Below are 106,607 nucleotides of genomic sequence, written 5' to 3'. Positions count from 1 at the left end.
GGTGAGGCGCGTTCTCATAGGAAACTGTGCTCCCCTCGCCCTCCCTACTGTGATCACATGACCTCGTCTCTCCCACTGGGCCATAGCTGGGGGAGAACGGGGGCCACGGCTCCCGCATTCCTCAGTATCCTTAACACTTAGCCAGGTGGACCACCGAAGCACTGGTAAGTATTATGTCCACCGTGCACAGGGTTCAGAAAACCCCGACAGTTTCCGCTCTCCGCGCTCAGTCGTGTTTGCAGTATCATACATGATCATCAAACTGCTGCTAGAATGTTCACACCTGTTACTGCAAATTCAAAGCCCAGGCCGGGCATTTACTCTGGGTCAGGGTAGGGCTGCCTGGTACGCACCGCACCCGCCGCTGGGCAGGTTCAGCAACACAGGAGCCTTTAGCCAGACCGTGTGCCTTAGACCCTTAGCTTCCAAGCTAACGTACCTGGATTCCCCCAAATCGAGGTCACTCGAATATCATCGAGGAGGAGCAGGCGGCAATAACCCTGTGTGCCCTCCCTGCCCGAACGCTGGGGGCCGGCGACTTCTCATTTTCCGAGAACACCCTGGAGAAAGAGAGTAAGGAGGGGGACAAGTCTCATTCGGTGTTTCCATACTCCCAGGGACGGCACTGGCTACCGGCCGGGCTCCCCGAGGCTTCTCTCTCGGCTGCGGCGCCTCTTACAACCGCTCATCTCACCTTGGGAGTCCGCGTGGGGCCAAGTTCCCTCGGCCTCCAGGGTGCAAGCCATCCCTGAGGTCCCCGGCCCCGCGGAGGCGTTCCCGCCTCGGCGGAGTTTCGTTAACCCCCGGGGCGGGGACCGAGGCCACAGGCTGGCGCCCGTGGCAGTGGAAAGCACGCGTCACCCCCGCGGGCCTGGACCGCCACTAGCCAGAGCCGACCGGATGGCCCCCGAGGCTCCCAGAAAGGACGCGTCGCCACATAACGCCCACACTCGCGCAAGAGCGGAACGCCCGCACTCCAGACCGGAAGTGACGGTTACCATCGAGGTGGCATCTAGAGAGTCGCCCTCGCTTTGAAACTAGGTCCTCCAAGGCGGACTTAAAGGGGCCGCAGTCGGCAAGATGTTGATTAGTGGGATGAGTGCCTAGGCCAGAGCGTAGAGCACCAGACTCTAAGACCTAGAGCACGAGAAGCTGGGCGCACGGAGCTGAGCACGCATTGACCCTTTGATCCTCACGCAGCCCTGTAAAGGGAATGGGTACACTGATCACTCCCGTTGTCCAGGTGGGAGCATCGGGGCTCCCGCGCCAGGTTCAAACCCAGCGCTCTTTTACCGCCCAGGTGGCGGGAAGGAGAAAGCTCAGAACAGGGGTTATATGAAGGTGCAGGCTAACTTTGCCTGTTGGGACATCTGCTGGAAATCTTCTTCTCCCAGAAGTTGAGCACGTGATAAATTCCCTGCAGTTCAGTGGTTCAGTGGGCAGAGGAAGCCACCAGAAGCGTTGCTACTTTGGGTCCAATGGCGCACGGGAGGAAGAATTTGCTGGAGCTGAGGAAATGTCAGAATCTTAGAAGTTTTCTGATGGCCACCCTCTGTGGCTTAAACACTCTCACCTGTGGAAAGCCCTCTACTTTCCACAGTGGCAGCCACAGACTGGCAGGCTCGCATTCTGCCTTCAGGCAGGGCCCGCACTCTTCCGTTGGCCGCAGGCCCCCCCCACTCCCTATGACACACCCCCGGTTCCCAAGTCAAGGGGACTCAGAGTGCCCAACCCTGCCCCTCACGCTATTCATCACGTCGTGCCAGAACCTTCCTTGACCCCCAGCCACTTCTTCATGCAGAGGGGCTTGGCTGGTGTGCTGTGGGGTTGAGAACATCCACTCCGGGTCTGATTCTGCCTCTGCGGCCTGGCAACTCGGCACTCCCCTTCTCTGGCCCTCAGATATCCCATCTGCAAGACAGCAGGGGCAGTCACCATCCCAGCTTTATCCAAATGTTGAAGGGCTGAAGCCAGAACCCTCTGCCGCCCATAAAATGTTTCACCTGGGGGCTGAATCAGGCTCCTTCCCGTGGACCCAGGTCTCAGGATGTGCCCAGGTGTGTGGTTGCTCACCTGCCCCAGGTTTGTTTACATTCTCCCTCTGGGGTGAGAATTAGGTGAGGATGAGTGTGCACAGCACATGAAGCCACACCAGAAGTGCCGCCTCTCAGGGAGGTGGCTTGGTAAGCTAGTTACTGCTTTATCCAGCAGAGACAAGTCAACGGTGGGCTCCCACGACCCCACCAGCTCTGCCTTGGCCCTGTGGCTTCCGGCTGGACTGGCTCTGATCCTATTCAGAGCAGCCCTGTCCGGTGGAGAGGCAACTCGAGCCACGTATGTGCTTTTAGGTTTTCTAGTAGCCCCACTAGAAGCAGAAAGAAGAAACGAACAGGACGTGAATTTTAATAACATATGTTATTTAACCCAATGTATCAAAAATACCATCGTTTCAATATGTAATCGTATAAAATCACTAGTGAGTGATTTTAATTATTTTTTTACCGAGTCTTTGAAATCCTGTGTGTATTTTACATTTAGGGTCGTCCCAGTTTGCACCAGCCCCACTCCAGTGCCCAGCGGCCACCTGGGGCTGGGGCTGCTGCCGTGGAAAGTGCATCTGGGACCTGGGGGCTAGCCAAGCCCAGCACCCTGATTCTTGGGGAGAGAGATTCCCTTTGCCACCTGGCTGGCCAGGTGTCGGGCTCTGTGCTCGGCTGGAGGGGAGAACCCTAGAGGCCGAGAAACGAGGGGCACGGAGCTGAGCACATGTCACCCCTTTGCTCCTCTAGCTAATGGCAGCCACACTGAGTTGTTTAGGTGAAGTGCACCAACAACAGCGATGTACTCAGAAATGCATCAAAAATAGGAAGCGTGGGTGGAGGGAGGGAGGCAGGTGGGCAGATGGACAGATGAAGCAAGAGGAGGAATTGTTAACGGTAGAATCTACGAGGTAGAGATATGAGCATTCACTATGCAATTTTCTCAACTTCGCTGTATATCTGAGAATGGTCATAATAAACTGTGGCGGGGACACAGTGGGAGGACCGGTGGCTTTGGGCCCCGAAGGCTGGGTCTCGCCCCGTGAGCCTCATCACAGAAATGGAGAAAGCAGGATGCATCGGGCTGGTTTGGGCTGGCTCTGATGTCCTCAAGGGTTTGGTATTTGGGGGCAGTCAGGGCTGAAGGGGGCTCCTAGTTGGGAGGACGACATTTTAATCTCGCACAAATATTTTGCAGCGACGTGAACCGCCTGTATTACGTCCACTCGGAGGAAAGACAAATGAGGGACAGGCACTGGTCTGCACTTGCACACATCCAAGTTCGGCCTCGGCTCTGGGACTTGGGAGCTGGGCTGCCGGGCAGGCACGGAACCTTCCCGTCTTGGTCTTCACTTCCTCGCGTGGGCACAGGCACGCCCACGTCCCAAGCAGGATTACCTGGGATTCTGCCGGTAGAACATTCTGTGCCCAATGCAAGCGAGCTCTCAATGAATGGTGGTTTTATTCCTCCACAGGGTGAGTACAGACACCTGCCTAGATGCATGTGCCTTTGGAACACCACTCCGAAGGACAGTAATCATCACAGGGGTTGAACCAGAAGACAACTCATCAAAACCAATGTTGCCTACGTGTGGTTATTCAAAGGCCCCCTGCACTCCCTGTTTTGTAGCTTCTTTGATTTTCAGTGGAGCTTGAAAAGGAAATGTACCCCATGTCACCACGTTCTACAACACGTCAGAGTCGCTGTATTATTCGCTACATTTCTTCTCGAGTCTTCCTTTCAAAACAGCGGTGACCGAATGAATAGCTTGCGTGTGTTTTATAAATTCTTTCTCCCTCCCGTGGATCTCTTGGCGAGCGTCCAACTCCATCACGACACACAGACTCGGTCTGGGGTGGCAGGAGGTGTGGGGAGCCGCAGAGACTCCTGGGCACTTATTCATCATCCTGTCCCACGCTGCTCCCGCCTGTCACTAAGCACAGTAGACACCCCTGGGCACCACGGTTCACCGCCCCTGGACTGCGCAGGGGGTCCATGCCACCCCGAGTTCCTGAAAGAGTGGCAGAGGGGTAGTCATGAGGCCTTCTGCTCCCACCTCCCCCTTCTCATTGGCGAGGGCTTGCATGACTGATTTATATTCTGCGTCGGAACGACGCCTGCTGCAAGAACGCCCGCTGGGCAATAGAAATGACGGTCTCCGGAAAGTCTCAGCGTCTAGTCGGTGTGCATTCCGTCATGGACGAGCGCGTTCCTGGGGCACGTCACTCTCCTGAGCACCTGCTGACGCTGGCCAGGGTCGTCAGGAGCTGTCCTGCCACTGTGTGCAGGTCTCTGGTGATTTTGGTTCCCAGAGATGCTGAGCTGCTGGGCGGTGCCCAGGGCTCAGCAGCAGCCCTTGCAGGTAGAGGATGATGGGAAAATCGTTCTTTGTTTTTTCCCCGTGGTTTTCCCATTATTTTTTCCTTTATTGCACCCAGAACAGCTTGCCCAGGACAGGAGCCAGTGCAGAAGAGGGACAGGCATGTAGACGGCCCTGACTGCGAACCCTGGGTGCCCCACCGTGCTCCATGGGACCGCTGCCGCCAGTCCTGTGCTCATTCCTCGTGTCGGAACCAGAAGTGGTTGCCCCCGAGGGTGTGATGTTGCAGCCCCCCCTGCGTGAAGGGGCGGAGCACGTGGGGTGTGAACGTGGCCGTGGGCCTGGCCTTCAGAGTGGCCATCTCTGCCTGCTTGCTCGTCGTCGGCCATGAGAAGAACATGTCCATGGTGGCAGCTGCTGGTCCCAGAGCTGTGCAGGCGGAGCCCAACTGACCCCGAAGGTCACCCAAGCTGCCCCGCAGAGCTGGGAGTGAGGATAAGAAACACTGGCGGGGCCTGGCGGGTTTCTTCTTTAACGCGCCAGATGGTGACTATTTTAGGCTTTGCAGGCGGACCTTGTGTTGCAACCCTCATCTCCGCCTTCGCCCTGCCCAGCCCGTTCATTTATGTGTTGCCTGTGGCTCCTTTGGCCCAGGTGCCCAGGGCAGACAGAGCCGGATGAGGTCAGAGGGCGGTGGGCGGCGAGCCCTCCCCACCGTGTCGGAGCCACAGCCGGGCTGGAGTGGGAGCGCCGAGGACCCGTGAACTTTGAATGGAGCGCGAGGCAGAGGTTTAAAATGATCAGGAGTTCTGACCTGGCTGGTGTGGCTCAGTGGATTGAGGGCCGGCCTGTGAACCAAAGGATCGCAGGTTCGATTCCCAGTCAGGGCACGTGCCTGGGTTGTGGGCCAGGTCCCCAGTGGGGGACGTGGGAGAGGCAACCACACATTGATATTTCTCTCTCCCTCCCTCCCTCCCTTCCCCTCTCTAAAAATAAATCTGTTTTGAAACAACTACGAGGAGTTCTAACAACTAGAAGGGAGCAGACCACGGCGGGGTCTGCCTGAGACGTCAGTAGGGGCCAGAGCGCGGATTTTGACAGAGCGTAGCGGTGAGGGGAGGAAGTACGGACCCGCTCTGCCCGAGTCTCCACCCGGGGCTGAGCCTGCTCAATCAGCCAGCGTGCGATCCAGCCCCCTGCGTCCCCTCCGCCCCTCCTGCCTTGTGCGTAGCCCCCCTGCCAGTGGGGATGAGTCACAGGCCCGCTGCCTCTTGTCCTGGCTGGGCAGTTCAGTTGGTTGAAGAGTCCTCCCAATACGCGGAGATTGTGGGTTCGATTCCCAGTTGGTCAGGGGCACACAGGAAGCAGCCAACGAGCGCATCCATAAATGGAACAGCGGGTTGATGTTTCTCTCCTTTCCTCCCTCTCTCTAAAATCAATCAATAAAGTGTTTTTTTTAAAGGTAGTTGTCCCTTTCTGCTGAAGGAAAAGGAGAGAGAGAGAAGGAAGGGACAGGACAGCACAGGGGAACGGCGTCCACAAGAACACGTCCGGGTGAGCCCACCCCGGCCCTCCCCCACTCGTCCCCAGAACTGCCCTCGCGTGGGGCCACCTTCCCACGATCCAGGGGCGGCTGTGAGAAGGCGGACCCACGGCTGCAGACACAGTTCACCCTCTGAGCTCCCATGGACCGGTCCTTGCTTCCTTCCTGTCCCTCCTTTCACCTTAAAAAGCCCCGCGCCTCCCAGAGGCCCAGCTTGAGCCTGGTCCCTCCCCCAGAACGACTTTAACTAAGGAGGGACACCCCTGCCCGCTGGGCCTGGGCCCCTGGCCTGCCCGAAACTCCACAGAAACGAAGCCGTGGTCTCCTGTCCTGCGCTTGCTGACTCGGCTTTCTGCCCAGCACGCCCAGAAAGCTTCGTCGACGGACAGTGCCCACCCGGGTGTTCTCCCAGGACTCTGATGGTGTACATCCGTCTCTGCCACGATCAGCTGGAACTAATCTGGGTGTGAGGAGGGAGCTGGGGGGCACGACTTTGAGACCAACCTGTTCCCTGACCCGTGTAACAGTATATCCGTTCTCAGCTTGCCCCACGCCCCCACTCCGTGCCCGTGTGGCAGGATGCTGACGTGGGTGATCAGCCCTGTGCCAGGCTGAGGGCAGGATGGAGATGAGGTTGGAGCAGGCAAGAGAAGAGCAGGCGTTAAGGGCTGAACTCGGGGCACAGCCTAGGCTGGAGGGTGGAGGCAGGGAGGGGAGCCCTGGAGGGACCAGGCTGGTGCCAGCGCAGGTGAGTGCGGCAGGCAGCCGGGCAGCTGGCCCGGTTCCTCTGCACCGGGATGCCACCTGCCCGTGGCGGCAGCTCACTGCCGAAGCAGGAGCCTGGACTTTGGGGTCCTGCTGTGCGTCCGGCCCAGCTGAGGGACCTCAACCAGGTTACTCCCCTCCCTCAAAGCCTCCATTTCTTCCGCCACCATCTAGGAACAATTCCTGTCTCCTGGGTTGTTGAGGGTCAGGAGCACGCGTTCAGGGCGTGCCCAGCACAGCGCTGGTACCGAGAGAGTCTGATGTGTCCCCCTTCTCCCCAGTGACTCCACAAGAGGAAGCCGTGGTGGAGCACACAAGGAGACACACCTTTCTTCCGGAGAGAGGTTAACGGGCATTCTGGGTGGGCGGATTGGGCGCTGGAGATCGCCTGGTGAGATTGGTGGGCGTGGGTGCTTCCGTGCCCACCCCGGAGGGCCCCGGGGCCCCAGCGGCGCCCCCGCACCTCCTCCCCGGAGCAGGGCTGGAAGGCATCCATCTGCTGGCGTCCAGGTGGCCTGTGCTGGGAGCAAAGACCGATGGGAGCCCGAAACCCTCCCTCCGGGCCCTGGGGGTGCCGCTGGGACCAGCTCGGCACCAGCTGGTTGGAGCGGCCTGATTCGCAGGTGGGCCCATCACCCGACTGTAAAATATAGAAACACACCTGCAAGGCCGACTTGTGAGGGTTGGGAGCCAGCGGGGTGCGGGGAGCACCCTCAAGCCCCGGAGCGCCCCTCAGCAAGAGCTCGTCCGAACCACCAGCAACAGACCCCAGTGACCCCGAGGGCCCGGGAGCAGGGCCTGCAGTCACCCTGGTACAAGGACATTAGTTCTGTCTTCTTCCATGTTATTATGACGTTAATGCGAGAGAGACAAAGAGAGGGCACACCAGGGAAGGACACTCAAGATAATAATTTAAAGTCCAATTTTCATCTTCCTGGAGGGTCTCATTTTTCAAGCTGCCACAGGGATGTCGGCGCCCGTGCCGGGTGACAGCTGAGCATGGTGACGTGTCACCCACCCGTTCGTCTGGCCAGGCCCCTGCCACACATCCTCCATCGGTCACGGTGGGAGGAGGCCGGATGTTCAACCCGCACGGTGCCTCGCCTGGGCCTCTGTCCACCCCGGGAGGTGCCTCTGCCTACAGGGCAGCGGGGATTCGGGGGAGCAAAGCAGCCAACACAGACACCTGTCCAGTGGCCAACATTGCCCCCCCCCACAGCGCTCCCCCACACAAGCACCCCGCTGTGGCAGGGGCTCCAAGCAAGTGATTAGGGGTCCCCTTCAACTCGGGCTATCTCGAGCCCCCGGGAGACCGTCACGCGGTTACGCTGGCTGTCACCATTTCCAGAGTGAGGATGCGGGTTACCCTGAGGCAGGGGGTGGAGCCAGGACAGCCTGCGGCGCCGTGGGGGGGGGGGGCTGGAGGGGGCGGCAGGTTGGCTTGGTGTGGCGGCGCCCTGTGGTGGCAGCCCCGGAGAGGCGGTGGCAGCGGTGGGCAGGGTGCATTTCTTGTCTGTGGGCCACACCTGGCTGATGACCAGTCTGTGCTCAGTGTAAGTTTGGGGTCCGTGAGGGTAGGGAAGATGATTTTTTAAATCATTACATCCTCAGAAGTTAGAGCAGGGCCCGGCACAGAGGGGACCCGAAGGCATTTCTTGAATGATCGAAGGAAGGAAGGTGGAAGGTGGGCAGGGAAGCCCGGAAAGGCACCACGGCCCGGCTCCATTACCCCTTCATGTTTCCCCCGGGACTACGCAGAGGCCAGAGCTTGCCAGCCCCTTCTCCACAGGCCGAGGCCCCTCCCGGGCCCCTTTCCAGCATCTGCTCACTAGCGTGGGTGGTCTCTGAGGCCCAGAGTGCAGACCCTCTTGGGACAGCCTCCCACCCCGCCCGCCAAGGTGAACCGGACACCCCCTTCGCTCCAGCAGGAGGGCAGGGGTGGAAAGGGCAGGACGGCCTCGCCTTCAGACCCTCCCGTTCCGCGCTGAGAGGGTGGGAAGGACAAGGAACTTCCCTCGTGGAGCGGAAGGCTGGCTCTGCGCCCAAGTGGGTCATGGGCAAAGGGTGACCCAAACGCAGCCCTTGACATTGAGAAAGCCAGCGGTGTCTGAGGAGGAACAGGGCACACATGGGGTGCTCCTAGGTGAGTGCCCCAGGGACCCTCAGCTACATCCTCTCCCTTGTGACACCTCGGCTTCCCCAGCTGGGAGACGTGGGGACCGAGAGTGACATTCAGGCCCTTCGCCACAGGGCTCCGCACCTGCCTCCCACTGGCTTTCCCGCCAGACCGCCACAGTTCCCCTGCACCAGGTCTCCCTAAGGGCCACGACCCTTGGCAGTGAAGCCCCCTGGGGGTTGGCAGGGGTTCCAGCCTCCAAGGCTCGGCCCTTGCCCTGGTTTATGGAATTCCAAAACCATGGCGATCGGCAGCCGTCCCTCCCCCAAACCTCCCTCCGGAGATTAAGATAGAGAGAGAAAAAAAAATGAAGAATAGAAGAGATGAAAAGGCTTTTATTTTCTTCCAAAAATTGGAACCACACTTCAAATGAGAATAATGTGCTCTGACGGCTGTGAAAAGATAGAAAATTGCTCTAAGCGTTTAAAACAGCCTCTCCCGCCTGGGTGGTCACGGGAGACTGTTTGCTGTTGACTGAGAAAACCCAGATCACTGAGCAACAGCTGTCCCCCAGAGACGGCCTCTGAGGACATCAGGGCATTTTTCTCAAGTGTTTCAGTTCACGGCTCATCACGTTTGTCTGTCTGTCTATGATTCCACAGGATGGCTGTGGGGAGCAACAAGCCGTGCCCCCCACGGGCATTTATCCCCCGCTTGTCCGGCGGCTCCGGCTCGTCCTGGGCCACACACGCACGGTGCCAGGACACTCGGCCCAGGGACGCCATGTCTCCTTCGTCTGGAGCGAGCTACTGGTCGGGCCCTGTGGAACCCATGCTGTCTTGGAGCCTCGAGAGGCGCGGGGGGGGGGGGGGGGGGCAGGCCCATCCACCCCCCAATTCATCACCTGTTGAAGACCTAACTCCCACTGCCTCAGAAATGGGAGCTTTTTGGCAGCAGCATCTTTGCAGACGTAATCAGAGAAGACGGCGTTATCAGGGTGGACCCTGATCCTGGGTGCCTGGAGCCCTCATAAAAAGAGAAAGTTTGGGCGCAATGACAGACTCGGAGGGGAGACGACAGGAAGACCCAGGGAGAAGACCGCCGTCCGCAGACCAAGGAGAGAGGCCTTGGAGCCGATCCCCCTCGCAGCCTCGGAAGAAACCAGCCCCCCACACACACACCCGGATCTCCGACTTCCAGCCTCCAGAGCCACAGGGGGAGGGCACTTCTGTTGTTTAAGTCACCCGTTCGCAGTACTTTGTTACGGTGGCCACGGGAAACTCATATGTTGTTGGAAACCACCCCCCACGGTGTAGTGTGGACAGGAGGCTGCCTCAGTTTCCCCGGTGTGGCTGAGCACAGACTGGGTGGAGGAGCCCCGGTGAGCGGGACAGACTCGGCCTTTGTTCTCATGCCCCCACCCGCTCGCCACCCCCCTGACCCACGCCTGACTCCTCGGCCAGAGCCCGAGGCAGACACCCACGTACCTCTCCCTCCCTGCCAGGCTGCAGACCGGCTCGGACAACCCCGCCACTGTCACGCCGCCCTCCCCCTCCTGCGTGCCTCTCTCTGCGCAGACACACGCCGGAGGGCAGAGAGGAGCTGGGTGCCACAGGGAGGGCCATCTTCTTCCACTCACAGGACAGCAAGTGCCCAAGAGCCCAGGTCCTCAGCATGGTGTCCAGCCACTGCCACTGGCCCCACTTCAGGTCACCCCAGGGTCACACCAAGTCTGTTGCTCACCCCTGAGTTTGCCCAGGGAGAGCCTGAGGCCGGGCCAACTTGAACTCTACACCATCATCTTAAAGGCGGGTGGGTTTCTGCTCCTCCCTGCAGTGAGCCTGGAGGCCACTAGATGGCAGTAAAGACTGATCCTGGACTAGGTCTAACCGCCAGGGGCTGGAAGGAGGACGGGGGACCCGTGGCAGGAGGTGGGAGGGCACCGGAGCCACCTGTCTCCCATGAGAGACCCAGGAAGGGGGGCCAAAGGGTCAACACGTGGTGAAAAGGGGCCAGGAGCCCGATATTTGGATGCACAGGAGCCTCCCGTAAGAGGGTCCCTTGGGGAGCCAGCTTGGCCCTCCATGGCGCACCCGGCAGTTTTCTGGCACCTCAGGAGGTTCTCGTGGGTGTTACAGGGACCAAAGCTGCTTGGCCAGGAGGTGCCCACCCCAGAGACCTCGGAGATAGGGGGTGGACACAGCACAGGGCTGAGCACAGACCACCAGAGGCCCCTGAGCCTGGGGAGAAGTGAGACCATGAACCAGATACTTAGCCCTCCTGGCCTGTGCACTGTGGGTGATGGCAGCATTGGCCAGGCAGGGTCATGTGGGGCATATACAAGGGAGGGACGCCCGGCGCCCGGCACCCAACTAGCCCGGAGCGCACAGACAGCCCGGGTGCCAGGCGTCCAGTCGCAGAGTAGTCAGCCCAGCCTCTCCTTCAACACTTTCCCGGGATGGCCCCTGCCCAGGGGTGTTGGATGTACCCAAGCTCCCTCCCTGACATCATGGGGCGCCCGACGTGGGGGGGCCCCAGTCAAGGAGGGGTCTCTGCCTGCCTTCACCTGTGACAATTGAAGGCAATGCTGAAGTTGGATTCCGGAGAGCCCCCAAGGTCAAGGCCAAGAGAACTAGCCCCAAAGCAGACATCAGTTGAAGGGCCAGGCTGAGAGTGGGAGCCCTGGTGTGGAGCTAAATGGAAAGGTTGGGGGAGGGCAGGAGGTCGGGAGGCCCTGTGGCACAGAGGCTCAGGGGGAGGCTGGCAGAGAAAGACACTGGGGAGAAGCCCTGGGGCGCATGGCCGTCTCTTGGTCACTCTGCAGCCTGTCGGGTGGCTGGTGAATTCGGCTGTGCAGAGCAAGCAGGGGGGGGCAGCAGGTGCACCCTTGCCAGGCTCATAGGGGGCACCATTCGGGTCTCTGGAGGGTTAGGGGTGCTCAGGGCTAAGCCAGGAGCCCTGCTGTGCCCAGTGTGTGCTCAGTGAGTGCTGGGAGCTGGAGCTGCGGCCTCCTGGTCCCCGGGGGCGGCGGGTCCTTTATTCACTCCTCGAACATCAGACAGGATCCTCCCGGATTAGCCAGTCCGTCCAGATCTTTGGGGACCTTAGGAGAGGCAGCCATTACTGTTCTCCAGCAGGCCTGGCCGTGTTGGGTGTCCCCGAGCCGAAACAGCCACCGTTCTATAAGGCAACTCATGGGCTCCTGGGACCTTGCTGTTGACAGTGATGAATAGGCGACCAGGAAGGTTAGTGAAGACGTTTCAGTTCTAAAAGGGTAAACACTGACATGACAGCTCACACCCACCGAGCGTCGCCGCCTGGTGAATGAGGGCCACCCCCGAGACAGGAAACAAAACGGCGCCTCCCAGGTTGCAGATGAAGAGACTGAGGTTCAGAGAGGCTCAGGGGCCCAGGCAGTGTCGCAGTCGGAAAGTGGCAGAGCCCGGCTCAGAGCAGGCCCTGGCTGCAGAGCCCACGCCTGGGGAGAGGGACGTCACACCCGGCGTGCAAGGGCTCCACATCCGGACTAGACAGGAGGGGAGAAACTGTCACGAGGACGGGGCTCGGAGAAAGGCTTTGGGGTGCAAAGATTGCAGGGGGTCCCACGGAAAGAGGGCCCCACGGAAAAGACAGTTCGGGCAGTGCCGGGTTGAGGCAGGTGGGAAGGGGTCCTCTGTGACAGGTCCCATCGTGCATCTGATGAGACTCGGGTTCCAAGGACACACTTTGGGAAATGCTGCCACACTGGGACCTGGAGACTAAGCTCACTGGGGTTGGCAGAATGACAGCCCCCAAGGGCGTCCACTCCCTACCCCAGACCCCATGAAGATGCCCGTTACAAGGAGTGCAGGGATTAACCTTGGCCCGTGCAAGACATGACCCTGGCCCTCAGCTCCTGGGAGTCACCGCTGAGCCTTCGGAAAGGCCTGCCTGGTAAGAGAGCCTCCGTTCACCTGGGGGTCTTGGACCACCCAGACGGACCACGCCAACAGTGTGGTGTGGGGTCGGGTGGGGGGCCATCGAGCCACACGTGGCAGCTTGACCTCTGGAGGGGCCACAGGTGAAGGTCAGCCGCGTGGGTGGTCGGTAACATGTCCGTGACAGAGACCCAGTAAAGACCCTGGCTGCCAGGGCTCAGTGGGCACCTGGGGCTGGCGGTGCTCTGTGCTGTGCTGGTCTCAGTGGCCGGGAGGACTGAGCACTGTCCACATGACCAGTGGGGTGAACACCTGGGAGTGCGTGGCCGATCTCTCCTGGATCAGGCCCTGGCACCCCTTCCCTTGGCTGATTGAATCTGTGTCTTTTCACTGTAACAAATCCTAACTGTGAGTACGGCAGATTTTCCCCCCGAGTTCTGTGCAGATTGCTAGTGAATTAGCAAACCTGAAGATGGCCTTGGGGACTTCCAAACTCAGCACATGGCAAAAGGGACTTTGCAGATGTAATTAAAGTTAGAAATCTTAACAGAAGGAGATTATTTTGGATTATTGGTGGGGGGTGAGGGATCTAATCAGATGCATTCTTCTTACAAGTGGAGAACGTTCTCCACCCTGGAGAGAGAAGAGAAAGCAGAGAACTCTGAAGTGCGACCAGGATTCCCCTGCCATTGCTGGAGGGGGCACATGGGAAGCAGGACGAGGACAGTCGGCGTTCCTGGATGGCCTGGAGTCCTCCCGGAACTTCCCGGGCAGAGCCCCGCCTGGCTGACACCTTGACTTTGCCCTTGTGGAAACTGGAGCAGAGAAACCAGCAGCGCACCCCTACACTTCTGACCTGTGAGCTAATCCATTTCCGCTGTGTTAAGCTGCTAAATTTGCGGCAATTTGTTACACCAGCCACAGGAAAAGAATATGCTCGCCCATCGTGGGTCTTCCCACTCCTGTTTTGGAGACCACGCCCGGCGACAGCAGGCCCCACGCTGGGTGGCTGCCCCAGCTCCAAGGTCGAGGCCCCCCTGGCCCTTCAAAGTCTTCTGAAGCCTTTGAAGCCTGGAGGAAGAGGCAGGGAGGCAGGGGAGGTGCGCTCGGCCCAACGAAAGCTGTTTTAAATCCCTACACAGAGATGCTGCACCTGGAAGCCTTCTCCCGCACACGGCCTGCGTGGCAAATGAAAATTGCTTAAACATAATTACCTGGCTTTATGCTGAGTTAAAGAAGCCAGACACAAAGGAGTGTCTCCTGTGTGATTCCATTTCTGTGAAGTTCCAGAACAGACAGAACTAATCTGTGGTGACAGGGATGAGCCTGGTGGCTGTCTCTGGGGCCGGGGCGGCGGGAGGAGGGGGTGGGGAGGGGCTGAGAAAGGGCGTGAGGAACTCGCTGCAGTGAGAGAACTGTGCTATATTTTGCTAAGCGTGTGGGCTATGCTGGGGTGTGGATTTGTCAAGACAGCTACATTTCAGTGTGTGCGAATTATACCTCAATTAGAAATTAGAAAAATAATTGCTTAAGAAATAACAGAATTGCAAACAAGCCTTTGTCCTTTGGCGGAAACGTGCTGTAGCTTTACCCACAAAGAAGACACGTGTCTCCCAGCCCCCAGACGCCAGGCTCCAAGGAGCAGGGCTGGCTTCGGGGACCACTGCTGATGGACGGACGTGGGTCTGGTTCTGCACACCAGTCCCGGGGGTCCTGGTTGGACAGGGATGTTCATCTATGCCTCTCACGGACCGACGAGGATGGGAAACTCTGGTATTTGGTTTCGGTCTGCCCAGAACAGGGGCTGGGGCTTGAGACCTTCCGAGGAGGCCATCGGATGGGCCTGGGCAGCCCCGTGTGTGTGCCCAGACGTTCTGAGGGCTGTACGTGCCGGAGGGGTGACCGAGTGTGTAGAAAACACTTCCTCAGGCACTGAGAGCCTTGGAGGTCCCTGAAGATGAAAAACCGGGTGCACGATGACTGTGCGGGGTTTGCCCGGGAGGGAGGGGTGAGCAGAGAGCTCTAGGGGCCCTGCCCGCAGGTCCTGTGGGCACTGGTCCCCGCTGTATACAGGGGTTGATTTGGCTGGTCTCATCTGCCAGGCAGACAGGGACCTGCAGGGGAAACCCAGGCCCCGGGGCAGACCCAGGGGACAGAGCAGGGGGGATAGGACAGTTCCTGTCACCAGTCCCGAGGGACGGACGGAAAGAACTTGGGATGGAGATTTGAAGCGGAGGGATGTGAGGGGCACAAGTCAGATGGAGGTGAGAGATTGGGAGGCCGAGTCTGGACGGGTCCTGAGTGCCGGGTGCTCTTTAGGCACCAAAAGTTCTCTGCCTGGTGGTGTGCTTCTTCCACCGGACCGTCACTGTGTAAGCTTCTCCAGGGCTGGGACAGTGGCTTTAGCACCGGTTTCCCCAGGGCCTGGGGCATAGCAGGGACTGGCACGGAGGAGGAGGCCAGTGTTTGATGAGTGAATGTTTGAATGACTTAACTAACATGAGTCGCGTCTCGTGTGAGGCTGCACAGTTGGACGCCCTGGGAGTTTTTAAACTGTCTGTACCACCTGGGGAGCCCGTTAACGTAGTATTCCCTGGGGGGAATACTAATAGCATTTCAGACTTCACTTAGATAAAATGTTTTTTGTATAAATCACATGCTTTTCATTTTGTAAAATAGTAGGAATTTTTGTTTCGGAAATCTTGATTTCCTTAGGAAATCACATCGGGTATTGTCAAGTTCATTGTCCGTTGAACAGTGGTTAAATCGTGGTCGTCGCGCTACGTAACAAAAAATACCATTCCAGTAGAGCCTCAGACCAGGTCTGACCTCCAAAATACGTAAAGAACTCACAGGACTCCACGCTGGGAAGACAAATAACCCAATTAAAAAGCGGGTAAAGGACCTGAACAGACACTTCTCCAAGGAGGACATACAAAGGGCCCAGAGACACATGGAAAGATGCTCAGCATCACTAGCCATCAGAGAGATGCAAATTAAAACCACAGTGAGACACCACTTCACCCCAGTGAGAATGGCCAATATAAACAAATCAACAAACAACAAGTGTTGGAGAGGTTGTGGATGAAAGGGAACCCTAGTGCACTGTTGGTGGGAATGCAGACTGGAGCAGCCACTGTGGAGAACAGTGTGGAATTTCCTCAGAAAACTAGAAATGGAACAGCCTTTTGACCCAGAAATTCCACTGCTGGGATTATACCCTAAGAATCCTGAAAAGAACCTATGCACCTCAAGCAGCACAATTCATAGCAGCACAATTTACAACAGCCAAGTGCTGGAATCAGCTTAAGTGCCCACCAGTAAATGAGTGAACCCCAAAATGGGTACATTTACATAGTGGAATACTACGCAGCAGAAAGAAAGAAGGAGCTCCTACCCTTCAAGACAGCATGCATGGAACTGGAGAGCATTATACTAAGTGAAATAAGCCAGGCGGTGAAAGACAAATACCAGATGATCTCACCTGTAAGTGAAACCTAATCAACAAAACAAACAAGCAAGCAAAATATAGCCAGGAACACTGAAATAAAGAGCAAACTGACAGTGACCAGTGGGGATAATGGGGCGGGGACAGGGGAAATCTTGTCAAGGAACATGTATAAAGGACCCACGGATCAAGCCAGAGTTGGGGAGGATGGAGGGTGGGAGGTGGGGGTGGGTGGGGCTGGGGAAAGCGGTGGGGGGAATGGAGACCACTGAATCCGAGCAACAATAAAAAAAAAAAATGCCGTTAGCTGAGACTCACCCCGAGTTCCTGACTCAGTGGCTCTGGGGCAGGCCCGAGAGTCTGCACTGCCAACCAGCTCTCCTGCGACACTGCTGGCCTGGGGACCACACTGTGAGAACCGCTGTCATTCCGATCCATGGAATCCTATCTGCAGGGCCAGCAATTGGTTCAGAAATGAGCACATGACTCCATCCTGACCAATGAGAGCTGACAGGAAGTCTGGGGCGGAGCTAGGACAGGTTTTCCAGACCCGCTTCCTTTGGGTGCTGTGCCCTGGATGGGACGCCTGGAGCTGCCTCAGACGTCCAACAGCCTCGAGGGGAGCCCGCCTGAGGCTACAGCAAGCACCCTGGGGAGGACAGGGTCTCGGGGGTTAGAAGCTGGGTCCTCGTGACATTGCCGGTCAGCTGACACCAGACTTCCCACCCCCCGACACCTGCTCCCCAGATAGCAAAACCCCTATTATGAAGTCAATTCAGTGTCTCTGTCGCTGCAGCTAAAAGCACCCAAGCCGTTCAACCCAAGCAGTTGCCCAAACCGTGTGACAGACGCGAGCACGGAGCTACACGCATGCCCAGCACCCAGCGCCGCTCAATTAGGTGCTTCATGAAGCTTTTTGTGGTCCGAGCTGGCAAGGGTGTCAGGATGCGGACCCTGGCGTGTGAGGCGGGAGAGAAGGCTGACCTTTGTCCTGGTGCCCCAGTTCAAGGTCAGAATGCAGGACACAGGGACCATGGGACAGGCCATATGGGGAGTGTTGTGTGCACCTGCAATGACCAGCAATGGGACCAACCAGAGTTCTAGGTGTTCCCAGTAACAAATGCCCCTGAGTTATCAAGAGATTTGAGGGGCAGGGGCTAGTGAGAGGGACTCCCCAAGCTCTTTTAAGCGCCTGGGGGGTGGGCCGGAGGAAGTGGGGTGCTTCCAAAGTGATGTTGCCCAGGGGGAATTCAGTCTCCAAGGAGAACTGAAGGGGGTTCACCATTCTGGGTTGGCCTGAGGAGACAGACTCCGGTTATTGGAAGACTCACCCATGTGCTCTGTGACAGAGGATCTCAGAAGCCCTTGGCCACTGTCCAAAACCTTGTCTCGGGGCTGCTGGGCCTTTGTTTCTTTTGGACTAGGTCTAAAAATAGAAAAATAAGGTTCAAGGTCCTCAGCACAAGTCACTCAGACCCCACATTATGACTGAAGTCTTTTCTCTGACAAATAGAAGTCCCAGAACAGAGTGGGTGGAGGAGAGAACAGGAAGATGCAGCTGGCGCCTGTGTGCATGGTCTTCAGGTGCACAAGGTCAGGGCCTCAGCTGCACAATGTCAGAACCTCAGCTGCACAGGGTCAGAGGCTCAGCTGCGGACCTCTGGGAAGTGGGCAGCAAAACAGGAAGGGGCATTTGGCCACAATGGGGTGATTTGTGTGAGTCAGACTTGAAAGGGCCGCTAGTGTGACTTCTTCAAAAAAAACAAAAAACCCGAGGTGACATTTGCGTAACATAAAATAACTATTTTTAAGTAAACATTCCTGTGGCATTTTGTACATTCATGTTTTACAGCTACCACCTCTATCTAGTTCCAAAATTTTCCATCTGTCTACAAACAAACACGTCCCCATTAAGCAGTCTGCTCTCTCCGTGGACTTACTCTGGACATGTCATATAAGTGGGATCATGCGAGGCGTGGCCTTTTGTGTCTGGCCTCATGCATTCACAGTGACGCTTTCAAGACTCACTCACATGCTAGCATGTCTCTGTACTTGACCCCTGTTTATGGCCGCATACCCTTCCGCTGTTGCTGTCTCCATCCATCGGCTGTCCCCACCTCCTGGCTGCAGCGAAAGTGCTGATTGAACTTCACATACCTGTATTTATTTGAATACATGGTTTTTTCTGAATGCCCGTTTTTAATCCTTTTCAACACATTCCTAGGAAGTATAACTTCTTCTAGGGTAACCCTAGGCATGTGGGCGCACACATGTTCACACAAAGTGCCTGCACACTCGCATAGACACTCATGTCTGAGATACCCACGGATGGGCACAGGTCACTGCTCTTACACCCCAAGTCCATGTACGAACAGCTGAAGGGCTGGAGTAAATGAACCTCATGACTTGGCATCGCACAGGCTCCCACTCTTGGTAAAAACAGCACGTTCCCCCTTGAGAACAGCCGAATAAGTGACGGAACATCCCAGGAGATGGAAGGCAATGCAGCCATCAACTCTATTTCCCATGAGTGCGGAGCTTGGCTCAAAAGCTGACGTTCACTAGGACACTGGTCGCTGTTTGGTCAGGAGCCCCTGTGCCCAGGTAGACAACTGGAGAGGATGCGTGTGGGACACGAGCTTTATTTTCCTTCCTTGTGATTTTGCATTTTCCATATTTTCCATATTGGAAATGTTGGGAGGGTGAAGTGAGTTCAGATATCTAAAGACTTAGAGCAGGAATTGTATTTATAGATGTTGGCTCTCATTCCAACGATTTCGGCAATGATCAGGCAATGTTTAAAGAAGAAAACACGTCCTTTTTCCTGTTCTTCCTCAGGTGTATGTGCCAGCCAGTGGGCGCGGGTGTCAGGAGGCAGCCCTGGGAGGGCAGAGGCTGGCCCCTGGGGTGTGGTGGGAAAGGCAGCACTTCCTGTACCAGCAACTGGACCAGGATGGGGTGAGAAGTCCCCACCCCCACCCCTAGGTCCCCTTCGCCTCTAGAAATTCTGCAAAGACAAATTCGAAGTGCTCTCAGCAGATTGTTGCTAAGAAGCGTATAAGATAGCATCTGGCTGGGGGCCAAGGTGACACTTGAGGATGGCTTGTGTCCCCAGGGGAGGTATTGTTTCCAGGTATCTAAGGGCTCCGGTCAGTGAAAAGCACCTGGACGCCAGGTGTGCAGATGTTGCGCCTGCATGGCTTTGCCACAAGGGGGAGCTCTGGGCACCTCTAGGAAGTGGGTTGCAGCTTGTGAAAGAAAAAAAAAATCATTTTCTCCTAACGGGGAGGGGCGGTGTGTCAGACACAGCGGAACATCCCTGCCCTGGGTGGGGCAACGGGGCTGTGGAGGGGCTGAGGCGCAGGTTTGGAGCCCTTCCTCTGCCTTGTTCTGGACAGGGCCTGAAGGCAGAAGAAGGCCGGCTCGCTGCAGAGGCGGTTGGCTCTTCCTGAGACAGCAGCTGGCTGGTGCCAGTGGGAGGCAGGAGTCAGAGTCTTCAGGCGCCCAGAGGGGCCGCAGTGAGCCCAGAGACTCGGAGCTGGCCAGCCACTGCCAGGAGGCTCCCTGAGGCCAGCAGCTCTAGGGGCTTGGGCCCGAATAGCTGCTCAGAGTGGGGACCCAGAGCCCCCCCCCCCACAGCACCAAACATCAGTGCGCGTGTAAGTGTGTGCAGCCCTGACTGCCCTGGGCTTTCTGAGATGAGACTTGACCTCATCCCTGCTGTTTTAGACACCCAGGCCTGCAGCCCAGAGTGTGTGATCACACACATGCACACAGATATGTGTACGCATGCATACACACGCACACACACACCAATACACAGACACGCACACACTCCTATCAGTGTAGGGAGATCATGTGACAAGACACTCCAGACTGACAAAAACATGTCCGAGGCAGGTGCAGCCAAACCTCCAGGCTCATGGTTACCTGTAATCGGCTCCATGGGGCCGTGACGAAGGCAGGGACCAGTGATTTGCCTGCTGACACTGTGGAAGTGGCTCTCAGGTCCATTGCTCCTGAGTTCACCTGGCTCTGCTTTTCTGGCAACCGAGCAAATGTGGCGGTGGTGGGTGGTCCCTGGGAGGAAAGGATGAGGGGCGGGGTCCTGGGCGTGGCCAGGCTGCAGGTGCTGGAGGTTCTGGCTGCAATCCAGGCACCGCCCAGGGAGGTGACAGAGAGGCAGTTACCCTCCCGCTGGCCTGTGGAGTCTCGACCTCTGCCTGGTTCTGCATCATGACCTTTTGACCTTGAAAACCAAGGTGACAGTTTTGCTTTGCCCTGGATGCTGCAGGCCGCCACCACCTGAGGGGCTGCTGTGCTCCCCAGCTTCTTGGCGGTGGGTTTCGGAGGAAAGCCTCCTCTGGCTTCAGCTGAAGCGCTTCCCGTCCCGGGTCCTGCATTGTTGTCCCCCCACCACCCCACCGCCAGTTCTGCTCACTGCCCCTGTCAGCCTTCCCTGTCCCCCATCCCAAAGTCCTTCCCTGTCCCCTCTGATCCTTCAGAGTCCTTCCCTCCACCTCATGCATTTTTAAAGGAGACTTTTAAAAAATATATATCTTTGCTCTGTGGATTGAGTGCCAGCCTATGAATCAAAGGGTCACAGGTTCGATTTCCAGTCTGGGCACATGCCTGGGTTGTGGGCCAGGTCCCCAGAAGGGGGCACCGAGAGGCAACCACACATCGATGTTTCTCCCTCTCTTCCCCTCTCTAAGAATAAATAAAATATTTAAAAATATATATATATTTCGGGGGACCTCTTTTTGCTTGGGGCTGGAGCCACTCTTTCTGTTATGCTTCCCCTTTCTGTCACCTCTGGGGCCTCCTTGCACCCTTTCCCTGTGGCTGGAGCCCCTGGTATTTGGACGCTACATTTTGTCTAACCAGGTTTCCACCCTCACTTTGCTGGAGCGCATCCTCCAGCAGCTTCTGTGCAAGGGGTGAGTGGGCGGTGAGGTCCTGGTAACTCTGAAATCCTTCTGCAGAAAGGGTCTTATTCTGTTCAGTCCTGATATTGGCTCCATCCGAGATCCAAAGAGACAAAGCCATCCAGAGCCAAGGTGCATCCAGGCGTCACAAGAGGAGGACAAGCAGCCGGTCATTAGCCCCCAGCAGAGCCGTCCTCCCAACCCTGCCCGGTGTCCACCCAGCTGCGCCGGCCTTGCAGGTGCGGCCTGCCCTCCCGACCAGCCCACTCAAATGCGAAAGCTTCCCCTCACGGTTGGTGACCTCCGTGGGCCCATCTGAAAGGGTCCCCGGCCTCGGGTGAGCCTTACACACTCAGTGGCCACAGGTTTTCCCCAAACCCCGATGCTCTTTTTCTGCAGAAGAGACACTAGCTCCTGCCCCTGCAGCCCCTTCCCTCCCCAGACCACCCCCTGCGCGTCCTAAGGCCGTCCAGGGGAGAAGGCCCACAGCTCACAGTCAGAACCTTGAACCCCAAACCCAGCAACCAGGAGCGAGTCACACGGCCCCACTTGCCGAGCGAGGACATAAAAATTCAGAGACCTGCAAACATGTCCCCACGGTCATGTTCAAATGAGAACAGCTACGAAAAGAGTTTACATGGGGTTTAAATACACTACCGAGTTCGGGGTTGTTGTTACTCTAGAAGAAAATGAAGTCATTCCTCAGGGTCCAGTCTGCCGGTTAATTTGCCAGGTTCCTGCAGTTTTCAGCGTTAGTTTTGCCTGTGTGCCGACGTTATGCCGAATTGAGGGACTTTCTCAAGGCCAGGGGGACCCAGAGTTTCCGGGGGCCCCTCATCTGAAAGCAAAGGATAGAAGCATGCAGAGCAACGACCCCACCTGGGCTGAACATCAGACTCACTGGGCAGCTACGGAAGCTCCTGCCGCCCAGGCCACTACTGGGCAGGCGCAGTGACCCGGGACCTCCCCTGGAGCAGGGTCCTGGGGTCAGAACTATTTACAGCACCTGGAGAATTCCCACTGTGCCCGGAGTTGAGTAACTCCTGCATCAAAGGCCCCCCCAAAGAGGGTGATTCTCAACCCTGGCTGGGCATTCAAATCCCCCTCGTGGGGTTACAAACACTGAGGCTAGAGCCTTGCCCCAGAGTCCCCCTTGACTCAACCTGCTTTGGGGCAAAAGCAGCCCAGGTGGTTCAGAGGGATGAGTGGGCTGGCGGAGGAAACAGCTCTGAGGCCAGCTGTTCCCCTCTCCGGCTGGGGGAGTGGGAGGGCAGAGGCAGAGCGCTTGTGATCTCGGGGCGTCAGGACGTAAAACAAGCTCTGCCTGGAGGAGCCGAGGGGAGCTGGGGTTGCCTCTCGGCTGCTGGTTCTGCCTCCACAGCAGCTGCCAGTGTCTCTCCCCAAACCATTCTCGTTGTCTCTGCCCTTGCACCCGGAGGGGTGGGGTCCGGGTGGGGGTGCAGCGTACATCCTTCCAGCTGGCTGAGCAACTCTCCATGGGCAGAGAGGGGCGGGGCCTGCACAGGAAGCCTGGGGGGTCCTTTAGCCCACTGCTGTCAAGAGGCCAGCCTGCCATTGGGGTCACTGAGTGGTCTCACACAGGGCACCTCACCCTGTGAATATACCGTGATGGGGACCGTGGTGGCTGAGAGTGGAAGGCCCCTTTGTCCCCGGAGAGACACTAAGGAATCGGCTTTGTCCTCATTGTGTGAGCTGTGACTTGCCCACTGCTTCCAGGTGTACAGAGCGCCCTCATGAAGTGTCGGTGACTTAAGTCATCTCCTGGGCCACAGAGGACCGAGGCTTGCCACAAGCCAGCAGGATTTTGGCTTTCCTTCCTGGTCATCAAGACGACCCTGTACTGGGCTTGTCCGCCTCGTGAACCGTTGGGTTTGCTCTCCCTGTATCAGCGATGGAAATGCTGGGCCCTGCTGAGCTCGAAGATCCCGCCTTCAGGACCCCTTAACACCCCCACCGTGCCCTGCCGGCTGGAGCCAGGACCAGGCCCAGCATGCAGCAGGCGGATTTTGTGCTGGTGTCTTCCCTCGCTGTCTGTCAACCTCAGGCTTCAGGTGGTGCTTTCCTCACCTGTCAGATGGGTTGGGTGCTGTTTCAGCAGGATTTTTCAAGGCCCAAACGTGATAATGTGAGTGACTTGGCTTTGAACAGCATTCGCAAGGCACTCAAACGCCAGGGTGGAGAGGGCAGGCCGCCCGTGGCCCGATGGTGCCGAGTGGTGCCAGAAGCTGTGTGCATGGCCCACAGCCCCCCGGGGAACTGGGGCCTGTGGAGTTCTCGGCCCTGGAGGCTCACTCCGCTTCTCAGTGAGGAGGAGTGAGGGCCTGGCCCGTCCTTTTATGGCAGCCTGGGAACTGGAAACATGCAAACCCACCCTTCTCGAGAAGCTCTTTATTGTCCTCAGAACCTTATTCAGACCCACACAGCACAGGCACGCGGGCAGCTGCTGCTTGTTCAATAGGGGGCTAAGGCGGGGCCTCGGGAAACGCTCTGATGCTCGCTGCCGGCTGCTGGGGCTGGAGTGAGGTCCCGAGGTGCCAGGTGGGCGCCCTGCGTGAAAGCCCCCGCCCCTCCGCCCCGTGGGGGTGAGCTCGGGCCCTGGGAGCCCAGAACCAGGGAGTCTCTACCAGAAGACAGATTCGATCCTTAACTGATTTCCATTAAAGGACACACGCTGTGGGGATTATGACAAAATTACTCCAGTTAATTGAGAAAGAGAAACGCTTTGCAGTAATTGACTGGTGTTGATGCCTTTTGGTCCCAGGGTGCTCCCTGCGACTCCGCAAGGCCCCGGGACCACCCCTCCCGCGGCCTGTATCCCGAGACACCCGTTATCGGCTCTGATCTTCTTTGTCATCGCATGAGCCCCTCAGCCACTCGAGAATCTCCAGGAGTCAGGCTTGGGAAACTGTGGACTGGTTTCCCCATGGCAGCCCCTCCCCCCTGCAAACACGTGACACACACATTCATGTCCGCGGTTGAAGGGAGGGGACGACTGGTCATTCTGCCCTCCCTGAAGCGGTCGACGTCCCTTCAGCTCATTGTTTTTCATGTTCAGATTATTTTCTGGGAGGAAGGAGTCAGAAAGCTTTTATTCAGAAACAGTGGGTGTCACCCTAGTGGGGGGGCCTACCTTTTCCTTCCTAATTCTAAGGGCTCTTGATGTAGTCCAGACATGACTCCCTTGTCACATGTGTGTACCGTACACATCTCCTTCCGCGCCGTGCGTTGCCGGTCCCTAATAAGCCATCAGCAGCTGCCAACCCTGGGAGACAGAGAGAGGCGGGGGGCCAGGCGTCACCGATGACAGCTGAGCACTTCTTAGAAAGCAGTCTCACCAACACTCAACCCTGACCCTGGCCCCGCTGTGACACCTAACCACTAATCAACCGGAAGTACAGGGGGCGGAGGGGCGTGGCCAACGGCGCCGCCCACATGGGGCTCAGCGCAGGGGAACCTGCACAGGACGGCTGACCTCCTTTCAGCAGGGAAAGCTGGCAGGTTAAAAGAAAGCGAAGAACCGCCACAGCCGATGACCACATTTGAAACGTATTTGGATCCTGGCGAAACCGTACAGCCGTGAAAACACTGAGGCATTTGGAGACAGACACACTGGCTATTTGGCGTTTTGAAGGCGTGAAGGTTAATTTCTCTGAGGTGTGGTGGTGGCGTGGTGTTTTTGTTTTTGCTGGTTAAGAGCCCTTCCCTTGAAACGACTGTGCGTGACATCCAGGGTTTGCCTAAACATGACCTGATGGCCGGGGTGGGGCAGCAGGTGGGTTAGCGTAGAAGCTCAGCGCTGGGCACATAGATATTCATGAGAGTAGCTCTCCGTGTAAACATCTGAAACGTTCCACAATGAAAAGGACTTTTAAGCGAGTGGTTTGCTTGAAGCCAGGGTGTCAGACGAAACAGCCCTGAAGTCTCGGAAGCAGCGAGGCCCTCTCCACCCTGCGGCCCGAGTCCCCGGTCTCCCACAGGCTGCCGGTGCTGAAGAACGGGCCCCTCGGGGCTGCCCCCCTTCACAGCTCCCTCCAGTGCAAAAGGACGGTGTGAAGGCTTCCAGTTGCCTAGCAATGTCTGGCAGCAAATCGATCCCGTGCTCTGTTGCCCATAGTCGAAAATTGATTATCTGGGTGATCTGGAGGTCTGTCACTGGATGAACAGTCCCCCCTTCCCCGTTAATGGATTGGGGCTATGACAGGGGACAGCAGGAGACACTTCAGGGAAGCGCTGGGCTGGGCAATGACGCCCAGAGGCTGAAAGACCGCGGTCGGGGCAGGGGGCACGAGCCGCGGAGCAGGAACCAGTGAGCTCTGTTGTCCAAGGCCTTCCAGCAGGGCCTGTGCTTGGTTCAGCACCTCCCCGGCTGGACAGCGCCCCGGGACTAGTGTTCCCTGAGCGGGCTGGGCAGGTGCCTGTCCCGGGCGGCTTAGCTCCAGCCTGCAGCCTGGCGCTGACCCGCTGAGCAGCTGAGCTAGCTCTGCCCTACTTGTTACCATCTTGCTAAGTAACAGGGGGAGGGGCCTGTGGCCGTGTGCTGGGGAGCCTGGCCAAGACGGTGGGTCTGCCCTGTGGAGCAAGACCTTTGCCTCTGGCAAATCTACTCCAAGTTCATGCTCTTCTTTGGGGAATGATCCTCGATACCAATTTTATATTCCAAAGAACAGCTAGGCAGAATGTGGGAAGGAAAGGAAGCCTGCTCCCTTGAATTAGCCGAATGTTCTTGCTTAACAGACAATGGCAGAACTGAATGGCATATGACAATAGGCACTGTCCCCGCTCCTTTGTCAGCCAGGGGACTTGGCGGGGGACTTATTTCCGTCTGGCTAAAACCGGCTCCAGACCTGCTCCATGTGCCGGCGTCCTCGCCAGGCCTGGGGCAGTTCCCGGCACATTCCAGCCACAGGGAAGGCAGGTGGGCAATGGGGCAAGCCAACCACACAGGTGACCTTCAGCCCACTGCTCTATCATGTCTGCCAACACTGCGTCGTTGGTCAAAACAAGTCCCAAGGTCAAGCTCAGTACCAGTGGGGCACAGAAGTGTTCTGTGGCCACAGTGCACAGGGAGAGTATTTGCTGAGCAGTCATTTACCAGGCCCCCACACCTGAACTCGGTCTGCGTTCTAATGCGAACGTCCCGGGAGAGACGGCCGTGGAGGGGAGCGCACACCACAGCCAGTGACCGCATGGGTGGGGTCCAGCTCTGCCCCCCCCCACAGGTCCTCACAGGTCCACCCAGAAGATGGGTGACAGATACAGGGACCCAGAAGCTGCTGGCTGCTGTCGTGGGGAGCCAAGGAACCCTGGAGGCTGGGAAGGCGTCTGCAGCTTTGCTGAGCTGAACAGTTTTGCAGCATTTAAAGTTCTCTGTGTGTACATCTCTCTCTCTCTATTTATAGACTCCCTGGGGGGCAGGGCTAAGGGAGCCCCCCCCTCACCACCAGGCAAACGACGCAGAGGGATTGTCGAGCCTGCCAAAGACGTAGCAAAGCTGTGGCCGGGTTTGCGCAGAAATCTCTGGCGCACAATAAAGGCTGGGAACAGCAAAGAGACCGAAATTAAAACACGGGCCCGCTAGTCACTAAATACAAGGTTTTCTGGGAGGCGTTAGCAGCTGCTGAAGTTCTGGAGCCTGAGCGGCATGTGGTTCTGTTCCACATACGTGACAACCACACGGGGCTCTGGAAACGGACACAGACCGACCGGGGAGGCAAACACCGTGGCATCTCACGGATTCTGCAGTCAGTGCACAGGACAAGGGGGCCCCCCGGAGAGCCCCAAGAGGGCACCAGAGCCTGACCCTCAGGGAGAGGCAGGTATTCTCCTTCCTCCTTCGCAGGAGAGAGCAAGGAGAGAACAAGAGTGAGGAGGGCAGATTGAGTGGTGTGCACAGCCAGGCAGACCCGCCGGGTTTCCAGCTCGGGGTGTGTGGGCACCGAGCACCTCCCAAGACCTCAGGAGGAGGGGCTGATTGGAGGAGAGGGGCAACTAAAATGGTCATTTCAGTGTGAAGGTGCCCAAGTGTCACAGGAGTCCCTGCAGGGAGCCGAACATCTGCCAGAGGAGCTTGGGGGCAGGGGGCAGGGGGCAGGGCCCTCTCTGGTTTGCCCCCTGACTGGCTCTCAGGACCACACACTGCACCTGGGACCCCACGCATGCTCAGGAAGTGAACGGTGGGTGGAGACCTGCCATTTAAATGCTCTTCAGCTGGGGGCTCTAACTTGCTTTCCGAGGCTCCTTTGTCTGTGCCAAGGCTGAGTTTGGGGTTCTGTACAAATATCCATAGACCGTTGTGAGTCTCTGCAAAGATTTTCCTCTGGAATCGATACCCCAAGGCCATTTAAATACTGTCTGAAACCGAGGCAGTCCCCGGCTCATCTCCATGCTCAGCTCCAAATGATGTTTAATTTGTCTATAAATTAACTTGCACAGTGTCACACCACATTAATGCACCTTGGAACCTTTCTATTCCGATCTGCGCGCAGCTGACATGCCAAGCGATGCCACCGCGACGCTCTCCGGGGACGCTTCCCGTCATGTGGCTGATTAAAATACAGCTGACTGCAGGAGCAGCGGCGCTGCAGCCGGCCGCCGGCGAGCAGGCGAAGCCCCGAGATAATGAATAACGGTGTGTGGCAAAACTGATAATGCGCCCACTATTATATTGACTGGGGCTGAGGCTTCAGTTAATTGTGCTTAAATCGCTGTGCCGGAGCTGGGTCCCAAGGGGGGCCTGGCTGCTGCGTCCCTCTTCTGAAAACTGTCCACTCCTCTGGAGTGGGGTCCCAATTCTTCCTCCTGGAGCCCCATTCCAATGAGACGGCTATTTTCGCCCTTGGCCTCGCACCCCTGGGAGTGTGAGTCCGGAAGGCATCAGAGCTGGGGGCTCCCTCTGTTGGTGGGGGTGCGTCCCCCCCCATTGGAGTGCACACCATGCCACTGGGTGCCCGGCACAACAGGGAGCTCGTGCCCCCGCAAAAGGTTGTCAGCCCAGGCAGGAGACAGACACCCCACCCACGGTTTGGGTGCTGCCTGTTCAGGGCTATGCGTTTGGCTCCAGAGTCCGTCCAGGAGTCATTCGAATCCAGGCTCCTCCATTTTCCAGCCATGAGACTGTGACCCTCAGCCCCTGGTCTACAAAGTGGTGATACTCCAGCACCCACTCCCACGGGTCCTGGCATTAAATGGGCTGAAATAGTCTACGTAAGCGAACTGTTTGGTGCTGCGCTTGGTACAACAGTAGCTCCTGCTAAATGGGCCTTGTTGTGGTAACAGTGGCCACAGGGCCCAGAGGAAAGAATGACGGTGACCTGGAAGGATGGGGAGTCCCACAGAGGAGCTGGGTGGGGGTTCAGTTTTGTAGGGAAGGGTAGGCACGGGGCCAGCCCTCGCCCGCTGCCTGGAGCAACCCTGACCAGTCTCCTCCATCAGCACACGCTCAGAGCAGCCCCGAAGACAGCCCTCCAGCCCTGGGCTGACGTCGCAGCCCCCTGCCCATTTGTGGGTGGGCCTGGGGCAAGGTCCACGTGGCTCCCAGAGCCCTTCCTCTCCCGCGGACTTCCAACCAGGCCCCCAACACATCCTTCTCGGGCTGTTGTTTACTCCTGCTTCCTGGGGTCGCCCCCAAATAAACTGCCCACACCCACGTCCTGTCCTTAGGTCCTGCTTTGGGAGAACCCGACCGAGAGTGAGGTATGCACCCCTCACCATCCTACCGGCCCTGAACCCCCTTGACATGCAGAAACATAGCACAAGGCCCAGTCCGTGACGCTCACGGTGGGCGGCCAGGTGCGAGGGTCACAGAAGGGTGCCCACCCTTCCTCTCCCACCCCAGAGAGAAACCCGGCTGAGGGCTCAGAGGTGCCAGAGGCGTAGCGGGGGTCCCTGCCCGACAGCTCTGATGCGCCCTCTGTCTCAGCCCCAGGCACAGCGAGCGGCTGCCGGTGACCCAGAGTGCCAGGGCCCCCAGAAAGCGCCCCTCGTGCCAGAGCAGCCCACACAGAGTCACCCGATTCACACTCTGGTTCAAATCCAAGTGTATCAGTTATCTATTACCATAGTAACGCCCCCGAACAACGAACAACGCAGCAGCATTGCACAAAGAACAGTTACTTCGGCTCACGGGGTCAGCAGAGGGGCAGGGAGGCTCTGCCGCTGCTCTGGGCGGGGCCTGGCAAACCTGGGCTGGGCAGACAGACTGGCTGGGGGCTGGCGGGGGGCTGGCCATCCCCATCTCGGCTCCCCACCCCCAGGTGAGGTGGGGGAGGGGCGGGCCCACAGCAGATGTGTTTGAAGGTGGAGTGACGGCATTTCCTTCAGATTGGAGGAGGTAGGGAGCCAGGAGGTACCTGGGACAGGAATGAGGAGACCTGTGCAGGAGGCCTCAGGACAGGAGGGCGCGGTGACCGCAGCCTGGGTTCCAGTCTCACCTCCACTGCTCACCAGCTGTGTGTCCTCAGTGGAGACGCTGCCTTCTCTGTGCCTCTTTGTAAAAGGAGGGACCCGCCGTGGCATCTTCCTCATGGGGAGCCATCAGGACCACAGAGGCTGATGTCCCAAGTGCCACGGATGGGCCCAGGCACCTGGTAAACTTTCAAGACGTGATCTGGAAATCAGGACCAAGGGGGCGCTCTCACCTCTGGCACTGAAGACCCCAGTGGAGTGCGGCCGGGCGCCCGCGGGCCTTGTGGCCCCACCTCTGCTGGCCCGGGAAGCGGAGCCCAGCACCACAAAGGGGACGCTCCTTGGCACTCTGGGTTGGCTCCCCATCCGTCTTCACCCAGACCTGCCTCGGGGTGACAGCTTGGAGTGAAGGAACAGCTGCTAAGCTGTGATTTCCCCCGAGTCCTTGGCGATTATTTATCACCTTCCCAGCCTGGAGTGATTGATTCTTCACAGCCAGCTCCCTGCTTCGCACATGCAGTCCTGAACTTCCTGACCCTGGGGGGCTGAGGGGGTGCCTGGTGGGAGCTGGTACCCCAGAACTGCCCCTCTAGGACCCCCCACTCTCTTCCTGGGCCTCCCTCCTGAATCCCCGCCAGGGAGTGGCTCCCAGTGGTCCAGGCTCAATCCTGCTGGGAAAGGTGATTCATCAGGCAGACAATCGAACGTGAATCAGCGTGCACACTTTCGGAAAGGCTTTTTGTGTACGTAAATGGCCAAGTCAGGAAACACCACTGGGCAGACCATCCATCTCAGTTTGAGTTTTGAAAAATAGAGTCTGTGTCAGACTCTAAAAACAAAAACGCAGGCAGGCCAGAGACCATCACTCAGGCTCTGAAAGGGGATTGTCAGCCTCAGTTTTGTGGATTACTGAGGACCTGCCACCCAGGCCGGGGGAGGGGCCTGCTGGCGGGAGGGGGCGGGGTCTGGGAGCAGCCACGCCCCTGCCTCTGGGGCCTCGCTGTATGGTATACGCACGCCGTTTAATCGCTGCTCTGCCACGTTTATATTTTCCACGTCCCCGTGGCTCCCGCTGTGGCCGGACAGGGCTGGCCTTTGGGGCATGTGATGGGCTGCAGCGAAGCCGTCCTCAGGGGCCCCTAACTCCCCCATCAGCCTGGCCCTGGTGACCTGGACATCGGACTCAGTTGCCAGGCAGCCTCCGGAGAACGTGGAGACGGGTTGGCCCGGGAAGCCCCTGGGGGCCCAGCAGCAATGGGGTCAGTGATGGGTGGACAAGGACAGTCCCAAGTCAGAGAGACCAGAGCAGGACAAGACGTCCCTCGGTGGGCACGCTGCTGCGGTGGGGACTCAAGGACGGAGCTTGTGCTGCTCCCAACACTCTCATTATTCCCTCATTTCTAGGACCTTTTCCTTTTGCTGATTACATTGTCCACTCAGGAGAGCAGGAAGCACTCCTGGCTCTGCCCTCGCAGGGAATTCGGGGCAGGGAGTTTCGGGGATGCAGCCAGCCATGCACACCCCACAGTGTGGTGTGGCACAGGGATGGGACACGTCACCACAGAGGGAACTAGCCAGCACCAGGCACCTCTGCCTGGGAATGTCTGTCTTGTCCTGGCTTCACTGTAGCTCTTGTTCTGCTTATGCATGTGGAGAGTGGTGGGGGCCCGTCATGAGAGGGAGCCCAGGGCCCACAGCGGGGCCACGGCCCGCAGCAGGGCCAGACCTGCGGCCGTGGGGGTCCCACTCTTGAACCTGACCTTGCTCTGTTTCTTTTCAACTTGAGCAAAGCCTGCTGCAGCCAGTCCTGCGTGAGTGGCGTCTTTCTTGGTCACTCCAACAGACAGAGGCCTGTAAACCCTGCAGGAGGTGACTTCCCAGGAATGCTGCTCCCAGTGGCGGATCCTCCAGCCTCAGGCCCCTCCCCTGGGGGTGGGGCCAAGTGTCCGCTGCTTGAGAATTATGGCTGTGCGCATGGTGGGAGAGTTGGGAACGCTAAGGGGGCACTGAGGTGACTGGGGGACGCTTGCGAGTTTGCTTGGCAGGCGTTTGTGTGCAGGAGCAATAAGCGAGGTCAGGAGACGCACGAGCCTGGCCGGTGGATAAAAGCAGAGTGATGGTGATTTCATTCAAAAGCTTCTGTGTGCGCGCGCACGACCTGCGTGGCTCGGGGGGTTAATTTTGGAGGAATATGCACGACGGGACACACCGCCCCCGGCACAGCCAGGCTGGGGACTGTGCCAGTCAGTTAGGGACCAGAAGGAGCTTCCCGAGATGAACTCAAACCAGACTTCGGACGCACGTCAGCTCCGTGGGGCGGTGCTCTGAGCTAACCGGCGCACGCTGTCCACAGTCCTTGCTGCGCAGGCTGGCGTTTCCCTCTGTTCTGCCCAGCCCACCCCAGACCGCCACCTGCATGGGATGGTGGTGGGCAGGCATCGGTTAACAAGGGACCGAGAGGGTGGCCTGGGGCCTCCGGGATCAGAGCACCAGAGGGTCCCCTTCCCCATCCAAAGGGAAAGCCCAGTGGCCAGAGTGGGGACAGAACCCGCTAAAGCATGTAACCACCGGTGGGGTAGGCAAGGGGGTCCCAATTCGGGGCCTGGAGGGAACGATGTGAAGGTCAGAAAAGGTCTTCCGGGCGTCTCTGTGCCACTTGAAACCCAGCTTCTGGTGAATCAGATGACACCTTGGTGTGAACATCCATGGAGACCAGGGTCGCTCTGAATGTCCCTCCTTCTGCCAGCGATCTCCCAGCACCAAGGGCTCAGCCACCCTGTGGTCAGCTCAGCCCCGGCCCAGCCGGCTAACTGAGCCCAACCCGGAGCCTCTTCCAGGCCCGCTTCCTGGAGGGCCTTGCGTGCTTTACGGCTCTTCTGCAGCCGATTTGAAACCCTGAAAAATGTTGAGCAAGGGGCCCTGCATCCACATTCGGCACCAGGGCTGCAAATCAAGTGGTTGGTCCCGCCCCTTCCACATCAGCATTTTCTGTTTTCCTGTCCGACTCTCCTTCCGAACTACAGACACAGAACCCTGAGTCTGCTTCACTTCCACCTGGGTTTCCAGGACGCACTGATACCGGGTGCAGCCAAGAGGGGGGCCCCAAGTAGGGATTTGGAACGGGTTCCAGAACGCACGGTGTCCAGGAAATATTAGAAAGATATATAGGACGGCCTCCCCCCTTGCCCACACATGGAGCAGGAACATGCAGGGCTGCTTTGTACAGCAGCAGCTTTGCAGCTAATCCGTGGCATGGTCATTTAACATATCTGTAGCCTTTCACCGGTTGCATAGATGTGTTAAATAGCTGTGGCCATGCTTTGAGCCAGGGTGAAGGGAGTGAATTCCACCCAAAATGTAACTGGGGGGCAGCTCCCCCAGGTGACAGCGCCTGCCTGAGAAAAACATCTGGAGAAGATTGGCTCCATGACTTGGGGGCCACACCTGCCCAGACTCAGGCTGGCAGCCCAGTAAACTTGGGATAATACAGGAATGCTGGCAGGTGTAACTGATTGTGGGAGGAGTCAGAAATGGGGGTACAGAGGAAGAATGGTGCAGGGATTTCAACCCAGACTCAGCAGCCACTGGGGCGAGAGCTATGTGCTTCTGGCTGAGTGGGGACCCCTGCAGCTCTGGTAGAAGAGACCCACGTGGCTCCGGGGTGCTCCCTTTGCCCACGTGGCCTGGGAAGCAGGAGAGACTCTGCCTGGAAAATGGGTACAGAGAACTCTTGCCAGTGGATCATGAGAAGGTGCCACATGGCTTTGGAGCAATTAGAGGTCCTGCCTGGACAGTGACACTGCTGACCGTGTCAGGACCCCAAATCAGGACGTGTGCCTCTTTTTCTGAGTTACATTACCCCGAATTAGGGCAGGGGGAAGGAAGCACTGTGGGCGTCTGTGGGTATCCAAAAGGACTTTGATATTTTAATGGGGACATTAGGTCACTACTTTAAGCCTGTATAGCATTATATAAACATTTCCTTGCCTTTTCACAAATCTCTGGCTTTGAGAGAAGTCTTTCCTATGGCGAAGGGCAGTGGAACCTAGTGGGGGTCCTTTCAGGACCCCTTTGGCCCTGTGTGTGTGGGTGTGTTCTGTAACAATACCTGCTCTGTCACAGAGACCTGTAAGGGTGGCCGGACGGACAAGGTTTCCAAGCAGCGGGGAGTGACCAGCAAAGACAGGTCAGGTGTGTTCTGAGGCGGCCTTCTCTCTGGCTCCAGGTCAGTGCCTCTGCCTGGAGGTGGGTCGAGGGAGGCCAGAGCAAGCGGCTCTGAACTCTGCTCCTGGGGGAGAGCTTAACAACAGGGTTGGTATTTAAATACCCTGACATTGCTGCCACCATGAGATTAGTCATGCAAACCAGTGGTCCTTTGCTTGTGCAGAGTGCGGCAGAAAAACATTTGGGGGACAAACTGAGTGGTGTGTGTGGGAAGCGGGGACAAGAGCAGATCCAAACAGGCGCCTGTCCGTCAGACAAAGCAGGTGAAGGCGCTGAGCCAGAGCCCTGACCTGCCCCCGCCAGGCCTTGCCTGCCGGGCGAGTGAGGATGAATTCTCGGTGTGGGCAGTGTAATCCCGCCCCTCTCTCCTGAAGCTGCAGACCGGGCAGCTGTTGAGTGGGAAAGGAAACTCAGAGCAGCAGGGTAATACAAAAGTCCAGGGGGCAGGAGTGGTCACCGGCGTGCACCTGGATGGGCCGCGTCTCTGGTTTCTGTGAACTCGACTGATTTAAAATCTGCCCCACACGGCTTCGTCTGGACAAGCCACCGCCGCCGGAGTCACCCCGCCTCAGGCCCCTGCTCCTGCTTCAGTTCGCACCCCAGGCTCTCCTTCCTCACCCCGCCTCGGAGGGGGTTCTCCTCCCAGAGGCCCGCTTTTCAAATATAAGCCAGCCAATTCAGAGCCCACTCCCCGATCACGGCCTATCCAGGCTCTCACACTCTGGGCCACTGCGTCACTCACGTTAACCACCATCGTCCCGGGGGCTAGGGACTGGGGACTGGGGACTGGGGAGGCCCATGCCCCAGAGCCCACTGTGGTCACTAAGAGCGGCCAGCGCAAACCTGCTTGCCCCCGCCTGCTCATCCCTCTTCTAAAACCGCAGTAAGGGCGCCTGGCCACAGCTCTCTCCTCTCCCTGACTCCTGACTCCCCCCATCCCCCTTCCCCACGTGCCACCCTGGCACGGTGGGTGCTCCCGGTCTGGGGAGCTGCGAGTAACCATCTTCTCGAAGGCAGCCACCCCCCCTGGTCCGCTGTCCTGACCACGCCTCAGATGTTCTATTACGACACTCCATTTTAAAGCAGTAACAAACAGCAGTCTTTCCCCTCACTGCCTGGGCAGGCAGGAGACTTAAACAGACGCAAGACTCACCTGCTCACCCCTCCCTCCCTCCCTCCCTCCAATACCTATTGCACAATGTGGTGATTGCAGAACGTCCTCCGGAGCCAGGCTCGTCTTTCTACTCAGTGACAGTCCGGAGCTTCGCCTTTTACTGGAGTCAAACATCCTGACTCTGCACAATTTGTGCTTTGGGGAATCTTAAGAAGTCCTTTTCTATCTTAACATCCTCAAAGTCTTTGTCTATCTGGCCTGCATTTCCTTCTAAAAGAGAGTCTCCCTGTTTAGACCTTGAATCCATCTGGAGCTTATTGTCACATATCACACCTAGGTGAGCGCTGACTTTGTTTTCCTGTGTGGATAACCAGGTACGCCGATTGCACGGCTCAGCCTCCTGTCTGCCCCGCTGGTCTGCACCGATGCCTCGGTCACTTGCCCGGTTTGCCCAGACTGGTCGCCTGCCCCCGGGCTCCCCAATTCCAGCGGCCGCCTGTGCGTCTTGGGTGCACACCACACACTTGATTACTGCACAGCCCCCTGCTGCCAGTGTTGACACCTGGGGCGGCCTGCCTCTCTCCCGTCTTCTTCAAAACTGTCCTGGCGATTCTTACACTCATATTCGGATGTGGCGGTGGGCACGGGGGCCACAGGAGGAGGGCAGCACACCACGGGCGGGCACACCACAGGGCAGATGGCTGCCGGAGCCCTGGGCAGGGGCGTGCACACAGGTGTGAGCCGCGGACCCCGGCAGGCACGTGGGGAAGGAAGGAACGCTCTCTGTGTGGAAGTCACTGTCAGTTTGCATAGATACCGACTAAGGGCGGCCAAGTGCTTACCCTAAGGAACATTATTCCTTCCTCATTATGTTAGCAGGAGATCCTGTTAAAATGTTGAATCGACGTGATACAGCAGGCACCCTTATTTTCTGGGCTTTGTGGAAAATAATGGCGATGTTTTCACCGTTCGGTACAACACTTTTGGGGCAGGTGTTTCCTGTCGGTGGGAGAGAATTCCCATCTACCCTCGGCTGAGGATTCTCTGTGAGAAGTCGGGAGTGGATGTTACATTTCGCTGAACGCCTTCCCTACATCTAATGAGGTGATCCCATATGGGGACTCTCTCCTTTAACTTTTTAACGTGGTGAATTGCTTTAGCAAGCGCGTTCCTGTCCAGGTGCCTTCTCGTCCCCGAGGTGGAGACTCTGTGCTCGGGATGAAGTGTTTATATAAGGCGCTGAATTTGGTTTGCTAATTATGGTGCAGGATTTGTGTGTCTGTGTTTGTCTTCTTGTAGGTGCTCTTCTTGCCTGCGTTTGGCATCGGAGTCGCCGTCCTCGTGAAAGGGGGGGGCCCCTCCTCCTGCTGCCACCCCAGGACGTCCCCGTGGAACGGCCTGCATCTGCTGCTTGCAGGTCTGGGGGGCACTTTTTAAATTTAATTTTATTTATTTATCTTTTTAGAAGGGAAGGAAAGGAGAGAAAGAGAGAAATATCAATGTATGGTTGCTTTTGGTGCATCCCCCTGCTGGGAACTGGCCCCTGCTGGGAACTGGCCTGCAACCCAGGCATGTACCCTGACGGGGAATCGAACCGCAAGCTTTTGTTTCGCAGGCCCGCGCTCAATCCACTGAGCTACACCAGCCAGGGCTGGGGGGCGTTTTTTTTTGCAGGTGGATTTGGGGTTTAACATCCTTAACACTCACCGGTTTTCTATTCCTTTTTGAGCCAGTTTGATCATTTCTGCTTTTTCCTATGCACGGTCTCTACCCAAAACACTTGGACACAAGTCGTTCCTGCCGCTGTCTTTATTGCTCTGAGGGGCTCTGTGCGTGTGTGCCCCCCCCCCGGCACTCTCTGCTTCTCCAGAGTGTCAGTGGGCAGCCCCGGAAGATGCAAGGCTTTCAGCTGAGGTCCTATTCCAGCTACATCACCTCGGCGAGCTCCAGAAGTCACCTGCTGTTCCCAGGGTAGAGCCTCAGCCCCCAGCCCCAGACCTGGGGGGCGTCAGGGTCAATCTCCTCCTTCCTGCCCGGCCTTGAGCTACCAACTTCCCAGTGGGGGGGTCTCCCCCCTCTCCCCTGAGCGTGACCGCTTGCCTGAGCAGCGGTGGTCTGCATTCTCTTCTGCGTCTCCGCGGGCCTTCGCTCGGTCCGCCCTCCCTGGGTTCTAACGCAGACACGGACATGTTTCAAAAGTCCTTCCAACAGAGGAGGTGGGGGGAGGGGTGGATAATGACGGAGGGACGCCTGGCCAGGGTGACTGCGGGGCAGTCTCCACAGGGATGGACTTGGAGAGACCGGGTTGGGACTCACAGAAGGGCCCTCTTAAACACGCAACTCAGGAGGGATCACGTGTCCTGCGTGTGGCTCTGTCGCCTCTTTTCACCAGCAGAGTGACTCGAGAGGGTCAGCACTGTGGCGGCTGTAGGTCAGTGCCATGGTCCGGTTGGGTGAGCCAGCTCGCTCTGGCAGAGGTCCAGGCTGCGGGCCATCCCAGCCCCCCAGGGGGACCACACTGAGACCCGCAGCTCTGGAATGCGAGACAGGAAGAGGATACCGGAGGGACAGCCAAGAAAGCATCCGTCTCTCATAGAATGGGAGCCTGCCCTTCCCAGTCTCCAGTCACACAGAGGAGACAGAGGGGGCGCTGCCACCAGCCTGCAGGTGCTCTGAATCCCTGCTGCGTGGCTGCCCGGCCAGCAGGGTTGGGGCTTCTCCATGCAGAACTCCCAGGGAGAGAGAGATCAGCCCTCACTGGGAGGGAGAACTCAGATTGCTCAGTGAGGCAGCTCAGTGAGGTCATCCAGCCACGGGGGATGGTTGTTTGGCTATCTGATGGCAGTTAGGAGAGGGGCTGGGGGCGGGAGGACAACCCACAGACCCAGGTTTATTGGTCCAAGCAAGGAGGTGGGAGGGATCCTGTGGACCAAAGAGAGAACCGGAAGGAACCTCCAGGGACCTGTTTGATAGGAGTAGGTGGCAGTGCCCATCAGGATGTGGAGAAGCTCCTGATGGAGGTCCAGCCTGAGGGAGGTGTCCCATGAGACCACTTGGAACTTGAGGAGCACCCCAGGGGTCACAGGAACCCCAGAGTTGGGTAGGGAACCTTCAAGGAACCCACGGAAGCCAGGAGAGGTGGCCATCCAGGTGAATGGGACCCAGCCTACTGGTACCTGCCTCCCTCCGCCCGTTCCTTACTGCAGGCCTCTGCACTGGAGCAGGCTGTACTTGGGCTGGGGGGCAGAAGAGTCAGCCCCAAGTCCGTCTGGGGGCATGAGCAATACCAGGGGCCCAGTGTTCTGCGGACTGAAGACGGTGTTGGCGACCAGAAGGGACCGAGGAGCCCTTACCTAAGAGAAGTTGCTGGGAAGCATGAGATGCTCCCTCCGCACAGCAGATGAGGGGTGAGCGGGACCAAGATAAGCCTCCTTTACCACCACCGCCAAGGGGCGCTCAGCCGGGCTGCGGGTGCCCACTCCACCACCAATGGTGATTACTCGGGTCGGGGTGGGGGTTACAATTGGCCTTGCTTTCTCACTTGTGTTTTTCTCTCTTTTCCTAATTTTTCTACTGGGGATCTGAATTACTTCTGTAATTGGAAAACTGCGTTTTTTATGTTATAGAAAGGGAGGCAACCATGTGGAATGGGGAGGGTTTCTCTGCAGCCAGTCTGGTGCGTTGCTATGACCCGGGGAAGCCTGTCGCCTGGCCTGCCCGCCTGACCCCCGAAATTCTGGGGGACCAGCGATTCACAGCCCCTGGACTCTCTGCTTTCGAGCTGTGTTCATTCTCCTGCGTGTGGCGTCAGCTGGAAAGCAAAACTGACCACCCCAACAGGTGTCTCTCTGGCATGAAGATTATTTTACTTTTAAAAAACAAGAGACTCAGGAATAATCTTGACCTCCCCCCAAACTTTGGAAAAGAATGGAAGCTAGAGGGCCTGTTAGAACTGTCACCACGGTGCAGGTGACTCTAGTGTCACCTGGATTGGCTGAGGCAGGAGCCCAGCAAGGCTGGCGTGATCTGGCCTCTCTGTGACCCGCTGTCCCTAGATGACCCAGCAAAGGTCCTTCGCTCATCGTGAGCGCCTCCTTCTCCCTGGGGAATCCCCTGACTCCCCTTTGAAGTCCCTGCCGCCTGCTTTCTCCTCCTCCGTCCAGAAGGACGCGTACACCTCATTTTGCGTTTGTCTTTGGAAGTTTCACGGCCCTGTGAATTCCCCTTGTGATATATACGGGGTCCAGCACAAAGAGCACCCCCTTTTTATTACATAAAACTCTTTTAGTACAAAACCGTAAGCATGTGATTGTGTAACACAACGATAGCCCACTCAAGCGCGCCCCCCGGCATGTCAGGTAAAATGTCGTAACTGCCGTCCGTCTGGTGCAAGGCAGTCACCGGGCCTCGCAACTGCGGGCCATGGCGGTACTTCTGCTGGACCCCGTACATCAAAACGTGTATGTCTTCTCCTGCTGCTCTGTCTTACATCATTTTAACCACTGGACCAGCCGGAGGAGCGGAGGGGGAAGAGGGACGCCCCCGCCCCCACGCCCCTCCCAGAGACAGGAAACTGTGAAGGTGGTTTGAGGTGGGAAATGGAGTCTAAGATGGGGTAGCGCGGGGGGAAAGTGCACTGCCTTTGAACCGCCTGGAGGGCTCCGGGTTAACTGCGGGTGGGGAGCCGTGAGCAGCCTCCACAAAGCACACTCCTCCTCCCCGGCCTGACGACTTCCAGAACACTCCTTAATTAATAGCTTTCCCTTTGTGCAGCGGCACCCGGGTCTGTCCTCAGCTGAATCTTTCTGCAGACAGGAAGCCTTTCACAGGTGCTGGGCTTCCGGTAATTTCTCCCTCCACCTACAGTCTGGAGAAGGGCTCACTGAGAGCCACTCTCCATGGATTCTGTCCCTTGATCATAAAAGCACTGGGGGGTGGTTGCTATAGCGACAGGATAGGCCACTCTATTAATTTGTAGAGGCAGAGTGATGAATGTCACAGACCCTCAGCAGGAAGCCCAAGGTTGAAATGACCATGGTGTCTTGCGTTGTCCTCCCACCCGTTCGGGGTGGGGGGGTGCAGAATCAAACCCGTGTGGCACTCACCAGTGCAGGCCCAGAAAGTTGCCCAGACCGCTGGGGGCCCTGACGTTTGGTGATGTCCCCAGCTGCCGGCTCTTTCCAAATGACTTTGCACGATGCAGTGTGTCCCCCACTCTCCTGGGAGGCGTGGACGGGCGCAGGATGTGCATTTACACAGATCAATGCCCACAGATCCCAGAGACAGAACAGGAGGGATCATGTCCCCAGGACCGTGCTGGGAGGAGGGGCGCCGGGAAAGGGAGGGGGGCTCAGAGGGACTTCCTGGTGTGGGAGCTGCTGTCATCTGTGAAGTCCGGCTCCAGTCCAGGAAGACCTCTGCCCTGGGTGTCCCGAGGGGAGGCCCAGTACAGGGGTCCCCCTTGCCTGTGTCTAAGGGTCAACCTCAATTCTAAGGGTTGGCTTACTGGGGTAACTCGCTCTGGGGCAGTGCAGGGATGGGGTGGGTGAGGAACAGCTAGCTGGTCCAGGCGGCAGGGGAGGGTCTGACCAAGAACAGGGAGGAGAAATGAGGGGTGCTGAGGGGAGCGCCAGGGCTCCGAGAAACCGGCACACAGGGTAAGCTGGGTCACAGGGCAGAGGTCACTTCCACAGGGCCGCCAGCTGCTTCACCAGCCTGTGGTCCAGGGGGTTCAGCCAGACCACACCACCACCTGCCAGCCCCGGGGCTATAGCCGTCGGGCACACACCCCCCCTGGGGGCTCCTGGTGGCTGAGTTTGTGCGAATCCCAGGGTCACAGACCCTGGACCCAGCCCGGCTCCCAGGGCAGCACCGAGAAAGAGAACCCCAAACTAGGGAGCAGGGAGGGTGAGGGCTGCTGGTCCTGGGTGAGGCCAAGGCGTCATCTGCCGGACCCACAGGAGGACCATCTGTGTGGACGTGCGCACCTCCGCCTGACCCTCCTCGTATGAAGAATCGGGTGCGTTGCGACTCTGCAGGCGGGTGTCAAACTTGCAGAAAGCTATTAGCTATGCAAACGAGTCTTGTCTAATAACAAGTCAAATTAATTTTGTCTGGGAGAGATGCAAATGATTTCCGTCCTGCAGAAAAGCTAATCCCGGAGGTGACGGTTTTGCTGCCCTGGAGCCGAGCCATTAACCAGCTCGGTATCTCACGCGGCCGTCTCAGCCCAGCCGCTCCGTGGCTGCGTGATGTTCCGCCGCGCTCACGTCCCCTCTGAGCCACCCCTCCCGCCCTGCCGGTCCCCTCCTTGTGGAGTTGGCTCAGTCTTGGGCACTTAATCATTTTATGTTGGTATAAAAATCATGATTTTTCACTTTTTGAAAATTCGGCTCGGGCACCCAGCGCGTCTACACACAGAAGCGCGTATACACCATCGTGTCAGAGAAGAAGCCCCCGCTGCCCCTTCCTGCATCTCCACCAGCAGAGGGTGGGCGTCCCCGCCGATCCAGGACCTCGCCCGGCTTGTGCTCAGGTCGTTGCTTGCTTGTTTGTTTGTTTGTTTGTTTGTTTAAGGCTGACCATCTGAATGGGCGCGTGATACTATCTCGTGTGGTCACTCCGGGTGTTGGGTGTTCTTCCTCCTGCTCACTGGCCTGCCTTCCTTGGTGAAGCGTCCACCTGTTTTGCCCAGGTCCAATCGCCCAATTATTTCCGTTTTTGAGGTATGAGTTCTTTATATATCTTCCGGACACAAGCCCCGTTTCTGCCCTTCGCAAACCCTTCCTCCCAGCCTGTACCGCGACTTCTCAGTGGGCCTGGGAGTTTGGTGCTGGCCCTTCGCTGCCCCTCTCTGCCCCCAAGCTCGAAAGCTGTGGCTGTTATTATTTTCGTCCTACTGAATACCTCTCGGCTGTGACACAGTGACCCCCGTTTCACGCAGCGTCCACTCCAGACAGCTTCTCCTGACCCCCGCTCTGTAACAAGGATATCATTTCACCCACCGCTTCCGGCTCTTCTGACCACCTGCCCCATTTTAATCTTTATGTTGTCAAAGTCCTCAACACCTGTAATCTTTCTACAAACTATGACCACATCCAGGCTGCTTTTTCCATAGTTGGGCTTCAATCACGTCTCCATCACGCTATAAACTCTATGGGTACCCCTGCCCCGGAAACCTCAGGGGCTCTCAAAACTGGACATTTCTTGATGCTCACAACATGCCAGGCAGAGAGCTTCACGCACATTATCTCACTTATTTCCGGTAATTATTATCCCCTCCACCGTGCAGCTTAAAACTGAGACGTGGAAAAACTAAGTACCTTGCTTCGCTTCCTGTGCCTGGGAAGAGGTGGAGCAGAACTCCGACCCTGTTTGACCTGAAGGTCCAGGTGTCAATGGCCGAGTGGCCCCAAAGGACCATCATTCACGGGGCAACACAGCCCCAGCCTCCAGAAATCAGCCAGGTCCACGCCAAGCAGCAGGAGAGCTGGGCCCACACCTGGGACCCTGTGTCCTCAACACCCACCCACATCTGGGTTCCAGGAAAATTTCAAACACCAGGCTTCCTCCAGGGCCCTTGGTGCCCTCTGAGAGGGGCCCCTGGAGTCCCCTGACCAACCCTGGGGCAGCCCCTCACAGACCTCAGGGACGCCCGCCTGGGACCCCGTCCCTGACTACAGCTGGAGGGGGAAGGGGATGTGCTCTCTCTGATATCGGGGAGACCCTAGCCCAAGGCTGAGCTGCTCCCACCGTGGCCCACCTGGTCTTCAGGTAACATCCCTGATTGGCTTCAGAGAAGAGCGTTAGAGACCTGTGCATCCTGCGTGTCAGGGTCATCATCTCCAAGGACCCTTGGGGGACGACCATCCCCTCCCCTCCGGGGAAGCTGAGGCTCAGGGGTGAAGACATTTGTCCCAGCCCAGAGTCTGGACTTTACCCCAGGTCTGAAAGGTGCTCACGGCAGCGTCCTCCACGCAGTGACAGGGCCCCACCTCTGCCACAGCCACAGCTGGGCGTGGCCCTGAGGGGCAGCCAGGCCTCGAAGCCTGAGCAGGCCAAGGCCCCTGGGTTGTGACCCTCAGGAATCGTGGAGGGTGAACCATGGGTACCCCACTCCCTGTCAGAAACAACCGCATTGCTGGCAGATAACACCGTGGGCATGTGCCCCCCCACCTGGCCCGGTGGACCCCGTGCCGCTGCCTCCGCCAGGAGTGCAGCCCTTGGCTTCGAGGCAGGCTGGGCTCGATTCAGCAACCGGTCACATCGGCAGAGCTGGAGGTGGAAAACACCCAGGGAAGGGGGAGAAGGCAGGAGAGGAGTTGGAAGTAATGTTTAGTTTTTAAACTAAGGGGAATTGTCCCCCAAACAGGGAGCCGGAGAGAGGACTTTCAAAGAGGGTACAGCTCAGTGCGCCCCACCTTCCCAGCAGAGGTGTGAGCCACGCAGCCCAAAGCGGGGTCCCTGTTCAGAGAAAACGCAGCAGAGCTGAGGACGGGGCTGGGGGTGCAGCCCGATTCTGGGTGAAGCGGGGCTGGCACAGAGCCCCTGGGCCGGGTGGGTGGGAGCCAAAAGGAGGTCCTGCCCTGTGCCAGACGCCTGCTCGCTGAACTCATGAAATTCCCCCGCCCCTGCCCCCGCCCCCCAGGCCAGGTTGAGGTCTTGCAGTCTGCGCCTCACAGCCGAGGAGGGGAGCCTCGCGGTGGGAAATCTCCATTCTCCCCACCAAAGGTGCTGCTGGCCTGGTGAGGGCCCCGCCCCGAGGACCCTCGCCTGGGAAGAAGGAAAGGCAAGGGAGGGAGTAGGTCTGCTGGCCGCTGGGGTCCCCCCGCCCCGTGTCCCCCTGTGTCCTGCTCCGCCCCCGCAACCCGCTGCTCCATCCCGCATGCACAGAACAGGAGGGACCTTTTCCTCTCAGCTAATCAAACCCCCTGGCCAGAGAATGCAAGTCATTTCCCTTGCAGATGAGGCCTGAAACCTCATCAACTCAGCAGTCGGCCGCAGCCCGCTGCTCTGCTGTTTGCCCGGCCCAGGGCAGCTATTTGGCACATTTCAATTAGCTCACTGAGTCCCTGGTAAACAGAAAGCCAGCAGCGGCCCCTCCTACCCCACCTCACTGAGGCCCAGGGGACGGGGTCCCGAGCCCAGAGGTAATGAGCAGGTTTTTAAGGCCCCGAGGCCAGCCCAGCTGCTCAGGTCAGGCCGTGCTGGCACCAGCCTCTCAGAAGTCAGTGGATGGGGCCTTGGAGGTGAAGGTGGGAGGTGGAGGGGGAGGTCCTGGGGACACACACACCAGATCTCTGGGAAGACCCCCGTGGGACCCTGGTGGGGACACGTCAGCTTGCAGCGCTCAACCCTGAACAAACCAAGAGATGAAGAAGGACCTCTGGGTGCCTCCACGGGTCCCCACCTGCGGGGCTGCCGTGAGGAGCCAGTGAGGGGCCTGGGTGCGCTGGTGTCAGCCACGACATGTGTTAAAGTTCCGCCAGCGCCGCCCCTGCACCAGCGTCCTGCCCCTGTGGACGGCTGTCCTGTTGTAGAGTCAAAGCTGGGTGAGTTCTTAACCTTCTCTGGGCCTCCCTGTCCTCTTCCCCAAACGCTGTCCCGATTTTGTGGGTCGGATAGTAGGTGACAGAGCTCAAGTACACGTGGAGGCCACCGACACTGGAGTCAGAGCCCCGGGTCCAAGTCCTGGGCCACTGCCCGCAGCCGTGCGACTTCAGCACACTATCCCCCACCTCGGGGCCTCCTGTCCGACCTCCGTGCCAGGAGGCAAGAACCATCACTGGATGGCACTGGGCATCACTGGATATCACTGGGCCCTCCGTCCACAAGGACCCCAAGGCGTCGCCAGAGGAAGCTTTTCCGAAAGGCACGATCATGGCTGGATCAAATATAAAATGAGATGTGTCAGAGATTTTTGTGAATTCACTAATTCTTCAGGGAACCAGCAAGCCATCACCGCCGGCTCAAAGGAGAGTTCGCAGAAGAACGCGCGCAGGCAGCCAGAAGGGCGGCCCCCACCTGCGCGCGCGCGCGCGGAACCCGCCCACCCACGCACTCCCCCAGCCCCGCCCCCTGCACCGGGGCGGACAAGACCTATGAGCATCCTTATCAGTTTTGTGGGGCTCGAGAAGTGAAATAGCTCCAAGACAACGAAAATCGGCCGTAACCCGGGAGGCGCCGGGAGAGAGGTTCTGCGGGGCTTTGTGGCTGCCTCGAGGGCTTCTTCAGCACCGAGCTCCTTCGCACAGCGCCTGGCGCACAGTAAGGGCCGTACGAGTCTTTGTAAAAAAGTAATGATGTGGAAGTAAATGAAGACCGACCACGTGAGATCAGGCAAAGCCGATTCGAGCTCGCTGTAGCCCCCACTTTCCCATTGGCCAACTCACAGGCCGGGGTGGGGACATCTTACCGTGGACCCTGGACAGACTTGGGGGGGCCCCAACGGGAGGCTGGTGGCCCCGGGGAGCTGGCGGCCGGCTGACCGGAAGCAGATATCCTGTGTAATGGATTAGGGGTACGTGAGCGGCTTCCTCTGGTTGATCCTAAGTTGGAAGTAGGGGCGAGAGGTTGGGGAGCGGGAGGGTACCGGTTAAGTCCCGGCTGCCGGGCTGACTGTCACAGGGGTGGTCGTTTGGCCCCAGGACTGTCTGCTACAGATGGCGGTCCGACTTTCTGTACCATGACTGACAGCTGTCTGGCTGCATCGGCGTGGGGTCCTGCTGGCGGCCACCAGAGGTCTGCTTCCATGCACAGTCTGGCCGTGGCCCATTTGTATGTCCTGTCTTTCAATTACCGCAGCGCCTGACACGCTGGAACCTTCCATCAGTGGTCATTGCACCAACTGATAGTCATGGGTGACACCCAGTGAGCACTTCTGACCAGATGGAGCAGAATCAGGAACTTACCACGCTGGGAGCTCAGCACGTGAGGGGAGGCTGACCAGCCAGGCCAGGGACAAGGACAGGAACCAGGGGGCTCAGCGCCAGACCTGACTAAACCCGCTTCTGTCCCATGTCACTCTTGGAGACAGGGCCCTGGGGACCGGGCGCATCCTGTTGATCTAATTTGGGTCACATGCCACCAAGAAGACCCAGCGAGAAAGAAAGGTGAGCTCCCAAGAAAAACTGGGGTGCTGTTACCACAAAAACAAAGTTAGATACTGAGTCACCAGGAAGATACCAGCGTCCGCTCGACAGCCACAGAGGCCAGAGAAATGTCCACATGTGCAGCTGGGGACACTGAGACACACAGAAGGTGGGTCATCTGGGGTGCAGCTGGGACCCAAACTCAGGGCCTGCTCTCCATGAAGCTCAAGTTCTCCCTGCAACCCCGTGACCCTTTGCCTCGGTGCGCGGTGAACCTGGGGTCCCATCACACTCGGGCACGGCTGAAATGCCACCGCTGCCCCACACAGCCCATGGAGGCGCTGTGCTCTGAGCTCAGGTCTCTCTCTGCTGCCTCCTGGGACCCTTTGCTTCCCCACCTCCCAGTCCTGGCTGAGCTGGGACACTGGGGCCACAGTTAGCCCCTGTCCTACAGCGGTGGAACGGGAGAGGCACCGCTGTGCCGCCCCCAAGGACCGTGAGCTCCCTGAGGTCGGGGCTGGGTCACACTCATCTCCTCAGCATCTGGCATAGCGCCTGGCACAGGGGGGTGCAGCACAGTCCCCCCAAGTGAACGAGGAAACTCCAAGTCTTGGGCTGGTACAGGAGGCTCCCTGAGCGTGGGAAGCTCAGAGCCCGGCTGGGTTGGGGGCCAGGGCCTTGGCCTTGGCCTTTCCATTCACCACACTTTCTGAGACTCCATGTTATGCACCTTCCCGCTGCCGGCCCCACCCCCGCTGCTTCGAGAGGCTCCCGTGAGGCCCCTTTCAAATTCCCATTAATTCCTATTGAATAATTAAAGCCAGGAAATTAATACTTTCAACCTAAACCCAAGCTGCAATGTGTGTGTTTTTCATCATTGTAATTCCACCGGAGCATTAGACATTCCAGCGCGCCCTTCTCCGGGGACAGAGGGGACAGAGGGGACGGAGGGCTGGAAACCCAGTGCTTGTCGAGGCCTGCGCACTCTGACAGTGCTTTTCAATTAATGAGTGGGGGGCAAATGGGTGGGTAAGTGGGTGATGGATGAGGGCCTGGTGGGTGGGCAGAGAGATGGAAACAAGGACCCGAAGGATCAAGCCAGCCTTCTTGGAATCTTCCAAAATTCGGGTTCACTCCTACTGTTTTCTGGGCTAGAACGAACTTTGTTTCTTTCAGTAACATGAAATGGAAATCGCTAAACACCAAGAGGCCAAGCTCCTGGCTGGGAAGGCTCGCCCTCCCTCCATGCCCCGTCCAGCGCCGGGCCACTCGCGTCCAGCGGCGGCAGCCCTGTTTCCAGCCTCCCCCGGAGGCAGGACTCTTAACACAGCGGAGCCTGGTTGCTTGCACCTGGAGCTCGCCTGCCAGCGAGGGAGGGGCAGGGAGGTCCTGTCTGCGGGGGGGCCCCTCGAGCAGGAAGACAGCCTTTGACTCCCTTTCACTCCATCTCCTGCCCCTGGCAGGGGCGGGGGTCCTCGGTGGCAGCCCAGTGCAGCTCTCGTTAGCCTGATTCGGGGTACATAATGCCTCCTGATGTTAGAGGACCATAAAGAGCAACCAAGCAGGCGACCGCAGATGGCCTGTGTTCTCGCGGCTGATCTCCGGGGGAGGGCTGGCACCCTGGCGGGTCCTGCTGGTTCCACCAGCAGAAGGGGAAGGACACGGTCCCCCAGAGTCAGCAGTGACTTGGAGCCTCACATTGGGGCAGTCCCAGTGGGGTCTCAGCAGGGAAGGAATGAGGCTGATGCTGCCAGGGAAGCAGACACAGGACCCAGAAGGAGGGAGACGGAGTCGGAGGCGGGCCCCAGGGAAGCTACCCCCAGGCCCCCTTGGGTGGGGAGGCTGGGGAGCTGGGAGGTGTGGAGAGAAGGGCTCTCCAGGCTTCACCTGCTTTGTCCACGTCTGGGGTGCCCCACCTCCACAGAAGGCGGGGGTCAACCACTGCACCTTGGACATCTAGCCCAGGGCTCTGTAGAGAGTATGGAGTCTGATCACTACTCCCCACCCCGTCTCCCTCTGCCCACACTAGCCTCTTCCCTCCCTGTAGCACCTGCCCCAGGGCCATTGCACAGGCTCTTCTCTTGGCCTGGGTCGCTCTTCCTTGTGGCTCACTTCCTCCAGCTTCCTGCCTAGACATCATCTCCATGAGAGTCTATCTGTACACTGGCAACCACCGTCCCACCGCCCACACCCCCTCTCCTCCTAGCTATAATTTTCTCCATAGCAGATATTAAATATTTATTGTCTGTCTCCCATCGGTTGCTACACGAGCTTGATGAGAACTTATTTGGTGTACAACTGGATCTCGGCTGTGCTTGGCACATCGTAGGTTCTCAGTAAACACTCGCTGAATGGATGGGTGGATGGATGGATGGATGGATAGACGGATGGTGGATGGATGAATGTGTGGGTGAATGAATGGATGGGTGGATGGATAGCTGCTTCGGGCTAGGGAAAGAGCACAGGGTGTAGGGTTTAAGAAGCCATAAACTTCCCTTGGATGTGGCTGGCACACAGGGGCCAGCTGGTCTGAGCTTGTACCAGGGGCTGTGTGCTGCCCCCTCACTGTGGGTGGCCACCTGGTTCCCTCCCTGCTGGTGGCGGCAGCTGCAGCCGCCCTCTCGGACCTGGAGACCCACCTCGATCTTCGGGTACCCAGTCCCCAGGGCCCTGCCCACACTTTCCGCTGCACCCTCGCCCACGGCGAGGCCCCTCACTCCTGCCCAGGCCTGTGGGCCGAGGGGGAGGCAGAGGGCGGTGCCCAGCCGCCACGGTGGGCGGCAGCTTTCTGCTCCGAGTTTGGAAGGTGCCACTTTTAATTACGTTAGAGTGCGATGTGCCCTGAGGCTTTTTGTGGTAAATGGCTCTCAATAAACATGGTTTATTCATTAATTATTATTAATTATTTCCTTGAGCAGTGGCTGGGGAGGCAGGGCCCCACGCAGCCCCCAGTGGATCATTGGCTGTCAAACTCGGGATGAGCGAGGCTCTGAGGGCCTGGGGGTGGGGAAGAGGGCAGAGGGGCGGGCTGGGGCCACACTGTCAAAAAGCCCCTTCACGGGGGCGAGATGTCACCTGCACAGAGCCCCCCCATGGGGTGGGGCGGCAGGACTTTTCCTTTGGCAGAGGGGGAAAGAGAATTGCCAGCACCGAGCCGCACAAGGTGCCTCACACGTGGAATCAACCTGGTCTCCGGAAAACAAGACTCAGAGAAGGCAACCAAAGCCCTGATTTGTCACATGTGCCAATTTGAGGCTCAGACTCCGCTGCCAACACCGATTTCAAGGTGCCCCCAGTGAACCCCTGGCTGGTAAAAGCTCCCGGAAACCTCACCACCATGGCCTGACTGAGGTGGGCAACCCGGACCCCTGCATCAGGCGGGGCCTCGTATTGGCCGGGGCCTGGGGGAAGCGCAGGGTGAAGACACCCTCGCAGCTCAGAGATGCGGAGGCTGCTCTGCTTTAGCGGAAGAGCAGGAGGAGGGGCTGCTGGCCGGGCGGTTTCCAGAACTGACGAAGAGCCCGTGTCAGCAGGCTCGGGAAGCCCAGGGCATCCCGGCAGGCCCAGGCCCTGGACACTGGTGCCCAGCACACGGGGAACGAGGTGGACACTGTGCCTCTGCGCCTGGCCCTGCACCACGCCCTTGTGCTGTGTGTTTGTCGAGTGACTGAGTGATGGGAGGGAACAGGATGGGAAGTGAGGATGCCTAGATGCAGCTTCAGACAGGGCTGGGAATCTATCTCTGCCCACCTCTCCTCCCCACCTTCTGAGGACCCCAGAATGGAGCCGGCCCAGGGGAGGGGCTCTGAGGGATCGAGGCAGGTCTAGGACGAGGGTACAGGGCATCGGCCGTGTCAGGTGCCAGCCCCCAGCACTCCAAACCCTAAATGACCAATGCCAGCCCTGGGCCCCCCCCACTGGAGAACGCCCCCCCAAAGGCTCTTGAAGGAAGAGCTGGAAAAATGCCCGCTGCTCTGCTGGCCTCACACACAGTGTGGGGGAGTCAGTGGCTGTTTCCCCAGAATCCCAGGTCTCTGGAGCCCAATATGCAAACACTTGCAGCAGTCGGGGCTGGGCTATTTTTAGCCGAGTCAGAGGGAGGCCCCGAAGGCTGAATCCAGGAGGTGCACAGAGGCGGCCTTAAGGAACTGTCCGCCCCCTTCTGCGAGTGCCTGCCTGCGGCTCCCGGGTACCCGGAGGGTCGGGTGTTTACAGGGGGAGGGTGGGGGCAGTGTTCTTCCTCCTTTGGGGGTGTACTGAGCAAGCTCCAATTTTCCCATTTTCTTGAGAAAGGACGGACTGAGCTGCCCGGTCCAGGGGCCACGGGGCTCAGGAGCCTGTGGCCACGCAGCTCACCCTTCTGGGTCAGTATCTTTGAAGATAGTGGACATCCAACCCTTCTTTATTCATTCCTGCAGATCCTATAACAAATTTTCACACATGGGACAGTTTAAAATTACAGAAATTCTCTCAAGTCTGGAGGCCAGACGTCTGAGATTGGGGTGGGGGTGGAGCAGGGCCTTGCTCCCTGGTCTGGGGAGGGTCCCTCCTGGGGCTGCCGGTGTCCACACACACCCCTCCGGTCTCCGCTCTGCCCCACACAGCCCTCTCTGGGGTGTGCGTCTGTGTCCAAATTCCCCTCCTCTTGTGACACCAGCCGTTGCATTTGGGGCCCACCCATACCCCGCGTGACCTCATCTTGACTAGTTACGTCTGCCACGGCCCTTTCCACATAAGATCATGTTCACGGGCAGGTACCGGGGTTGGGACCTCCTCATGTCTTCTCAGGGACACAATTCAACCCATAACACCTTCCAGCTCGTTCGTCCCAAGGAGAACCCTGCCACTAGAGCTGTGGCTGGGGGAAGGCAGTGTGGGGGTCAGAATATCTGGTGTCCTGTCTGGGCAGTGGCGGGCTGAGAGCCACTCTCCCTGGAGCCTCACTGTCCTGACCTGCCAGGAAGGAGTGAGGAACTTCTCACACCTGGAGGTACTTGGAGACACGGGGAGGCACCTGGAGGTACTTGGAGGCACCTGGAGGTACTTGGGACACGGGAGGCACCCGGAGGCACCTGGAGGTACTTGGGACACGGAGAGACACGGGGCGGCACCTGGAGGCGCCTGGAGGTACTTGGAGACACGGGGAGACACGGGGAGACACGGGGCGGCACCTGGAGGCGCCTGGAGGTACTTGGGACACGGGGAGACACGGGGCGGCACCTGGAGGTACTTGGGACACGGGGAGACACGGGGAGGCGCCTGGAGGTACTTGGGACACGGGGAGACACGGGGAGACACGGGGAGGCGCCTGGAGGTACTTGGGACACGGGGGGACACGGGGAGACACGGGGCGGCGCCTGGAGGTACTTGGAGACACGGGAGACACGGGCGAGAGGGGGGAGGCGCCTGGAGGCACCTGGAGGTACTTGGGACACGGGGAGACACGGGGCGGCGCCTGGAGGTACTTGGAGACACGGGGAGACACGGGGAGGCACCTGGAGGTACTTGGAGACACGGGGAGACACGGGGAGGCGCCTGGAGGTACTTGGGACACGGGGAGACACGGGGAGGCACCTGGAGGTACTTGGGACACGGGGAGGCACCTGGAGGTACTTGGGACACGGGGAGACACGGGGCGGCGCCTGGAGGTACTTGGGACACGGGGCGGGAGGCGCCTGGAGGTACTTGGGACACGGGGAGACACGGGGAGGAGGCGCCTGGAGGTACTTGGAGACACGGGGAGACACGGGGAGGCGCCGGGAGGTACTTGGGACACGGGGAGACACGGGGAGGCGCCTGGAGGTACTTGGGACACGGGGAGGCACCTGGAGGTACTTGGGACACGGGGAGACACGGGGCGGCGCCTGGAGGTACTTGGGACACGGGGAGACACGGGGAGGCGCCTGGAGGTACTTAGGACACGGGGAGACACGGGGAGACACGGGGAGGCGCCTGGAGGTACTTGGGACACGGGGGGACACGGGGAGACACGGGGTGGCGCCTGGAGGTACTTGGAGACACGGGAGACACGGGGAGGCGCCTGGGGGCACCTGGAGACACGGGGAGACACGGGGAGGCGCCTGGAGGCACCTGGAGGTACTTGGGACACGGGGAGACACGGGGAGGCGCCTGGAGGTACTTGGAGACACGGGGAGACACGGGGAGGCGCCTGGAGGTACTTGGGACACGGGGAGACACGGGGAGGCGCCTGGAGGCACCTGGAGGTACTTGGGACACGGGGAGACATGGGGAGGCGCCTGGAGGTACTTGGGACACGGGGAGACACGGGGCGGCGCCTGGAGGTACTTGGAGACACGGGGAGACACGGGGAGGCGCCTGGAGGTACTTGGGACACGGGGAGACACGGGGCGGCACCTGGAGGTACTTGGAGACACGGGGAGACACGGGGAGGCGCCTGGAGGTACTTGGGACACGGGGAGACACGGGGAGGCGCCTGGAGGTACTTGGAGACACGGGGAGACACGGGGAGGCGCCTGGAGGTACTTGGGACACGGGGAGGCACCTGGAGGTACTTGGGACACGGGGAGACACGGGGAGGCGCCTGGAGGTACTTGGGACACGGGGAGACACGGGGCGGCGCCTGGAGGTACTTGGAGACACGGGGAGACACGGGGAGGCGCCTGGAGGTACTTGGAGACACGGGGAGACACGGGGCGGCACCTGGAGGTACTTGGGACACGGGGGAGACACGGGGCGGCGCCTGGAGGTACTTGGAGACACGGGGAGACACGGGGAGGGTTGGGGGAGGGAGGGAGGGGGAGGTGCCTGGAGGTACTTGGAGACACGGGGAGACACGGGGAGGCGCCTGGAGGTACTTGGAGACACGGGGAGACACGGGGAGGCACCTGGAGGCACCTGGAGGTACTTGGGACACGGGGAGACACGGGGCGGCGCCTGGAGGTACTTGGAGACACGGGGAGACACGGGGAGGCGCCTGGGGGCACCTGGAGACACGGGGAGGCGCCTGGAGGCACCTGGAGGTACTTGGAGACACGGGGAGACACGGGGAGGCAGCCCTAGGTCCTGGCCTATGGCTCCCAGTTACTCAGCACTCACATTTCACACCCCATACCCCGAGAGGTATCTGCTGGACTTTGACCCGTCCTCCACCCTGATGTGTTCTGGGGTGACCTTTCTTTTGCACAGTAGGAACAAAGTACAAAATAAGGTGGGGTCTCACGGCAACAGGTTGGGGTTCCGAGGGGCCTTTTGTGAATGATATATGCACTCCTGTGTTTATTGCAGCACTGTTTTCTTTTTAAAAAAGATCTGATTGATTTATTTTTAGAGAGAAGGGAGGGCGAGAGGAAAACATCAGTGTGTGGCTGCCTCTCAAGTGCCCCCCACTGGGCACCAGGCTGCATCCCAGGCATGTGCCCCGACTGGGATTCCAACCCACGACCCTGGAATCCACCTAGCCACAGCAGCCAGGGCTTGAGGGGCCTTGGAAGTCAACCAAGGGGAGGGGGCAGCTGAGGTCCCAGGATGTAGGGAGGGCGAAGCTGCCAGGCCTGGTCCTAGCCCAGAGGGAGTCCCCCACACAGAAGAGCCAGAGTTGGGCAGGCTCCCGGCAGCCCCAGGCCCAGAGGAGACCGCCCCTCTCCTGCCCATGAACTCCAGCAGAGGTGTGTTCTTTGCCCCAGGCCCAGGGTAATTAGCAGCTGAAACCTCTTAGCCTTGGGCTGCCTAGGGAGTGGGAGGGGTAAACTCCCACCAGGCCCCTGCAGGGGTCCTCAGCTCGACCCCACCCCAACGAGAGCAGAGCTGGGGACAAAGAGCAAGCCCAGTGTCACAGGCTAGATGCTCCCCAAGACTCAGATGCAGCGCTTCCTGCTTCCTCCGGTCCAGACCCTGTCCAGGCACGTGGGAGGAACTGGTCTGGGGGCAGCCTGGGGGCGGGGCAGCCTGGGGGCGGGCGGCTAAGGCTCCCCAGGCCTTTCCAAAGGCTGGCGGCGGAGGGGGGTACTTCATCAGACCTGTTTGCTCACCTGTAAGTGATGCCCTTGGTTTCGGGGTGGGGGGCGCTGAAGTGGGGTGGCTAGCTTTGGTTTAGGGAGGGGGGAGGGTCCTCCCACTGCCACCTGGCCTTGTGTCTGGTTGGCAGGACTGCCTTCTCTCTCTGGCGACCAGCCTGCCCCTCCACCCGCTCCACCCCCTCCCTCATTAAGAGTTTAAGACAGGATTCAAAATTAGGCTCCTCCACAAAGAACTCTTAAAACTCAAAAAGAACAACCCAATTTACAAATGGACAAAGACCCGCACAGACATCTCCCAAAGAAGATAGGCAGATAGCGTTCCCACATCCTACGCCATCGGGCAATTACGCATTGAGAATCATCTAAAGCCGGTTGAGACGCCTCCCGGTACCCGAGGTCTAGCCTGGGGACCCTGGGCCTGGAGCGGCAGCGCCCTTGTTAGACCCGACCCAGGCCCTGCCCCAGCCCTGCTGAATTACAACCTGGGGGCTGGGGGTAGGTCCAGCCACCTGCGCTCACCGAGCTCAGAATCAGGTGACCCATGCAGGCCAGTCTGGGACCCACTGGCCTGGGTGACTGTATAGCCAAGCCTGCCTCAGTGCTTACCAGCTGTGTGACTGTGGGCCTGTTGCTTAGCCTCTCTGTGCCTCCGTGTTCTGTCAACAGGGGATATGGCAGCACCCACCCAATAGGACAGCTGAGCACATAAAATGACACGTTCCCAGCCCGGGGCCCGGAGCCCAGTGGATGTCCAGTGAATGTCAGGTAGACCTCCCCCAAGGGCATGTGGGTTCTGACCCCCCCCTGCCAGGGCCAGAGAGGCCAGCCTGCAGTGAACCAGACCCAGGACCGCTGGTGGCCAAGCAGGGGCCCTGCAGCCACAGCCCAGGGTAGCAAGGGGGGCAGTGGGTCTCCAGGCCCTGCAGGGCCCTCCTTGGGGCAGAGCCCCGGTCTGGGCGCTCACACCCCCTCGCTCCTGCGGCCCTGGGCGCTCACACCCCCTTGCTCCTGCAGCCCTGGGTGCTCCAGGGAGGAAAAGATGAGAAATAGAGCAGCTCCTTCTCTGCACCGCACATCCCAATAAAATATTTATTATTTCAAGAAATAAATCTTTAAAAAAGAGAAAAGAGTCTCTATTGCTTTCCCCCGAAGGTCAGGTTCTTGGTGACGACTGTGTCCCTGTGGCCGCAGGGCCAGCCCAGGCCGGGAGAGTGCTCTCCCGTGGCAGGCACCCTGCCTTCAGCCCGGAGTGGGCTGCCCGCCTGGACTCGCAGGGCCCAGGGCGGCCCCCTGGAGAGGGGGTGGGACTGTGGAGCAGGACGGGGCGGCTCAGGCAGGCAGGGCTCCAGGCGCGGGGGCAGGCATGCGCACACAGGTGGACAGGTGGACACGTGGATCCGGAGGCTGGAGGGACATGGATGAAGCACAGACAGGGTGGGGGCGACACGGGGGCCAGTGGACCTGGGCGGCCAGACACTAGGCCAGGGGTGCCATGGGGCGGACGCTCCGCCCCAAGCGTTTGCCTACAACAGATGCTGGGAAGGGATCTGAGAGCCTTGTTCTCAGAGGCTGGGGGTGGGGTGGGGCAGGGAAACTGAGGTTTTGGGAACAAATCCGAGGTCTGGAATCGCAGTCCTGCTGGGATGGGGTTCAGGAGGCGTCCAAGGTGAAGAGTTGGAACAAGGAGAAGAGGGAAACAGTCCAGCTCCAGGTGGAGGGGCCCCTGCAGCTCCAACTGCGGCCCCCAGCACGGCAGGGAGGGGCCCAGCTGAGAGGGGCATGAACCGGGCCCGCAGCCTGGCCTTCCTCCAGTCTCCTGCCGCTTCTGGCCACACCCCAAACAACTCCCGAGGATCAAGGCTGACCCCTCAGTCCCTGGACCCTTCAGGGGGACATCGGGCAGGCATCGCACCTGCTCCATCTCACGCAGCAAGAGGCCCCATCCTGGGCCCCAGATGGGCTCCCCGCCTGAGCCAGACGCGGCCTTGCACAGAGCTAGGGGCCTCGGGTCACCTGCACCTGGGCCATGGGGACCCTCCGATACCCCACAGCTGCTCGGCCCCGTCTGCCTGGAGCCCCCAGGATGAGAAGGAAGAGCCTGCACCAGCCGGGACGAGCTGCCTCCCCTCTCAACCGTGCCCACTCTGCCCACTTCCCAGCCGAGAGAGGAAACTCCAGCCTGAGGTGTTGGTGTTGAACTGGGCGGGGGGAGGGGGGGCGGCTGGAGCTTGGAATCTGCTGGTGCTTTCTCCGGCAGCAGGGAGGGCCGGCAGGGCGCCCTCACAGGCAGTCCTGGCACAGAGCCACCTGGCCCTTGCGGAAGTCTCGGCAAGGACAGAGGCGGCGGTACTTGGTGCTGGAGCCGGCGCAGCTGAAGAGCAGGGGCTCCTTCTGCAGGAAGCACTCCCGGCCGGGAGGGGCGAGCGCCGGGTACAGGTGGTTCATCCCCGACTCGGTGCTGTCACAGGGCACCTGCAGCCTGGGCGGCACCGCGGGCGGCCACCCCTCAGCCAGGGGCAGGGCACAGGCTGCCCCAGCACAACTCCCGCCCCCCACCAGCCAGCAGCCCCTTCTCCCACCTGCTGAGAGAGGGGGATGAGGAGAATGGGGGGTGTGGCTGGGGCTGACCCATCAGGAAAAACCTTGGGAAGGCGGTGAGGGAAGCATGGAGGTGGGCAGGGACACGGGGCGCTTCCCTGGGTGGTTTGGGGCTGAGGCCAGGAGTGGCACGGCCGGGACTTGCACACCTGCCCAGAAGGTCCCTTCTCATCCTTCCTGACTCAGAAGAAAGCCCCCTCTCATTCCCCACTGCTGGCAGGGCTGGGGGCCCAGTGACTGGGGGGCGGGGGGAGAAGGCCAGTGGAGGGAGGGGCCGGGCAGGGCTCACTCACTTCCGGAAGGCGTCCTGGCTGTTGAGGAAGGGGAAGAAGGAGGGCTCGCAGACCAGCCCGCGGTCCAGGCAGGCGTCCGTGCAGGCCCTCCCCGCAGCGGCCAGCCAGGCCCGGAGTGAGCGTGCCGGGGGCCAGGCCCCGGGGGCCAGGCTGGAGTTCTGGGCCCACTCGAGGTGGGTGGCATTGGGGGCCAGGACCAAGGGGCTCTGCGGGACTTGGACCCCCGGTGGGGCAGGGCCCGGGGCTGTACAGAAGTCCTGCCAGGAAGAAGCAGCGTGAGAAGGGCCAGGGACAGGGAGACGGCCCAGGGCTTCCCCAGGGCTGGCTGATTACAGTCGGGGTGCCATTCCGGCACCCAGGGTGGACGGGGCTGGCCCGAGAGGCCCTCCCAGCAGGGGCCACATCCAGGGGCCGGTGAGGCCGGCCGCTGCCTTTCAGTGAGCTTGTAATGACGTCTGGCCGAGCCCCAGGCTCCAGCCCTGGCCCGACCCCACCCAGCCCCCCTGCTGAGGGCCTCAGCATCTTCTGCGAAGTGACGGGGCCACTGACAAAGTGTGGCCAAAGGCCACAGACCACCGGTCTCAGCATCTAGCAGTTATAAGCCACCTGGCCAGGCCCCGCGGCTGGCTCCAATCCCCTGGGGTGGCAGGCCCTCTGCTTTCAAGGCAGCGGCCCTTTCCCAGGTTTTCAGGACAATGGTTTCCATCCCCCACGCCAGTCCCACCCACTCAACCAGGGGAGGTGTGTGTGGGGGGTCTTCCATACTTACAGTCACTTAATCAGTTGCAAACCTTTAAACACCCCCCCTAAACACGAACAGACCTTGTGTCTCTGTGCTGTGGGGTGGGGGCGCGACAGCTGGGGACCCGGGGCACCGCAGGCCAGGCCTCTGCCGGAGCAGCACTTACCCCTGAGCCCCCCCCCCATCTAACCCCACCCACTGCGGTTGGAAGGAAGAAAACGGAAGGACTGGAGATGGGGCGGGGCCCTGGACAGGGGTGGGCGGGGTTTGGGGCTGGGTTTGGGAGTGGGGCCCCCACTCCTGGGGTGGGGAGAAGAAGACCCGCGCACCTGGTGCTGGATGTAGGCATGGACCCGCTCCAGCATCCCCTCACAGGTGTACTCGTAGGGCAGGTAGGGGTCCACCTGTGGGAGGGGTGGGCAGACGCATGGGGCAGGGGCAGAGAGGCCGGCAGCCAGGTCACCCTGCTTAGCATTGGGATGGAGATCTGACTGCTCTTGGCCCCCGAAGCAGGGGCCAAGCACCCCATCGGCTGGCCCCTCTGCCCAGAGGCGCCCCCACTCCCCCACTGCCCCATGCCAGTCCCAGCCTCCCCGAGCTCCGCCCCACGCAGTGAGTTCAGCCCTCCACCCAGTCCTGGGCTCCGATGCAGCCAATGCAGCTGGATCTGCCTTCCCCCTCAGGGGACACCACCTCCAGGAAGCAGCCCCCGAGCCGCCCCCACCAGTCAGGGGCTGGCTTTCCTTTCTGATGCCACAGACTTTCCCTGGCGCCTGTGTCTCGGTTCCTTCAGGTCTCTAAGGCTGCGAGCCCCTTGAGAGCCAGGACTGTCTGGCACAGCGCCTGGTATACAGCAGGCGCTCAGGCCCCAGCTCTGCCTGCGTCCTGCCCAAGACCTGGAACATGCAGAGGAGCCCGGGGCACCTCCCCGAGTTGGAGCGAGATGGCTTTTGCGAAGCCTCCTGCCCAGACCAGGCAGGCACAGAGGAGACACCCCCAAACGGAGCCACACACTGTCCGAATGTCTGAGTTTGAAAGCAGCCCGCGCTGGGGGCAGGTGAAGGGAGTAGCTGGGGTCGGAGGACCAAGGGGACTAGAGGGGGAGGTGATGGGGAGGCACCCCACCTTCTCTGCACGTCCCCCCTGAGCAGCCCCTCCCTGCCCACGCCGCCCCTCGCCGGCCGGCACACAGCCACCTCGGAGGAGGCAGTCAGCCAGGCGAGGACACAGGGTGTCCCGTCCTGAGCTCCAGGGAGGGTCTGTTTTAGCCTTTGACCCCCCTGACTCCCAACACGTGTGTTGGCACCACTGCCGGCCCAGCCCACCTTGACCTGGCCGTGTTCCTGCCAGCCTCTCCCCAAATCCGCCGGGTTTAGCCCCGGGAGTTCGACCTCACAGTTCTGCCCCAGTGAGTCCGCTCCTCTTCCTCCTCGGGTGCTGTCACATGATCTCACCTCCAAGGGCTGGTGGCCTGTCCTGGGCCCTCGGGCCTCCGGGGCTTTGCCAACATTCATGCAGAGGAGGGTCCCGGCGAACCAGGAGCTGCCACTGCCCTTGACGCTGACCCTGGCCACCAGGCTGATTCTCGGGACAGGTCCCAGACACCCGACCTTGTCCCCAGTTCTGACTTCACCTGCACCTGGGGCGGTTCCGCACTCCCAGACGACCCCCAGGTCCCAAACCCAGTCAGTGCTGTCACAGCCGGTTAGCGGGGCAGCCCCCGGCCCTAAGCTCAGCACAGCCCGGTTCCAACCTGCCCGCCGAGGGCCCCACGGAGGCCCGGCCGTTCCAGCCTCTGGGGGGCGCCTCTGAGGCGCCAGGCTTCCAGCCCTGGTCATAACCCCCCCGGAGAAGAGATCCGTCCTCCAAGGGCCACTCTGCCCACGCCACAGCAAGTCCGTGTCACACGGTGACTCACAGGCCCCCGTGTGAGGGGCTCTCTTAGCCAGCCGTGTCCCATCTGCCATGAGTCCCCCGTCAGAGGCGGCTGCCTGTCTAGAAATTACCCCCATTAGGTCTAATTACAAGGGTACACAGTGACGGGTCTCAACAGAATGGTAGGTGCTGGTCCTGCCTCGGATCGCCAGCTGCGTAATGAGAGGCAGCCAGGGCGGGGGGTGCATGGCCTTCTCCCCTCTCACCTTGAATGGCCTCACTCTGGACAGACAGGTACCCACCGGCGAAGCCACCGAGGCCGAGAGGTGGTGGAGAGCGCACCCACCCGGACTGGGGGACAGCGGGCTGGGTGCCCTGGGTCTCTCTCACCTGCCCTCCTCACCTGCCACCCCCTCCTTGCTGCTCTCCGCCCCCAGGACTTGCAGAACAAGCTGCGTCCTCCAAGGTGGCCCCCCTTCACTCTCTCAGCTGCTGCCAGCTGCCCCTAAATCCGTTCTCCGATGTGGGATTCCTGGAATCACCCAGGGTCCGAGTTAAAATGCATACTGCAAGGCCACCCCGGGGTGGGCCCGGGAAGCTACGTGGCAAGCACCTTCCCAGTAAACACGCTACCCCAGAGTCAGGCCAGGCCTGAGTCCTGAGGGCGGGCCAAGACTGCCCGGTCCCCTCCCACCCCTGCCCCTGCCCTGGGGACAGGAGACTTGGAGGGCTGCTTTTGAAAAGAGAGGAGAGAGGGCATGGCAGGAGAGTGTGGGGTGGGTGTCCCCCTTCCCACAGCCCCCACCCCACACCATCTGCCTCGTGGGGGGCCATCTGGACTCCGGATGCAGTGTGCTGGGCCCACAGCCAGGGCGGGCTGGTCAGTCTCCCACCGTGACCACCTCCTCCTCCTGCACCGATGCCCCTGGGGAGCCCCCACCTGTGGGCAGGTGCTGGTGCAGAAAGCCAGTGGCACCCCCAGATGCTGCCCCCACCCAGCTGCAGTTGAAGGTTTGGGGGTGCATTTCGGGTTTCCTGACTCTCGGGCAGGATGGTTGAAAACACGATGGACCCCACCTGTCAGGGGATGTCGTCAGCATGTGCCCGCAGGTGGCCTGCTCCATGACACGCCCTGTCCTGCTCTGTCACTCCAGGGCCTGCCTTGCAGCTCACCTTGTGTTGAAGTCATGCTTTGGGGTCCCCTCTGGAGCCCAACCTAAGACACCCCCTGACCCAGAGGGACTAAGAGCAGAGGTCTGCCAAAGCAAAGGCCCAAGAGGGGAGCGGAGGGCTCTCCCCTCCACTGACGGAGGGCCCAGGCTCCGGCCACTTCGCAGGTCAGCCTGGCTACGTCTGTCCCAGTGGAAGGTGGGCTGTGACCTGTGACACAGCAGCGTCCTTCCTGGTGCTTTCGCTACAGAAACGCTCACCCCAAGATGTAAGGCGGGAAGGACGAGGGTGGGAAGGATGAAGGCGGGCATGGGGCAGGTCAGGAATTAGCGGGGAACACGGGCTGAGGGCATGGCCTACGGCTGGGTCTCCCGAGTGGGAGTGGTGATACACACAGTACAGGTGTCGAGAAAGTGCAGCCCTGTGTCAGGGGCAGGACAACTGGGTGGGGCCTGGGCCCCAGCACAGCTCTTCCCACCCCAGTGGGGATCCAGCCCTGTGGCCTCTGTCCCGGAGCCCGGGCCAGCAGCCAGGCCAGCCTGCTGTGAGTCCCCCGGGCAGGACTCTCCCTTGCAGAAGGAACCTATGCGGTCACTGGCTTCTGAAGGCCCTTGTCCCAGCCAGTCCAGTCTCTCCAGTTCTGCTGCAGACTCAGAGGTTCACCCCCAGCATCGCCCCCACCCAGGGCAGGGGAGGGGATGCGGCAGGGTGGTTATTTCACCCAACCTGGTGTCTGAGCTACAGCAAGAAGCAGGTCGAGAGGGATCCTGGTGGGCAGAGGGGGAGACCCCGCCCACACGCGTGCAGGCACACACACCGACGCACACCAACACACACCTGCTGGAGGAAGCCCGGGATGCTCTACCCCCTGCTACCCGGAGGGAGGCTCCTGGGAGACCTCATTTCAGCCCCACCCCGGACCTGAGAGGCCTGGACGGGCACGTGAACAAGGTGCCGGGCGGTCTAGAGCCCACTGTTGTTGGAGAGGGGCCGCGGGGAGTCCAGGTTCGCACGGACGAACGGCGGAGTCCCAGCTGTGAACGTCCTCGCAGCACCTGCCCTGTTTCCCAGGGCTCCCGGCTGTGCCTGAAGGTGCTCAGCAAGTGACTCTGGCCCTGGGGCGGATGTGAGGGTGTACAGGCTGCTAGCTGAGCACAAGGGCACCCCCACCATAAGCACCCGTGTGCACACACATACACGCACACATGTGTACACAGACACACACATGCATGCACACACACACACACACACACACTGGTGAGGGGGGATCCACCGTCAGATCAGCCCACCCAGGCCTGTGCATCTGAGTTCCCCAGGGTGGGGCACCTTTTCTCCCTGTACTGGAGACCCACAGCACGGCCGGCGACCCGACTGGCCCTGAGGCGCACCTGGCTTCTCATGATGGCCTTGATGGCCGCCTCGAACTCCTCCGAGTTGTTGTAGTCCACCGTCCACACGTGGGGCTTGCCGATGAAGCGCTCCGCGTAGGGGTGCTGGGAGAACACCTGCCGGCGGACGCACGGGCTGGGCGGGGCTCGGGGAGGCGCCCAGCTCTCGTGTCCCCTCTGTGCCCACCCTCTCTTCCAGGAACCGCGGGCCCCCACCTCCGCCCACCCCGCTCGCTCACCTCCCTGGAGGTGGGCTTGCCGCGGAAGAACTCGTGGTTGAGCGAGCTATGGGGCGGGCTGAAGCGGGACTGCAGGAAGACGCAGCCGTTGGCGATGGCCTCCAGCGGCGCGGGGCCCTCATAGGGGAAGCCGAAGCCGATGAAGAGCTGAGGAGAACGGGGGCACGTCAGCCGGGGCAGGGGCAGGCCGGCAGCTCGCAGCAGCCCCGGGGAGCTGGGGCAGGGTCGGGTGGGGACAGTCCTTCACGGGGGCGGGGATGGGGCAGGGGGGCCGGAAGGACAGCCCGACTGGCTGGTCCTCGTAGCAGATGCTCCCCTCAAGAGGCCAAGGGCCCCACGGGTGAAAAACAAGGGGGTCGGATCAGGGAGGGCCGGCGGCCTCCTCTGCCCTAAGGGGCTCAGGTTCCAGAGCGGAGGGGGAAGAGCAGGGTCTGAGGCTTGGAAGGTGGGGGAGGACCCACCCCTGCAGCTGAACCCCCGGCCCTGCCTCATTCATTCATCCCACATTCGTGAGCTCAGCGCCCCACTTGGCGCCCCCGGAAGGGGCTCAGTACAGGGCCCCGGAGCCACCAGGGCTGCCACAAAGGGCTGCCCCAGGGCTCGCAGCACACATGTGCCCTTCCCCACCCCCACCCTACGCAGGCCCACACACGAAACGTCCACAATGCCAGGGGATGAAGCTGTGATGAGATCCGCAGAGGACCCGGCAGCCGGTTCGGGACGCTCCAGCCTCGGCCGGCACTTCAGGGCCCACCTGCAGGCTCCTGCCCCGCGCCAGTCGCTGCTCCAGCAGTGGATACGGCGCAGTGGGTCAGACCTCAGGGCCTGAAGTTCTCCAGCCAGGAGCCCCCACCCCCCCATCCCCTGCTCTCCTGCCTGTGCCCAGAACCAGGCCTGCTCAGGGTCCCCTGGGCTGGGTGGTACCAATGGGGGGCAGGTGGGCGGCCCAAGTCCTCCTCCCCATCACTGAGCCTGTCACTGTGCGGCCTCTCCTGCCTGGCGGGTGCCCCCAGCTCTGCCCAGCCCCCAGGGGGCCCAGATATGAAGCCCAGGACAGCAGAGGGAGCTGGGGACTGTCCACACGTGGACAGAGCCATGAGTGGAGACGGCAGGCATATGGGGCAACCTGCTCGGAGTCCACGCCGCGCTGGGTGAGCGGGTGAGGGGCAGGCTCACCTTGGCCTTGCGCAGCAGCTGTTGGAACTCAGGCTGCGGCAGGAGGCCGTGGTTCTTCACAAAGGCGGGGACCTCGGGGGGCCGCTGGCTCTCGTAGAACACGGTGCCGTGGACCTCCATGTACCTGCTCAGGATGCCCAGGACCTTCTCCTTGCCCTGCAGGAGGAGGGGAGATGGAGCCTCACCCCCGCCATGGACGGCAGAGCCCGTGGGGGCCTTCCAGACCACCCTGTCTGGAAGGTGGAAGAGGTGCAGCCGGTCCTAGGTCGGCCACTAGCCCGCCGTGTGACCCAGGGGAGAAGCCCCTCTCCTCTCTGCCCCTGTGAGTTGCGGAGGCAGGCCCAGCCCAGAGGCTGCAGGGCTATTTTTAGCTGTGGAACTGCTTTCTTTCCCAAGGGACCTGTGGGGACCAGCATTTAAATGCATTGGCCTCCGCTGAACCCCCAACAGCCTCCAGGGACCTCTGAGGAGGTGTGGAACTCTCTGGGGCCCAGATACCCCATCCGTCCAGTCCGTTCCTCCTCCACCCATCCCTTCACCCTTCCCTCTGTCCATCCACACGTCTGTGGATCTGCCCTCCACCTGCTCGCCCCTGCCCCCTCCCTCCCTCCACCTCCCCTCCCTCCCAGCAGCAGGTGACTGAGCACCGCCTGTGCACTGACACTGGGCTCAGTGCCGGGAGCACAGCGGGGATGGGACAGAGCACCCGACCCAGAACACCCGGGAGCGGAAACCCTCAGACTAGCAAAGGCTCGGCCTCTCCAGACCCGAGAGCCCAGAATCTGGAAACAGACCTGCCAGCAGGGGGAGGGGAGAGAGGGAGGCAGAGCACAGGTAAAGAGATGACGGCTCAGTGTCCGAGTCCCCCGCCGACCGTGCGCCCAGGGCCCTGGGCTGGGAGCCATGGTCAGTGGAGGACCCCAACAGAGAGAGGCAGGAGCCTGCTGTTGGGGTCTAGTTCTGGGCTGGGGGAGGGGAGAGGTTGAGGCTCGAAGAGCAGAGGGAGGCAGAAGCTGAGAGCACCTTTGGGTCGTGGAGAAGGGTGGGACCAGAGAAAAGGAACCCATGATCCCCCCCAGTCTGCTGGCCAGCCGGCAGGAGGTCAGACAGCAAGGAGCATCTGCCCAGGTTTGGTCAGTAAACCACAGCTCTTGAGGAATGTTTTCAATGGACATCAAACTAATTAATAATTCATATCACGAAACTAAAAAACGATACATTTTTTACCAGGAGCCCCCACACTGCTGAATGCGGATCGGCCCAGCCTCTGCAAACAGCCAGGAGAGGTGGGGCCATGGGGACGCGTCGGTGAGGGTCCTGAGACTCTGACAAGAGTGACAGTTCCGAGGTCAAGGTCCGGAGAAGGAAAGGAGGTTGTTGAGGCCAGTGTGGGAGTCAGCATGCCCCCGGGGGCACCTGCTAATTCCAGGGGCAGCCCCTGTACGAGGGAGCAGAGCTTCCGGTTGCCTTGCAGAGCTTGGGGGCAGGAGGCAGAGTTCAAGGCCTGACAAAGAGCGGGAACCCCACACTCCGTGGGAGCTCTGAGGAATCGCACCTGGAGGAAGGGGGGAGCAGGGCGGGGTGGCCCCTGCAGGGGCTGAATCTATTAGAAATCATTTCAACCACTGCCATCGACTGGGGTCACCTGGGACAGTGAGGCCACGAGCCAAGAGTAAATGTGACCCCTCGCTGGAAGAAAAGACCCCCGATGATCTCCACAACTTTTCACACTCGTGTCCCGGAACTCCGAGGCACCAGAAAAAGTAACCAGTGAAACCCCTGCAGGCTTCGTCATGGAAACTGACAAGCTGATTCTAAAATCCAGTTTAAAATGGGAAGGACCGTGATTACACAAAACAGCTTTGAAGAAGAGGAGGAAGGGGAGCCGCCACGTTCCCCGACTTCCGGGCTGGTTATAAAGCTGCAGCAGTCACGACGGTGTGATGCTGGCATCGGGACGGATCAGTGGGGCAGGACAGAGAACCCAGAAGTAGCCCCGTGTGTGTGACAAAGGTGCAAAGACATGTCATAGAAAAAGAGACAGTCTTTTCAAAGAGTGGTCACAAAACACTGGATAACCATATACAAAAAAAAAACAGGAAAAATAACTTTTTCCTTCATACCATCTATGAAAGCTTATTTAAATTGGATCATAGACTTAACTGTAAAACCTAAAACTATACAACTCACAGAAGAAAAATGAGGAGAAAAATCGTGGTGACCTTGGTTAGACAAAGATTTCTTGGAGACGATACCAAAAGCACAATCCATGGGAGAAAGCTTCCGGCTTCATTAAAATGGAGAACTTTTGCTCTTTGAAAGATGCTGTTAGGAGAAACACAAGCCACAGATTCTGAGAAAATATTCACAAAGCATATACTTGGTAAAGGACGTATCCCGAACATAAAGAACTCTAACAACTCAATAACAAGAAAATAAACAAACCAATCTTTTCCAACATTTTTGAAAAGACACTCCGGCAAAAATGAGTGGAAGACACAGAAGCACCCAAAAACATCCTCATCGTCACGTGTCATTAGGGAATCACGGACAAGAAGAGGACCCCACATGTCCGTCAGGACGGCTAAGGTCGAAGAGACCGCCACGCCATGCACGCTGAACGCGTGAAGCCACCGGAAGTCTCAGCCTTCGCTGGCAGGGTTGAAAAGCGCACAACCACTTTCGTAAAAAGTTCAGCAGTTCCACAGTTCAGCGGCAAGATCACCGGCCACGCCACCCCTAGGTGCGTCGCCAAGGGGAATGGACGCACACGTCCACTCAGGGATGCGCACACCCATGTTCACGGCAGCTTTCTTGGTAAGAGCCAAATACTGGAAAGAACTCAAATGTGCATCGGCAGGTGAAGAGATAAACAAAGTGTGGTGTATCCATGACGGGGAACATTATTCAGCGATGAAAAGGGATAACGTGTTGCAACAAGCAAAAACATGGACGAATCGCAAAATAACTGTCCTCAGGGAGAAAATCCACGTGGAAAAGGGCACATGCCGTATGACCTCACCTATGTAAAGTTACAGGAAGTGAAAGCCAACCTGTAAGCGACAGAGTGCAGACCACTGATGATGGGAGACGAGGAGGGAGGGGAGAAAGGGTGACCATGGGAAGGAGAAAACCCCCCGGGAGGGGGCGCTAGTTACCACTACGGCTGTGTCCTGGTTTCACAGGTGTGCGCAAACACAGTAAAGCCTCAGATTGCACCCTTTAAACACGTTCAGTGTGCTATCAATTACGCCCCAAGAAAGCTGAAAAAACCAGATTTTTTCATTAAAAAATTTAAATGCCTTGATTTTAAAGAATCTAATACATGGGGATACCGGACTATATGGCCCCAAACCAAGAGGAACACACAGTAAGAACAGGTCCGGAGGTATCTGGAAGCTGGCGTTAGCTACCGGCTACAGACTTGAAGATAACTCGCTGGATATAGTCAAGGAAATAGAAGTTAAGACTTGAAACCAAGTGGAAATGCTAGAAATTAAAACCATAATGACTGGAATGAAGAAGTCACTGGATGGACTTAACAGTGGATGAAATGCAGCTGAAGAGAATCCGCCCAGTGGAAGAACAAAAGAAACATCCGAATAGGAGCAGAGAGACACCCAAGGTGGAAAGTAGGAAGTGGCGGGACTGAACGTCGGCTCTAACGGGTGTGTGGATGGAGTCGGAGAAGTAGCGGCGAGAGACTGGGCCGGGAGCAACATCTAAAGAGAAGAGCTGAGAATTTTGCAGAAGGTGCGGAAGATCAAACCACAGACTCCAAAAGAACTATGGACGCCATGCGGAGTATGTCCAAAGACACCCACACGGAGCATGTCTTTGCGACAGGGAGGAAAACCCAGCAGGAGGTGGCAGGAGAGGCAGAGGGCGGAGCCCGTGGCCTTCAGAGCAGTCCCAGCACCACGCACACCGCTCCTCTGCAGACACGAGGGAAGCCGGAGGACAATGGAGTGCGTTCAGGACGCCGAAGGGAAGCAAGCCCCACGCTGGAATTCCGTACATGGCACACACACCCTCCAAGAGCAGAGGCGAAATGAGGGCATCTTTAGAAAAATTTTAGAAACTCAAAATAAAATAGGAGCACGTACACGAGAGCAGTGACTTTCGACACTTTTGATCTCATGGCACAAACTAATGACTAAAATTCTGCGGCACACCAAAAAATACATTTTGTCGAGACGACACAAGTGTAGGTACAATTTTGATTCATTCATGTTAGTGGCTATTGTTGTGCTGGCTGTTGCCATTTCTGAAGTCGACAATCTAAGGGAAATGAGGTCGGTGCCCCTGACTAATTAGCAGGTGTTGCACGCTCTACGAATTCTTGTGGCTCACCAGCTGAAAAATCAGTGAGCAGAGAGTACCATGAAAATATTCTAAGGTTCTTTTCGTTACCTCGTAAAAGGTCGAAGTGTGGATTTATATCAGACTTTGGCAGACTAAGGAAGCATCACTAGGGCCGCCACTCAGCTGAAGAGTGAGCTCAGTCAGCGAATGGGCACTGGGTTCAAAAACATGCGTCTTCGTCAGAGAAGATAAGGACCAAGAGGAAAAAGAACAAAACAGGCCAGAAAAAGAAATGAAAACCATCTATCAGGAGGGTCTATTCTATGCCCAAAATGCTGTGATCGCACTGAAAAGAAAAGGACTATTTATTTTAAAACAGAATTACTCTCGCGGAAAAAAAGCCAATCGACAGCCACAACAAAGGATGAAGAAAATGTCCCCAAACGCTCCGATTCAACCTCCGGACGCCGTGACCAGAGGCCACTGGCATTAACAGTGTCTCCCGCCCCTTCTGCGAACCTTTTATGTGTCGTTGGCATGCACATGTTCTCTTTAAAGCGTACACGTGTGCACAAAGGGGGTCGTGTTGCACATGCTGTTCAGCAACTTTTCCCACCTAATCACACACACGTGAAGCTTCTTCACAAAATCACAATACACAGCAGGCCCTCTAAATATTCTTCAATTCTATTACTTCTGTCATTCGATATTTATTTAAAAGGCTAGTTAAGACTGAGTTGGGAGGAAAAGACACATACTGTATTGTCTCGCTTATAGGTGGAATTAAAAAGCTGAACTGGTAGAAACAGAGAGGACAGTAGTGGGGGATGGAGGAGATGGAGAGGCGCGGGTCCGAGGGTGCACACTCGAGGTTGTGAGGTGATCACGGTCAGGGGTCAGCAGGGCGGCCGCAGTTAGACACACTGTACTGCGCACTTGGAGTTCGCTGGGAGGCGATCCGGAGTGGCCTCACCACACCCAGACACCAGGTAATTATACGAGCGGATGGGCGCGCTGAGCAGCTTGATTGCACCCTCTTTTCGCAGTGTGCCAGTCTGTCAAGCCCTCACGCTGTGCACTGTGGGCGCACACAATTTTCCTGTGTCAATCACTCCTTGGTAAAGCTGGGCAGCAGACGCCCAGAGCTCTGGGCGGATGTCAGGACCTATCCATGGGCGGCGACCTGCAGCTTGGAAACCGCCGGCTCAGTGGCCAGCTGAGGCCTGGACATTTCCTCCGGCGGACAGCAGGGCCGCTCTGCGCCAACCAGCGGCCTCCGTTCAGTCCCTCGCTCCTGCCCCTGACCCAGGACCTCACACTCCCATTAAACAGCAGCACCCACGCCTGCTTCCCGGGGGTGCAGGATAGGACAGGCCTCCTCGCACAGCGGCCGCCAAAACCCCCTCTACCCCTGACCCTCAGGCTGCTCCCATACGGATGCGGTCAACTCGCCGCCCCTCCCTCCGCCCCCTCCACTCTTCAGCCAGCCGCTGCCTGGACCCTGAACTCTGGCCAGCAGGAGTCCTGGGTGCTGCTTTGTCTCCCACTGGCCACCTCTGACTTGCTTGGGTCACGGAGGCCAGAGCCAAGTGCTGACCAGCTTCTTCAAAGCCCGCTGCTGACGAGCGTTCTCCTGGCTACCAGAGAGTCTCTGAGCTGCAGAGAAAACCCTTCTCTTCCCTGACTGCAGGGCCTCTCCTTCTCGGGGGGACGTTCCGAACAGTGCTTTCTGGTAAAAGCAGACAGTCTGAGCCCTCCTCTTCCCTGGTGCTCTGGGGTTCCATGCAGCCAACCCATCAGCCACCCTAGAGAAGGACCTCCGTTCCCACTCCCCACACCCCAGGGTGGGCGCCCCCATCCAGCCCAGGTCTGGGCCCTTTCCTCCCGCCTCCGGAGCTTCGCTCTGCCATTACCCAGGGCTTCATGACTGGGGTGGGGAGGAGCTGTGTGGAGTCGGGGTCAAGTGTCCAGGCTCTGGAGTTAGATGAGGGTTCGAACCCCAGCCCCAGCTGTCATCAGCTTGTCACCCTAACTTCCCGTGCCTGGCAGCCTCATTTATAAACCGCATCAGAACACGTGTGGCGGAGAAGTGAGCACCTAGTGAGCTCTGGGTGGACGCGTACTAGCAACTGCTGTTCCCATGAGGTGGTGGTGGCAAGACCATGAGGTGTCCCCGTAAGCTCTGCCTTTTGCTCCTTCCTCAGTCACACGAAACCGGGGCTGAGCATCACCCAGAACAGGCAGGGTCACGGACTGGATGCAGCCAGGTGCGGCGTGGGGAAGAGATGCGTGGGACATCCCAAACCTGGCCCTTCTCGGCCGCTCCTCCCCTTCACTGACTGGGAGGCACATGGAGTGACTGTCAAGTTTGCGGCCCTCCTGAACCACGAGGCAGGACTGGGGGCGGAAACTAAGCAGGTCAACCAGGCCACGGGTCAACCAGGCCACGGAGGCCCTCACAGCCCGGCCCGACGCCTCCGGAGTTTGTGAACGGGTAGGAAAACCGACGTCCACCTTGCCTGAGTCACTGCCCGCTGAGCCTTACCCCGACCAGTGCCACGGAAAGGCCACTAAGGAAGAAAACCACGGGACAGGCGGCCTGACGCAGGGTGCCGGTGCCGCTCAATCCACGCTTCCCACGGTCGGCACCGTCACCACTGACCTTCGCCCCACGCGAGGCCCGAGGTCAATCACCTGCCCTGGGAGCTGCCCCGCGCCACGCCAAGCTGACTGTTGCCTCCCCGCCCCACCTCGGTCCATCCACAGGAGCCGCGAACCCCAGCAAGCCCCCCTCAGGAGCACCCCGGGGAGGTGGCTGGGGGAGGGGAGGCAGGAAGAGGAGGAACATGCAGCAAACGGTCGCCGTACCTGCAGCTGCCTCGTTGCCAGGGGTGCAGAAAAAGAGGAGAAAGGACAGGTCAGTGAGCAAGCAACCTTCCCCACGGGCAGTGCTTCTCGGGGACCCTGCCCCCAAAATGGGGTCCAGGCCCTGCTCCTCTCCTGCCCTCTCCACGGGGGCCCCACCCCACAGCGTCCCCAAGCCTGGCCTAAACCCCCTTCGCAGGGCCGATGGTGTTTGCTGATCCATCCTAGGGAGGTGGAGGGTTAAGTCACTGTTCAATACAGGACAACTGCATTGGTGGCAGAGTAGGGACAGGGAGGGGGACAAATGACCAGCCCCCAGGCCGGTGTTTCCCATGGCAGTTGGGGACCTCTTTTCTGACCCGTTACTAGGGGGTGTTTTCCACCATGCAGTGCGGGGGGGCAGGCGCTGGGGGTCAGGCGGGGCGGCCAGCGCCGGGGGTCTGCTCACCTTCCAGATGCTTGTCTCCTTGCCGTACACCACGGCCATGTTGTCGGCCTTGCCGCCCTTGATGAGCTGCTTCTCCGCCTCGCTGAGCTCCTCGGACACAAAGCCCATGAAGGAGTTGTCCGGGGTGTGAGCTGCAGCCAGACCACAGGTCAGACGGGGTCCCCAGTCACCAATCACCAGGGGTCACAGGCCAGGTCACCCGGGACCGGCCCCATGGGAGGGTCCCCATTGGCAGGATGGGAAGGGGGTTGGGGGGTGAAGGGTGTCATGGGGAGATCATGCCCTGGTCCTGGGTGTCTCCCTCTCCCAGAGACGGTCACAAAGCCTCGGGGGCAGAAGGGAGCCTGCATCCCCCTGCTTGTTTTCAGACGAGGAACTGAGGTGCAGCCCAGGGCCAGCACAGCCCAGCAGCCTTGGCCTTCCCTAGTTTGCTGCAGCCAGAAGCTTAGGCTCCTCCCTTTTCTCTCGCTCCGCCCACCCACCCACCCATGTTGCAGCCCTGGCCGGCCACTGTGGCCGCTGCCCCACATTTCTGGGGGTCTCTTGGCGTCATTTTCTCCAGAGAGAGCCTTTCACGTTGAGATGCGATCAGGTCGGTCCTCCGCACAAAGCCCTGCCGCAGCCCGACCGGTGAGCAAAGTCCCCACAACCATCTGCCCACCCCCACCCCCACCCAGACCCCGCCTGGAGCTCCCTGTCACCCAGGTCTCTGCTCACATGGCCCTGCTGGGGGGTCTCTGCCGGCCCCAGTCACTCTGTCCCCTTGCTCTTTCCTGCCACGGTGCTCACTGCCCTGACATCGCATCATGCGCTGACTGCTCCCTGTTATTGTCGGACGCTGAGCCCCTCAAGCTTGGGGAGCTGTGTTCTGCCCCCGTCGGTGTCCTGGGCACCGGGGAGAACCGAGCCCGCTGCTTCCTGACTGCCACGCATCTCCCCTTTCACACCTGCCGTCACCTGCCCCTGCTGTCCCCCTGCCCAGGGTGCCCTCCTCCCCCTTCTGGGGAGACCATCCTCCTGGGCCTTCAGGCCCCACTCTAATGCCAGGCCCTCCCCTCCTGGAAGCCCTGGCCGGGTCCTCCCCGCGCGGCCAGCTCCTCCCCTGTGGTCAGGTGTCTGTTACAAGGCAGGGCGTGCTCTGACTTCCTGGTGCCCGAACCCAGTGCTGGGGCGCCGAGTCCGAGCCTCCTGCTCCAGCCGCTCGGCCACAAGGAGCGCCGTCACTGACCAGCATCCGCCCCACGTGGCAGGCATGGCCGTGTAGGGTAAGTGCCGTCATTTGCAAGGCACAAGGTCTCTCCCTGGGGATGAATAGAATAGTCCATTAGTCTCTCCCTGAGGCGGCGGCAAGGAGGGTGGCAGCAGCCCCGCCGCCTTCTCAGAAGGGCCCTGATTCCAACACCCAATCTCTTCACTTCAGACACACGGTTTGCAGATTCTGGCATTTCTGAAACTGGGATGTATACTTTACTCAAATGTGTAGATATAATGCAGCATTTCCAACACCCACAAAAAGCCACACCCGATATCTGGCCCATCTGAGAAGAGGTGACAGTTTCCTGTCAAAGTGCCCAGAAAGCCCCTGGATTCTTGGGACTAAAACCCAACAACCGAGTGGCGGGGTGTTTGCTGGTTACAGGACAACAGGTCTCTTCTCTAGAGCCTCAGAGGCACACGCAGGGCCCCGGAGGCCGGGAGCTATTTCTGTGACAGTCGGGGCACTGGCAGCTCCCCCGTCTCAGGAGGCTCTGCCCAGGCGCCGGAAGTGGACCAGACCCTCCCTGACACCAGGTGCCTGCCTCGGCCCCATCCTCTCTCTCTCCCCTCTGGCTCCCAAAGTGGGGGGCGGGGGGGCTGTCACCCCACCTCTCTTCCCAGTAGCCATTTCCTACCGATTCTCAGAGCTGAAGAACCCCCCCATTGCACCGGCTCCACCAGAAGAGGCAGGTTTAGGGCGCAGTTAGCTATGTAACTGGTGGGCGTGGCCTGGGAAGTACTGCAACCAACTAAAGTAGCAGGGACCCGTGTGAGGCAGAGCTGCGGGGCCCCGGGCAAGAGCGAGGCTGGGAGAGGCACCGCCCCGCCCCCACGGCCTCTCGGGGAAGAACAGCTGCTGGTTGTGAAAGTCTCCCTGCACCGGTCTGTCATTACAACCGGCACGCCTCTCTGGTTTTTGGTCTTTCTTTCTTTAATTTATTCAACCAATTAACGTTTCCTGAGGACCTCGGCAGGCTCTAGGGAAATAAGGATAAATCAGCCAGTGGCTCCTTTTCCAGTGATCCACAATCTATCAGCAGAAATAAATGTACTAGCAAACCACTCTCGTGTAATTCAATACACGCTTTAACAGAATTAGCTGTACTTAAGTTACAAAAAACATTCTACCGGGTAGGAGATGCGGGGGCCAGTGAGAGTGACGGCACGGAGGAGACATGGCACTTGGGGTTTTGGAGGATGAGCAGGAGTTTGCCAGGCGTGGGCCTCCACGTCCAGAGGGCTGCCCCCCCCGGACAACCCTTCAAGTGCTCAATGTAGCTTATTACAGAAGCCTCTTAACCCAGCTCGGCCTTGCCCTTCTCCGGCACAGCCCGCTTGGCTGTCGGCGGTTGGCCGGAACACTGTGCCTCAAAACATCTTTTCTCCGTGCCGTCTCCTAGCTCAGGAACCTGCAGTGAACCCTGAACTACAGTATCCAATGTCCACTCAGGAACCTTTGCTAACTGAACCCCCATCCCCGTTCCCCTGGCCTCCAAGCCCCTCCTACCAGCCTCCTAGCTCACTGCTTCCTTCTGAGGAAGGTGGCAACCCAAGGCTCTTGCCTCCGCAGTTCCTCTCTGTTACCACTGACACTGTGCCCACTTCTGGAGCACCCCCCGCCCCCACTTCCTTTCCTTCCAGGGACCTGCCCCTCACCAGTCATTCTCCTGGAGCACAGTGTTGCCAGATGACCTGTAGGACACTCTTCTCTTAGAGAAGCTTCCTACAACCTTGCGATGGCCCCTGGGGAATGAGTCTGGTCCCCACGGAGCCGTGTGACCTCAGCTGGGATGTTCTACCTCTCTGGGCCTCAGTTTCCTCATCTGGGCTCCAAGGAACGTTCCCGCCTTCCCAACCATCTGAGATCCAGTCAAGCCATTACTTATGCTCCCAGAAAACACCTCTGCCCCTAACAGCCAACACCCGGAGGGCAGGTCCAACCAAGACCTCCTGCACCCAAGACAGATGGTTCTTTTTCCTTGGCTGGTGTGTCTCAGTGGATTGAGTATCAGCCTGCAAACCAAAGGGTCACCAGTTCGATTCCCAGTCAGGGCACAAGCCTGGGTTGCAGACCAGGTCCCCAGTTGGGGGCGCACGAGAGGCCAAGGGTCGATGCATCTCTCATATCCATGTTTCGCTCCCTCTCTGTCTCCCTCCCTTCCCCTCTCTCAGCTACTTTTCTTCGAGCAGGTTCCTGAGGACCCCGCCCAGAACCAGGTCTGCTCCTCATTTGGATCCAGTGCTGGGGAAGGTGCTTACGGCTCTCCGACCCCAGCCTTCAAAGGGCTGCAGATGAGATGCCAGCGATGCTGCTGGAGGCAGACACGCTGGGGACAATGCAAAGTGACAGCCCCAGCTCCCAACAAGGAGGGAAGACGTCCGTCACTTCAAACAGCGACAGGAGAGGGGGCCCCTCGGCCAGGGGACCTGGCTCCCACACCTCGCCGTCCCCAGAGGGCAGGCCCCTGCCCCAGGAGGACAGAGCTGACCTTGGGTCGTCAGGAAAAGGTTAGAGCATTTTCAGTGTGCCGCGTGTAAGAGGCCAAGTTCGTGTGCGCCTGAGTTGTAGTCTCGCATTAAAGGGAGCGGAACTCGGCTGTAATTGCGGTGGGTGCCTGAAGCCCGGCATCTGACAGTTTCCACACGGGGGTGGGGGGTGGGGCGGGCAGCTTCTACCCGCAGCCTCCTGTCCCATTATCCCCAATGCTGCAGCACCTGGATTTCCAGAACCCTCCACTGCCTTCTACATCCATTCCACTACATCTGTTCCCTCGGCTTAGGAAAGCCTGCCGGTCCTTCCCCTCCTCCACCCAGTCCACTTTCGGCCTCTCCTTCTGGAAGGCCACAGAACCCTCCAGTCCTGGGGGCAACGGCCAGGTCCTGCTGGTGCTGGAGGGTCACAGCGGGAGCCTTTCTGCACCGCTGCCCGGGGGCCCCACCCTGCTCCCTCCTTGCCCCGCCCCCCACGCCCTGCGGTGGGGACACTCACGGAACATGGTCATGAACTGCTTGGGGTTGAGGTTCCAGTAGCCCCAGTTGGTCCGGTAGCCGTGCAGCGTGGCGTACTCCTCGTGGTTGTACGCGGGTTCTGTCCCGAAGGTGTCGATGACCCGGATTCGGCACCTGCCCCAGGAGACCAGGAACCAGAGTCAGCAACTCCAATGTGTCCCTGAGCTGGGGTCGCCCCGAGTGGGCGCTGTAACCGCCAGCGGCTGGGCAGTGCAGTGCACTGTGAGGCCAGAGCTCCGGCTCAGACACTGCCCGGCTGTGTGGCCACAGGCAGGCGCAGTAACCTCTCTGGGTCAGCTTCCCTACCCACCCAGCAGGGAGAACAGCAGCCGGCTACCTCGGGGCCGCGTGGAGACCCCTGGGCCATGAATCCCTAACTCCAAAGCTGTGTGCCCAGGGGGCCTCAGAGGGAAGGCACTGCCTGGAGTGGGGGTCCCTCCACGCTGCCCCAGGGGTCACCCGCACGATTTGCACTGTTCTGGGAGCAGCCAGTCCACAGCCCCCTGCCCAGGAGCCTGCCACCCTCAGGACGGGCCTGGCCGATGATGCCGCTGAGATGCGGGGCCCCAACGGGGGCGGGGAGCGGCCACTGTCACTGGCACATATCTGAGCAAGCAGCACATCCAAGTCCCCGCTGCGAGTCTGGCCACTTCAGGCGGACCTCCCAGCTGAGCAGAGGCTCTGTCCCAACGGCCCCTCCACCTGTCCCACCCCCTGGAGTGGGCACCTGACACTCAGACGCCCCCACAAGGAGCTCCCTCACCCCGCCTCCTTCCCAGGGCCCCAGAACTGTCCGCAGACTGCTGAAGTCAGCACTATGCCCCCAGAGAAGGGGGGGAGGGAGTGGGGGAGGCGCCATGCATGGAGAACACGCATTAATAATAAAAGCAATAAGGCCGCCTGTCACTTTTTCCCTAATGAAATCATGTGGGAGAGCCGGTGAGACAGGAGCGAACGTAATGAATAGCAGGGCTCTCAGTGCCGCATTAACTCGGAGTCCCACTGGCTGAGGAGACCAGAGGGATGGCACTGGCCTGCCTCGGGGACGGGGGAGGCTGACCCCTCACAGCAGAGGTCACAGTCACTGGCCACTGTCCCCTTCCCCTGTGCCCCTCCTTGCAGTTCCTCTCTGACCCCGGCCCTCAGCCCGCCACGCAGCCCTGGGGTGACTCCCTGTGACTCAAGGTCAGAGGGGGGCCAGGAGGCAGAGCTCCTTAGAGAAGGGATTAGGTGGGGCGGGGGTGGGGCAGGGGTGAGGCGGGGGTGGGGGGACAGAAGACAGAAAGGCTTTCCCTCCACAGCGGAACCTGGGTCCTGGCAATCCTCCCAGCCTGGACCAGCTGGCAGCCAGATGTGGGGCCAGGGGGTGGGGGCGGGGCTGCGGCCAGTGTCCCCACCTCTGGGGCCCCGCGAGCTCACCTGTACTTCTTGAAGGACAGCCCCATGTGCTGCTTCATCTGCTGCAGGCCGTGGTAGTCGGTGTAGATGAGGTCGAAGGGCAGGGGCACGGTGAGCGGGCAGTTCCCCCGGCCTGGCGGCACCCCTAAGTTACTGAGAGAAGAGCCCCTCAGAGTCTGAGCCCCCAGGGACCCACAGGCTGCAGGAACCCACCGTCCCAACTGGCCCGTGTTTGCAGGACGTGGAACCACACACCCTAACCCCCCCCCCATCCCTACAGCCCAGGACAATCACGGGGGCCGGTAGGAGGTGAGGCTGGCACCAGACATGGGCTGACTCCTGGGAAGGGAGGGAGCAGGGCAGCCAAGTACAGTGTGTGGGTTCTTTCCAGGGTTTCCTGGTCCAGGTGCCCACTGGAGACGTCTACAAGACACCCTCCCCGCACAGAGAGGCCCTCCAGGGACCGTGCCGCGAGCAGACTCTCGGGAGGGGAGTTCGGGCACAAGGAGAGCATCCCCGGTGTGTGGACGGGCTGGCGGCTTCGCACAAGACCCTGAATCGCCCTGTGTCACCTCCATTCCCACCCTCGACGTTTGGGCAGGTCTCCACTGTCCCTTCTAGGCTAAAAATCCTCTGGTTTTATCTTTCCCTGTGCCTTTGGTCTGCAGCTGGAAATAACCTCTCCAGGCAGTGCTCAAATTCTAGAACAAACAACCGCCCCCCTCTCTCCCTTCTCTGCGTGGGAAGGGCCTAATTAAAAAGAATTCCTACAAAGGCCTCCAGATCGCTGGCTCCAGGTGCTGCCGAGACCCTGGGAGTCTCGCTTCCCCGGACCTGTCTCATTACAGGAGCTGCTGTCCCTGCGCCCTGCCTGTGCCTGTCCCCTGAGCACAGTGGCACCGCCCTGCCTCTGTCCCCATGGCCCATTACTAGAGCAGCCACTGTCTCTCCCCAACAGAACAAGGGGACGTAAAGGTGGCTGGGGACTTAAGTGGGCAGCTAATGAGCCGCTTTAGGAGTAGGGTTGGATCACTAATGGGCTCGGGAATGTTGCGGTTTCTGCAGGTTTGGCTCTCAGACCATTTTTCCTATCATTTGGCAATTTCACCGACACTTGAGTGCAGTTCGGTCAGCTGCCGAGATGCCCTCTCCATTCTGAACCTCGGGCCCCTTACCCAGCTGCCTCCGCGTGGGCACCTCTAAATCAGCACGTCTGAATCCTGATTGGAGGTCTTCCCTGGAGCCCCCCAAGCCCAGTGCTTTTCTCTTGCCTCAGAGAATGGCTGAACCATCCACCCAGTGGCTGCTTGGAGCTTGCCACGTCAGCCTGGTTCTGGCCCGGGTTGCAGCCCGATCCCAGTGGGTGCACCCCCGGCAGCCGGCACAGGCTGGCTCCGCGGAGGGTTCAGCCGGCTGCAGCTTGGCCACACCAGGCTGAGTGGCATGTGGTCCCTACCTGTGCCCTTCCCTGGGGACCCTCACCGGCGTCTCCCTTGAGCAAACACAGAACAAATGAAAGGCCAGGATGCTGATTCCCACAGGGGCTGCACGGCTGACGGCCGAGAATTTCCATTCCTCATCCCCCTTCCTTATATGCTCTCCTCTCCAACTTCCATCATTTGCCAGTTAAGTCAACTAATTTTCTACTAAACCCAATTTCACTCATGGATGGAGGAAGAGCTCAGTAATTTCTCCTCGTGCCATGTACTATTAATGATGCTTGAAATTATGCAGATAAAATTGATGGGTGCGGCCAATTCGGAGCAGGCAGCAAAGGGAGGGCTCAACTTTACAATCCCGCTATGGATTGGGGCGCTCACAAGGACGACCTGGGGTGCAGCCGACGAGGGCTTTGGCCTCGTCCCTCCCCTCTCTGACCCTGGAACACTCGTGCAGCAGCAACGCCAGCTGCGGGCTCTGCACATTGCCCCCAACACCACTCCAGCCAGCCAGTTAATTAAAACACCGAAACACGAGGAGCAGAGCAAAGCGGCTCCTCCGTCCAGCTCCGCCGCTTCGTCGGTGTCCAAGACATCTGCTGTGAACATCTGTGAATCAACTGCAACAAATGTACAGGCGGCGTCTTTGTCCTGTGGCCTCCCCCACACGGGTCATTCTGCCAGCCCAGGGAGACGCTGCTGTTGCAGAAGCCAAACTGCGCCTCTCGGAATTCAGATTACCTTCGCATCCCGTTGACCTATTTTCAAACGAACCTGGTGCTGCTCGCCTGGAACAGCTCCCCAAGGCACGGAGGCGAGGCTGCCAGGACTCTGCCTCCTCCTGCAGAACCACGGAGACCAGGGCATGTGTCCCACGGTCCCTCGGCCCACAAGCCCTTTCCGGCTCAAACAGCCACCATCGTGCTATGGGTTGCATTGTGTCCCCCACCCCAAATTCATATGTTGGAACCCTGACCTCCGGAACCCCAGAATGTGACATATTTGGAGAGAGGTCTTTACAGAGGCCATCGAGTTGACACGAGGTCTCTAGGGTGGGCCCCAAGCCAACGTGACAGGTGTGGTTAAGAAGAGAAATTGGGCCCTGGCTGGTGTGGCTCAGTGGATTGAGCACCAGCCTGTAAACCGAAGGGTTGCTGGTTCCATTCCCAGTCAGGGCACAGGCCTGGGTTGTGGGCCAGGTCCCCAGTAGGGGGCGTGTGAGAGGTAACCACACACTGATGCTTCTCTTTCTCTCTCACTCCCTTCCCCTCTCTCTAAAAATGAATAAATGAAATCTTTTTTTAAATGATAAAAAAATGAGAATTCTGGACACAGATGGGCAAACAGATAGAAGGCCGTATAAGGTGAAGGTGGAGATCAGGGTGGTGCATCTACAAGACAGTGATTGCCAAAGATCACTGACAAACCACCAGCAGCAGGGAGCTCCTTGCAGCCTGGGAAGGAGCCGACCCCGCCAACCCCTGGGTCTCAGACTTCACCTCCTCACAGAGGCAGTAAGTTTCTGCTAAGCCCCCCGGCCGGTGGTATGCTGCCACAGCAACTCCTGCAAACTAACACAGGTCAGTGCTGGAACCTCTGCTGGAAGGAATGGGCTGCGTGTAAGACTCGTGACCGCGGTCCTGGCAAACTAGGAGCTGGAGGAGCTCCGAGCCCTGGACTTACACCTGTTTCAGGGGAAGGAAACAAAGGGCACGAAGTACGTGCCAGGTCGGCGGGATCCCACCTGCTGCCTGGGAGAAGCCTGAGCACCCCCAGTATCTGGGCCACCTCCAAGGCGGGCCCCCCTGGCCCGCCCCCTCCGCTTGGCCCCACCCCTGCCACCCTGGGTATCCTGAATGCTTTCAAGTGTGCAAATGCAGGCTCGAAAGCACCTTGCACACTCTTTCCACAAATCTTCTGGGGCCCTGAACCCCCACTCCAGGTCCCCATCCTGTCCTTCAGGACCTGCCCTGGGGACACAGAGGACACTCTTTTGAATGAGCCATGCAGGCGGGTTCACAGGTTCTAAAACGTCCCAACACTGGAGCGAGAGCCCCACAGAACTGCACGTGTGGAGGAGGGGCTTAGAGAGGCCCCGCCCCCAGTCTTCGGCCTCAACCCTCCCTGCTTCCGAGCTTGCCTCTGGAGCTTCAACAGCTTGATGCTCCCCGATGTCCTCTGGGAAAGGTGGTTTTCTCTCTCTTTTTTTTTTTTTTTTTACTATTATAGTTGTTTTAAAGTTATACCTGGTAGCAGATCCAAAAGCACCTTCCTGAGGCTGTTCCCAGAGGAAGCTGGGCTCTTCATGCAGTTGTGCCCTGTCTGAGCAAGAGCGCCCTCCTGTGCCCCCCACCCCCACAGGGGGCTGAGGGAAGAGCTGCCGGGGCTCGCCCTGGGCCTGGCCGCTTCCCACGCTGCACCCGGGAGACGGGGTGACCTCTTCCTGGGGCCCCTGCTTCTGGGCGTGTCTGACCCACACGAGCCTGGTGGGAAGTGATATGTTCAGAGGAAGATGCAGATTCCCTGTGGAGCGTGCATGGGTGCATGTGTGTGTGTGGGGGGATGTGTGCCTGCGTGCACACACACATGTGGTGTGGTGTGTGTCGTGCACAGGGTGTGTGTGTGCACATGTGTGGAGGTGTGCAGGGAGTGCTTATGTGTGTCACATGTGGAGTATGCACAGCGTGCACACACATGAACACAAGCATAGGCGTGCACCTGTAGAACAGGTGGTTCTACACAGTGGCATGCATGCACATGCCCACGTGTGTGTGGGTGTGTGTGGGTGCGTGTGGGTGCTGACAGAAGCGGCAGCAAGGGATATTCAGCTCCTGGCACTTCTGCCAGGGCCTTGCCTTCAGGGCTCCCGGGTGCAGAAACCCGCCCCCGTTCTGGCCCTGTGAGCAGCAGTGACGGCCTCGCCAACTACAGCTCCGTGCCGGGCCCCAGGGTGGCCCGAGGGGCCGGGAGCACTCTGGGCAGGCAAGGACTCAGGGTGCAGGGTGAGAGAGGAGACACCCCAGCGTGCGCCGGGAAGGGGAACAACTGAGTTAAACTCCTGCGTCTTCGGGAGGCTGGTCACTTCCCCTGCTCTCGGGGAAGGTGACTCTGAGCCCAGCGTTGAACTGTCACAAGCCTGGGACAAGCCTTCCCGTTCCCCGAGGGAGCAGGAAAGGAGTGAAGCTCTCCCCTCTCTGGCCCCCGAAGATGAATGGCTAGAAGGGAGGGGCCGGACTGAATGCTGTTTGGTAAATGTGTGTTCACCTAACCTTGACGCGGAGCGAGGTGCCCGTGACGCGGACCAAAGGATGCTCCACACCTGCCTGGGGACTCCGTGTGTGGCAGGGCCTGGGATGACGGCTCTAGACTAGCCCACCCCAGGGCTCTTCCCACTGCATCTTGGGGTCTCTGGTGACCCAGGGGACAGGGCCCCTGGACCCTTGCTTGCTGTTCCACCTGAGACAGGTCTGGCCCATGGCCACCCACTGTCCCTGGCTCCACCATCCACAAGTTGTCCAAGAATCCTCTGGCTTCTCACATACTGGGTCCCTGTTGTGCCCCCTCCTTCTCATGCTGACCGCATCTCACCTCCCTGGGGGGGGGGGTTCAAGGCCCCAGAGAGAGGCCGCTGTTCACTGGCCCCGCAGGGCTCTGCTCTGCAGGCAGCACTGATGCTCCATTTAGAGGGAGCCGGGGGTGGGCCCCGCCGCGGAGCAGCACGGTGCGCTGGTGGGTGGTGCGTGGGCACATGGCTCTGAAATGGCCTGCACGACGTGAACAGCTTGGTCTGACAACGGAATGCCAGCGGGGTGAGAGCTGGCGACAGCGACGCGTGGGCTCCCACTCCCAGCCCAGGGCAGCCGTCTGTGGTTCAGCACCAGCACTGGGGGGACAGCTCCCTGCCTGGCCCCTTCCAGCTCAGGGGGCCTTTGGCCAGATGGGGAGCCACAGGTGTCATTGCCAGCTGGCACTGAGTCCCCCAGAACCTGGGATTGCGCTTGCCAAGGCTGCCACAACTGTGCAGCCCCTCATCTGTCCCTGTCACCAACCTCACACGCATCAGCCTAAAAGGATGACTCCCATGGTGTGAGCTGAAGCCACAGGCGTGGCTTCAAACCACCAGGTCATTCTGTGGCCTCACGGCACAGCCCCGTCTCGGCCTCCTGCCTCTGCTCACCAGGGCTGGTCCCGGTGCCTCCCCTGACTGAGGGCACGCGCAGGTCCACCCGGGGGCGGCAGACTCCCGCCCGAAAACTGCAGATGGCTCTGTCCCCAGCAGTGGCCTCCTCTCCCCAACGCCCTGCGCTGACAAGCGTCAGCTTTGCAGCCGCAGAGAAATGCTGACCAGAAAGAGAGAGACACCGAGAACCAACGGACCGTCAAGATGGGGGCGGGCTCTGGAAAGGAATCACATTTTCACCTGAACACCACCCACGAGGGACTTCGTGGCCTAATGACAAGTCAATGCCCAGGCCAACAACGCCCAGCACCCTTAGGTGTGCCCTGGGGCAAGGCTGGGCCGCTCCCCACCAAGTGCTGATAAAAGCGGAACAGAAATCCACCAAACGAAAATTCCTCAGCCGTAAAGGAGAAGATGGACAATTCTGATTATATTACAATGAAGGCCTTGCCCTGGCCGGTGTGGCTTAGTTGGTGGGAGCGTCATCTTATAAACTGGAAAGGTCGCTGGTTTGATTTCCAGTCAGGGCACGTGCCTGGGTTGCAGGTTCAGTCCCCGGTCGGGGTGCGTACAAGAGGCAACCAATCAATGTTTCTCACATCGATGTTTCTCCCCCCCTCTTCCTCCTTTTCTTTCTCCCTACAATCAATGAGCACGTCCTTGGATAAGAATAAAAAAGTAAAATAAAGAAATCACCAAGACAAGCCACAAATTAGAAGAGTTTTAAACACACATCGCTCACGCGGGCTTAATCCCAGGAATGCATAAAGCACTCCTACAGCCCCACGAGGGAACAGCAGCCCGGTGGGGAAGTGGGTGAGTGACACCTATGGGCATCTCTTCAAGAGGAAGGAAGACAGACAAACATACGGCGGACGCTTGGCCTCCTTTGTCGCCGGGGCCCTCTGTCAGGGAGCCTGGTGACACTGAGAGGTGGCCCCCTGGGAGCCATGTGGGTGGGACCGAATTAGCGCAACCGTCCAGGGAAAAGCTGAGTTTTCACACTCCCTGCCTCTCGACAAGCGTTCTCCTAAGTTCACGTCCGAGAGCAATACTGACTCAGGTGCACCAGGCAACTCGCCCCAGAGTGTCCCCCGCAGCATCATCCAGCATGACTTTCGAAGCCAGGACAAACCCTCGGTAGCCAGGCAGGACTGACGGCCCATCATGGTCTCTTCCCAGCAGTGACAGGAACGGCCCGGAGCTCCTTGCAACACGTGGATGAACCACGGAACGTAGCACCGGGCGGGGAAGGCAAGTCTCGGAGACGACCTACAACGGCCGCCTCTTTACCGAGCCCCAGACCAAACCAGAATGCAACCACACCGCATGCTGTTCACGAGGATGTGAGTGTGTTAAAAACACCAATTTTCTTCTAAGACGCAAAGGAACGACAAACGCAAAATCCAAGTTGCAGGTTCCCTCCCAGGAGGCAGAGGGAGGGGCGAGAACAGGCAACCCCAGGCCACCCGGAGCCCCGGTGACGCTTCCACATGGTGAGCAGCGGAACCATGGACGCCCCTTCTGCTTCATGTGTTACATGTATTTTTGTAGGTACCAAGTGACTCACATTAGTAAACAATAGAAGAAAAAGCGCACGTATCCCTACATCTCACAGATGTGGAAGTTAGAAATGAATCCAGTCCCAGCGAAGGGCCCACACGCAGCCCCACCCTGCAATCACGTCCGTCTCCCACCTCCGGGGGCCTCAGAGGGACCCTGGAGAGGGGAGCACAGGCATCACCGGCCCACCCACCACCCTCCTGGGCTTACTGGCCTCCAGCTTCCAAATAGGCCCGGGAAGGATCCCAGTTCCAGAAGAGAACCTTGAGGCTGCTCCAAGACCACCAGAATGCCAGGCTGAGGGGACCCCACCCCTAGGACATGGGTCAACTCCACAAGCCAATGCTTGTCAGCCCCCAAGCACAAACCCAAGGTACCTGTCAGCCCAGAGATGGAGAATTTGGCAGCGTGAACAGCTCAATGAAAACGCACTCCCTGGGCGCATCCCAACAGTGACCAGGAGTCCCCATGGGGGAGGGGGAGGGGGTGGGGGTGGGTGGCGGACTGAGCTCATGGAGCAGGGGCTTCTGGGGCAGGGGCTCCCCGCCCCCAGCACTCACCTCTGCAGCTCCTTCAGCGACACTGTGACCCGCAGGCCGTGGCCCAGGACATACAGAGCGGCCAGGATGTCCGCCCACTGCACCATCTCCCCCAGGGGCCCGCCCTTCAGCACCCGCGGGCTGAACACGTCGCCAGACTCCTCCGTCAGGAAGCCGATGTGGACGAGGATCTGTGGGGGCAGGGGCGGTCAGCACGGAGGAGCAACAGCACTTGGCCCTGCCACCCTGGGGAGACCCGGCCGGCGGCAGGCACCGTCTCCCAGCTGGGCCTGGGCGGGCGCCTCCTGGCACGGCGGGGGGACCAAGAGGCAGAGTGACCGCACCGGCACCAGGCGCAGGTGAACAAGGCGGTCACGTCCTGCCCTCATGGCGCTTACGTTCCAGATGGAAGAGGAGACAACAGTGAACACAGACAAGAGAGAATTTCATGAAATGAGAGGGGCTCTGAAAGAAACAGACAGGGCGGCGTGAGAGTCAGGCAAGTACTTATTGGATGGGTGGATGGACAGACGGACGGACGGACAGACCGACGAACCCTCCCAAAACGGATGACATCATCCCCAACATCCCAGACAAATGCCATGGCCTTTCCACCCAGTGAGAACGAGACGTCCGCAGGAGGCAGGACCTTTAAGGAGCAGCGCGGGGGGGGGGATCTTTCTTTCCCAAATCTGAAAGGGCCCCGGGCCACACCTGCCTCTCACCTGTCTTTGCCTCCCCTCCCCCTTCTGGCCCAAATTCAAACTCTGTAAAACTCTTTCGAGGGCAGACTGGCGTCCACTTGGGACCCTGGGGCTCTGGGCTAATTTCCTATCCCTCTGAGCTCAGCTCCCTGAACGCACACAGAGGGTCAGGTACCTGCTTCTGGTCCCTGTGGACGCCCCCCAGCCTCTGCGCCAGGCGCTGGGCGGCCACCGCCCACTGGGCCGTGAGCTGCCTGGTCCGCTTCTTCATGAATATCAGAGACTCCTTCCCGCTGCCCATCAGCTCCAGGAGGTGGGACAGGTTGCTCCGGAAAACTGCCTGGAGGGAAGTCCAGTCCCGGGTTCTCGGACTCGGAGACCTGCGGCTATGCCACTGCCAGCACCCGCAGCCCCAGGGATGGGGGCTGGTGCCCTCCGCGTGAGGCCGGAGCCTGCTGTGGCCCCTCGCCCTTTCCAGGAGGTCCGCCGCCCCCGCAGTGGGGACCCCTGCTCTCTCCCCGCAGCCAAGCCGGCCGGTCCCGAGCCCTCTAGGAGGCGCTCAGCAGCACCAGTGCCCAGTGATCCCAGGTGCCCCCAGCAGGCAGGGAGGCCAGTGGTCAGGGCAGCGGCTTGAAAGCCGGGGAGGCCGGGCTGCCTTCTGGTGGAGCCGGAGCAACTACACCTTGAACCAGCTCAGCTCTGGCCACCCCATTAAACAGTCTCAGGAGGACAGTGGGGAGGCTCAGCAACAGCCAAAGTGTCACGTGCTAGGAGTCTTCGAGGGGTGCCAGTGATTACTGCTGCTCTGGTCTGTAAAGGGGGCACCTGCAGGCTTCACAGCGTCCCCAGGGGGGTGGACGGGCATTCTGCAGGGCAGGCCCAACCACCAGGCAGAGCTGGCCACCTCATCACACCAGGGGCAAGGGGATGTCCACCTGGAGCTGTCCACCCACCCCTCACTGACACTCCCCAACTCCCAGGCCTACCTGGACTTTGGGGAGGGCTTTGGGGGCCATCTGGGGGGCCGTCTGGTTCCTCCAGGGCAGCAGGGGGCAGAACCACTCGACCTCACTGAGGTAGATGAGGAAGGAGCACTCGGTGCCGTCCACCCCAAAGAAGGCATAGCAGGGGTCCGAGGTCCAGCGTGCACGCATCCACTGCAAAGACGCCAGCCTGGGCTAGGGGCCTGCCCACCCCCTCGGCATTTTCCTCACCGCCGTGACCCTGGGAGGCTCCCGCCATCCACCAGGGCACGGCCTCTGGGGCCCACCCTAGAGACGCCCCCTGCCCTGGCCACTGAGAACCTCAGGGCAGGCCAGCTGGACCAGCATCCTCCAGGCCCAGAAGGCAGAGGAGGCCCCAGGGAAACGAGGCCAGGGCAGGACACCATGGGAGGCGCAGCAGCTTGGGGTCCAGCTGGACTCGCCGGCGGCAAGGTCAGGTGCAGCCTCTGAGGAGGCAAGGGCTGGGGCGAGCGCAGGCCCACCCACGGCGACACACTGGGGTGTCACCGAGGAAGCAGTCTGCAGCTGCCACCCCACCCTTTCGGGGATTCAAGGACCAGTGAGGAGCGGGCCTTCACTGCCACTCGCTGGCCCCGACAGGCTTCATGCAGCCGCAGGTCCAGGGAGGTGGGGCCTGAGGGGCTCTCGGTCCAGCTGCTCAGTCCACGAGGGATGAGGAGAAAGACTAAGTCCTCCCTGTGTCTGAGTTTGTTGGGAGGCGTATATTTGATAGCTCGTTTGCTATAAAAACGCACTGAAAATGGTCGGTGGGCCAGGCAGAGAAGCAGTTTCCCTGGGGCTGGCCTCCACCAGCTGCTGCTGGGGTCAAGGTCAGGGTCAGCGGCCTGGGCTGAAAGGCTCTAGCTGGCGGGCAGCCTGACGGGCACTGGAACCCCCGAGCTCATCTGGGGTACAGTGCCCACGGAGGAGCCCCCTTCCTGGTCACCTCTACCCCCACCCACAGCCCCAGGCCTCACCTCCACCTTCCCCGAGCAGTCAGGGAACTTGGGGTCACTGGGCGCCTCGCACTGGTCCCGCCGGCCTTCGGACACTGGGGAGAGAAGGTCACCTTGCTGAGGACCTGGGTCTGGGACAGGGACAGAGCCCGGAAGACACGGGACAGGCTGGTCGGGGTGGGAGGGGGCGGCGGGAGCTAGCGCAGTCTGCAGCCTGAGTTTCCTCACTGGAAAGGCCACCACCAGGGCGTCCCCGGACCTGGGCTGTCCCCTGCCACCACCCCACCCCACCCTCCCTCCTCAGGGGGTTCAGACCCAGTGAAGAGCTGGCTTGGATGACTATGGATCAGCTGCCTGGATGGGAAGACCTGACGCCCCCACCCTGATGTACCCCCACCTTTTCAGGGGGCCGAGGCCAGGCTGCAGCCCAGACTGCCGCTCCCACATCCAGGGGAGCAGAGGGGGCCACCTGAGTCTCCAGGGGCCTCTGCTGTCCTCAGCACCTCATGCCGAGTCAGGGTGTGTGAACCCAGAGTTGCCCTGCTGAGAGCCTGGGGAGCTACGTGGGAGAAGCCAGGCCCCCCCCCCAGCTGTCCCATCCAGTGCACTGGCCCCTGGGCGTGCAGGGGTGCCCCGGCCCCACCCTTGCTGTGCAGGAGTAGGCTGTGCCGCAGGATCTGGTCCACCTTCATGGCAATGTCTGAGACATTCTGGGCGATGGCCTGGATCCGCTCCATGAGGCCGGCCCCAGGCGGCAACCTACTGGGAGAAACCGGGGCTGAGAGGCAGGGCCTGCCCAGGAGGGTCTTGGCCAGCGAGGAGAGCATTGGGACTGCAGGGATCCCACACCCCCCTGCACTGGGTGGAAAGGCAACAATGGATACAGCCTGGCTGGAAGAGGAGCCGTCTGCCCGCCCCCACCGGCTGCAGGGGCCACTGCCCACGGTGCACAGGCGGACCCCGTCCGCACCTGTGTCCAAGTGCAGAGCCTGAGGCAGCGGGGGAATTCCATCCCAGAACCAGGAGAGGGCCAGTCCAGGGGCCTCCGGTGACAGGGGCCCTCGTCCGCACGGCCAGCTGCCCTGACCCTGCTTCTCTATTTCTTCCCAGAAGGACAGTATCACGCCAACATAAATTCTACCCAGAGCAGCCAGGGGACCCGCCGGCTGTTAAACTTCTACTAAATTACTGTTGGGTTCCGAGAACGGATTCCTCCCAGGATCTGAACTCTGTTTTCTGCCACAACCACCAAGCGCCTCGGCCTGCCCCAGTCTCATGTGGCCTGCATTTGGGGAGAAGTTATTTCCTTGAACCCGGAGGTTTAGGAGACCTCCGCGTGGTGTTTATCTCCTTGCAAACGCTCCTGCAGAGGCAGCCTGCTCTCTGCCGGCCCAGGGCCAGTGCCGGGAGACCCTGGGGCCTTTCCCCAGGAAGACGCTCGCTGTTCCACACATATTACTTTCGTTTCCTTGATTCTCGCTTTGTCCTCTGGCTTCAAGGCCCGGTTTAATCTCTGTTTATCCCTTTACAAGAACTGGGTCTTCCTGGCCACACAGACCTGGAACTACGTGGAGGAAGATCTTTCCGACCCGGGCTCTCGGTGCTGGAAAACCCTCTCCCCTCCTCTTCTGAGCGGGTGACCTTGCCCACCAAGGAAGGCCAGGAGTCTGAGGTCAAGGTCAGGCAGGGCCGGTCCCTCCTGCAGGCTCCGGGGAACGATCTGCTCTAGGCCTCACTCCTGCTCCTGCTGGGGCCCCAGTCCTTGGAGCTCCCTGGCTGTGGCCGAGTCACTCCCCTCTGTCTCTGTCTTCACTTGGCCTTCCTGTGCCCAAATTCCCTCTTCCTACACGGACGCCCGCCAATCACCAGGCGAGAGCCTGCCCACACCTGGCACAGCCCCATGGTAACTGGGTCACATCTGCAAACACCCTGTTTCCAAATACGATGCCGCTCACAGGTACCGGGGTTAGGGCTTCAACATCTCTTTCTGGAAGACAACAGACCTCACAGTGGTCTCCCACGAGATTTCACATGAGGGGATCTGACAAACGCTCCTTCTGCTCACAGGCCCCCAGGCAGGAAGAAGTGGGGGTGTTTCTTCAGATGCCGTCAGGAAGAGAGCGGTCAGGGCGTCCAGTGCACAGCCACGCACAAGGAGCAGAGCTCGAGGCCTGCCTCTCAACGGCTGTGTGACCCTGGGAAAGTCGCCCACCCTTTCTGAGCCTCAGTGTGCTCCTCTTTCAGAACAGAGCCGAGAACAGCCCCGACCCACAGCGTCCAGTGAAGCAGGCCCTGAATGTGCTCGCCCGCACGGCCGCCTGTGCTGTGGGCTGGTCGCAGCTGCGGCAAAAGGAATTTCGGTTGACCAAGCATTCTCAGCCTGTTTGCACCACCGCCGCCCTAGAAAGCCTTTTTAGATGTGTTTTCCCCCAGTCACGCTCCCTCCCCTCCCCCCCCAGAACATCAACCCCATGGATATTCTGCTTGTTCACATGCCAGGCCCGTGAAGAACCTCGGGCCACGGTCATATGTACAAGAGTCCTGCCCCTCAAGAACCAATGTTCACCCAGTCGGGGCTGATCCGCGCCCACTGAGACACCTGGGTCAGGCCGGTGAAGGCACTGGCCCACCCTGACCACCGCAGGGCTCCGAAAGACGCCCAGAGGGACTGTGACCCCACCAACCAGCAGAGACAGGACGGGCACTCCTCTGACAGGAAGGATTACTTAGGTGACCAAAGGAGGTGGCCCCAGGACAGAGGGCCAGACAGCTGCTGCGTCAGGATTGGGGCAGGGAAGGGCCAGGTGCCCCACCCAACTTCCAACCGGAGCAGCCCGAGCTTCTGCCAGGGCACCAGAGACACTGGAAGGGGCTGCACCCGCTTCCTGAAGGCACCTTTCCCCCAAGGCTGGGGCCCCTCCACCCTTCTCTGAGCCCCTGCACCTCGGGTGTGAATGTGAGCAGCCAGCTGAAACCTCCAGGGGATCCCGGGTCCCAACCTTTCATAAGTGGAGCTTGACGCTGCCCAGCACGGGCCTCGCACCCAGGGCTCCATCTCTGTGTTGGGTTGAACAGTGTCCCCCAAAATCCACAGCCACCCGGAGCCTCAGAATGTGTCCTCATTGGGCCCCAGGACACCCTCACAATCACTACCCGCAGAAGTAAAAGGAAATGGTTTTTAATCCATCACGGAAAGTGAGTCCCGGTTCTCCCTTCCTCCTCCCCTCCCCGCCCCCAAAATTCTCTCTGACCTGTGCTCCTTGTGTTGAGGATGAAGAACCGCCGGGTGCAGGGCCTCAGAGTCAGAGGCCCTTGACTCGAATCCCGATTTCCCTGGACAGCTCTGTGACCTGGGGCAAGTTCCCTAACCTCTCTGAACTCAGGGGTCAGCTCCTACAAAATCTGAAGCATCTCAACCGCCTCACAGAGTGGCTGTAAGGGTTAGACACCAGGCTGAGTGCACGATGCCCAGCATGCAGTAGGCGCTCCATAAATGCTGGAGACGCTGCTTCTCCCTGACAGCTGTCAGCTCATCCCTGAGAGGGAGGGTCATACATGAGTCTAATCCCAGCAGAGCCAGGAACTTTACTTGTGGGGCGGGGAGAAATTCGGCAATTTTCACAGGACAAAGGTTTTTGCTGCCTGAAGTCCTGCTCTGAAGTCCCAGGGAGGCGGGGCTTGTCCTGGACCGTGGGGAGGACGGGAAAACGCCACCGCGAATTACGGCAGTGAAACGGCCACTGGGCACGCTCCTCGCCAAGGTCCTCCTGTGCCCACCCCCGTTCACCTCTCAACATCGTGACCCCTTTTCCCGGCCCCACTGTGCAGGGGAAGAAACCAAGGCACAGCAAGGCTGAGCTACCTGCTCAGGGTCACACAGCTGTGAAGTGGGAAACGGGGTTCCAGCGGGGCGGGGGTCCTGCTGAGACGGCCGCGGTGCGGCGGAGGGGCGGGTGGCGAAGCCGCTCCAGGGGGAGGCCAAGCAACGGGCATGGCGGGGGCACAGGGGCTGGGCCTCCCGGACAAACACCTGGACACACGTGCAGCGGTCGCAGCCCCCACAAGGGCCCCGGTCCTGTGTCCCCAGCCCTGGAAGCAGCCTGGTGCTGCCGGCAGAGCACTGGGCTGGAGCAGTCAGGGAAGGCTGCCCTGGGGCACAGCGGGATCGTCTGGGATGGACCCGCTGCCCGTCCCGTGACGGGCGGGGAGGGGCAGTGCCCCTGGGAGGCGCCCGTGCCTGCAGGGGGGCCCGACGGCAGGACCAAGGCCAGGACTGAGCAGAAGGCCGCAGGCCCTCCCCGCCCGGCGAAGGGACGTCATGGGGTGGGACCCTCCGCACTGTTTCTACTGGGATCGCAGCCAACGGCAGATGGTGAAGGCGGAAAAAGTTCTGGCAGAAGGAGTTTCCCTGGCAACACCCGTCCTAACCGTGCAGAGCCCGCCAGCGGGGCGCAAGCCTGGAATTCTGTCTGCCCAGGTAGGGGGCACACGGGAGGGTGCCGTCTGCCCTTCGCCCACCGCCCAGCAGGCCCCTGTCTGCCTTCCGCCGGCGCAGAGGATGGAGAGCCCTTGGATCTCCCTGCTTGTGCTTATTTTCATTTCTTCCCTTGTTTGTCTTTGGGGCGGGCATTTGAAAAGCAGAAGGTGGTCGACGCAGAAGAACGTGAACTGGTGGGCTGGTGAATGAAGTCTCAGAGCCGGTCAGGGTGGGGTGCCCACAGTGGTCCTCGTAAGACTGAGACGAGAGGGTCTGCAAACAGCCCTGGCTGGGGGGGCTGAGGGGGTGATGGCCTCCTACCTGCCTGCTGGCGGGCCCACCCCCTGGGTGTGCTGCACCTTTTACACTGCCCTCCTTGGAGGCACGGGGGCCTGGGGAACCGTCGCGGTTCGGGAGCGAGCGCGCCCAAAGCCCGAGACCTCTGAGGTAGACAGGGCCTCGCACGCCTGCCGGCCCCACCCTGGGGAAGATGAACCAGGCCCCTGCGCCGGCCCTTGCCTGTCCCTCTGCCCACAGAGTAGTCAGACGTACCCGGCGCATGAGCCCTGGGCCTGCGTGTATTTTGCACACCTACTAAGCACCAGAAATTTCACCACAACCATCATTTCTTACTAAGTAAAAGAAGGCCAAGCCAGGCTCTGGGCCGCCCACTCCCACCGGGGCCAGCCTGGGTGTAGTCTAAATACCCCTGGTATTCAGAGATCCCCTGCCCGAGCATCCCACAGACCACAAGTGCCCCCCTGCAGTCAGGTGGCCCCAAGGCTGACCTGGGATAGCCAGCATCTGGGGGCTGCCCCCAGAGTGGCAGCCAACACCACAGGCCTCCCTCCAGCCACAGGACACTCTGCTCCCAACTCAGGGCCAGGGGCCAGGGCTGAGCAGGGAACTCTGGCTCTTGCCTGTGGCCAGTGGCCACTTCCCTTCCCAGCATGGGCTCCAAGAGGTCCCCTGAGGCTCCAGCCTGTCTTCCTGGCCCCTGGAGGCAATCAGCAGTTGGGGCCTTCCTTCCCCTGGCCCGGTGGAGAGCGGCCCAGGATGCCTGGGGAAGGAGGTGGAATTTCGAGTTCCTCCCATGATTTATGAGGCTGCATTCAATTAACAGGGCATCGATTTCTGCACAGCTGGCCAGCGTGCTTGCTGGAGTTGTTATTTTATTAGGAAACTGGGCGCTCTGCTCTAAAAACACGGAGACTCTGGGGCACGGGTGCCTGCAGACACACGGCCCAGAGACACAAGCATGCACGGCCAGAAACAGCACTGCAGGCGGGACGCCTGTTCTCCCTGGTCCGCCTATCTGTCTGTAACACGGGGAGCCCCCACCCTCTTCCCTGCACTCTTACTGCTCCTTTCTCAGCCCCATTTCACCGCCATCCAGCACCCCTGATGCTGGGGACGGGGGACCCTGAACAGGTGACAGCAGGTCCGCCAGCCCCGCCCCAGGCCCGAGCACCAAGAAACGCGCTGGTATCTACAGTGATGACGGACGTGGTGGACAACAGGCACCTCCCACCACTGACAGGAATGGGGCTGGCGGTGCCCAGGGTGGGGTCCAACCACGTGGGGAAGGGACTGGTGCTGATACCGGGCTGGGGGGCCAAACGCCCACCCCCACCCCGGGGCCCGCTTTCTCCTGGAGGGTGTTTTTAACTCGTTACACGTGCATTTTATTTACTGAGGTCTCACCGAACACGCCTTGTATCGTGCCTCTTTCACTAACTTTTTATCCACACTCGAGGACATTTCTCCCATTGCTTTTAGAGAGAGAAGGGAGAGAGAGAAACAGCAACGCGGGAGAGAAGCATGGTCGGCCGCCTCCTGTACGCGCCTGGAGCCGGGATCGGGGACCAAAGCCACAACCCGGGCAGGTGCCCCGAGCGGGAATCAAACCCGCAACCTTTCGGTTACGGGACGAGGTCCCAACCAGCTGAGCCACCCCAGCCGGGGCAGCTCATTAACTGTTTCTAATGTGGGTTTTAGTGGTTACGTCCCTCCGTACCGTGGGCGCCCACGCTGTACTGACCTTTCCTGGTTCTCTCCTTCCCAATGGCATGTGCGCAGATGTGTCTGTTTGGCTGCCTTTCAGTGACAAATGTCATGTAATGAACACGTGTGTGCCAACTTGAGGGGCGCGACTGTTTTCTTGGAAGTGGAATTCTTCTTGCCGGTGAGGCTGACACCGTTGCCACACCCTTCGTCCCCTTGAACGTCCCTTTGCCTCCGACGTTTCTGGTCTGACGTCGACACCGCCGGCCGCACTCCCCACGCTCCTGTTTCCCAGACTGGCCTCCCTTTGCTTTTGCCGTTGGTCTCTGGCTCGTCTGGTTTGAGGGCCGTCTTCCAAACGGGCGGCGGACCTGCGCCTTTGCAGGGATGTTTGGCCCGTCCTCAGTCACTGCCGCACGGGATGGGCTTCCACCCCGGAGGGAGGGCCGACCTCGCCCAGCCGCCCACCCTCCCGGCAGCCTGGACTCTCTCCGGCCCTGGAGGCGGACGGGCGCCCCCACGATGGCTCAGCATGAGGCTGTCGCAGAAGGAGGGGCACACCCGGGGCCCGGCCGCCCCGGTGCCGAGAGAAATGAGGTGTGTCCTGGAAAACTGAGCCCGAAGTTGTCTGAGCAGACAGAGTGTCGCCTGCCCTGCCGCCAGCCCCGACGCACACACACCCCAGGGAAGCTGCGCTTCCAGGCCCTGCGGCCCCCAGAGCTGGGTGTCTAGAAGCATTTCTGAGTGTTTAAATAAAGCTGCTTTTTAAAAGGAATTTCTATGGGGAGGGGAAAGCCCCCCACCTCACTGCCCACAGACGAGAACTTTGCTGTACCTCCGTTCCGTCGCCTTTTCTGCAGTATTTTATTTTTACTGGGTTTTAAGGCTATGCAGTCCAACTCTACGTATAATGGGATACCTGATACTTTTTGCATTTTCCCCCAACTGTGAAAATCCTTGTGTTTCCCCATCCACGCACTTCCCGACGACGACCTGAGCCCTGCCTGTGGGCGGAGGCGCCGTGTCTAGGGCTCCCTTGACAGCAGGCCTGGAAACTGTCACTCGAACTGGCTAACACCACTAAGAAGGCCACAGTGACCATTGTCAGACAGCCGTTCCTGAAGCTCAGATTCTCACCCTAAGGCGGGTCCCCCCGTGCGATGACCAGGTCACGGTGCGACCATGTTCACGTTCATGGTGCGGCGCCCACTGCAGCCGGTGCCCAGAGTCCCAGAGGCGGCGCTTGGCAACCACGTGGGGGGGGTGGGCACACAGCACCCACAGCCCTGGACACACTCTCCGCTTCCGTCTCTGAGGCCAGAGCGGCCACACGGCTCCGGAGACGCATGGCTCGGCCTGTGGGGCCCGACGGGCTCCGCTGGCCGGAGCTGGGAGGTGGCTCGTGCTGCCCCAGGAGGACAGGAAAGGCAGGGGACGGCGGGACAGGAAGAAATCCGAGACACACGCAACGTGCCGGCAACAGCACCCAGAGCCCAGGGACACCTGACCCTCGCTCTCTGCCCACAGCAGGAGGCTCTGCAGGGAGCCGGCTGGGTCCTCTGCCCTCGCCCCGGGGAATCTCTGGACAGGGCCGGGGCGGCCACACAGCTGGGGGCAGGCGGGAGAGTGGGAGGGACGAGGGGGGGAGAGGCGGGGTCGCAGGGGACAGCGGCGGCGTCAGAGCAAATCGACCCACGTACACGGAGAAGAAAATGGCCTCGTGCCCCCAGGGGAGACTCCAGGGGAGTCGGAGACCTTCGCCGCTGTCTCCCGTCACTGCCGATGGCCCCTCTGCCCCCCTCCCTGAGTGCTCGAGCCATTTCTCATGTAGCAGTCGGATCTTAAAAAAAAAAAGCGGGCCGATCTCGTCAGTCCCTGGCTTCGAGCCCTCCCACAACCTCCCACAGCTCTGAAAATAGTGTCCCAATGGGCTGAGCAGGGCTGCCACCGGCCGCCCCGCAGTCCGCCGTGCTGGCCTGGACGCTGGTCCTTCACCTCCAACGTGCCAGCCGGGGTCCCGCCCCAGGGCGCCTGCCCTACCTCAACCCTCTGCTCCGGCGGCCGCCTGCGTCCCCCGCTTTCTTCCGAATCCAGCTCTGACATTCCCCAACTCAGAAGGGCCTTCCCAGACCCCCCCTGTGAACAGCCCTTCCCTAGGCAGCCCCCCATCCTTCAGAGTGGGGATCAGGGTCTGACAGCACCTCACCGATTTCCTCCTCTCGGCTGCTGCCTGTCTCCGGGCAGCAACGAGGACGACGAACCTCACTGCGCCCCCAGCACCGGCAGCAGCGCCCCGCGCTTAGTAGGTCCGTACCTATTCCGTGAGGGGATCCCTCTAGTTCATTCGGCCAGATGCTCAGGCCCTGGAGGGTGGAGCAGTGTCGAGCGGGGACCCAGCACCCGGCCGTGGAGCCCACCAGGGGCCCGGTTTCTCGTGGGCACTGAGCCCCCACCAGGAGCCAGCACTGTGTCGGGCCCTCCACTTCTGTGACGCACGGGACTCCAGGCTACTGGCTGTCATTTCAGTGGCTACATTTTCCAAACCAAAAAAAAAAAAAACCCAACCCAGAACAAAGGTGGAACAAAGGGCTTTCTTCCCAGGTTGCACATTAGCTGGTGTAGAAAGTCTTGCCAAAGGGTTTGGAACGAACCCCCAGGAGGCGCTCGCTCGCTGAGCACGTGGTTGGAAAGGTGGGCTCTGGAGCCAGCTGGCTGGGGCCCAGCCAGGCCCAGCCCCTCCACAGCCTGCACCTGGGAGCGGCTTCCTGCCTCCTGGGCCTCGGTCTCCCCCTTGTTGAAGGAGGTCACCAAGGACAAGGCCACGGCCGGCCTGAGAGCTGGGCTGGGGCCTCTCTCCACCCCCACCCCGCCCTTGGAAGGCACGCCCTGGGGGTCTTCCCACACTGGGGGCTGCCTGCCGGATGCAGCCGCAAGAGAGCACGGTCTCACCGAGACCATCCTGACGGTGCACGGGACTGACACCAGTGAAGGCCCCCAGAGACCATCTGCGATCCCGGCGGGCAGGAGAGATCCACTGGAGTCGCCATCACCCAAGACAAGCCTCCCCAGGAAGCTCCCTCGCTCCTCAAACCGGCCGCCTTCCCGCTGGAGTGGCAGCCTCTTCCACCGGAAATGTCTGGAGCCTGGCTTTTATATCACACGCACTGGCTGAGATAGAGCTTTTCGGCAAATTGTCTCCAAGTGTGGATTTCAAATGTGTTATTTAGCAGGAGAACACTTTTAGCAAATCACACTGGCTGAGGCATAGCTTTCCCTGAATGGTGTCAAAGTGTGGGTTTCCAACTGATTCTCCGGCAACTAGAACATGCTGCGCAGACCCACCTCGTAAAGGACCCCAACACCCTAAAGGTCTCCCCGGGATGGCGGGGCCCAGGCGCCCTCCCCCACAGCTGCATCGGCGAGGGGTGTGGGGGGGCCGGGACACCCTACCCCGTTCTCTGGGGCCCGGAGACCACGGACACACCGATGACAGACAATCCGGGCGTGCACCACTGGGTTCCTGCCCACGCCGCGGAGGGGTACAGGGCAGCACCGCAAACTTGGGGAACCTCTGAGCACTCTGGGCTCAGCAAGGGATACGTAGAATGAATAGACCTGAAAACCCTTGTTGGCAAAGGTGGCGCCCTCCACTGGTGCACAGATGGCCACCACAGTTCACGTGGACGTCCACACGTGCCCCTCAAACAGGCAGAGCTCCAAACTGCCACGACGCCACCTACACAGGGCGTGCGGAAACCACACACTGTGCACTTACAACTCGTAGGTGCGCAAAACACGGGTGTGAAAGCGCCTAGAATGGGCTGCAATGTGTCAGAAAGGCACTTGTCTCCCGGGGGAAGCAGCTAAAGGACCCTTCAGCTTTCACATGTGCTGTGTTATTAAAAAGGAAGAGAGACAGGCCACCGCACCAGGGCGTTAACAGCTCTGACCGGGGGCAGAACAGCTGTCTAGCTCCAGTCACTCACTCTGCGGCTCTCCGCATTCTTGCCATTTCTTCCACCATCACAGGTGGTCGGGACAACCCCCCGGGTGCCACCCCTCCCCCCCACTTCGTGCCCCCTCACCTGTCCAGGGCAAAGTGCCCGTGGCCCGCAGCCCGGTGCAGTTCGCTGCGGTTCTCCAGCCGGGCCAGCGCATCCATGCGTTTCAGCATCAGCTCCAACAGGTCGCTCATCTTGCGGAGGACACCTCGGGACTCCAGCCCCCCCGTCACTGTAGGCAGAGCGGGGCCACAATCAGGTAAGGCCCCAGCAGCCCAGAGGCTGCCTGAGGCCACCTGGTCTCCGGGCCAGGGTGGCTCAGACCCCAGCCCACTCCTGTCTTCCCAGGAAGGGTGGGGGGTCAAGAGAGGGAGTCTGGCCACCCCCCACCTGCAGGGCAGGAGTCCAGAGAGCAGAGAGCCAGCCCTGCTCCCTCCCAGCGGTGCACCCAAGACAGACCTTTAACCTTTCCGGGCCTCGGTTTGGCGGCCTACGAAATCAAGCTTGAGACATGCTCTCAGGTCTGCCAGGTGACAGAGAAGGCCCAGGGGTGGGGCAGGGGCCTCAGAGCCCCTTTCCACCAAGCTCCAAAGAGAACTCCTGGATCGGGCTCTAAAATTGGTCAACCATTCGCCTCGCCCCGCCCTGAATCGCCTGGGTGGGCTGTTAAAATCCAGATTCTCAGGCCCTGCTCCCCACCTGTGTGTTCGGATCTCTCGGGCGTGGGGCCCCGGACCCTGCCCTGCCTGCGCCTCACATGGCTCACATGCACAGGAGGCTGCAGGCCCGCGTCCGAGGGGCCCTGTTCTCCCATCAGGCTCGGGCCCCCCCATCCCAGACCCCGCCGTGGAAGGCCACCCTGAATCTGCCCCAACCCTCCAGCTGGTCTCCGCCTCCCAAAGACCAGCGCCAAGGCTGAGGGCAGGGGACACCTTGTGAAGAATGGGATTAAGTGAAAGTGAGGTGCTTCACCCCAGATCCCATCAGCCAGCTGAGGATGCCCCAAAGTTTCCTCTCCATCTTCTTAAAGAGCCTTGGTCCTGGCTCTGAAGCAAGAACAGGCGTGAATCGGAGGAGGGGCCAAGGGTGGGAGAGACGAGGAAGGGGAGACAGACAGGCAGACAGACACAGAGACGGACGGAGGGTGAGGATGAGTGCTGGAGAGAATGGGCAGCGATAGGATGGGCATGTCCTTCTCTGGGCCTCAGTTTCCCCTGCTGTAAGATGGAGGGCTGGGCTCCACAGGTCTGCACCTTCCCTGACTGCCTGCAGAGGTCGGGGAGATGGACAGGAAGGACTGTGCCTGAGGGGCTGGCAGGATGTCCCAAGGGGCGGAGCTCTGCCTCTTCCTGCTCAAGCCCTCCTGCCAGGACTGGTGCCGCGGCGAGAAGGCAGGAAGACTGGAGTGCCCCCCGAGGCCTGGGAGACTGGGAGAGAGAGTGAGGCACAGGGACAGGTGGTCGGGCGGCCGGAGGGGCTGACAGGGTGGGAACGACCAGGGGGCTCTGAAAGGCAAGGACACAAGAGGCGGTTGTCATCTGTTAGCAGAGCCGAGATGTGAGCCCCCGCCCACCTCTGTGCAGCAGGGGTGCTAAGGGGGACAAGGTGCCCTTCCCTCTAGGTCAGTGTCAGGGGCAGAGGAGGCAGGAAGGGAGACCCAAGCAAGGTAATTCAACAGAACAGACCAGAGCGAGAGGTGACCAGGGACCCTCGGGCTGAGGAGACAGGGCCCCTCACCAGCGGGTGGGTCTGCAAAGCCTCCTCCATTGGACTGGACCAAGACCCCAGCCGTCTCCCCAGCTGTGGGGACCCAGGGGCCACTCCCCTCATTGTCAGGGGGCACAGGACTCCGGAAGCTTCTGACACCTCAGCGGGCAGCCCCCTACATTTTCTGCCCAGGGCAAGGTGGGAGGTGGGTCCCTGGGAGGGAAGCTGGCTTTACACAGCTGGGACTGTCAGCAGAGCACACTCCTGACTTGGCTTGCCCGGGGTCACCTCTCCGCTCCTGGCGGCAGCTAAACTGAAGGCACTTAATTTGAGGCCCCAGTGAACACCTCAGATCCCACACGTGTTCCCTCCACATTTCCATATAAATGAAGCAAGCCGGGTGCCAGAGACACAAATGGCCCCACACACGGAAGGGGGGGGGCGGCTGTTTCCTGCCCACCGAGGCCCCGCCCCCCAGAAGCCGTGTGCCCACTTCTCTGTCTCTCCCTTCCTCCCTCCTCTTCTCTCATCCCCACCCTTTCCCCCTGCGCCCAGGAGGCTGAAGGGCTCACACCTGAACAGATGGACAGGCAGACCTCCCTGCACCTGGCGTGGGGGCTGTCTGTGCGGCTGGAGGTGTGGGCACCTCTGTCCTGGCCCTGCTGAGGGGTTCCCCTTGGAACCCAGCCAAGGCCATGGGGGCTCAGGGCTCCGGACAGCCGGGGGCACAGGGGCAGGCCCAGGGCCCGGGCGCACCCCTCCATTGGTAGCCTCAAGAGGAGGTGCCCCAGAGCCCTTTGAGGCCAAGGCTCAGAGTCAGGGGCAGCCACAGAGCAAGCCAGACCAGGCCTGGAGGTCTGCCCCAGCAGAAACTCAGGGCAACACATGAGGCTGAAGCAAGGACCTGCAGACCTGTGCCCCGCATCCCCGGACACGGCCCGGGACCTCTACTTCTTCAAGACAAGACAGGGGCTACGGCAGCCCCCCCCCCGTGCCCCAGGGAGCCGAGCAGCACTGGGAGGAGGCCTCACACACGTCACGTCCCCTGTTGCAGGGGAAGCCAAGTCCTCCCAGGACAGGGAAGGGCAGCGGAGGAAGAGGCAGCGGGAGGGGCAGGGACGGAGAGAGCACGCAGGGAATAGGCCCCCGGGGCCCAGCCAGCCGCTGCTGCGAGACAGAATTGGGTCAGACCTCCTCCGAGTTACATGTCTCCCCTCAGCCTCCTCCTCCCCACGTCTTAAGACAAGTGTGCAGAATACAGAGTGAATCTGTCACGAAACATAAACCGGCCCACAGGTGAACCCAGAGCCTTCCCGGGGAGGCCTCAGTCCACGGAGGCCGTGGTGGGGTCTCCTGTCCTTCTGGATGCTGCTGTCCCCCCCGGCCACGTCCTTGCGGCCGTCTGTCCCTCTCTGTGGGACCCCACTGCCCTCAGCCTTGACGGGCAGGAAGAGCTTCTCCACCTGTGCTCAGCAGGGTTTGTTGACCGGTACAAGGATTTACCTCCCAAACGTGGGTTTCTGCCTCCCGAGTCTGCCTGGGGCTGAGTGCAGACTCCTTGAATAAACCCCCCACCATGCCCCCAATCCCTGCCGAGGCCCCTGCACACCAGCCCCCCTCCCCCAACCCCATCCACCTGCTGGGCTCCAAAGTTCAGCCTGAGCTGCGCCCCCACCCCGCAGGGAATAGGGTGTCTCTTGCAGGATTGAGATTTTAAACCCACAAGATACACCTGGGGCTCTTCCAAGTCCCAACTTCGCATCTCTCCAAGCAAATCAGCTTAATCCAAGGTCGTGAAAGAAACTGGGAGTCGGTGAGAACCAGGATACGCAGCGAATCAGGGTCAGTTCTCCGGGTTCTCACAGGCCCCCCCAGCCCGTTTCACGCTCAGGCATCTTGCTTCCAACAGGAGCCCCCTCGACCCCGCTCCTGGGGTACCTGGCAGACATGCCCGCACGTGCCCACCTGACGTGGACCAGAACGTCCACAGCAGCCCCACGTAGAGGCCCCACCGGGAAGCCCCGACCGAGCACCCCCAACAGGAGCAGATACATCACATCTAGGCGCAGCCTCGGCCAAGTCCTCCTCCCTCTGTGGTTCTGTCCACCCCTATGACACAGGCTTAGGCAGAGCCGGCTCCCACCCCTCCTACCAGGCAAAACTGCAGAGTGCAGGGCTCGGCAGGGCCTGCGCAAGCCCCTTGCACTCTGGGCTTAGTGAGGGCCCCAACCCCTCGGGGAGGTGAGCTGAAGAACCCACACACCCAGCTGTGTGCCGGCCCCTGGGCACCACCCCTCACCTTTCTGGAGGCCCCGCTGCCTCAAGCCCCTGATATACGGCACCCCTAGAGACAGACATGTCCAGACACTCCCCTCCACAGGGATGGCCCCAGGGAGCTGGAGCATCACTCCCACACCCCAAGCCTCTGGACCCCCAGGGTCCCCCCCAAGATTCCCCTCCAGGTGCCTTCCCACTGGGTGCAGCCGCCCTTTCCGCCCCAACCCTCACGTGTCTCCCCGAGGAAGTCCCGGCTCCTCCTCAGTCCTTCGCTCTTTTCTGCAATGTTCCCCCTGCACACTCAGCCGCCCCAGGATTTACAGGGCCTGGACTAGTAGCCAGATGCTGCTCGGGGCTCTTTACACGAGCTCTCTGAGTGTGTCCTCGTGGCAGTGCCCGTGGGGAAGCGGGCGCCGCTGTCCCATTCATCGGGGGGGCCCGAGGGAGGCTCAGGGACAGCTCAGCCTCCGCGAGGCGGGAGTTCACCTCTGCACGTTCACAGAGGTGTGTGCAAGACGAAGGCGCGACTCTAATGAGGAGGCAGGGGTGGCACCGGGATGCCCCCTAAGCGCCCTGAGGGGGACCACCTTTCTGCGGAAGGGTACGGTCCTCACCTGAAACGGGTGAGCCAGTCGGCTGAGACTGCCCACGGGGGCAGGGGGAGCCCACCGAGCCAGCCCCGGGCAGTCCCAGAACCCCACTTGCCTCCGTTTCCCCAGCCCCGTGCCCGCCTTCCCTGCGGTTGACAGATGAGGCCCTGTGACACGGGTCCAAACGCCTCCCAGGATGAAGGGCGAAGGGTCGCCGCCCCATCACAGCCCCAGCCAGGTGAGCTCAGGCAATCCAGCCCCGGAGGACGGGTGTGGCTTTCCTCCCTTGTAGGTGAGGGCAGTGATGCGGCCCGCAGCACACAGCCGGCAGACAATGAGCCAGGACACCAACCAGGGCCATCCAGTCCCCACCGCCCTGCTTGGAGACTCCGTTCCATGGCCTCGCAAGCACCATGTGGGCAGAGCCCTGGGGACCCGGACGGTGTCCCACAGGCCTATAAATAAGGCACGAGAGCCCACGGACAGCCTGCTGGGGCTGAGCCCGGACCAACGGCAAAGAGCGTGGGCATCCCAGAGACCAGTGCTGGGGCCAGGCCCCTCCCACCAGAGAAGCCACACGGGCAGCCCTTTCTGATGCCTGGGAGACCCCGGCCCGAGAGTCCAGGCAAGAGGGGCCCTGATGACCACGACCGAGACCGAAGCTGAGGCAGCACTCAAGGTCGCGCAGCCCAAGCCAAGACCCTAGTCCACTCACACGTCCAGTGACCAGGTGGCCAGGACGCCCGGGACGGGCGCCAGAGGGCCGTCAGCCGTGCGAGGCTCCAGGGCCTCCCGCCCTCACCCACACGCACCTGCGCCACTCGGGGCGCCCCTGCCCCCAGTGAGATACCTTCTGTGCGGAGGGTGAATGGAGAGTCCCCGGGGCGCCGGGCTGAGAACTGGCCTCCCAGAGACGTCATCAGGAAGCAGAGCGAGAAGAAGCCGACGCCCAGGACAAAAAGCCTGCGGAGAGCAACAGGGCGGGCGGTCAGCACGCACCCCTGTCCTGTGAGGGCCTGCACAGTGACCGAGTGACCGGGGGCGGCGAGCCGGGGCACAAAAGGTCAGGGCACGTCTCTCATCTGTGCAGGAGAAAGACGGCCCCCGCACAGGGACGCGGCACAGCGGCCCCCAGACCGTGACTGACCAGGACCTCGCCTGGGCGTGAGCTCCGAGCCTCCTCACCAGTGGCCCTCCGCGTGTGGCCCCAGAGCAGCAGCCTGGGCATCCCTTCCAAAATGCTGGACGTGTCAGTTTTTGAGCCCCCACCCCCATCCCCGGGCTCCTGAATTGGACCCTCCGGGGTTGGGGCAAGCACTCCTTCCACCAGCTCTCCAGGTGCAGCTGGCATAGGAGAGACCAGCAGGACTGGCCGGTGCCAGCCAGAGGGCGAGACACCGCCCGCCCGCCTGGGGCCTGTCTGTCACCAGGCCTGCCGGCACTGTGTGCACAACCCTGGCCAAGGCGTCCAGTCGTGGGGAGCTGGGACACCTCCTCGGCATGGGCAGGGGGCGGGGCGTGCCCATCACTACCGATGGTAACATCTAGAAGGACAGGGCCGTGTGCCCAGACTCTCCCTGACCCCCGTCTCCACCAGGCGGGCACGCGGTAGGTAGACTGTCTGCCAGAGCCAGGGGCCGGTCAGAGTGCGTTGGCGCCTGCCTGTGGGGTGTCACACAGCACGGCTGTCACCGTGGTCAGGAGAGCTGGCCAGAGAAGGACTATTGCTCACGGCTTTGGTCTGTAGCTACTGATCACCTACCAGGTGCCAGGCACTCGTGCAGCCCCCACAGGGAGCCCCCCTCAAGTCCCCAGCCCCAGACCCCACTGCTGCTGTACTAGACCTGGGGCCCCACACAGGACAACTGAGCTCCCGGGCATAGTCTTCAGGTGGCCGGAGGTGGCAGCTGTTTGGGACTTTAAGTCGACCAGAGACCTTGATGAGCTGGCAGAGCTGGAAGGGGAAGTCTCGCTCACCCCCGTCAGGGAGAGGAACCCCACCTCGCAGGGAGCCCCCCATCACACCAGAGACCTCCAGCCCCCTCACAGCCACCCGGTCCTCCAACCCCAGTGTGTCTCCTCCATGCAAGACTTGCCTTATGCATTTTAATCTTCATTATTTGAAACTGGCAGAGCAGTATTTAATTAAACTCTGGGCCATTAAAGAAAACACATAATTGTGGAAGAAAATAAAAGCACAACAAAATTCCCTACCCATATTTAAAGGAAGCTTGTTTAAAGGAGATTAAACCAGAGAGGGGCAGAATCCAAAAGCAGAGAGGGGACCCTCCAGGAGGTGACAGGGAGGACAGGAAGCAGGGGACAGCACAGGGACAGTGCTCTCTCCTCATCCAGGACCCCTCATTGAATCCCACCAAGCCCAGGGTAGGGCTCAGGCCCGAGGGTCCCCCAGGTGAAGCCAGGCTTGTCTCAGGACAGCAGCCAGAGGGACAGGGTCAGAGGAGGTGGGCATATACCCAGAAGGTCCTGCGGAAGGAAACTGGCTGTTTGTCCTCTTGGCCTGAGGACAAGGACGGCCCCTCAAGTGACTCATCCCTCCCTCACCCCAATCCCTTCTCCAGCAATGGGGTTGCTCTTAGAGCATCGAACCCCACTGCCAGCATCCCAAGACCTGCGGTGACAAGGTGCCTCGGCCTGTAGCCCAGAGCCTGGCGCTCCCAACCCACCCCAGTCCTGCCAGGCCGCCTGCCCTTGAGCATGGCAAGCAGGTGGGATACCCTTGGAGGCCTGTCGCCTGCCCCCGCCATCTGAAGGGGACACAAAGACTCCACAGCAGGCTGTGGGTCTCTGGCCTAGGGAGACCCTGAGGTGAAGCTAGACAACTGGGGGGGGGAACCCGTGCACCCCCAGAGCCTGTCAATCAGGGCACAACCCCAGAGGGATGCAGGCGGGGCGCGGGCGCTGTCCGTGGTGCTGGAGCCCCGCCGGGGCGCTAATTGCCTTCGGAAATGTCCGGCTAAAGCTCGGTCCCGCGGCTGGGCTTTCTGCAGGCTGACGGCGGGACGGACGTGGAGGATGAGATCGGGTGAGGACCCTCTCCATGGTGCGGGTCAGCTAAAGATTGGAGGACTTCCCGGAGGAGCAAGTCCCCTTCCAGACTTGCCCGCCTCCCATAGGAAACTTGTGTCTGTAGGGGGCTCCTGAGTCCCTCCCACTGGCCGGGTCAAGGCCCACCCCCGGGGTAGCCGGGCCCTGTGGTCCTCCCGCACCCTCCAGCCGGCGGTGGGGTGGCGCGGCGCGGCTCCTGCAGCCCCAGGCCTGGCAGATGGAGGGGCTGGATGTGCTGGGGAGGCGGGCACCTCGTGAACCAAGGTCCCAGGTCAGCAGAAGGGCGGGACATCAGGGAGGGTCCCGCGAGGCCTCGGGAGGAGGGGCTGGAACTCAGCACCTCCCACAGCACGAGCCTCGGAGCCTCAAGGGCTCCTTCCCTCACCTGTGGCCGCTTCCTCTGCGCCCTCCGCCCCCCACTCCCCAGGCCTCCGGGGTGGGGCCCGCAGAGCCTGACCGGCCGCACAGCCCCAGGCCTTGGCCGCCCGAGGTGGGGTGAGGGGACCGGTGTCCACCTCCATCCTGCCTCCGCGCTCCCGCCGAAGTCCGGGCTCCTGCCGCCCCCAGCAGCGCGGCGCCACCCCATCCCCGCCTCTCCACCACCTAGATTGGGGGGGGGGTCGAATCCCCATCAGAGAGGCTCCTTGTCCCAATCTCGGGGATCCCCCTTTGGAGACAGCCCGCACCCCACGACAAGAAACGGAGCGCTCGACCAAGGGGGCAGGGAAGGGCTGGCACGGCAGGCCGACCCCGAGGCGCGGCGCCCTAACTTTGACGCCAGCCTGGGGCCCCCGGCGAGGAGGGGCGGGACCCCGAGGAGCAGGGAGGGCGCGCTCGGTTGGGCTACTTCCCAGCCCAGGTCCACGACCTGGGTGCCACCTGCCCTCGTTCCCGCCTTCGCACTCGGAGTCCTTTCCAAACTAGACCAACTCGGGACAAGTCCCGGAATCACTCGCCGCCGCCGCCGCCCCCCCGAACCCGAGCCGCGAGCGCCGTGCCCGGCCCCAGCCCCTCCGCCGGCCCGCACCCCCCGCGGGGACGGACCTCGCGCGCCCCTGCCCCGCGCCCCTCGGGAAAAACGACCTCCCCGCGCCAACCGGGAGAGAACTTTACCGAAAGGGTCTCAGGGTGACCAGGCATCTTCTGACCATTATCTTCCCATCGGGGTTCACCGTGATCATTGTTCCAACTTGTCCGGGCGAGGAGCCGCGAGCGAGGCCGGACGCGCCGTCCGGGGCCGCGAACCCGCCGCGGGAGGAAGCGGAGCCTGAGCGAGACCGGGGAGCGCGGGGCCTCGGCGGCTTTGCTGCGCGGGCCGAGGCCCGCGGGGTCGGCGCGGCCTCGCCTGGCGCGGAACTGGAGGCGTGCGGCGGCCGGAGGGCGGCGAGGGCGCCCGGCTGGCCGTCTC

The 106,607-nt window shown here is 60.2% G+C and overlaps 1 protein-coding gene, 1 long non-coding RNA gene and 1 other non-coding gene across 6 annotated transcripts in view; all 3 read right to left on the bottom strand.

Moving 5' to 3' along the window:
• The window catches only part of LOC119058645 (uncharacterized), a 2,549-nt gene extending 1,574 nt beyond the window's left edge, over positions 1 to 975 (bottom strand). For 2 of the 3 annotated variants that reach the window (XR_008390838.1, XR_008390840.1), the window contains exons 1-2: positions 695 to 975; positions 1 to 560 (exon numbers count right to left, since the gene is read on the bottom strand). The exon at positions 1 to 560 is cut by the window's left edge. This is a non-coding gene — a long non-coding RNA (uncharacterized LOC119058645). The remainder of the gene's footprint in view (positions 561 to 694) is intronic. The other variant, XR_008390839.1, reaches the window with a different exon arrangement.
• On the bottom strand, positions 231 to 405 carry LOC119058685 (small Cajal body-specific RNA 16). The gene has a single exon (XR_005084292.2). It is a non-coding gene; the product is annotated as a small Cajal body-specific RNA 16 (non-coding RNA).
• A 54,026-nt stretch (positions 976 to 55,001) lies between the features above and the next one.
• MGAT5B (alpha-1,6-mannosylglycoprotein 6-beta-N-acetylglucosaminyltransferase B) lies at positions 55,002 to 106,380 on the bottom strand. Of its 2 annotated transcripts, XM_037158046.2 has the most exons (17): positions 106,313 to 106,380; positions 102,981 to 103,093; positions 97,641 to 97,788; positions 87,718 to 87,833; positions 87,096 to 87,169; positions 86,101 to 86,271; positions 85,290 to 85,454; positions 84,432 to 84,601; positions 76,711 to 76,842; positions 75,272 to 75,405; positions 71,026 to 71,156; positions 63,408 to 63,563; positions 62,232 to 62,378; positions 61,993 to 62,109; positions 57,889 to 57,963; positions 56,818 to 57,074; positions 55,002 to 56,405 (listed from the first exon to the last, which is right to left on the bottom strand). In XM_037158046.2, exons 1-17 carry the CDS (start codon positions 106,378 to 106,380, stop codon positions 56,207 to 56,209), a joined length of 2,373 nt encoding a protein of 790 aa, XP_037013941.2. In that variant the 3' UTR covers positions 55,002 to 56,206. The 2 variants fall into 2 exon arrangements, with proteins under 2 accessions (XP_037013941.2, XP_053514994.1); XM_053659019.1 differs by lacking the exon at positions 102,981 to 103,093 and having other exon boundaries at positions 106,313 to 106,357.
• Between the last annotated feature and the right edge of the window lie 227 nt (positions 106,381 to 106,607).

This window comes from Artibeus jamaicensis, unplaced genomic scaffold, assembly GCF_021234435.1.
Source record: "Artibeus jamaicensis isolate MK-2021 breed Jamaican fruit bat unplaced genomic scaffold, CSHL_Jam_final contig_2259, whole genome shotgun sequence".
NCBI lineage: Eukaryota > Metazoa > Chordata > Mammalia > Chiroptera > Phyllostomidae > Artibeus > Artibeus jamaicensis.
Note: the sequence above shows the minus strand (reverse complement) of the source record. Positions and strands in the feature narration are given on the sequence as shown.

Bases quoted from the DNA above. Each gene is read 5' to 3' on its own strand.
- MGAT5B (XM_037158046.2), bottom strand. From the start codon at position 106,380: ATGATCACGGTGAACCCCGATGGGAAGATAATGGTCAGAAGATGCCTG. The intron at 75,406-76,710 runs GTGAGCTCGCGG...CTCCTGGGGCAG, and splicing joins CTGTCCTTCAAGAAGTACAG to GTGCCGAATCCGGGTCATCG. The intron at 71,157-75,271 runs GTGAGTGTCCCC...GTCTGGCTGCAG, and splicing joins GCAGTTCATGACCATGTTCC to CTCACACCCCGGACAACTCC.